The sequence below is a fragment of the Mustela lutreola genome, chromosome 8 (assembly GCF_030435805.1).
Source record: "Mustela lutreola isolate mMusLut2 chromosome 8, mMusLut2.pri, whole genome shotgun sequence".
Taxonomy (NCBI): domain Eukaryota; kingdom Metazoa; phylum Chordata; class Mammalia; order Carnivora; family Mustelidae; genus Mustela; species Mustela lutreola.
Genome location: NC_081297.1, coordinates 120572046 through 120716224, shown reverse-complemented (window position 1 = coordinate 120716224; position 144179 = coordinate 120572046). Strand labels below are relative to the sequence as shown.

Below are 144179 nucleotides of genomic sequence, written 5' to 3'. Positions count from 1 at the left end.
CAGACAGGGATCACAAGTAGGCAGAAAGGAGGCAGAGAGAGAGGAAGGGAAGCAGGCTCCCTGCCATGCAAAGAGCCCGATGCGGGACTTAATCCCAGGCCCCTGGGATCATGAACTGGGCTAAAGGCAGAGGCTTTAACCCACTGAGCCACCCAGGTGCCCCAAATCCTATTTTTTTAAAAAGATTTATTTATTTGAGATAGAGAACACGAATGAAGGGAGAGGCAGAGCAAGATTGAGAGAGAGAGAGAGAGAATCCTCAAGCAGACTCCCCATTGAACACAGAGCCTAATGCAGTGCTCCATGCCAGGACCCTGTCCTAAGCCAGAAATCAAGAGCGAGCCACTTAACTGACTGAGCCACCCAAGTGCCCCACTGGATTGTATTTTTTAAAAATTTCTGGAATCTGTTGACTTCTTCCTTTGACTAGATGTTCCTCTTTCTTTCTTTAGTTGCTTTCAACTAAAATACTCTCCTTATTTCCCTAGGGCCTTTCTCAAACATCCTTCTCCTTTGGTAAGCATCCTAAGCCATCTCATCACTCCCTAAAAAGAATATAGTGCATCATAATTTGTGAGTCTCTGATATTTTATGCATACTTCCTTTTTCTTTTTTTTTTTTTTAAGATTTATTTATTTATTTGACAGAGATCACAAGTAGGCAGAGAGGCAAGCAAAGAGAAAGGAGGAAGCAGGCTCCCCCCTGAGCAGGTAGCCCAATGCAATGCGGGGCTTGGTGCAGGGCTTGATGTGGGGCTCGATGCAGGGCTCGATCCCAGGACCCTGGGATCATGACCTGAGCCGAAGGCAGAGGCTTTAACCCACTGAGCCACCCAGGCGCCACTCATGCATACTTCTTTTATAGCACTTAAACTACTTCACTGTAATTCTTGGTCTACAAGCTTATTTTTCCTCAGGACTGTGTTCTAAGTACTGAGCCCACTGGTATTTTGTAGGTGCTCAAATTTATTTTATTTTTAAACTTCAGTTACCATTAAAACAGCAAAAATACCAACACAATCAATAGGCAAAGAATCTATTAAAAAGAACATTTAATACTGGAGTTTTGAAATAGTCCATGGTCCTTGAAATGTTATCTGAATAACTGCACATAAATATCTGCAAATATACTTCCTCACCAAACAGTCCAAAAATAACCATAATCTAGAAAGGCATAAAAAATATAGAATTCTGATACTTTATTGGGATAGAACACTAGATATTTCAGGAGGTTCTGACCGGTAATTATAACAACTTTAAAATTTTAAATCAAACTTTCCAGAATGACCCTCTGTAAGGAGTGTGATAATGAGTCTAAATTATCAACTCTCATAATAAATCAAATCACACAGCAGCTGCCAGTAGCAATTCCATTTTACAGAAAGCACAGATCCCTTCCCAAGAGAATAAGTATACATTAGATAAAGCATATAAAGAACTCCATAAATGTTAAACAAATAAGTTAGAATGCCCCTGTATGAAAAGAATAAATTTAATTCCAAAGCAAAAGAAAAATTATCCCTTAAAATGTTTTTATATTGTTGGTTAAAATTAAAACTAATAAAGCATTGAATGCATAGAGCTTTGTTTCTCTATTTTAAAAAACTGGCAGAGAATTTCTTGGTTGTGGAGCATTTCAAAGACATTGCCTAAGAGGAATGTTTCAATACTCTAATTCAAACAGTAATTGTTTTCCAAACATCGGTTTAAGAAAGAATGCTTCTGTAAACTTTTTAAAGTGTTAAAGTATTTTACAGTTGTCAGATCTCTCTTTTCCCTTCCCACTGGTCCCCTAGCCAAATTATACTCACATCAAGACCCAAGAGAAAAGTCTCTCAGTAGCTTTTCCTAGCCCTCCCCTGCCTACCTGCATGAGAGCAGAGTTAACTGCTTCCTAGGCTCAGTTCCACTGACACCATTATTTTAGTGGTCGCTTTTGATTATCACTGTTTATCTGTGACTCTCTCTCCAGCTAGACTGGCAGCTCAATGCAGACAAGGACCAGTCCTATTGTTAGGTGACACATTAACTAAAAAAATCTTTCAAAGGTGTCATGTGAAGTAGCGGCAATTTGGCAGAACACAAATGTACTGCGGTATTATTCCTTTACTCAGGGAAAAATTATGGCAGTGCTTTATCCTGTCACTGTAGCTTACAACTGTAAAAATCCAGGGATTAAAAGAATAGAGGTATTCCATAAGTATTTGTGGTAAATCACTGAAAATCCTAACACTGAGCTTTAGTGCCCCCAAATAAAGACGGGATAAGGGAAGGAGACATGTTGGAGGAAGCAGGAAAAATCTATCTTTTGCTAATATGCATGCTTAGGAAACATGAGGTATTCTAAAATTGCAATAAGTTTCATAATAAATAATATATATAATATATTGTATATTGTATATTATATATAAACTTGTATATATCCTACCCTGGAAACTTAAGAGAATTCAGAATGCCTTAAAGAACCAGCAAGCATACCAACTCCCTAGGACAAAGATCCCTTTCTGGGTCCTAGGATCTTCTTAAAACCTGACGTAGGGGAGGAAAAAAAATATATATATATATGTATTTTTTTTTCAAAAAAAGTGTGCATGTGCATATATACACACACACACTTCCATGCATGATATATAGATATATATATCATGATATATGTATCATGATATATATATGGTATATAAATCATGGAAGTACAGGGTCTCCAAAGCCCATCCATTTATATGAGAGGAAAGACCCTTGAAGAAATCAGAGCAATGCTTGTAGAAGCAACCAAACTGGTGGGCTTTGAAAATGACAAGAGCAAAGATGTCTTTTAAAGGCTGGGTATAGGGGTGCCTGGGTGGCTCAGTGGTTTGGGCTGCTGCCTTCGGCTCGGGTCATGATCTCAGGGTCCTGGGATCGAGCCCCGCATCGGGCTCCCTGCTCCGCAGGAAGCCTGCTTCCTTCTCTCTCTCTCTCTCTCTCTCTCTGCCTGCCTCTCTGCCTACTTGTGATCTCTGTCTGTCAAATAAATAAATAAAATCTTTAAAAAAAAATAAAAATTAAAAAAAAATAAAGGCTGGGTATAGATCTTCCAGAGCCTGAGTGAGTCCTCAGCTGAGCATGAGTAGTTCAGAACTGAACAAGTGGCTGCCAGATACTAAAAGCATTTGGGATTCCAAGCCAGAGACAGACAGACATAGAGCTACATGAAATGAGCTCAAGGTAGGTGTTGTGAAGCAGCACTCTGTTTAAATGGCTTTGAGCTGGGACAGCTTCTAGGCACATGTATAGGAATGGCCCTCCTTTGCTTTTCCCTCTTGGTGCTCTCTTTAAAGAGACTTTGCAGAAATCATTGAAGCTAGTTTTTTTATAGTCAAGCATAGCAGCCATTGAAGAGCCCATGAGAAAGCTAAATAGGTGACCGTATTAGCTAGGATTCTTCAGAGAAACAGAAACAATACAATATATTTACACAAAAAGAGATTTATTATAAAGAATAGCTGATGCAATTACGGAGGCTGAGAAGGCCCAAGATATGCAGTCTTCAAACTGAAGTCTCAGGTGAGCCAATGGTAAAGTTTGGGTCAGAGTCTTAAAGCCTGTGAACCAGGCTCACTGATGGTATAAGTTCCGGTCTGACTCCAAGGGCAGGAGAAGACCGATGTCCCAGTTCAAACACCCTCAAGCAAAGAGAGCAAATTCTTCTTTCCTCAAGCCTTTTTGTTCTAATCTGACTTTCCACAATTCAGATGAGCCTTATCCACACTGAGGGGAGCAATCTGCTTTACTCATTCAGCCAATTTAAATGTGGATCTCACCCAGAAACAACCTCAAAGACACATCCAGAATAGTGTTTAGTCCAGTATCTGGCTACCCTATGCCTTGGTCAGCTTGACATAGAACAACGCAATGACCTCAAATGGAAAGATGACCAGAGAAACATTTAGGGGAACCAACCACAGTCCAAAGTGGAACAAAGAAAGACTTCAGATGCTACTGCTGACTATTACAAACAGGTTAACAAAGTAGTCAAGGCCACGTATTGGTATTATACCATTCCTCTCTAACATGAGCAAACCAAACAACACAAACATATGAGCTGCTTCTTCAATCTTATCCCAAAAGATGAGCAAGAGTATTTTCTTTTTATATTCCGTTTAAGATAAGGTATGGGTTAAATGTCTCTCAAGAAGGCATTGCATTGTCTGCCTTGCTGATTACGTTTTTTCAAAGAGATTGTTTTCTTTTTATTTATTAAGTTTACTTCTGGGCCTTTATAATAGTTTAGGGAGTTATACAATATTTGTCTTGGCAGAAGTGGTCTAATTCTTACAAAAATGTATATGTAATAACTCTTATCCATCATAAGTACTGAAAACTAAAAGATTTTGAAATTACATATTTAAGCATTGCTTGGATTTTAAAATGAGACCAAGAATGATTCTGAGAAATAGCAAAAGTTTGGTCATTTAAGAATGTGGCTAAAGGGTGGTTTTATAGTATTTTGATAGTCTTCTTGCTTATATATTAGTTCCAGGCAATGGAATTTGGGCAATTGGCAGTTATCCATGGTAATGAAGAGGAGTAATTTTAATGACATAAATAATCTCAAACCATAGATGACCTGAAGCATAATGTATTTGATTTTAGATGTTTTGAATGTTTGAGTTTTGTTTTTCACATCAAGTTTTCCTATGTTTTGCTGAGACACACCACAGTCTTCTCCATGATTCCATATCAACTGCACAATGGAAAGAAATTCAGACACTAAAACCCTACTTAATATTTGGATATTCAAGAAAGAGTCTTAGATAATTCAGGAAGTAAATAAACCTTGTGCAGTTAATTTAAAATTGAATATATAAAGTAAACACAGCTTAAGAAAAATGCTGATGGTGACTTTCATTCAACTAAGGCCCATGAGAATGGAGGGGGAACAGAAATATTCTCATCCCCATTACTGTAAGTTTTCCTCACTAGTGTCTCCCCAGTATGACTCTAATGGACTTTGGTCCACTGCCATGCAAGGTTTTAATGGCAGAAAAGAAGAGGACAGAATTTTTTTTTTTTTAAATAATGACTTAAGGAAAATCCTCTGAGGTCCTTCTCCATTAGGTACTGAAGACTGGAGAAGGAAAGGGGAAAAAAAAAAGAAAATTTGATTTTCATATCTAATACTTGAATTTATTTTTATGAACTTTCATAAGTATCTTAAGAGATATTTAATTATTTACTAGAAATGCCTCTGTTTTGAAGGCTGTTAAATTACAGAGAAGTTCTCTTCCTAATCAGCTCTTCCCCTTCTTTTCCTTCTCTGCTCTCTTCAATTTTTCAGCTGATATTTTCTTTCCCAGATAATACCCATATGCCCATGACAGAATGTCATGACATCCTGTGAGAAAATCTCTCATCTGCCAAGCTTTCTTTCTTGAAGCCTTCTCTCTCCTAAGATTCCCCTTCTAAGGTCCCCATTTTCTGAAATGGTGCTCTTTCAAGTTTCGGGCAGGGGGCCACGGGATGAGGGGGTGGGGTCATTTGGGAGCTTGTTCTTTAATTCTATTTCAATTATGGTCCCTCACTCAGCTTCTCAAGAGTCACTTTCCAGCTCATACTCTTGTAACTAGTGATGAGCTAAAATGAAGAAAGGGAGGCCAGAAAAGTAAAGGAACTTAAAAGCGAAAAGACAAATTAACAAGTTTATTCAATACTGGCTGTGCATCCCAGGGCAGGGGAGCTGGTAATAGGTCGCAACATCTAGAAATCACTTTGACAGGACAACACTGGTCATGACTAAAAGCCAGGCCCTGTCTGTGCCTGGCGCCAAGTCTGTGGCACCGATTTGTATCTCCCTTTAAGGCTTCTGACTCCTGCTACAATCACTGACGTAGGGCATGCAGTGTCAGCCACAATTCATACTCACGTTCACCTTCTAATCCCAAGAACTGGACTACTGACTAGCAATAGAGATTCTTTTTCCCGCAAAGATTAAAACTAACTATGCACAAGGCATATCATCTATAAAACTCTCACTGTTTGGGCTAGAATGAGGCCAATATGAAGTGGATAATTTTCAACTTGATGACAGCAAATTAAGTTAATCTTCCCAGAAGTGTCTCTATTTATTTTTTAAACTGAAAAAGTTCAAGGAGGAGAAAAAAATATTCAGAGCTATAGAAGCACTATGGATTGTGAATTTTTTATTCATGAATCACTGCTACTGAGTGTGGCTTTGTACTTCTTAATCTGAAGAGAATTTTGAAGACGAAAGCAGTGACTAAGAAAAAACAGATTGCAAAGCAGGCATTGTATTAATGGCAGAACTCCAGGGTGATCGTGAAAAACAACACTGTGACTGATTACAAAGTCAGATTGTTTTTTCCATCAAAATTCTCTTTTATGAGATCTGTCAATCAAATAAACTCCATTCATCTTTTTAAAATCAGATGACCTCTCAGAGTTCAGTCTCTCTGTTGCCCATCTTTTTTTATTGCAATCAAATAGTAGTCTTCTATGAATAAAATTTAACCCTCATCCCATCACATAGGGTATAATATTATGTAAAATGACATTGAACAGGACATCCCTATCCTTAAGAACATTTTTTAAATGTTAACTTACAGAATGTAAAAGTATGATAATCCTGTTTACAAAATGGATAACCCTAAATAGGAGGCATTGTGAAGACACAATATACTATGACCAATCTAAGGGGTCTAAGTTTGCAAAACTTTGGAGATTCCCTTTCTTTTAATATCCAGATAAAAATCATTCAACTCTTCCCCTTGCAAGATTGCAGACATGAATGCCCTTCCACCTCCCCCTTTCTTAATATCAGAGTCCACTTTGGAGAATACTTGCCTATTCTACTGGCCAGTCTAGGGTGTTACTACTTATGTCTTGCTATTTCTAAAGCCTCTTTCATTGTTGCTGGCCAACTCACAGAACTCAATGATACCATCCATTGATGGTTACCTTCCCATTAGCCTGGGGCGGAGTGGGGTTGGGGGGGCTGGGGTGATGGACAGCTACTCTCACATCATGAGCTCAGTACAACTGTGATCAAAGAATTGTTTCATAATTTCTCAACAAAATCTAATCAGGCTTTAGTGATAAACTAAGCTTAATTATAAGGAAAAAATTAATATCAGATATGATTTGAGCTCTTAAAGTTCATGGGCCACACTTTTTTTTTAATCGGTTGCATTTTCTTTTTTTTTAATTGTGTGATGTAAGTCATCATAAAATACATCATTATATTTTGATGCAGTGTTCCAAGATTCATTGTTTATGTACAACACCCAGAGGTCCATGCAATCCATGCCCTACTTAATACGCACCACCACGCTCATCCATCCCCCCACCCCTTCCCCTCTAAAACCTTCAGTTTGTTTCTCAGAGTCCACAGTCTTTCATGATTTGTTGCTCCCTCTGATTTCCCCCAACTCATTTTTCCTTTCCTTCTTCTGAAATCCTCCATGTTGTTCCTTATGTTCCACAAGTAAGTGAACTATATAATAATTGGTTCTCTGCTTGACTTATTTCACTCAGCATAATCTCCTCCAGTCCCATCCATGGTAACACAAAAGTTGGGTATTCAACCTTTCTGATGGCTGAGTAATATTCCATTGTATATATGGGCCACATCTTCTTTATCCATTCATCTGTTGAAGGACATCTTGGCTCTTTCCACAGTCTGGCTATTGTGGACATTGCTGCTATGAACATTGGGGTACATATGGATGGACCACACTTCCATGAGAAATTCCCTCCTTTTTCCCTGATCTCCAGGGCTGAGCCTTAGATCTCTGCAACTCAAAGTCTTTTACTCTCTAATCATCCCCCAGTGACTACTTTCCCCTTTCCCTATCATCCACCAGCCAGAGGAAGTAGTCCGTTAGCCTAACGATTACTCAGAATTCCCTGCTTACTCAATGAACACTACCTTTCCCACTAGGTAGCATAGTATTTTTTCTTCTTTGTGCAAACCTTGCCCAACCTACACTGGACTTTGCCTTGTCATAAGCAGCAGCCCTATTAAGGTGATTTTTTCCAAACAAAAGGAGAGTCTCCACTTAAAACTGAAACCTGTCTCCCCTCAACCTGCTCTAGCCATAGAATTCATAAGTAGCGGCACTTTTAAAAATATGGCCCCACTAAAAATAAACAAATAAATAAATTAAATATGGCAAATAAATTAAATATGGCCATACTACTTGTATCAAATCACTGCAGTCTATGAAAAAATACTATTGGGTCTCAAATGTATTAGACATCAGTCTTCAAAGGAGGAAGGAAGAATGAGAGAAGACAGGCAAGAGAGGGAGAGAAAAAGGGAGAGCAATAGCTCCATAGCTCCAGCACTAGAAAAGAAAAGGAAACATAGCCACGAAGGGACACAGTGTCTTACAAAATGCAACTGGGACTTTGGTATCCTAAACACCATTAAGAAATTTCAGAGGGTTGTTTGTGTGTGTGTGTGTGTGTGTGTGTGTGCATGTGGTTATTTTTGTTATGGTTATGATATACTAGGCTATACCACATTGAGTAGAGTGTTGCACAAAACAGAGAAACCACATTTTTATGTCCTTAACAATTGTAATTTTAAACAAATACAAGAAATTCTCGTGAATTTCTGTATAGTGAAGTAGCAAGAGTATGGCAAACCTTCTACCATTTTTCTTCTCTAGTCGGGAAGCAGAGAAAAAAATCAACAGAAGAGACAATTTCTGTCCTGATGTTTTTGGCAACTGGTTGCTCCTGCATTCTCACCTTAGGGTGTGACATTCCACAAAGTTAACTCTCAATCACTGTTGGCCAGCAGATGGGGAATCTGGTCCAAAGAACCAGAACAAGAGCAAAGCAAGCCTGCAGGAGGTCTGACTACCCAGCTATTATACAAAGACAGGAGGTGAGAAAGATCACACCCACACTAAAGGAAACTTAGAATTTCAATAATCTCCAGCATTAAGAAACTAAACTTTTTTACATTTACAGCACTCCCATCATTACTCGTGCTTCCCCTACCACCCCCATAGGGACAAATAATAGAAATTTTAATGACTGCTGTACTATCACATTGGCAAGGATTCCTCCCATGGCTGACACCTGTGACCATTACCCACAGGAATTCCTATCTCAGATAAGCATCTGAAGGTTTGATAAGCTCAGATTTTAAAAGTTTGCAACAATAAACACAATTTCACTAAAGGCATCTTACTTGGTAGGACCAGGCACAACTCTAAACAATATAATAAAGAGATTTATTTACAGGGAAGTTTCTCCTTCACAGTGCCATGTCATGCTTACAATCACACATAACACAGAATCCTAGAACTGGAAGGGAATGTCAACTGTCAGCAGAGAAAGTGAGTATCAGAGAAGATAAACTATTCGTGTGAGGCCACCTAAACAGGCCTGCATATTCCCAAGTTAGTACTCTTTTGTATGTGCCAATGATCCTCAAATGCTGGTATATCTGAGCATTGCCAAAAGCATTTTTTTAAAGATTTTTATTTATTTATTTGATAGATAGAGATCACAAGTAGGTGAAGAGGCAGGCAGAGGTGGGGGGGGCAGTGGGAAGCAGACTCCCCGTTGAGCAGAGAGCCCGATGCAGGGCTCGACCCCAGGACCCTGAGATCATGACCTGAGCCGAAGGCAGAGGCTTAACCCACTGAGCCACCCAGACGCCCTCAAAAGCATTCTTTTAAAAATGTAAGCTCCCAGATTTGACCCTCAGAGCATCCTATTTGGTAGATCAAGAATGGGACCTGGGAATCTGTATTTCTATGGCGTACCTCCTTATGACTCACATACAAGAGGACTACACTCTGGGAAAGTATATTGTACCATTTGCCTGCTGAAAAGAACACAAAATTTGGCTAAATGTATTTTACACACATACATACATACATATTCTACCTTTGCTCACATTTTTCCTTTTACCAATAGGCTCATGATTAAAACTAACTTGTTAACAAGTAGATGTTTAAACCCTCAATGCACTATATACTCTGTTTAGTATTTTGTGTGGGGTAGTTATGGAAAGGAGTCTTTCTACTCCAGAAACAAATATTGTACTGTATGTTAACTAAAATTTAAATTAAAAAAAAAAAAAGAATTGCCTAAGAAACACATGAATAGATGTTGACTGAAAATTTTATATAGTGCAGGAGACTATATATAAAAAGTCCCTTCCTTAATCTCATTCACCCACCCAAAGTTATTCACTAACAACTCCCTTCAGATTTTTCTATACGTTTACACACACAGATACATAGGTATGTATGTTCTTTCTGTCCTTTTGCTTTTGGACAAAAATTCTGCTTATAATGATATCAGCAATTTTTTTCATCATATAGGTGACTGAAGCTACTATCATCAGCTCAAAAGCAATCAAATGTAAGTCAAGGACTTCTCAGGGTCGGTAAATGCTATTGGTAATCAGAGCACCTACTCTTGATGTTTTTCAGAAATGAACACTTCCTCACTCACTTCCTCCAACACATTTCGTTCAGTAAGTGGTATTCCTCAGTCATAAAAAGCATCTGGGAGGGTGCTAAAGGAAAAGGAAAGGACTTGCAGTTACATTGTATAACTTGTGAATACTATTATAGAGTTCTCATGTGAGTACAAGATACTAAATTAAGTCCATTTATTGTAAGCCCTGCATGACTGCGAATCTGTTTCTGTGGAAAGGATTGCAGGAGGAGGGGCCGAGGGTGCAACAGGGGATGCTGCTGTGCATTCATATAAAATGGCAGAACATTCAGTTTGCTTTCTCACCTTCTGTAGACCTCACAGTCTAGCTGTCACCTCCAGCACCCAACTGAAATATCTCTTTTTAAGGTCACCTAAAACTGAATTGTTCATTCTTTTGACTTCTGCAGCAGTTTTTGGTTGATGATTCATCCTTCTGCAAAGATTCCCTCCCTCTCCCTTCTCTTTCCTCTGGTTCTAGTGAAACTGAGTGTTTATTCTCCGTCTTTACCAGCTCCTCTTAAATATTCATGTACCTCAGAATTCCATCCTAGGAGTGCTTTTATTCTTGCTTTGTACCATCTATCTGATGGCACTCATAAAATCCTATAGCCTCAGCAATGACACCCAAACCTTCTTCTACAGCTCCATTTTACACTGAGCCTAGGGGTCATCGTTCTAATAGCATCTCACAACTCAAACACAACATGTCTAATAGCAAACTGGTGTCTCCCTCCCCAACCTCCCACCAGACCTGTTCCCTCTACCCCATGTATTAGTCATATAAGTTAAAATAAAACAATATATTAGTTCCCTGAATTAGAAACTTTGCCATTCCTTACTCCTTTCTTCAAATCCTACGGATTCCACCTCCAAAATATTTATTTATTCTATTACCTCTTCTCTGCTCCCATGGCTGTCATCCTAGTCCTCATCATCTTCACTTGGACCAAAGTCATGGCTCTCTATGAGGCATCTCTATATGAAATCTCCTTCCTCCTCCATTCCCAAATATTTTGCACCAAAAATGTACATCACACCTCACTTAATAACCTTAAGTAGCTTCCCATAACCCACTGGATACAAATTCAAAAAAAAATTTTTTTTTAAGATTTTATTTATTTGACACAGAGAGAGATCACAAGCAGGCAGAGAGGCAGGCAGAGAGAGAGGAGGAAGCAGGCTCCTTGCTGAGCAGAGAGCCCAATGCAGGCCTCGATCCCAGGATCAATCCCTGGGATCACAACCTGGGCCAAAGGCAGAGGCTTAACCCACTGAGCCACCCTGGTGCCCCAAAATTTAAAATTCGTAAGATAATTTCTAATCCTGCCCCAACCCACATTCCCAATCTATGGTCACAAATAACTCAGCAGTTCTCCCCAAGTGATTTATTCTTCTTCATTTATATTTTTGACCATTTAGTGCCCTCAGCTCAGAGTGACCACTGCCAAGAACTCCTTTGGTATATCAAATAAATGAATCTTCCTCAGTAATTCCATGCCTGCCGAGATCTCTTCAAACTTGCTTAAAGGCACTCATGGCTTCTTTGCTCCTGCTTTACATGCCCCTCTATCAGGATTCTTATTATAGCATTCACTTGTGTATTCCTTCAGCCAGCATGTAAGTTAAGCATCCATAAAGTATATCATAATAACACCCATCACTTCTGAACCTTACTTACCCTAGCCAACCCACTAATCTAGAACTCTGCACCAACTTCCAGCATACAGAACAAGACCTTTATGCAAAAGGTTCTCAACAAATGCTTATTGTTAAGAGATGAATGAATGAAGCTGAAGCACATATTTACAATAAAAAATAGCCATGCATGGAAATTATGTTCATCTTATTTCTTATGAAGCTGGCTACTAGAAAGCCACAGCTTTGACCCTATTACCAGCTCTGAATCCTACCCTCCAGAGTTTCTTCACTCATTCTTGTATTCATTCATGCATTCAGTAACTGTCTAGTACCTACTGTGTACAGGCATGGACTTAGGTGCGAGGGACACAATAGTAAACAACACAGACATAACCCCTGATCTTCTGCAATTTACATTCTAGTGGGGAAAAAAATTGTAGACAAATAGAGAAGTAGAATATAAGGCATTCCAGTCAGTGATGGATATTAGGGAGGGAAATAAAGCTGAAAAGTGGATAGGGAGTATGTGAAGCTTGGTTAAAGGTTTGAGGGAAGGCAATACTTAATAGGAAAGCCAAGAAATGGCTTAGGGTAACATAATACTAGTTTATACTCCAGGGGTGGCTTCACACAAAATTCAAGGGAAATGGGATACCAAACCTACCTCCCCAGCTCTTAGGAAAAAGAAAAGGCAGGGTGGTGGAATAAACAGTTTATAATGCTGTGGTAAACAAATAAACTTACAACTCACAAAGAGGCTGATAGCATGCCACCACAGTGTGTGGATTCTTAAGGAGCAGGACCAAATGTGGCTGACCTGGGCCTGCAGCTCTAAGTTCATGCTTCTTTTGGGAGAGCCTCTGGACTTTAAAAGAAAGAGAAAGCTTGAAGCTCTAATGCCTTGGGAAGGACTTTGGAGAGGAATCTCGGGGACATTATCAGAGACAGGCTCGGACTTGAAATCTTCAGCCAGGTGGAGACAGACTTGGTAGCATGGGAAAGCAATAGAGCAGGGTTAAGAGTTATGGAATGAAAAATGAAATGGGCAGGTAGGCTTGGCAGGGTGCCTCTTAAATTAATATTTTAAATTTTCATTTATTTATCTTATATTATTTTATTTATTGTATTTTTTTTCCTTCACAGGAGACAGAACCCCACCATAAGCTATTTCTAATTCCACAACTTCTGATGATTCTACATAACTAATTGTGTATGTATATACATCATTTTTTAAAATTGTGTCAAGTTTTTATGGTATAAGGCAGATAGGTATCTTTAGAAAACACTATTTCTACAGCTATATGCATAATAATATTTAGTTCAGGGTGCCTGGGTGGCTTGGTTAGTTAGACGACTGCCTTCGACTCAGGTCATGATCCTGGAGTCCTGGGATCGAGTCCCGGCGTCAGTCTCCCAGCTCTATAGGGAGTCTGCTTCTTCCTCTGACCTTCTCCCCTCTCATGCTCTATCTCACTCTCTCTCCCTCAAATAAAGAAAATCTTTAAAATAAAATAAAATAAATAATATTTAGTTTAACTAACAAAAAACATTTGAAAGGAAAGGGAATATTCTAATGAAATTTTTAGTTTCAATCTTTAACAGAATTTGGATCCTTTAAATACCATATTTAATGGTTTTAATGACATTCAGGAAGGCCTCTCTGGGTTTCCCTAAACTTCTAACTAATTGGCAGAAATTATCAATGAGAATATTATAACTAAAACTGTACACAGAGGCCAAACTCATAAAAAATATTGGTATGTTAAGTACAGTTATTTTGAAAACATTTGCTAAGTGATGAAAACTAGTTATCAGGTCATTTTAGCATTCTTTTTATTATTATTTAGGTTGTAAATTTCTTCTGGATAGAAAATAATTTCAAAGATTTTAAACACTGAAACCCCCTATCCTAGAATGTGAGCTAAAGAATATTCTTATAATACCGTATTTGTGAATGGTGTCACCTGGAATGATAGCTCGCTTTAAGCAAGGCAGAACATGAGTGAGAGAGAGAGAAAGGTAAGCTGAAAGACTTTTGTACAAATTATCTCATTCTAAAAACTGGCTAAAAGCAGGCAACTCACTACCAGATAAAGAAATGCTTTTCTTCAGGGACTACTTTTTCTTTTTCCATACTTACCAAGCTGTAAGCTTAAGAATGAAGCCTCTAATCAGAAGGAGGAGCCAAAGCCCTACTAATGACCCAGAAACCCATGCTAACTGTCCAGGAGAGAGAAGACCATGACTGCCATATGATGCTCAGAACTCAGGGAGATATTCCAGTTTGCCTCCACCTACCTCTGACCTACCCCCACAGAGATTAAAGACAAGAACAGAATGGGGCCCGGTGGCTCAGTCATTAAGCATCTACCTTCAGCTCAGGTCATGATCCCAGGGAGCTCAAGCCCCACATCAGGCTCCCTGCTCTGCAGGAAGCCTGCTTCTCCCTCTCCCACTCCCCCCTCCTTGTGTTCCCTCTCTCGCTGTGTCTCTGTGTGTCAAATAAATAAATAAAATCTTTTAAAAAAAGAAAGAGAGAAAGAAAGAAAGAAAGAAAGAAAGAAAGAAAGAACGAACGAACAGAGGGAGGCCACAGCTCATCGCTCATATAACTTTCAGCAATATAACCAGCTTTTTCTTGCTGATGATATTGGTATATATCACCCAGATGCCTTGCCTGGATTCAGACAACTTCTTGCCTAGTCTGTTTGCCTAATTCCCTGATCTCTGGTCTATTTTCCCTGCCTGGGTTACAAATCTCTGTGGCGGTACTGGTAGTGGGCTGGAGCTGGCCCATGCTGGCTCATAAGAATGGACTGTTTCAATTTCAAAATTTTTGTGAGCCTGTTGATCCCACTTTGGTAGCTTAAAATTGACTGTGGTAGGGGTATTTACACCAGGGAAATTGGCACATGTTACAAATTCTCCTCTCCTCTCCCAACCCCATCCCTTCCTCCCCACCCCCCATGACTGCTTCTAATCCACTGTCTAATTTATATTTGCATGCTGATACTTGTTTTACCTAATATCTGCAAATGTATTATCATGCCTATGTGATCCTTTCTGTCTGCCAGGTTCACAGTCCTGTCTCTTTTAACTTACCCTGTCTTAGCATAGGAGTTATAATTAGCCAAAAGCTGCCCCAGTAGGGGAGATACATACCCCTTTCATCCAGAGTATGACCTGGTATGATAGTATGATCAGAGTATAAGTAAGCCAGAGCCTTCAGGTGGATTGTATAGTCACTATTCAACCTATCGTATTTCTAATAACTAACTCCTCTTTCTTGGCACCCCTAATAAAGGCAGTATGTTATCTGCTTAAGAAAGTATGTTTTGACAACATAGGTGACTACTTAAAAAATGAAAAACTATTTAGAGCAAAAAAAATTTTTTCTTTCCTACAACTTCTCCTATGCTGTGTTGCCATATTATTTGCCTAAAATATAGATCTTATCATGACATGAAAATGCTCAACAACTTTGATGGTTCCCGTAGCTTACCAACTCAAGCCTAACCAAATAAATGGTGTTTTAGATATGATCTAATCTCAATTTACCTCTCCAACTATACTCCAAGTATTGGCCCTCACACAGAACTATTCAAGCCAACCTGAAACAGTCAAAATTTTTTACAGGCATCTGGCATTTTTAGCCATCTGTTTTTGCACACATAATTCCCTTCATTTGAAATATTCTTTCTCCAAACCAAATCCTAATGTCCTAATTCTATCCTGTCTTCAAATGCAATCTCAAACAACCTTTCTTCCATTGGACATCCCTGGTCTTTCAAAACACAAGTGATCTATAGAAATGCAATACTTATCCATTTAAAGTGATGAGTTGCCCCAGGAATTCATCTGGGGTGGGCTTTTTGTTTTTGTTTTTGGTAATTCTTCGTTTTTTTAAATCATTCTTTTTTTAATTATCTGTAATTCTCTCAAAGTATTTAGTAATTTCTGATATAGTTACATGAGTCCTTACCCCTTTGTCTGATTTCAAACTTTCTCTGATTCTTTACATTATCTCACTACCCACAACCTGTATCACAATGTGGTTCAAACATTTATGCTGAGTAACTGACTGGCATTAAATTAGGTTAGAAAACCACAATTTCAACAAGACAGCAAGCTGAATATTTCTGTAGTAATAAATTAACATTCGTTATGCTTGAATTTTTAAATTATGTATTATTATTCATTATGAGCACAGATGTATATTAATTCTTCAAATATCTAGTTTCAAATTAAAGTCATTATTGAAAAAACTCAAAAACTATGTAATCATTAAAACAAGAAACTAAAATATTCATCATGTCATTCACTAGAGGCATAAAAATTCTGCCAAGAATTAATTAAATGTCCCACAGATGCTATACATATATTTTAAGTATTAAAATTTTCTTTACATCGCTCTCATATACCTCTTGTTTATTTTTAAATATTTTTATATTATTTTAAAAACTATTTTGAGGTATATTTGGAACACAAAAAAGGACATACTTAATGTGTACAATTTGATATTCTCATGGATCCATCAGACTAGTCAAGACAATGAATATACTCATCACCTCAGAAGTTTCCCATATGTTTTTGTATCCCTCTCACTCACTCTCCACTTGTCCCAGGGCAAAAACTTATCTGGTTTTTGTCACTATAGATTATTTTGTACTTGCTAGAATTCTGATTAATGGACTCATACAGTGTGTACTCTGGTTCTTTTTGTCTGACTTTTTTCATTCCATATAATTATTTTAATAATAGAGTTCCACCCATATTTTTATGTGTATCACTTGTTGGTTTTTATTGATTGTTGAGTAGTATTTCATTGTATGTATATAAAATGTTTTGTTTATCCATCTACTTATTGGAAATTTGGATTTCATTATTTGGTTACTATAAATAAAGAAGCTGTGAACATTTGTATCTAAGTCTTTGTATGGACATATGCCTCCATTTCTCTGAGGAGTAGAATGACTAGATCATATGAGAAGTTTATCTTTTTAAAAAAAATTTTGATGGAACTGTATATGGTTAAGGATCTTATAATTAATACTAAATTTTATATCTCAATGAGAAAGAATAATTAGGACTATATAACAATAGACAAAATAATGCAGAACTCATTGAAATTGAAAAGGTAGAAAATCTGGAGATTATTCACCCCTTTGAATTATTCTCTCTTGCTCCCATTGTTGATGATAATTAAGAATTAAATGTAATCCTACTGAGTATGAAATCTTCCTACATTAAGAAACAGAACAACTAGAAATTACTCCTAAAACTTTTTTTTTTTTAAGTTTTTAAATTTTTATTTTTTTGAGAGAGAAACAATGAGCAGAGTAGGGAGCAGAGGAAGAGGGAGAAGCAGACTTGACGCTGAGCAGGAAGCCCCATGTGAGACTCAGTTCTGCAACTCTGGGATCATGACTTGGGCCAAAGGCAGACACTTAACTGACTAGGCCACCCAGGCGCCCAATTGCAAAAATTCTTTTAACCACAGAGTCATAACAGGATCTTGTTAAAAAAAAAAAAATTTACCAAGGTAATTTCATGGTCATATACTGACTTGGTATAACCTCCCATTTTTCCATAAATGAAGAAACTGATCTAGAAAAGTAAAATATTTATAATTAATAACACCCAACATATTAATGAACTTTTCAGTATGCTATGCTTGCTTATGTCATACTTTAAGACGGTAAACAGAATGATTCAAGATTAATGAGATATTACCTCCACAATAAAACAGATGGCTATTCTCTACTGAATGGCCAATAGATATATTAGATGAGAACATCAATATTTATTATATGAAACATTAAAAAGAAATAAAGTAAAATTTTGAACTATATGCAACATTAAAAAAATCCAACATATTTGAAGAACTTATCTAAAAATAGTCAAATAAGTAAATAAAAATAACTGGCATGTAGCCTTTTAGGACCTGTTCTCAGAAGTCCCATCATAACCCTTCTGCTGTTTCTGTTTATTAAGGCAGTCACAAAGGCCCACCAAATTTTAAAGAGGCAGGTGGATGACAGGCAGAGATACAGACTTCACCTCTAGACTGGGAACTGGCAAGAGTGTGTGGAACTGGAAACCTTGTCACAGCCACTTTTGGAAGATTTAGTCCACAGCAGCAAGGCTCTTGCTGAATGTACTTGGGGTAACTTCTAACTCAGTAGAACTGCAGATAACTTATTTTAGTCTATATAAATATATCCAAAAACCAGGCTTAATGTAACATGAAATTGTAAATTACCCTAAAAGAGAAACTTAATCAAATGCATTCTTAAAAAGAACGCTCTTAGCATGGTGAAAATGTGTGATTTGGGTTATTCACTTGGTTACCTCTAATTGGTTACTAAAGGGATGCATGCTTTAGGTTGTAAACGTGTGAGCGGATAAAAGGTAGCTATAACCACAGCAGTCTCCCCGCCTTGCCTGTGTGTGTGTGTGTGTGTGTGTGTGTGTGTGTGTATTTATATATCCACGCTTTAGGTTGTAAACGTGTGAGCGGATAAAAGGTAGCTATAACCACAGCAGTCTCCCCGCCTTGCCTATGTGTGTGTGTGTGTGTGTGTATTTATATATCCACACACAGATATAATATATATTACTAAAGCTAATTCAGGAATGTCTTTTTTTTTTTTTTTTTTTTTTTTAGAAACTGTTTCTTCTTCATGAACCTCATTTCCATCTTTCTGTTCAAGAGTGTGCAGAAGAGGAGGGCGCCCGGACGGCGCAGTCTGTTAAGGGACCGACTTTTCCATGAATTCAGGGTCCTGACAGGGAGCCTCCTGACCGCCTCGGACCAGCTTGGACCAGCTCCGCGCTCATCAAGGAGTGGGCCTGGAGTTTCTTCCTCTCCCTCTGCCCCTCCCCCACCCTCTCAAATAAATAAATACGTCTTTAAGAAGAAAAACGATTTAACTTCGTGTTAAAAAAATAAAGTGTGTGTGTGGAAAAATAGCTTAAGACCACTGGGTGGTTGTTCCTACCCATTCGGGAGCCGGAGCAGTGGCGCCGCAGTCCAGCGTTCAGGGGCGGGCTGGTGACCCCAGGTCAGCAGAGAACCACCGAAGAGACGCAGAGGACACCTGTGCGCCTTCTCACCTGCCCGGACCCTCAGCCTGAGTTGGGAGTAAATTTGGAAGGCGGAGCCGTCCATTCACCCGGAAATTCTATCTCGGTCACAGCCATTTCAGTCGCGGCCGCCCCTCCTTTCCAGTCCCTTCAGGATCTCTGCAGAAGCACAGACCGGGTGCGACCTCCCACGGGAGTTCACGACCTCCCACGGGGGTTCACGGACGCGGGGCCCCGCATGCGCGGAACTTCCGGTCGAGCATCCACCCCAACTTCCGGGCCAGCATCCACCCCAACAAAGCCGCTGAGGGAGGTGACAGTGTCCACCTCAGCACAGGGGTGTCTGTGTTCCGTAGCACCATGGCGGGCCGGTTGACCTGAGAGGCCTCTGGGAGCACCCGGTGCTGCATTCTCAGATCAGGAACCACCGGAAGTCGCGGTTTTCGGAGTGGGCCTGGATCCGGCAAGGGAAGGTTCCAGGAGCCAAGCAGCCAGCCACAGGGGTGGCCTCAGTGGCAGCAGCAAACTTCAGCTCCCTGGCCAGTATTCCCGAGGACTATGGCACTGACATCAGTGGGGTTTTCAATGGCGACAAGGGCATGAGCTGCCTGCAGAAGCTTCTCCCACATTGCCCTCAGATTTATGACGTAATGACATCGCTTCCTCCTCCTACTACCCCCCAATAATGTACTGCCCTGTTTGGAAGTCAAGGTCGGTGCCACCTCAGTGGGTTCTTGCTGCAAGGAAGTTGAGCACATCCTCCTCTCCTTCATTTGCAGGACATCTAGTGCTCCACTGTGGAAATTTCCCTTTAAATGAGGGAAACCCAGACAACATAATGGGGACCCCACTCTGCATAGCACAGAAAAGAAGGAATATCATTTTTAATAGATTAAGAAAAGCACTTTATTAGTAGATTAGATTGTGCTCAATGTATCTACAATGAACATTTTGGGAAAGAGACATGAAACTCTAGATCTGTAAGAACTCAGCTCTTCGCAGCTAAAGATCACTGCTATGGGCTGAATTGTGTCTTCCCTCAAAATTCATACATTGAAGCCCTGATCCCCGGTAGTTTGAATGTGATTTTATTTGAAGAGAGGACCTTTAAAGAGGTAATTAAGCTAAAATGAGGCCAATAGAATAGGCCCTAATCCAGTATGAGTGCTGTCCTTATAATAAGAAATTTGGGCATGGCAAAGAGATACCATGTATGTATGCAAAGAGGGACAACCATGGAACAACACGGCAAGACGGCAGCCATCTGCAGGCCAAGGAGAGGCCACAGGAGAAGGCAACTTCCAGCCTCCAGAACTGTGAGCAAATACTCTGTTGTTAAAGCCACCTAATCAGTGGTAGTTTGTTATGGCAGCCTAATAAACTAATACACTCAATCCACTATTTGGAATTAGATATCTCTATTTTTCTAAATATTCTATCAAGAGCTTTCCATCTGAAAACTAAATGAAATGGGGGCAGGGCAGTGGGGGGAGTCTATTCTTTTTAAAATTTCATGTTTCTCTGAGTTTACCTCATATACTTTTGCCCCCATGCACTCATGTCTAAGGCTTTCTGGCCTTGTGTGTTTGGGATACTTTTTTTTAAAAGATAGTTCTGAGTATATTCAAAGCATGCTATTACCATGATTCCCTAACACAAGTATGGTTTAAAAGGAGAGGTATTATTATGAAGTCAACCTAAAACTTAAATATCATTTTGGTTCTAATTTATCATAAAAAGTGAACAAAGCACAGTGGTAGGGTCAGAGCATTTAAGACTTGAGTTAATGGCCATGAAAGGCGTTTGCACTCCTCCGTGATCACAGATGCATTGCCTTTTCTGTATAATGCTGATGCTACTATCATACAGTCATTATTTAAGCATAGGCTGGCAGGAGAAACAACAGCAAACACCTTTGCTTCAATTAAAGGAGGAAAAATATATTCATAATTTTTTTTTAAGATTTTATTTATTTATTTGACAGAGAGAGATCACAAGCAGGCAGAGAGGCAGGCAGAGAGAGAGGAGGAAGCAGGCTCCCTGCTGAGCAGAGAGCCCGACGTGGGGCTCAATCCCAGGACCCTGAGACCATGACCTGAGCCGAAGGCAGCGGCTTAAACCACTGAGCCACCCAGGTGCCCCTTCATAATTTTTTTAAGTTGCAATTGTTTGTGTCTACTTGCATAAGTAAGTTGGTTTGTGACTGCATATTTGTGTTAAGATATGAATTAAATGAATAAATTAAATTATTTATGAGCTGTGTATCCCTGGATATATTCCCTAATCTAAGCCACTGTTCTCTTTCCTATAAAATGGTGTTAATATATCTCCAAAAGATGTTGGGAGGGTGGTATTAAATAAGAAGACATGTGCAAAACTCTTGGTGGAGTGGCTGATGCATGTAAGTGATCAATAAAAGTGAATAACTATATGCTTTTATTATCATAAAACTCAGACATTGAATTCATCAAAGATGTTAGTTATCTTAGGGCCAGCATTATGCTCTAGAGAGTAGACTCTTTATGAGTATTATAGGTTGAATTAAGTTATTCTAGGTTGGACTGATCTGAAATAGATAGTATATTACATTTACCATTGCTTTATATTTCTGATACTTTCTAGAAGTATTCTAATAATGAGAAGAACATGTTATCAAGTAGTCAAGTATTTAGTTGGGCAAAATAAGCTACATTAAGGAATCTAATGCAATTTAGGCTTGATTCTTATAAACCCAATGCTTTTAAGCAATATGTACTCAGTAACCATGTACTATAGGCAGACATGTTTCAAGGAAAATTAAATAACTTTGTTGATACTCCGATTTTCTCTGTGGATCAAAATATTTTTCCTTAGCTATCTAAAGTTGATTAATTTGATTTGTGATCTTAAAAGCTTCGATCTTTGTTGCTGAAAAATGGCAAAACATTTTGCTAATTTTCAACTTTCAAGGGTCTGAAATCAGGTCAAGGCTCAAAATTGATAGTGGCACGAGTCTACTCAATTTAGCAAAAGTGTGTTCTCTCTGTTCCTCTCTAAATGTTACAGAGAATTCATTATCTCTTTTTTTACATTTAAAAAACTGAAACAATAAGCCAAGGATATCAACACATCATGAACTCATAATAGACTAGCCTATTTTAATTATTTTTTTCTTGCTCTTACAGTTTGTCATAGCGGAGGATTTCTAAAAAGGTGTGCCAGACCCACAGAACAGGGAAATTGCAGTATAGTGAAGAGATCACTAGGATGGAATTCAGGAATCCAGAATCCAAACCTGACTCCCTAATTAATCGCATTATCTCTGAAATATCACTTAATTTCTCTGGATCTCAGCCTTCTTTTCTGAAAAAAAGAGGGAGTATGATGTATGTTTATTCTCTATAAACATATGATTATGCTTTCAAAAAATGGAGAACACAATTTAAATGTGAGAAATTTTTTGTCTCATAAGTTGTCTAGTATGGCATATATTTTTTTCTATGAAAGGAAGTATTGAGTAAGAATGTCACCTATAAATCTTGTGTGAATTTAATAATGTGGTTCTAATACTTACTGCATGCATAGTATGTACCATCTATCGGCTGGCTACCATAAACTAGGGATCTGAAATACATTACTATCTAATCTTTAAAGTGCCACTACTAGGTAGTCATTATCATTTCCTATAAGTTTGGTCCACAAGTGCAGAGTTTCCCCTCTGTTGGAGCTAGAAAGCATTATTATTCCCATTTTAAAGATGGAGCTTCGGATGCTCAGGAGGGTGAGTTGACCAAAGTCAAAAATGGAAGATTAGTGACAAATACAGATTCCAACATTTTTGGGAGACAGACACTGGAATCTCCATTTAACCTCTGGGGAAACTGAGACTCAGAGAGATTAAGGAATCTCCTCTAAATTTCCCAGGTGGAAAATGGTGAAGCTGGGTTTTAAACCCAGGTCTGTCTACTGAAAAGTTAATGTTCTTTCCACTAAAAAAATGAAGCATGTTAGATAAGTAAAATGTGCCTCCTCCTTTCATCTAATGAACAACTGTAAATAAATCATTTTGTGTTTTACATCTCCCTTGTTCATTTTCTCCTCCCTCTGTGGCTGCAAAGCCTCTGTCTGTTCTTCCACCTGATTTAGCTGATCTCCAAAACTGAAACCTGTTCTATTTTCTTTACAGAGAGGAAAACTTATGTAGCATTACATCTATTTTTTTTTTTTTTTAACTAGCCTTGCTTATATTGCTGAGTTCTTAGGATTATCTTCCTTAATGATGCCAGATCTTTGATATATTAGATTTAGGAGAATAGCTTCAGCATAGGGATTAATTGACAGAAACTCTTTCTTGAAGTTCAGATAGGAAAACTTTGTACCACTGCAAGTCAAGATTTTAGTCAACCCTCTTTGTTCGCTCTGTCCTACGGTGCCAATATTCTTTAGTGAACCTTCTCCCTAGGAAGCCTTCCTTCTTCAAATACCTTCTTTAGATTCACTGTCAGGTGCTTTAGTACCTTGACTACTTTATTTCTGCTCAATGCAAACTTTTTAGTTTCTCCGTTTCTAGTTAGCACCATTGGAAACCAGATGAAAGGCAGCTTCTCACTTTGCACTGATAGTTGATCAAGATAAACTGAGAAACACAAAGGTTACAGAGATGATATTGTTCAAGCTATACTAAGGTCAGGTAACCAGAAACCCAATAACGGGGATTAGGGTAAAAATCAGCACAGATAATCTTCAGCTTCCAATGTTTGCCCTGAAAAGACTCAGTGCTAGCCTATTTCCTTTGCTCTACATAAAAGAACCTTGTTCCGCTTTCAGGGTCCTTCATTGTCGTGAAATCAGTCATTTGAATCAGAGTCCTTAAGGACATTTTCCACGCTGAAGGTACTCCTTTGAAAGGTAACTAATTATCCTATAGTCCTGACAGCTACCCAGCATGCCCTAGGACTTGACAAGTTATTTTCCACCTTTTGACTACACAAAAAAACTCTACAATGTAAATACTATATCAGAAATATTTAACTTACTTCTTAGTCCATAAATTCTTCTATTTAACAAGATGAGTCATTAGCAGAAGCAGTAAAACATCATGATTAGAAGGATAGGTTTTTAGAGTCACTCAGGCCCAAGTTAAATCCAAGATTGGTCGCTTCCTAGCTTTGTGACCTTCAGTACTCACTCAAGTCCCTGTGGCTCAATTTCCTAATCTGTAAAACAGGGTAATCATACTCACCTTATAGGTGGATTTGATCATCTTGCTTCTCTTTCTCCAAATAATGGCAAGGATTAACAGCACCCTATACATAGATGCTTTACCAAAACCAAAAAGTAACAGTTGTGTTAGGAGTATTGCAAGGATTGTTGTATAGATCACTCTAAAGATTAAATAATATACATAAAGTACTCAGCATTTGGTAAGTGTTCCATAAACAGGAACTGACCTCAAGCCAATTTAATGTGCACAACTTTTAGGTTATTTGTGGTTTGTTATGTAGCCACCAGATCACACTGAAAGCAAATCACAGACCAAATTCTTAACACGTACAGACCAGTACACTGACAAACAGACACAATTCAGGTCATATTACCTATTCTTTAAAGCTTGATAAAGTCCCAACTTTTTGTAGTTAAGTGCTCTCATTAACATCTTGCATGAAATATTTACTCAAGACAGACACATCATTAGAAATCCTCCCACCCAGTGACTGGAATCAGTCTTTATGGCTCAAATTGAGAGTATCATTTCCACTGCCAAATGCAGACTTCCTTGAATTCTTATACCTTATTCATGTCTATACCTCTAAAACAATTTTATCCAATCCATATATCCTGAGGAACTTTAATATTATCAATGAGCCTTTCTTACATGAATGGTGTTAAGTCAATAAGCAACCCTTGTCCTGCCTAAAAAAAATTATTTGGCCATATAGTGTGCTATGAGTGATATCTAACATTCTTATTTCTGACATATTTCCAACATCTATAAATAAGGTAGATTTGTATGGTATAGATACAGATAATAAAAGTGATGGCATTAGTATTCTCTAGAGCCCGGAACTTCTAGTTAGAAAGCTAGCTGGCTAGTCCTGGACCGAAATTCCTCAGTAGAGTGCTTACAGCACCTAGGGGATGTACCTTCAATGAAATCTCACACACACACACACACACACACACACACCCATCCTACATATTTTAAGGTAAATGAACAGTAGCACAGCAATAATCAGTACAATTTAAGTATGCATTCTTTACAAGTGAAAAGAAAGTACATGATAAAAAATTAATTATTAGGACAACAATAACCTTACTTTTATTAACTATCTCATGGTCTCACTTGGAGTGTGGTCTTCAGAATAAGAAAGGTGATATCTCAGATTTGCCATAGGAGCTGTCGTAGCATGAAATGGCAGCTCTGAATGGAAATAATAAAGAAAAGGAAGGTAGATGAGGGTGGCCGGTGTATGTGCCGAGTGATGACAACGTCTAGGGCTTAGTAGCCATTTTAAAAGTTGGTTCTCAAGATTCTTAAAGCCCTTCTTTCCTCAAGGCCTCTGGAGAATAGGTTGAAAATTGGTCAAGAGCCCCATAACCTCTAAAGATGGGGTCATTACAGTCAGTTTCTAGCTGAGGGAAAACACAGACAATGAGGTACATTGTGAACAAATGTCTTTTATCCAAACTTGATAAGTGGTCTGATGACGCTGAGAGAGACATGAAAAATCTGCTACTTGTCTAATTAAGTTGCACATCCACCAAAAAAAAAAAAAAAAAAGTCTACACTGCTTATTTCAGATTATGGAACCCACAATGGTAAAGTTACCTGCTGCCTAGCCACCTTAATGTCAAACCCATTCGTTATCACCTAAAGACACTCCCCCAAAAAAGAAAGAAAGAAAAAAAATTCCAAATATGTGACAGCTTCTCTGGAATTCCCTGTTTTTAGTTTTTGGAGAAAGAGATAACGAAGGAGTTGCATTATATCTTGTCATAGAGCCTTATAAAGTAGCGTATTGATCTATATCTCTGCCCTCGTTATTAACAGTGCCATTCAAAAGTTGTACAGAACAAACGTCAATTAGGAAATAAGCTATGCTCTAGAAACTTCTCATTTAAGTTATTCATTAGAGAATACATTTCAAAACAAGACTATAGAAAAGAACATTGCTGGGGCGCCTGGGTGGCTCAGTGGGTTAAGCCACTGCCTTCGGCTCAGGTCATGATCTCAGGGTCCTGGGATCGAGTCCCCCATCGGGCTCTCTGCTCAGCAGGGAGCCTGCTTCCTTCTCTCTTTCTCTGCCTGCCTCTCCATCTACTTGTGATTTCTCTCTGTCAAATAAATAAATAAAATCTAAAAAAAAAAAAAGAAAGAAAAGAACATTGCTACAGTTGGAGCCACAGATCTCTTTTAAAATCAGATAACTGAAGAGGGAAACATCTCTGCCAAAAACACCAACATAAATTAATTAATTTATCTAGTATACATAAAAGTTATAAGAAACACATGAAATTCATAACCAGGAAAATTATGCAAAAGTGTACAATTAGACATATATTTTTTAAATGTCATGGAGCAGAGCAGAGGGAGCTCTGGTAAAATATATAAAATTTGTAACATTTCATGGTATTTGAGCATCTAAAATATATGTATGTTCAACAGTGTTCTATGTTCTGGGAATACAGACTATAGAGAAGCATATTCCCAGAATACACATATTTAGAAAACCAATATTAACTTTTCTTCTTCTCTAGAAATCCTCTCTGAATAATCTTTAAATCATTTTCTTATTAATAATAAATCACTCTTTACTATAAATAAAGGTGGCATATTTACTCTTTGATCTTGATTCCTTAGAGGTAGTGCTTCTGGACTAGTGTTTCATTAGTCATTTCTGGAGATATAGATTCTGCCCCTCATTCAGATTAGCCCTTTGTGGCCTCAGTTTCTGCACCTGTAAACTACATTTATCAAAACTGTCTTCTAGTTTTAAAAACTATGTGTTGGAGTACATGGGTGGCTCAGTCTGTTAAGCTTCTGCCTTCAGCTCAGGTCATGATCCTACAGTCCTGGGATAGAGCCCTACGTCAGGCTCCTTGCTCATCAGGAAGCCTAATTCTCCCCTGCCTGCTGCTCCCTCTGCTTGTGCTTGCTCTCTCCTTTTCTCTCTCTCTCTCTCTCTCTCTGTCAAATAAATAAATAAAGTCTTTAAAAAAATAACAAAAAATAAAAACTATGTGAAATAAATTTCTGCAATCTCTAAGGATTAGAAAGAGACAAGCAAAATGTTTTTATAAGTGAATTGAAATAATTATACCTCTTTTATTAGAAAATAAATTTTGAGTCAAAAAACGTTTGTTAAACCTTTAGTAGCAAACACAATGACATGAAAACATAGTTGTTTTATGAAGCCTTGTTTCATATTCGCTCTCTAGAATGTTCCCATGAAATTCCCACAGCTCACTTTACTCTTTGACTTAATCACATTTTTTTTTTGTTTTTTTGTTTTTGTTTTTAAAGATTTTATTTATTTGAGGGACGCCTGGGTGGCTCAGTTGGTTGGACGACTGCCTTCGGCTCAGGTCATGATCCTGGAGTCCCGGGATGGAGTCCCGCATCGGACTCCCAGCTCCATGAGGAGTCTGCTTCTCTCTCTGACCTTCTCCTCGTTCATGCTCTCTCTCACTGTCTCTCTCTCAAGTAAATAAATAAAAAAATCTTTAAAAAAAATATTTTATTTATTTGAGAGAGAGATTGAGAGTGAGTGAGAGAGACCATTAGAGGGGAGAAGGTCAGAGGGAGAAGCAAACTCCCTATGGAGCTGGAACCAATGCATCACTCAACACCGGGACACCAGGATCACCACCTGAGCCTAAAGCAGTGGCTTAACAAACTGAGCCACCCAGGCACACCTGACTTATTACATTTTGAACAATATCCTTTTCTCCTTCACTGAGTGAGGATTTGTGTATTACAAATTAATTTTCCCATCAATTATAAACCTAATTAAGGTTATAAAGAATGAACAAACACTCTGCTTCAAAGAGGAAGTATTATTTGAATCAGGATTTGAATAATGAAAAGGAGGTTTCAGGCAGAAAATAGAGAAAAAACTATTGCAGGAACAGTGTGAACTCAGGAACAAAGGTGTCAAAGAGGAAATGTTAAGAAGTCCAGTATGGCGGGACGCCTGGGTGGCTCAGTTGGTTGGGCAGCTGCCTTCAGCTCAGGTCATGATCCCAGCGTCCTGGGATCGAGTCCCACATCGGGCTCCTTGCTCCACAGGGAGCCTGCTTCTCCCTCTGACTCTGCCTTCCACTCTGTCTGCCTGTGCTCGCTCTCGCTCTCTCTCTGGCAAATAAATAAATAAAATCTTTAAAAAAAAAAAAAAAAGAAGTCCAGTATGGCTAGTTGAATGAAAGTGGCTGATACAGCAAATGAACCTAGGCAGCTCTAAATATTGTGGCCAAATTGTGAGGAATTTTAGATCATTCTGTAGGTACTGAGAATCAAAATACATTTATAGACAGTGAAGTGGTGTGACTAGATTTTTACAGATGCTACTGAAATGTTGGCAGTGAAGTTGATATGGAATTAAAAAAAAGACCAGGGGCAGGAGGACGATTGGTGGATCAGCTGAAATAGTTTAAGTGAGATTCATGAGACTCTGAAGTAGGGCCATGGATAATGGAAATGGATATGATGTTTTAAAAGGAAATTATTAGTCATCTGGAGGTATTCACAAAAATTTGTCAAATTGGTTAATTCATAAATAATATGAATTATTTCTATAAAATTAAACTAATAATTTTAAATATGCCAGGAAATTCCTTCTTGAAGATCCATTGGATTTCTTTTCTCTCATATTCCTACTAAAATGTTTAAATAAGATTATTTCCTTTAGACTTTCTTGATACTACTTTTTCTTTGGGCCATAATGGCTAATATCTTCTTGATTATTTGATAGATGTAGAGGATAATGATCTATCTGTATTATAATTATCTCCTTGAAGCACTAATTTTTTATTTTGCCACACTCCATTTGATATGTGATCAATATTTATTGAAAACACTAAATAATTTAGAACTTTCTGAATTGATATTATGAATAATTCTAGAATTTCACACAAGTTTACCAGTAATTTAAGTATTTAGTATCTTTGGCAATGTTTACTAATCGTTTTTCCATAATGAAGAAAAAAATGAACTAAACAAATGGGTTTGAAGATATTCCCTGAATACCTGAAAATATGGGTTATTCAAAGAATACTCCATAATTTTTTTTTTCATCAGTTCTAAGGCTGATAAAAATCACCCACCTATAAGGATAGGGGAAGATTCACATTTTTATAGTTCGGCAATTCCACAGGAAAGAGGTAATCTTTCCAATCAACTTCAGTAGATAAGTCCCACAGGGGATGCTGACTGGTCCATTTTAGCTGTAGTACTCCTATCTCACCATCCCCTATGTGGAGCTGCAGAGGCAGGGGGTGAGGTACAGAGCCTTGTGAATTATAATCCCTCATGAAAGACATAGAATCCACTGTGAATTCTGCTGGAAAGAAGTGGGGTTGCTGATAGCAGAGAAGAAGAGTAGGAAAGTGTGCTGGGATAATAAATTCTTACCGTAGTCCATATGCCTGGGTTAGAGCAATGCTTTTTCTTCTTAACTATTTGAAGGACCTTTAAGAAACTACTTTGCCTTGTTGGTTCTCAGTTTCCTTATCTATCATATAGAACGATTATATCCCTTACATGATTGTTGTGAGAAGTTAGTGACATAGCATAAAGTAAGGGCCTAGCACAATCCCTGCCTCATGTCTGGCATCAGTAACTTAATTAGAACTGTATTAAGAGATTCACTATGTTCTGCTCACTGGACTTGACACTGATGATAAAATAACGAGTGAGGACAGGCATAGTCAGTGACTTTAATCAAATAATCACCCAGACAAATATTAAACTGCAGCAGCTTTGTAAGTACAACACTGGAGAAGGAATGCATACTTGAGTTTATATTAAGAAAAGAGTTGACTAAGAGTTTAGAGAAAGCTTGCCTAAGGAAGAGAATATAGAGAATATTGAATTGAGACCTAATAAAGATGAGAAGATATTTACTAGGCAAAGAGAAAAGGGTTGAGCAAAGTGATGTAAGCAGAGGCAAAAGGAAGGAGATACGCAGAAGCTCTGAGATTGGAAGGAATCATGAGGAACAGAAAGAAGGCCCGTGTCTGAGCAGGGGCATACAAAACGCACTGACTTTGGAAAGGCAGCAAGGGGCCCGACCCTGGAAGCCATGAAGCCTTTGCTAAGGTATTTATTTCCTTATCCCAAGAGCAATGACAAGTCACCAAAGAGTTTTCAGCAGAGGAAGTTACATAATCAAAAAGTGATTCTTGTCCTACATTTCCATAACCCCCAAAGATGGGAATGGTTGGCAACTCTCTGGTCTGGCCTGGTCAGACCATAACAGTTTCAGTCTGCGGTATCTTTTTTAAAGAAAGGTACTGAAAAAACCTGTATCTAATACAGGGCAGTCACAAAATGGTGAATAAACAAGAGATGTTTCAAATGAATGAGACAAGACTTACAAGACTTTTTTACTAAATTAAACCTGTCTCTTAACAACAACAGATGTTAAACTGAAAAACATAAACTGTTTCCAACCATTAATCAAAAAAAGCATGATGGACAAAGTAGCATTGAAAGAATGCAAGTAAAGACGAGATTATCATGGAGAGACTTTTCTTCCAAATGTACCAAATGTTGAACTCCCTGAACCCTAATGGGAGCCTACTATCTCTGCAAGAAAACATTCCCTGTATCTCCTATCCACTTGCCGCATAGCTCTGACACTTGTTCACTTGTAGCTCCTGGATTCCTTCCGCTAAGGGACTGGATACTTGCCTGTGTCTCCTCCAAAGGTGTGCTGCCTTTAAGGGAGATCTCAGTCTTTCTGACCCACTTTTGACCTCCCCATGGGCTTGCTGGAGAATCTTTGAATTGCATACAAGCTCTTTCTAATCTCTTAGATATCTGCTTCTTATTCTCTTGACTTGCTTTCAAATAACATGATTATACAGAAAAACTGGTGCATCGCTATGAAGGAAACAGAAGATATGGTTATGGATAAGAGAGTCAATGATGATCTAAATGTAGCTAAAGCCACTGATCTGTACAGGTAGGAGAAGGAGACAGAACAGAGAAGGACAAAGAAGGGAAGGAGGAAGGAAGGGAGGGTGGAGTACAATGTAGAAGGTGAGTATATTGAATACTGAGATGAATGACTTAGTTGAATAAAAAGAAATTCACCTGAATTTCTGAGAGGTTCACCATCTGCCTTCTTTAAACCTGGCCTAATTTATTAGCCTTTCCTTCTTATTGGTTTCATAAAATTAATATGGTTATATTGATGTTTGCCTGTTTTTGTAATTCTACCAACTTCACTATTTTTATCACATATGCCTTCCCTTAGTACTAGTTATTAGTTATTTAATATTATACACTGAACTGTCTTTAAATTGACTCTTAATTTTTTTCCCCAGAAACAACTTGTAATCATCTGTTTGATGTGATATATATACATATCCTATATGTATACATTTAAAAATATATACATTTTAATCCATAACCATTTGATAAAACAAACAAAAATATTAATCTGTGCACCACCTAAAATCATCTTGGGAACATTTATAGCTATGCATGTCACACTGCTATACCCACAATTTGAGGCAAGGTAATAGAGCCTGCCGCAGAATCTGAAACAACCTTTCTCATACTCAATTGCCATTCTATTAGCGTATAGTAAGACATTCAGGAGTGTAGATTCTTTATGCACAATATCTAGGCAAGTATTTGGAAGATTTTGGCATAACAAAATTACCCACAAGTGCTGGTTGAAATTGGGATTATTTGGGAGGAGTCTTTAATTAAATGGTTTTCCAATACTATCATACACGTTTCAGGCTTTTTTCCACTTCTGCTTAAAGTGGTTTGCAACATGATTCTAATTGAAAGTAAAAACAATCATTTAATACTACAAACTTTTCTTGTGGTCCTTTTTTTCAAATATTTGTTTTCATAACTATGGACAGGGATGTATTCTTCTAATTGGGAGGGGCAGCCACATGGAGCAAACCACCTGATGAAGGAGGGCACAGTGACATACCAAGTCCCCAAATTTGTTTGCTATTATGTGAATGTGGTAGACAGAATAATGGTAGATGGAATAATGAACCTCCCCCCCCCCCCCGCCAAAGATGGCAACATACTAATCCCTGGAACCTGTAAATGTCCTCTGTTACATGGCAAAGGGGAATTAAGATGCAGTTATTATTGTTAATCAGCCAGTTTTTTTTTTAAGATTTTATTTATTTATTTGACAGACAGAGATCATAAGTAGGCAGAGAGGCAGGCAGAGAGAGAGAGAGAGAGAGAGAGAGAGAGGAGGGGAAGCAGGCTCCCTACTGAGCAGAGATCCAGATGCCGGGCTGGATCCCAGGACCCTGAGACCATGACTTGGGCCAAAGGCAGAGGCTTTAACCCACTGAGCCACCCAGGCACCCTGTCAGCCAGTTTTTCAAAATAGGAAGATTTTCCTGGATTATTCACAAGGTCCTCAGATGTAAAAGAGGGAGACAAAAGGGAAAGTCAGAATGGTTTGAGGGCAGAAGAACTCAACTCACTGACTTTGAAGATGAAGGAGGCCATGAGCCAAAGAACGTGGACAGCTTCTATAAGCTGAAACAGGCAAGACAAGGAATTCTCCCCTAGAGCTTTTAAGGAATGCAGCACAGCCAACACTTAGCCCAGTGAAATCCATCTTGGTCTTCTGATCTCCAAACCGTAAGATAATACACTTGTGTTGTTCTAAGCCATTAAATTTGTGGTTATTTGGTACAGCAGCCATAGAAAACTAACTCAGTGAGGTTCAAATTTTACCTAGTTTCTGCTGTCATGGTTATACGTTTGGCATATTTATTTGTTAACAAAGGCACACTGAGCTAATTAATGCAAATTTCGAATCCTACTCATTAAAATACCTAATTTCTAAATTTATACATTATTCTTGTTCCAAAAAATTTATTGATGTTATGTCTAACATTTTGTTTTAAAAAATTAACACAATTCTTTTTAATGGTCTCCAGTTATAAGAACAAAAATAGAAGAGTTTTGCGGAGGCAATAAAATACTTGTTCTAAGTATTTTTTTTTTAAGGCTATAGAGCCAGACGACTCTGGATTCAAATTAAGATGTAGCATTTACTAGCTGTAGTTTGGGAAAAAAACTATGTTTTGTCATCCATAAGATGGGAATAAAAATGATAGTTTTGTTAAGTAAAATCTTCAAAAAAAAAAAAAAAAGATAGTTTGAGGTTACTCTAGGTTTGAGGGAGAGATTCAACAGAAGAATCTACCAAAAGTCCTTTGCATGACACCTGGTATGTAGTTAAGTTAATCACATAATGCTGTTAGCTACTACCACTGTTTTTTTCATTATCTTTCTGATTTCCAAAATATCTCTAAGAAAAAAGTACAACTTTCAAACATTTGCTGTTATCGACCTGCATATTTAATAACCTATAGCTTCTCTTTTGATGTTAATTTCTATAGAAGCAGCAGGAAACCATTCTTAAAATAGCATCTCCCTCAGAATACTTAACCCTGAGTCAACAAATCTTTTTAAAATTATAAATATTCATTCATTCACTAAATTGTTAAAAATAAAAAATAAAAATAGAGGGGTAAGACAATGGCCTAACTGCAGATCCCAGTTAAGCTCTCCCACCCCCGTCCCCAAGGCGGGGCGGGGTGAATTCTTTGCTAGGCACCCAGTGAACTCCTCTCGCGAACCGTCTCAGTGTAAAATGGGGGAGCTCCCAGCTCTCCTTAGCGCGCGTCTGTCCCCGGGCGGTGCCAGGTGAATCCTGGCGGAGCGGGGAGGCCGAGCCGGGACTGGCAGGACCCGGCACGCGGCGCGAGCTGCGGCTGCAGGTTAAGCTTCACCCTCGGCGCCCTCGTGGCTTCCCTCTTGTGCGCGCCCGCGGCGGCCAGCCGAGAGGAAGCGTTTGGCCTGATTCGTTCAACTTCGGGGGCATTGGCCGCGCTCTGGCCGCCCTCCCGGGTCTCCCCCCGCGCCCCTGCAGCGTCTCGCTTCCCCGGGGCTCCGGAAGGAAAGGAGGCGTGTCCGGAGCAGGCGGGAGGGACCGGTATAAAAGTGCTGGCGGCGCGCCGGGCCGGGCTTCACTTGCCGCCTTGCGCCGGGACGAGGAGCGCCGCGGGAAGCACGGGCCGTGGAGAGGGCGCTGCGCTCGGGCTACCCAATGCGTGGACTATCTGCCGCCGCTGCTCGTGCAATATGCTGGAGCTCCAGAACATCTAAACGGAGTCGCCACACCGCTGCCTGGGCTGGATCACAGCGCTGCCTTTCCTTATGAAGAAGACACAAGTGAGTAGGGCGCACCGGGAGCTTGCCGGCTCTCCTAGAAAATCGCTCCCGGAGCCCGAGGAGGGGAGTGGGGGGGAAGGCTGGCTTGTCTCCGCACCGGCTGCCGGGGCGTGTGGGGCTGTTCCCGCGGGACGAGCCAAGAGGGTGCGAGGGAGGCGGGCGTGGAGTGCGAGTCGGAGCCGCCCTGGTCGGGTGAGCCCGAGAGACGGAGTGGGAGCGATGAGACGGAGCTGGTGTCAAGTTTGGAGTCGAAGCCGTTAAGTTTGGAGCTGTCAGTCGGGAACTGCAGTTCCTTTAAAATGGAAGATCTGCTGCTCTTTGGCCCGAGAGTTATCACAGGAGGGCATTTCTTCGCACGGGAGATATTTTCCCGTGGATCCCGGGAGATTACAAAACAGCTCCCAGAGCACCACGCTCGCTCCCTCTCGAACCCAGGTTTTTGTGCAGCGCCTAGGTTGGTGGGCGCGGGGCTCGTGCGGACTCGGGTGCAGCCGCGGGAGCGGAGTTAACGCGAGCTCCTTAGCTGCGGCGCTCCGCGAGGCGGGGAACCTGCCCGCCAGCCCCGGAAACTTGGCTCTGCGCGGTCTTTGCCAGGTTTGCGGCTCTGGGTGAGTTTCCAGGGAGCCATCGATGGGGTAATACCACCACAGTGCACCCACCTTCTTCCATTACAGAAGAAAGAAAAAAAGTTTGTTGTTGTCGTTTTGTTTTGCTTTTTAAACAGGCACCTCTAATGATAGTTATTGAGGTAATTCCCAGTGCGGCTGAATTGTGCCTTATACATAAACACTGTGAGTAAAGCACCGCCCAGGGGTACAATTAGACTTTTTTTTTCCCCCCCTTGAAGCAACTATCTGGCTTACAGTTGGAAAGGCCTGCCGCGGTACTCCCACCCACAGTTCCTTTCTCCACTGCAGTTCTTACCTCTTCCCACTTCTCCCCTTAGGGATTTATCTGTGTGTCTGCCGCGAATTGGGTAAAGCTGCCCTTTCACCCCCCAGGAGGATCTATCAGAGACTGCAATTCCGAGGGGTGGAAGTGGTGGGGTAAAAGGAAACTGAGAATTTGTCCAAATCGTCTGTTTAAGATGAAGGTATCCATGTGCTGAAAATGCTTTGCTGAATGAATTGCTTTGTATCCTATTTTAAATTGATGTGTGGGCCTGAGAAATGTACACACTCAGAAGGAAGGAGGAAGAATGGAGCCCGATGCACAGGTGTGGAAAGGGCAGGGGAAAGGGACCTTTCCCGGCGGAAAGGAGGTTTGTGCTTCTGGAGACCCGAGGAGCAGAGCACAGGTTCCTCTGGAAAGTGGATTAGTTTACAGGCAAAGCCTTGAACACCACACCCAGGATCACCGCACTGTGCTCTTGAAATGCAAATGTTAGAGACTGGCACCGAAAGAAAAGTTTTAATGTAATTATTTGACTGGTGCAAGCTTTCTGCTTTGTGGAATAATAAGCGCAGGGGACCAATTCCTTGTTCTAGGAGCATCTCCTCACATGAATGGTAGTGGTGAGACCCAGTGGAGAAATTGCTATGTTCTAGTTTAGGAGGGTGGGGGGAAGCCTAAACCTTCTTATTTAAACAAGAACACAGGAGCCAGATCAGGTTAATGTCCAACACTCCAAAGGGAGAGACGATGGACTACATGTCACTTTGAGAGTCAGTAGGATTGATGATCCTTGCACCCTTCCTTTGCAAAACAAATGTGAGCTCTCTAATCTCCTTTCTCGCTTTGATTAAATGGCTGTGTAAATCGGATTACATGGAATAATTCCATTGAAAACTAGAAAGAGGTCGATCTAGCCTGAAACGCGGTGGCGTTAGTGACTCAGTGCTGCCGACCAGGGACATTTGAGACCGCTAAGTATTTTAGAAATGTGACCTGCTCCAACCAAGTTAAAGTGCAAGCCCTTGGGGGATCTTGCTGATGTTAAAGGGTTTGCAGGCAAAGGAGGGCAGTGCCCTTGTTGAATGAAGGCATTCATTGCCTGGGATCTAATGACCTTCAAGGTTTCCTTTAAGGATACTTCTAGCAATTCCACATTCTTGCCACTACAAAGGAAGATACTTGGAAATAGTAGGAAATAAATAAAATCATGGAAATAGGGGAGGGGAATTAGATCCTTCTTCATATTGTTAAATTTCCTAATCTGGAAGTTAGAAAGAAATTTTCTGTGCAATTCTTTGTGGGTGGAGAATAGCACAAGGAAATTAGACATTAATAAGTAAGGTCTTTTTTTTTTTTTTTTTTCTACTGCATCTAATGATATCCTTGCCAGGGAGGAATGTCTATTAATGTTCAACAGCTTAAGTAATCATTTATAAATATGGTATCCATACCAGAATTCTATCATAAGGCAACTGGTTCTGTACGTTTCCACTACCCAAGATACAAAGTGAGAATTTAATAATAGTAATAATAGTGATAAATTTTAACTTGAATTATAAGCTCTCCAAGAATCCCAGGGACACACAGGCATTCTGAGCCCAATAAGTGTGGAAATTCCATCAACAACCACTTGGGGCTTGATAAATGATTCTGTCATTTATTTAGCTTGAGTGATGGACTTCAGTATTTGGAAAAGAATTACACCGGCAATAGTCCTTAGGAGCAATTGTAACAATAAATTGAATCATGAACCTACAGAAATGAATGTGCTTTGCATTCTTCAGATTTCTGCTTTTATTTTTTCATATTGTGTGGTTTTACATCTTCAGAAGAGAATTGTGGCTCTGGCTTAGAAGGAACATCTATTTCAATGTGTAAATGTTTTTTCAATGTAATGCTCTGATACACTGGTATATTAAATAACAATTGTGCAGATTATTTGGCAAGACTGGTTAGAAAGGAGCTGTCAGTTTAATGGGCCCGGAGCCATGTTTATCAATGTTGTACTTATATTTTAGTTTTGAGATGGTTTGTGAGAGTTTTCATGACTGCTGTCAGTTTTAGAAATACCAAGACAGGAAATATTCATCTTGCAAACAGTGTAGAAAGGCCATTTTAGGCACACATTAGTTCTCAGAAAAGAAACAAATAGAATGCTTGTTAGTTTTTTTTTATTCCAAAGAAAATACCCTCTTTTGTCTTTATGAAATTTGTCATCTGCGTGATGATGCAAGTTTTAGAAAAAATTACCATTTACGAAAAGAGCATTTCTAAATTTTGTCCTTAAAGTCACTCAATTTGGAATGCGTGCTTTGCATTATTCTAATTTATATACTTCTAATTGATACATTGTGCCAAGACTTTAAAAGTCAAGTGCTAAGTCAATTACATTTAATAGAAAACAAGGAAAGTAACCATATGGAAATCTGAGAGCCTGAGCCAAACAAATTAAAATTGCTAAATTTTTTAATTTATTTCTAACTACCGATTTGAAGATAGCAATTGGGAGTCACATTTTTTCCTTTAATGATAAGTGACTGAAATTCCTCCATCACCATAAATAACATAAAAAAAAAAAATTGGGGCGCCTGGGTGGCTCAGTGGGTTAAGCCGCTGCCTTCGGCTCAGGTCATGATCTCAGGGTCCTGGGATCAAGTCCCACATCAGGCTCTCTGCTCGGCAGGGAGCCTGCTTCCTTCTCTCTCTCTCTCTGCCTGCCTCTCTGCCTGCTTGTGATCTCTCTCTGTCAAATAAATAAAATCTTAAAAATTAAATTAAGAAAAAAAAAAAAAAAAGCTCTGCCCAAATACTTAGTCAGAATATTGAAGGAAAGTTCCTTGCATGGTCCATTGAACCCAACTGCATGGGCCTTCCCCATCCGTGTCTAGGGAGTACCTAAGCTATTATGGAGAGACTGTGGGCTCTTGCTTTTGAGGACTTAAATTCTGATATCTGTTTTACCACTGGTAAGACAAATGACCCTCAGGCACATGGTTAAGCTTCTTAGGATTTCCAGGTTATAATATATATGATGATTATCAACTAGTTATAAAGATTCTTCTCATATGATGATTGTAAAGGATTAAACAAAATTTTTTATTGGTCTTTATCCCAGCACAGTTCCTTGCTATAGTACAATCAGAATTTATTGTCCCTGAGAAGAAAATCTCCTTGCCAGCAATTTATAAGCCAGAGAAAAACTGACTGTTGCATCTAAATGATGCTGAACCAGCAAAACAGAGAGGCCAAGTTTTTATAAATCTGGATCTATGGATTCAGTGCCTCCCATTATAGGTTGTTATCTGTTTATAGACTGTAATTAACACACATCAAACTAGGACTGTGTGAAAACAAAGGCACTATGTAGCATGAGCCATGTTAAAACCTTTAAAGTTTTTCTTTAAAGGTAAAACAGAGTAAGAGCTTTAGAATTGAAAATAGATAGGAATTGGAAGTATTATTACCATATCTGATTCACTTCCATATTTCCACATTCTTGCGATGTTGCCCTGGTGTGATTCTGTTTATTGTGGACTAAAGGTACTTGCTTTTCTGAGGGAGGCCACACATTCGTTTCTGCAGGGTATTTTTACCAGGCAACGTGCAGTGCCTTTTTTTTTTCTTCATTATGCAAGTTTGTGAGTTTTTTTTTTTCCTTGATTAACTTAATGTTCCCTTTTATAAATTAGGGTGTAAAGCATTTGGATATGAATCTGAGGAATGATACTTTATCTTTGTTTTCCAGTACATGAATCACAAGCAGCTACAAGAGACTCTTTTTTTGGTGTTAGTCACCTGTGTAGTCAGAACAGTTTATAAAACAAATTGAGGGAACGCCAGGATGCTTTTATAATCTACACTGTTTCCAGAGTTATTTTGTATAGACTTCGTCTCATAGAAACCATTGACTGTAGCTTACTAGTTTATAGATGCAGCAAGATGTTTTTGCCTTTTCACTTAAGTATGTGTATACTAAAAACCGTTTACAAGTGTTAGCAGTTTGAGAAAATTATCATTATTTCATCTTTACGTATTTCCTTCTGTCCAGAAAAAAAAGAAGTTGGGCGGAGGTGACTGATTTTCTTATAATTAGGCCTCATGGTTCTTTTTTTTAAATCACAATGTATGTCATCTAAAGAAAGACTGTTCTTTATGTAGCTCTGTTTCTCTTTTGGCTACATTTTACTATTTTTCTAGGTTGCCACATTGACTAGCCCAGATACTAAGTTGTATGACTTTGGGAAGGCATTTTTTTTTTAATATTTTATTTATTTATTTGACAGACAGAGATCACAAGATCACAAGTAGGCAGAGAGGTAGCCAGAGAGGCAGGCAGAGGGGTGGGGGAAGCAGGCTCCCTGCTGAGCAGAGAGCCCGATGTGGGGCTCGATTCCAAGACCCTGGGATCATGACCTGAGCCGAAGGCAGAGGCTTTAACCCACTGAGCCACCTAGGCACCCCGGGAAGGCATTTTAATCTCTTCCCACCTTGGTTTCCTCAACTGTAATGTGAGAAAGAAGGTGGGAATAGGTGATTTCTAATTGCCTTTCAGTTCTAAAGTTTTTGATTTCTGAGATTATAGTAAAATAGAGTTTTGAACCACATGACATTTAAGCTTCCTTTGATTTGGAGAATAATGTAGCCATTGCTTTGGTATGAATACAAATTATAACCATTCTTTTATGATTATGAACCAGCCAATGGGGAGAAGTGAAAGATTTAAGTGTAAGATGTTGTACTTTGGGCCATTCCATCTTCTACTTGATAATTCTCTATAATAAGAATGCTATTTATAATTCCTATTTTAGCCATATCAATAGTTGAAGAGGATTTTTCTTTTTTCTTAATCTTTAAATTCTCCAGGGGAGGAAGAACCCTAAGGCAAGGTCAGACAGCCAGAGGAGGTAAGCTTACAAAAGGTCATGAATGCTTCCCAGTATTTGCTCCTCTTTGCTGCCCTTGCAGTCTCTAACATCTGTGTGCAGGGAGTGGAAAATGGAGAGAATCTGGTCATGCAGTAGAGGTATTAGTGGGCAGAATCAGAAGAATGGGTCCTGTGTGTGGCTCTGCTTCAGTGCCCATCACTGAGTCTTAGTAGGCTTGGGCAAGTCTTGGGCAAGTCATGGGCAAGTTACAGGCAAGTCTCTGAGTGGTAGTATTACCTGTGAATTGCACCCTAGAGTTAATCCTGAGAAGATCGTGAAGGGGAGGGTGTATAGCTGGACACAGAGAAGCTGAAAGAGGGAACAGCCCTTTTGCTTCAGGGAAAAGATAGTTCCTGTGGATGACCCTTGGCTGAGTCTTTCCTTGCCCTGGCCTTTTGCAGATCTAATACAGTCTCTGGAACACCTCTTGCTTGCCTTCTTTCCTTAGCTTCTCTCTAAAACTGACGTTAGCTCAGGGTTGGGGCAGGCCTGGTAGCCAGCACTTGGTTTTCCTTAGCGATCAGAAGCCACGACAGTCCTTTTCTTGTTGACAGGAGAATATCAGAAGATCAGGTGGACCTCTCTTCCAGACAAGGGACCGTGGATTTCTCAGAAAATACAATCATGACAATGATGCCAGTGCTTGTCTCCTCTAAATGCCCTCAGTCAAGTGAACTACCTATTGAAACAAACAAAAGGCAGGGATGCAGACAGTTAAGCAAGTAACAGTAGCTATAGACCAGCTCCTAGGATGCAGGAATTCAGCCCCTGACTTTGCAGGTGTAACTGTTGCCTTGGGGCTTTGAGTGCTGCCCATTAGAATGTGGTCTTCATGCGGGCCTTTAGGGTTTCTTTTCTTTGTTCCTGGTGCACAGACAGCAGCTCAAAAATCCAACAGTCACCTTGCAAAGGATGCCTTGCTCCCATGGGAAAGAGCGTAAAAGGAAAGCAAAAGTGCAAACCCACCGCCCCTGCTCACTTGAAAAAGTAAACCACAGTCTCCCTCACCTTTACAGAAAGGGCGTCTGCACTGCGTAATGTGCCTCCCCCTGCGGATTTGGGAGGAAAGAGCACAGCCCAGAGGGGGCCATTGTGTTTGTCTTGTATACACACACACTCTGTCACCCTTTCAGGAGCAAAAGTTCATCTTCTGAACAAAAAGCCCCGTGGGTGCTGAGAACTTTTGCCTCTTTTTTTTTACCTTGACGTAAAATCTCTGAAGCTAATAACTCCAGTATGCAAACGCCTCTTGTAATTGGTTTCTTTCTTCTAATGCAAGGTTTGAATGGTGTCGGAACCAGCTCACTTATAGCAATGACAACTTAATGGTGGCTATTTACTGTGGGGTTCTCTCTCTCTTTTTTTTTTTTTTTAATTTTTTTATTTATTCATTTGATGGAAAGAGATCACAAGTAGGCTGAGAGGCAGGCAGAGAGAGAGAGGAGGAAGCAGGCTCCCTGCTGAGCAGAGAGCCTGATATGGGGCTTGATCCCAGCACCCTGGGATCATGACCTGAGCCGAAGGCAGAGGCTTTAACCCACTGAGCCACCCAGGCGCCCCTGTGAGGTTCTCTCTTATGCTGAGTTTTCCACCACCTCCTTGGGGTCCCTTTCTCAATGCCCTCCTAAGCAACTGTGTTGTGAAAACACACAGATTCCTTGATTTCCAAGAAGAGTGTTGCCGAGAAAGTGGTTGTGTTAGAGATGCCTTGCCTTCCTCCTGGGATGTGTTGTCCATATGGATGGCTATCAAAATTTATATTCACTGCAGACCTTCGGATGAGGGCAGAGGGAGGAAGGGTGGCGAGGTTTCATATGAAATGATTTTCTTTTTTTTTTTTTTTTTTTTTTTAAAGATTTTATTTATTTATTTGACAGAGAGAAATCACAAGTAGATGGAGAGGCAGGCAGAGAGAGAGGAAGGGAAGCAGGCTCCCTGCTGAGCAGAGAGCCCGATGCGGGACTCGATCCCAGGACCCTGAGATCATGACCTGAGCCGAAGGCAGCGGCTTAACCCACTGAGCCACCCAGGCGCCCTGAAATGATTTTCTAATGTGATCTCGAAAACCCAAGGATTGCAAAACAAGCCTTGACAGTCACACATCATTATTTATGGTTCTGTGTCAACCTACAATTTAATGCTTCTGAAACCGTCAACACGTTAGGGATTTAGGTTTTTGATGGTCAATTAAAACTTCCTGTGATTGCTTTAGTTTGGATCTGGTGATTTTAGAAAACTACTCTATTTATCTGGCCCTGCGCAGGCATTTCTGATGTGTTCCATTAAGTAGAGGATGGACCAACACATGTTATTTGACTGCTTGTTAGAAAGATAAATTATCACAGTAGAGGGGAGTGGTTGGTGCTTTCTGCCTCCAGGTGGTCCAAAATGGGCACTGAAATGCAGGAATAAAAGGGAGTTGGAAAACATTCATGAAAATTGAAAAGCAGGTTATTAGCATAGTGTTTTTAATATTAGATTAAATAAATTCTATGTAGAAAAGCAAAGGGCTACAAAATACGGTTCCTATAATTCTTGTTTTTGCATCAATTGTAATAGTTTTTTTTTATTATTGTCAAAATTTTTCATTTTTTAACCCTTGCCCGGGAAAATATTTTTAAGATTCTAGTACATATTTGTTTATGATGTTCTATGACCATAGTATTATGTCTTAACAATATTCAGAAAATAGTAGACTTCCCCCAACTATTTGAAACCTGGATCTTTTTACTCCTAAACAATTCAATACACTTTAAAATCCCAAACTGATTTGACCATTATTTTAATTCCGTAGAAATGTCACACACAAATGATTCAGCTTGAAGAAAGGAAATTTATTATAGTTATGTGTCCAGTGCTTGACATTTATTTATTTATTTGTTTATTTTTTAAGATTTTATTTATTTAACAGACAGAGATCACAAGTAGGCAAAGAGGCAGGCAGAGAGAGAGAGGAGGAAGCAGGCTCTCCGCGGAGCAGACAACCCGATGCGGGGCTCGATCCCAGGACCCTGGGATCATGACCTGAGCCGAAGGCAGAGGCTTTAACCCACTGAGCCACCCAGGCACCCCCAGTGTTTGACATTTAAATGTGTGGCTGTTTTAAAGAGCGTCCATCACTGTTTTATAAAATCAAATCACCCTGATGCTAAGATCATGCCAAAATGGCACTTAGTAGAAAACTGTTCCAAGATTGATTAATTCATAGAACTTTTCTTCTGGGAGGTAGGTCCTGTTTTTTCGCAGATGAGGAAACTGAGATAAGGTCTTTCCTCTGCCAACTCCAAGTGGTTATTGCCAAGACTAGCAACGAAAGAGATTTAGCTGGCTCAACCCCAGTGTATCCATGAGGCTTATTCAGTACCTCAAAGATACACATTCTGGGGTGTCTGGGTGGCTTATTGGGTTAAGTCTCTGCCTTTGGCTCAGGTCGTGGCCTTAGAATCCTGGGATGGAGCCCCGCGTTGGACTCTCTGCTCAGCGGGGAGCCTGCTTCCCCTCCTCTCCCCTGCCCCCCACTCTCTGCCTGCCTCTCTGCCTCCTTGCAATCTCTTTCTCTCTCTGTCAAATAAATAAATAAAATCTTAAAAAAAAAGATTCACATTCTGTTTATAGGAACATTGAATCAAAAGAGAAAAGTGATTCAGGTAATAAAACAGCTGCCAGCGATATTAATTTAGACAACAAAAATTTCACAATTCTAGTTGCCTAGCAGATTCCTAGATGCTTAATAAATACACGTTGAATGTTGTGGAATGACTGGATACTGGATTCGGTTTGTTAGGGGCTGATATACTTTTAAGAACCTTTGTTGTTGTTGTTAAAACAGAAAGCAAATTTTAACTACCATATAGAAAACATGTCCATTATACAAACATGTGTTTGGTTGGTGATTGGAGGGGCTAGTTGGTTCACCATTCACAGCATTAATTTTCAGTGAATATGCCATATCATTTACTAACCAAAATGGGAGACCATGCAAGGAAATAGAAAACAGTGGATTGGGTTCTAGATCAAATATATTATTGGTTCTGCCACTTACTAGCTCTATATGACTTGTAGTAAGTATTTCTCTCTGCACTTAACTTTCCTGATTTTTCAAATAGGTGTGGAAATAACTACTTATTGTAGTATTGATGTGATGACTAAGTAGGATAGTGCCTAATAGCACAGTGATTTCCACTTAGTAGATAATCATTTCATTCTCTGCTAGAATAATCCTGGAGCGTTACAGCAAATCCTGTAAATCCAGCAAATGCTGTAAAAATTATTTCATTATTAGCCATACCTGGCTTTGGCTATAAGACTTGCATTCTGAACAAATGAATTAAAGTAATCCCTAGAGATTGATGGCTTAACTGTCTTGTTTATATATTATATATATTATATTATATATATATATTATATATTATATATATATTATATATATATATTATATTATATATCCACTTTTTTTTTAAAGATTTTTATTTATTCATTTGACAGACAGAGATCATAGGTAGGCAGAGAGAGAGAGGAGGAAGCAGACTCTCCGCTGAGCAGAGAGCCCGATGTGGAGCTCGATCCTAGGACCCTGAGATCATGACCTGAGCTGAAAGCAGAGGCTTAACCCACTGAGCCACCCAGGTGCCCCTCTACTTTTTTTTTTTTTAACACTCATAAGCACTCAGTAAATTCAATAAAATTTTCCCCCAATTTGATCTCCTTTACCTTTCTTCTCTTCCTGAGAAAGGAGACACTTATACAAAATAGGCCAAAAGACAAGCTGCTTTCCAAGAGAAAGAATAGCTTATTGAGTAAGGAAGTGATAGGACTAGTTAGTAAGTTAGTATCTGGCTGCTCAGCACGGATGAAGCACCATGCCATACACTGCACAGGTAGGTCTCATTTGATTCTAGTTAAAAAAAAAATTAAAAAAAAAAAAAAGAAGAAGAAGAAGAAGAAGAGAGAAAGAAAGTGTTAAGAGAGATGTTGATTTTTTTTACACAAATAAGGAAACTAAAATTCAAAGAGATTAAGAAAATTTGCCCAAGATTAAAAGAAAAAAATGCAAGTAAGTGGAAGAGTTTGGTTTTCAAACCAAGCCTGCCTAATTCTAACGACTAGATTCCTCCTAACAACTGCAGTAGAATGCACCCATCTTTCAGTATAAACGTACGTAGCCATGCTATCTGAAAGGCTTGCACTTGTGTGTGTGTGTGTGTATGTGGATGATGTCCTTTAATCTTACATGGGCAAGACTGAGAGCAGGCCAAGCTGAGTTTCCCCCTGAAGGACAGGACTGGTGCTTCTGACCACCAGCACCACCTCAGCACCACCCAGGAGCGACAATGGTTGTGCTGAGTAATGAGATCTCCAAAAGTTAGGGAGCCTGGGCTTGGACACCAGCCTCTTCCACTCCTGTCTCCTTAGCCATAAAATGCATGCCTCATCTGTTGTGAGGGAGGCCCTTTAGAAACTCTAAAAATGCCTTTTACTTTATGGAATTCAGAATTACTGCCAAATCCTTGGTGTCTTTCAAAGAAAACGATATGGTTCTTGGCAGAGGGCAGATTTTAAAATATTTCTAAATTGTGTTTCAAAAAAACTTCTTGGGGGAAAAATAATGCATCAGGGATTACTGTAATCAATTTGCTCTGACCCTCTTTCATGCTATTTTTGAAGACAATTTTAAGTGGCTGTGATCGTATTAGAAAACTATTTAATAATAATGTCCTTATGCTTATGTCTGGCTTTTAAAACTACCAGCCATTTAAGCTGTGAACTTTGCTTTGTGATTCCTTGTCCGTTCAGTTCAAGTGCATGAATGGTAAAAATTTTTTATGTTGATGTTTTGATTGTTTAAACAAATGCCTGTCAGAGTACTTTTATAAGCGGTATCACTGGGTAACTTGACAATACTTTACTGGAAATGAAAACGTTAGCTAGAAGGAACCATTTGAGAGCAGGTGAAGGAGACAATAGCACAGAAGTGTGATGAACCAAAAAGACATCAGTTAGGGATGCCTGGGTGGCTCAGTTGGTTGGGCGGCTGCCTTCGGCTCAGGTCATGATCCTAATGTCCTGGGATCGAGTCCCACATCGGGCTCCTTGCTCAGCGGGGAGCCTGCTTCTCCCTCTGCCTCTGCCTGCCACTCTGTCTGTCTGTGCTCTCTCTCTCTCTCTCTGACAAATAAATAAATAAAATCTTTAAAAAAAAAAAAAAAAGCCATCAGTTAGCGGACCTGCTTTGGTTGGCTAAGCTGGTTGCCCTTAGCCCCAGTTTCCCCATCTGCTGAACAGGGAGACCAATAGTACCTTTCTCAAAAGTGGTTAGGCGTAAATGAAATAATCCACAAAAAGCCCTTAGTCCAGTGCTTGGCACATTGGAAATACTAAATAAAATGTTTGCTGTTATCATGAGCATTAAACAAATGGGAAGTTTATCAATATCCATGACTTTTCTTAATTGCAAGGTCTCCACTGTCCTCATGAAAGGGAAAGTTGAAGCCATTCATCCAGACAAGTGAGGCTTCAGATTCACTTTAGTCCTGAATAATTTGATTGTTTTCATTCCCTACTTTAACAAAAATTGAAAAAGAGCTAAATGTGCACAATTGTAATCGCAAGATAGTTTACCAAGGAGCACAGTTACTTCTTCCTATCATGTGCCCAAGGTCACAGAGCTAATAACAAGGTAGAGCTGCTTTATGAACCAGGTGGTCTGAAACCAGAGTGTACATTCCTAAACTATGTGCTACACCTGGAACTGGAGGGACAGAACATGAGTCCTTTCCATGAACTGGTGAGTGATTTCCTACTTTCCCTATCTGGGAGAAGTCATTTTCAGCATCAGCAGAAATCTAGCCCTTTGTCAAAGGAGAATGGAAAGAATGCTTGTGTCTGAGCTCCAGGGCTCTCCTTCTGGCTTTTGACTCTAGCTTGCAGGGGGATCTTAGGCAAATTATGCAGCTTGGCTTTCCTCTTTGTAAAATAATAATTCTTAGCACCTTTCCTTCCTGCCTGCCTTTCTTCCCTTTTCCTTTCTCCAGCCCCCTTCCTTTCCTTGTTTTCCCCCTAACTCACTTTTTTAACTTGGAAACAGTATGTTGTATACCTGCTTTGTGACTGTCACTCGCAGAATCACACTACTATAAATAATTTCCACTCTTAACACATTTTCCTACTGGATTGCTAAGCACAAAATTATGTTTGTGCAAAGTGCTTGACTCATTGGCCTCAAAGACACCTTTATAGTTGGAAGGAAGCCCAAGTCCTAGTTCTGTTATTCACCAAGACTGTGTGCATGTTATGAACATTCTTTCTCTAGGCCTTGATGTTCTCATATGTATAATGGGGTAATAAGGGTAATAGTATGCAGTTGAAAAAGTACAAAGATTAAATGAGATAATAGATGGAAGTTGGTTGACCCAGAACCAATGTTTGATAGGTGGTATCTGTAATCTTTCTGGGTGTATTTTACCAGCAAAAGATCAGAATACACCAGACTATGTACTGTTTCAGTGTGTTCCATTTGTATGGTGGCTATAATAATTTCAAAATCTGTTGTCATTGAAAAGCAGAAATTATGATGGGTGATTATGGGAAATAGGATTGTGTAACAGTAAATTGAGGTTAGTAAGGGCTCTGGATCAGGGAGGATCACCATCCTCCAATGTAACTAAGGATGCTGACTGACATAGGGCTTGACTACCTCACAAGCTGTGTCTGAGAGAGAGTTAATTATTAGAGTAGTGCTCTGTAGACTGTGCTGTTCTACTCAGGGGCCTAGGGTCATATTATTACTCTAAGCCTTGAGTGATTAAAAAATTCAAACTTTCCAAATCCTTAAAAGCTTTGTGTTTATTAATGTCTTCCAGAATAAGCCTGAAGCAACTTGATAGCATGTGTTGATAGCTTTGGAGACTTCTGGATCTGGAGTCACCTTTTCAGATTGGATGACTTTGATTCACTTAATTCTTGGAGTATTCTGATTTTCTCATTTGTAAAATAAAACTTATAATAGTGACTAATTCCTCGGACAATTGTGAAGATTAAATGAACCAGTACACGCAAAGGGCTAGTACCATACAAAATACCTGGGTAAATGCTGGTTGCTTTCAGGCAAAATGCATTTTTGCATTCAAAACCTTTTTTGGGGGGGGTGCATGGGTCGAATTTATTTTTTTATTTTTTTTTTTATGATTTATTTTAAAGATTTATTTATTTATTATTACAGAGATCACAAGTAGGCAGAGAGGCCGTGGGGGTAGGGGGTTGGTGAAGCACGCTCCCTGCTGAGCAGAGAGCTTTATATGGGGATGGATCCCAGGGCCCTGAGATCATGACCTGAGCAGGAGGCAGAGGCTTCACTCATTCAGCCACCCAGGTGCCCAGCATGTGTTGAATTTAATACGTGTGTCAGAATCAAGAGTTTGGGAGTGTTTTCAGGGTGAATTTAAGTTTTATTTTCTTGTAGGTAATTGTGTTTCAAGAGTAAGGCCTGGATTATCCAGGTTAATCCCCAAGTAAGCTTTGTGTCAATCAAGACAGATGCAAGTTACTTTTATCAGTCCATTACTTCAGGTAAAGAAGCATTACATTCTTTGACAGAACATGAAACTATTATGTTCCCTTTGATAAAGTGTTGACTTGTTCAAAGCACTTATGAAAGACTGAAAACAGCTCCTGTTTTCTAACATTGTATAATCTTGAGGCCATTTCTAGAGGTTTCTTGACTGAATCTTTGATAATCACTACCTCTGTGATTAAATTACCAATGTAGAAATGTGTGAAGTAATTTTGGGTTCAGTTCAGAGTAGACCTAACACAAAAACTTGAAACAAGACTGTGAAACCAAGGAGAAAATTTTCTTCTACATGCTCATATATATATATATATATATATATATATATATATATATATATTTAAAGTCCATTAATTTCAAACTCAAAGGAGAATGGGATGGAAACACTGACATTATACTATTTTTGTAAGTGACTGAGGAGGAGAGCTGGAGTACAAGGAAGCTTATTAGTTTTGCATCTTTCCCTGAAAATCTGTGTCCTGGCATTTGAGGGGTTCTGCAGGAACATCAGAACAAGAATTTGCTAACTCTGAATATCATGTCTTGACTTCAACCATGTGGCGTTGGTGTTTTAGTCCTTCCTTCCAGGGGTGCCCATTTCATTATCCAAAAAAATAAATGGTGATTTTTGTTGTTTCAAAAGTTCCAATGCTCATCATCTAGAGTGATTAGAGGAAGTCTCACTATGTAACTGCTCTGGTTAAAAGCCTCCCCTGACTTTTCATTATGAGCAGTATAAAGTCCAAACCCTCAGCATTCTATACAGGGTTCTCTGATTTGATTGTTGGCTATTTCCAGTACTCTGAGTAGTACATTTTATTACAGTGTCATCGAACAATGTACAGTGGTACAGGGATATACCCTGTACCACAGGATGCAGTACCACAGACTGTACTTGGCCTTGAAGGCCCTATTGGGCCCTTCTTCGTCCATCTTCCAATTGTCCAGCTCTTCTCAAAGCCCTCTGTGATGATTGTTTGCTCTTATTCTTCACTTCCACTTCCCTTGTGTTTAGCGATCTGACCTTGTACTTTCATAACAAAAAAAGAAATGGGGGCGCCCATGTGGCTCAGTTGGTTGAGCATCCCAACTCTTGGTTTCAGCTCAGCTCAGGATCTCAGGGTCGCAAGATCGAACCCTGTGTTCTGCTCTAAGCGTAGCACGAGTCTGCTTAAAATTCTTTCTCTTCCTCTCCCCTTGTCCTACCCTTCAACTCTTATGCTTTTTCTCTCTCTCAAAGAAATACATTAAAAAAAATAAAATCATACTGGGAGGCTAGGTGGCTCAGTTGGTTAAGATCCAGGATCTCGGGGTCCTGGATTGAGCCCCATTTTGGGCTTCCTGCTCAATGGGGTGTCCATTTCTCCCTTTGCCCCCTCCAATGCTCTCTCTCCCTCTCTCTGTGTCTCACATAAGGAAATGAAAAATCATAAAAAAAAATATAGTGTGAAAACACTGTACTGAAATTATCTTCTTACTCACCTGCCTACCAAGATAAATTGCCTCATATTGCTGTCTCCTGTTAGTAGCTCAGCACCAAAATCTTGGCAAAGATTTTCTGAACCAAACTATGATCAGATGTTGCATTCTGAACACCTACCAGTAGTCTAAGAGTGGATCTGGGTACTTAACCATCTTTATGCCTACTGATCTCAGTTGATATGTGACCTCAGTTCATGTGTGACCTCAGCTGTTATAGAGAGAGTGATTTGGAAGGTAGGAAAAAATTTAGAACATTACGGTTATGCCTTGATGTCAGTAAGAAATGTGTATAACCTTTCCTGCAGCACTGGCCCACACAAACATACATTCTCTCTGTTTGGAGAGAGAAATGGGCCACTTAGGCTTGTAGAAGAGCATGGAGACCATGGATTTTAAAAAAGGTGGGGGAGGAAAAGGTGGACAAGTTGCTGGCCATCTTTAAGGAAGTAATACAATAGGTTGAATGGCAAGTGCCAGTATCTACTAATGCAAGATGTATAGAAGGTTTAACAGCCAGAAAAGATGTTAGACCTAATACTGTTGCTGATGAAGAAAATGTACATTTTATCTCCCCTAGTTCTCTCCATCTATGATAGTGGTAATATGGATATTCCTCGTTGCAGGAGAATATGAGCTTGGGGAGATGGAGAAAGTTAATCCACATCTTAACATCAAGTCAGTCTTCAGACCCGGTCTGTTGGCTCCTAAGCCTTTGCTTCATATCAGTATTTGTCATCTCCTTGTATTGCCTAGCTAGGGTGTTTTTCTTGATATGTAATAGTAATGACTACATCTATTGCAAATGGAGTTAACATATTCTTCTTTCACACCTTACCCACATTCAGGATGCTTCCTTTCAGATTGTGTTTCCATAGGAAAGACGGGGTATCCTATAGATTCTATAGGATGGGGTATCCTATAGATTCAGACTCTGATGTGTATAATCTCTGTCGATGAAAGTGAGGGAAGGGCACCCTAATGGCTCAGTTGGTTAAGTGACTGCCTTCGGCTCAGGTCATGATCCTAGAGTCCCAGGATTGAGTCCCACTCCCAGCTCCATGGGGAGTCTGCTTCTCCCTCTGGCCTTCTCCCCTCTCATGCTCTCTCTCACTCTCTCTTAAATAAATAAATAAAATATTTAAACAAAAACAAAAACAGTGAGGGAAGACAAATATGACCATAGAAGCTTTAGATGGTTCATTTTGAGTATTTAAGAATTAAAGACAGGTGTGGTTAAGGAATTCAGGAAAAAATGATGTTTCAATACTTAAGATCAAAGATCTCTTTATGTGTGGAGGAAGGTCAGAGAAGGATGAATAAGTGAAGTTTTCACATTTCTTCTGTGATGAGAATCCACCATGTCACGGAACATAACTGTACAGACCTGGAGCAGCAACGTATAGTGCACTTCAAAACTTCCCGATATGCTTTTGATGCCAAGTTTTCCAAATTCTGAAGTTTTAACCTTAGGCAACCTTGTAGCATGGTCTATTTTCTTTTTCTCTTTTTCTTTTTTCTTTTCCTTATATCAGTTAAGTTCAGTTTGGGATGTAGAATGAAAAGCTTAACATTTCTGAAACCTATAAAACTTCTCAGATTTTAAGTAATTAATGTGTCACAAAGAGCAAAGTCTACCGCCTGCCCTAAGTTGCAAACGAAAGCTCCAAAAAGTATCGTAAATGAGAGATGACACACAAAAATTAAACAATGAAGTAGATGTGCAAAATTATTTGTGCAGATTGGGCACTTAAATCCTACAGCAGCTGAAGCATGTCTTTTCAATTTCACTTAAAGCTGGATGTGCTGCTCACACACAGTCCTCTCTTCACTTCCTGAGGAAGTAGATCCCCATTTTCCTCCCAATGGGGAGAGAGTCCTGTGCTACCCAAGCCATCCCCCTGTTTACATTCATCCCCCCAGCAAAGCAGCTGGATTCCCCAGCAAAGAAGCTGCTTTGAAAAGAAGTCCAAAGGATTATCGTGCAATGGTCACCCACTCACCCTCTTTGCTGACCCAAGAAGAAAGTTCCTTTTTCCCCCCTCCCAGCATTATTTAGAGTAAGAACTTGAGAGTTTAAAGTACATTTTTCATATTCTTCTGTGGCATTTTTTTGTTTGTTTGTTTTTGGGTTTTTGTTTTTAGTCTAGGGAATATTATCAAGTAAGTTTCCAAGTGAGACTTGAAGGAGAATTTTGAAACACAAAATAGTTTAATTTACTTTGAAGAGTAACTCAGAACCCTCTTAAACATTGTAAAAATCCGTGATGCCAATACTTACATCCTGATATGTTGGAAAGGTCTTGTTAATTTCTGCTGTGCATCTTCTTTATTGAATTTGGAGTCTCTACTGCAAGTATAATTTAATGAACATCATGGTGAAAAATTGGAATAAAAGAGCTTGCCACTAATTATTGCATTTTCACACTAATAGGCACAACTGAGGTCTATTTTGCAGGGGTGGGGGAAAGAGGGTCATTTGAATCAGCTGATGAGTAGTCTGGCATGCAACTTTGTTTCTTGCATCCAAGTGATGGGAGAGGGGAGCAGTAATAGTATGCCTCAGTTACTCTGAAGAAAGGTAACGTTTTTATTCTTTAGTCAAACTAGGATTGGATCTGGATTACAAAACAAACAAACAAACCATCAGTTCTAGGAACTTTTTTTTTTTTTTTTTGCCTGCTTTAGTAAGGGATGACCACTAGATAAGTTAACCAATGCTTTGGGAAGGGATAAGATTAGCATTTAAAAGCTTGACCTAATGTCATCACTTCTGAACATGACTTCTCCCAAGTGAAATCCTTTTCTCTGCATGTGTTCCCAGTGCAGAATCCCCATGAATAGTTGTTTTTTTTTTTTTTTTAATTGGCTGCTTTAGAAATTTTGATGGATTGCAACTCATTGGGGAGACAGGGAGAAATTTATACTTGCCATATTCTGAATTCTAAATGAAGTACGGAGTTGTAGAATTCTCGAAGACTTCCATTCAACTTACTATAGGGAAGTGCCTGTATTCCAGATCCGTGGGGGGCTTTTTGATTGTGGTTTTCATTTTATTACCTTTGGGTCAATAAGGGAAAGTAACTTCATAATCGAATTTACCTAATTCCTTTGGAGGGGGGCTTCTGGGGATTTTATAGGCAGGTGAGCACTTTGGTCTATTATCCTACTTCAGCCACATCTAGAAAGGCATTTTTCTACTAGTTGTTCATTAAAATTTGTTTATTTAGATCTCACTGGACTCTGGGCTCAGCAGGGAGTCTGCAGGAGATTCTCTCCCTCTGTCCCTACCCAGACCCCCCTTGTGCATGTGAGCTCTCTCTCTCTCTCAATTTTTTTTTAAAAAAAGATTTATTTAGCATTTACTACAAGACACTGTGCTAGAGGCTAGAAATATAATAGTAAAAATTATTTTGTTGCTATGCTTCATGGAGCTTACAGTCTACCCTTGGTTTGATATCCTACTTTATCATTTTCATGAGCTAGAGAAGTATCTACGTGCTGAGAGAAAATGGCTCAAAGTTCAACCCAAAAAACCGTTAGCTGATGTCCCATTTTGAATAATTAAAAGAATATTGCAACATGACTCAAACTTGTCATTAGGAGTTAGCAGTTATCGGACCCTAGAGGGAGAAGCGTGACCGTGGTTTATGGCCAACTGTTGAGTGAAACTCTTCTTTTTATCCTGCATTCATTCATTTAAAACATATTTATGAGACACTTCTCTGTACTCAGCCCTGCTCTACCCACTCTGGCCAGAACAGTGAGGCCCTGAAAAGTACCGGTCTTATGCACGGTTCTCCGACTCAAATGTGGGAGACAAATTATAAACAAAACTGGTGGGTAATGTTGCAATTCCGTTGCGTGAATATGGACACCATCTGCTGAGGATTGAATCATACATTACCCAGACCTCAACTGTGCTCCAGTTCCTAAACCCAAGTGACCATGTGCTAAGACACAAGCATGGAAGTAGGCAAGTTTACATTAAATAGGACCTGGTAGGACTTCTGGTAGGACTTGATCAGCAGCTTGCCTGTTGTCGTAAATGGAATAGAAAGGTATTCCGAGATTTTAAGCAGGCAGTGAGTGCTGTTTTATAATCCCAGAGGACCACTCTTTTGTTAAGTAGCAAGCATGAAGGCAAAGGAGGCTACTTAAGGGCCCCTTGAAAGCCTTCTGGGCAGGAGTGGAGCCTGTACTGTGGCGGTAAAGGAGGAGGTGGGGAAAGGTGAATGTCGCAAGATTGATTTTGCTGGTAGAACTAACAGGACATAACCTCCTGGATGTGTAAGTAGGGGAACAGGAAGAATCAAGGATGGGGCCCATAGTTTTGGCTTGAGCTTGGAGTTTGGAGATGCTTGGGCTAAGTGTGGTTGGAATGGAGACAAGCATAATAACCATGGAAACATGGTTGGGGGTGTGCTATTTCCCGGTCCTCTATCAAGTGCTTCCCATCTAGAGCTCCTTTCCAGCCTCAACAAGCCTGGGAAGTAGGTTCTACGATGAGGCCCATCTTACAGGTGAGGAAACTAAAGCAGAGAAAGATGAAGTGACTTTTTCAAAGGCCACAAGAGTGGTCAGTGGCAGAATAGAGATTCAAAGTTGGGCTTCTCTGTGTGTGAGTAAACAGGGATGTTTTCTAAAACTCTCTCGAATTTATTACTGAAGCTCTAGTTGACTTTTGAAACTCTGCTGTTGAGGCTAGCATCACCCATTACCCAAACAATTCAGCCTCACTTTTCCGCCAGGTCAAGATGGGCCTGCGTGCTTTGGGAGAGCTGATCCAAATCCAAGCCCAGTGGCAATTTCACAACCTCTTTATCCTCTTCCTGTGCTGATCTTTCATCCACAGGGAAGCAGAGCATATGTGGAATGTGACCTTCACTATTAGTACAACTTTTAGTTTTGACTTCAACATCTAAAGGATTAGTAATAATGATTAACTATGGCAGTCATGTCGTGATCTGTCATGTACCAGGCATCTTGTGGGTGCTTTACATAATACTGTCTTATTTAATCGTTTCAAAAACCCAAAGAAATGCTATCCTCAACAGAAGACTGAGGCTCACAGAGCTTACATAATTGGTTCAAGGTTACAGCACATTTATGATGGAATTAGGATTTGAATCCAAGTCTTTGCTGATGTTTTCCTGGTCTAAACATCAAGCTCATTAACAATGAACTTGTATTTGGAAGTGTCTTGTCACCAAAGGAACATGTCCCAGGCATGCCAAAGATAAGTGCTTTGTTGTGCTTTGGGTAGTAGAAATACATTAACATTCTCGTGGATTGCCAATCAAAAAATTCCTTTTTTAAAAAAATTTTTTAAATGATGCTTATCTTACAATTTGAACTTTGAAACAGTAATTGAAAATTCCAAATGAAAGTTTAGACTAAACTTTATGAGAAATAAATGCTTAATAACTTGGGTTCTTTTCTCCTAGCATTGCTTAGGGTTCAGGTGCATGCAGTGTGATCCATTCTAGCTAGACAGAGGGGGGAAAATGATGAAATGTATTTGGTGGCTTATAAGACCACTGGAGGGGCCAGAAGAGGAGGCTAAACTTCCAGAATACTTTGGTCACTTAGAGCCCAATTAAGTCCACTGCTGTCTTTAAAACTGTTACAGCTAGTGCTGGAAGCTGTTACTGGTCCTGACTGAAGGGTCTTTGTGCTCTGGCTACCATCTATATGAGCAAAATGCCCAGCACAAGACTGTCCTTCCCCTATCAGTCTTGCAGGGCTGTACCTGACTGGCCCAGTCATCTCTGCAACTGTAGCTAATTGCAAAGGAGCAGGAGAAGTTTGGCAGCCACCACAGAGGAGAATATGCTAGGAGAGGGCTGGGTGGTAATCAAAGAGCCAATTCGCAGTTTCCTCTACACTCACTACTCCTACAGGGTTCATTACATTTCCCTTTTCTTTTTCCAAGTTGCTCTAAATCAGGAGCATCTAACATGTAGCCCTTGAACCAAATGCAACTTTGTATACCCTTTTAGACCTCTCTTTTTTTCCCAAATGATATAGTACCCCTGAGCTAGGAGAGCCTAAAATAGCCCGTCTCAGACTTTCAAGAATACCTTAAAAAAAAATAATAATAATAACATGGAGGGCTTGTTAAAAGTGTACATTCCTGAGATGCACTCTCAGAAATTTAGGTTCTGTGTGATGCTGGAATCTGCAATCTTAGTAAACATCCCCAGATGATTATACACTTTCCTCTAAAGGTAAGACAGGTGACTCCCCATTTCAGTTAGAGCCCTTTGAGCAAAAGGGGGGGAACGTTTCAACAGTTTATTCAACTTAACCAAAGGCAGTTTGGTGTGTCCAGCACACATTAAGTAATCAGGAATGCTTAGGCTGTGACCTTTGCAAATCGGGCTTGCCATGTGATGTGATGAAGAAAATGATCAAGATTGTGAGTGTGCTTTAGCTCATGCCTTTAACCCCCACTGGTTTTCATGCTGTTTGGAAGCACTTAAAGCTGAGTGTAAAGATTTAGTTTATTTTAATGTCATTAAAAAAGCCTAGGTGGGGAAAAAAACTTTGGAGATTTCCTGAGCGTGCTTCCTCAGATTAAGCTTTTTAAAACTTAAAAGGCCTGGAGAGATCAAACTTGTCAGAGCCTTGGTAGCTGATCTGACAAGACATCTGAACATATTTAATTGCAACCATAGGAGAACAAAAAACACAAGAAGTTCTAGGAAGTTCAGTCCTTCAGTCCAGATTCAGCACATGGGATCAGAGAGCAACAGGAACCAAGATTTATTTTTCCGTCTCTCAGTTGTTTGGAATGCAAAAGATTTTATGGATTTTGAAAAAGTTTCAGAGCTTTTTGATTTACAAGAGATAACACTTTCAGAAGTGAGTCACACAGTTGAAAAAGTATGAATTAGAATTTATGTTTATATATATATATATTTATATATATATATATATATATATATTTTTTTTTTTTTTTTTTGGAAAGGTACAGCGCTCAGAGCACTTATTGTGGTAGTGAACAATGCCATCCAAAAAGAAACCAGTGCCCATAGGGTTCTGAAGGTGGCGATGTGCATTTCAGAACTGTCATGTTTTGTTTTGTTTTTTTGCTATATTCCTATACTTTGGCCTATTTGGGGGGCCTGTCTCCTATTTCCTTGAAAATATATTTACTTGCAAAAAGAATTGGCAACAAATATGTAAATCTAGGCTCAACCTTAAACTAGTACCCACCAATTTTTTAGAGTAGTCTGGTTTGTTACATATTCTCCTCATAAAATTGATTAGAATTAGTCATCAGTATCTCCCTAAATAGAGCAGATTATATTGTTTAGGGGAAGTCTCTTGCTGTGTTTTTATAGAATTGCTGTATTTGTGAAGAGCTAATGACCTATATTACACTTGTTTCTAATGAAATAATGTCTACTGCTGGCATAAATGCTTCTTCTGTCATGTAAGTGTCTTACAAAATAGTAATATCAAAACTTGAACACCTGGGCCCTAGATTCTTGCCTGAGGTAGTTCATTGCACAGATTTTCACACCGTGGCAAAGCTTCTGAGCTTACCTGGCTTCCGTTAGCCACTGAAGAAAGAGAAAGGCTGAGTTTATCATGACAGCCCCACTGCTTTTGAGCTGCCTTCTTTTCTGCCAAGACCAAAGTTAACACCCTAGCCTTTCCGAACTACTTGCTCTCCTTCCTTTTCAAGCTGTCCTGGATTACCCTTGAGATTTCCCCCCACTCGTTTATCCCTGTGCACCCACTGTGGATGGGTTCCTAGTTCTGTCAGTCCCACAGAAATGATCCTTGTCAGTGTCCGCTCTGTGAGGTGTTTTCCGGCAATGGTCAGGTTGACATCTTTATTATTTAAAAAAATTTTTTTTTGTCAGAATACACAAGCAGCGGGAGTGGCAGGCAGAGGGAGAAGCAGGCTCCACACTGAGCAAGGAGTCCCATGCGGGGCTCCATCCCAGGACTCTGGGATCATGACCTGAGCTGAAGGCAGATGCTTAACTGACTGAGCCACCCAGGCGCCCCAAGGTTGACAACTTTTAGTGCTTCTTTTGTTGTTCACATTTGCCCTTTTGTGCAGTTCCCGCAGTCAGCTGATTTCCCTCTCCTGTGCTTGGCTTCTCATTGTCTCATCTATTCAGGTAGTTCTTTCCCTCCTCAGATGTGGGATCTGCCCTGCAGAGTTTGGGGTGATAACTTATGGTCTCCAGCTGCCACTTCTCTTACGTTATCCTGACTTGGTGAAAAGCAGGACTTCTTACCCAGTCACCTAAACTGGAACTTGAGGTCACTCATGACTCCTCTCCTTTTTACCCCACACATTTTGTCAGTCAGCCAAGTCCCAGGCTACTTCCATATCCTCTTGAACTGACCCATTTCCCGCCATTACCGCTGCCTCTGCCCCGGTTAATGACTTTGGTGACCTCTGTGCCCCTCCAGTCTATCTGTCCTTCATGCTGATGTTTGATAAGCCTTTATAAAATAAATCTGATCTTGATACTCCTCTGCTTAAAGTCCTTCCAGAGCTCCTCATGTCTCTAAGATAAAATCCAAATCAATTAGAAAAATTGGGAGGACCTCTGCCTGTCTCTCTAGCTTCATCTATTCTGTTGTTGATTCCTTCAAGTTCATTTTCCCTAGTCATATCATCAGTGTGAAGTTCTATGAAAATGCCTTGTTTTCTCACTTCTGTGGGCACCAGCTCTTTCCTCTGACAGGGGTCTTCACCCCTGCTCTCCTTGATCCGTTAACTGTGATTCACCTTTAAAGAACAGGTCCTCTCCCAGGAGCCCTCCTTGAGTCCCTTCTTCAGTTCCCTGTCCCCAAAGTCAGGTTTAGCTGTCCCTCCTGGGCCCGTCCCCTCCCGGCAGTGTTCTCTAGTAGTTTGAGCTCCCAGAGGCCCAAATCAGTATCTTTTGTCTTTATATTCTATACTTACATATTTACCAGGTGTTCCATAAATGTCTATTAGATGAATAGGCAGCTTTTCTTAGAAATCAGAAAGTAGTCAATTTTGCTTTTATCAGAAGGGACCACTTATGCTTCATTTTGTTTGTTGTTTTCCCTTCCCTCTAGCTATGAAAAATTTTAAAAAGCTCTAGTGAGGTGTAGTTTGATTTACCTGTACAACTTGTTTACCCAACCTCGTAGTAATTTGACACTATAACTCCAATCAAAAATTGATTCATGGGCACCTGGGTGGCTCAGTGAAGCCTCTGCCTTCAGCTCAGGTCATGATCTCAGGGTCCTGGGATCGAGCCCCGCATCGGGCTCTCTGCTCAGCGGGAGCTGCTGCCTCTCTCTGCCTGCCTCTCTACCTACTTGTGATCTCTGTCTATCAAATAAATAAATAAAATCTTAAAAAAAAAATTGATTCTTTAAGAAATCAAATCTTTAATTTAAAAATTGAATCTTTAAAAAAAAGTGGATGTATATGCCATCCACTGTGTAGATATTTTAGGTAAAATTGAATAGTTCATTAAATGCAACTGAAATCAGTTTTCTTATCTGTCTGACTGGGTATTTTTCTTTCTAATATATAGTATAGGTCTTGGTTTGAACCCAATCCAGAGACTGACTAGCAGAGCGGCCCTAAACAAGTTACTTAATCTCACTGAAGCGTGTCTTATTTACCTGCAGACTCCGGTTGTTGGGAAGGTTACAGGTAATGCTATCCGTAAACTGCTCCTAGGTGTTGCCCTTAGTTAAGTGTCAGTATATGGGAGTCATTTTCCCTTTATTTATTTATTTATTTTTAAAGACTTTATTTATTTATTTGACAGAGATCACAAGTAAGCAGAGAGACAGGCAGAGAGAGAAGAGGAAGCAGGCTCCCTGCTGAGCGGAGAGCCTGATGTGGGGCTCCATCCCAGGCAGAGGCTTTAACCCACTGAGCCACCCAGGAGCCCCATCATTTTCCCTTTAAATAGGGTTTACATTTACAGTAAGGACAGACCATCAAGGGTAACTTTTCTCATTGTTTTCCCAGTGAAATCCTTAAATTTACTGTTTACCTTAAAGCGGTTGCCTATCTTTTTATATCAAACAATTCATTTCCAGGTGGTTCAGGTTTTGTTAGTAGACCATATTCACCATGTGTTTTAGGGATTATCCATATTTTAGAATATTTTCATGTCACTTCACAAAAGGATCTACATGGAGAGATGTGGATGTTTTGTTTCACAAGACTTTAGGGCACCAAACTGGACTTGAAGAAGCTGGTTTGAGTTTCACTGAGCTATCCTGTTAACATCTGCTTTCCTGGTAGCAGATTTTCTAAATTTTACTGTTATGTGTTTCCTCAGTCCCTTTGAGCTTACTGGACAATTGCTAGAGAAGAATTTGAATCTGTGTAGGGATGATTAGGGATAATGTGTAACGGTATATCTTTTAAAAATTAAAAAATCTGAAGAAAGAAGTCACATAGAAGTAAATGGTTCTTCCCTGAACCAGAATCTGTTGTTGGTTTACATTAAGGTTATTTTTGAAGGATATTGTTCATATGACCTCAGAAGACCTGAACTCAGGACTAATTACTATACCCATATCTTGGTAAATTGCTTTCCTGGTCCTGGGTAGCTAAGCCAGTTGGCCTGCTTCCAAAGCACATTTGGTCTACAAGGGAACCAACTGCCTGCTTCGCTAGCTGGCATTCAAGATTAAAGAGAAGATGAATGTTGTTTTTGGCAGCAGCTGCTGTTTTGTTCAGGGCAGACCTAATACAACTCTGTAGGTCTGTGTATTAAAGAAAACAAGCTACACAGACACTCCTCTACCTTTCCGACTTTGGGAAGTGTCTAATGTGGGCCCTGGCAACACATATTTTAAAATATCATTTCTCAAGTTCATAGAGAGAAAAGTTTGATTTTTGTTGTTGTTGTCTTCCTCCAAGTTTAGAGACTTGGAATCTTCTGATATCTCAAACAGCGTATGTTCCCCTGATGTACTTGGGCTACCTGCATGTCCCTCTGTACTAAAAGAAAGAAATCTACGAAGCAACTTCTGTGTTATAACACACACATGTTCAGATCAAGTAAATAGTTTGCTTTAGGAGGAATCTGAAGCTCCTTTTCCTGCCTTGTGGCTTTTTATTATAAGGAAGGTTCTTATATTCAGAAAAAACTGGTGACTGGGTAACTATCCCACTGGGGTCTGCTGTGACTGATTCTTAACAAACATGAGACCTTAATAAGATCTTTTTGCCTTTCAGGGTCTCCAGCCTCATCTTCTTGTCACTTTGCCCCTCTTGTTCAAAGTATCTTTATAGAACTATCTGCCACTGTTAAAACCTACCTGAAAAAGATCTACTCTGTCTGTCATTCACATGAATGTTTGTCACTTCTTCCCGCTACCAAAACCGTTTCTGTTGTATGGCTTAGTTCTAGCAGCACAACCAGATGTCTTATTCTTTTTCTTTTTTTATCATGTGAATAATGTAAAGGCAATTTTTAGCAATGAAAGAGTTATCGGAATTGTGTGTGATGTGGGGAGTATGTGGGGGACACTTTTGACGCATGCCTCTAAATAAAAAAGAAATCGAGAACTGCCGACAATAAGATTAGTTTGGTGTGTCTGTGCAATGAAAGGTTATCGTGAAATGAGAGGTTATCACACAACGAGCGTGACCTAGAGAGAAAAGTTGTACGATGTTAAAACAAAGTAGCCAGAGAAAAATGTCATAGGCAGAAGCAGAGAATGTTAGAGGGGGGAAGAAAAAAACAGTGAGATGATTGCCCAAACTGAAAAGATACATTTTAGAGCAGAAGTCACAAACACAGGGACATTTTGCTTCAGCATTCTATCTCTGATAGGGTGTGTGCACACACACACACCCCCACATTTAGGCACCCGTGTACCCTTGTTGGAGTTTCCAGAAATTAGAGAAAGAGGAAGAGGGAGAAAACAAAGATAAATATTTTGGTGATACATGGTAATTACCTCCGTTAATTGGAAGTCATTTGTTAACTGAAGCTAAACACAATTGAGAACTAAGAAATAAATTGAAAAAGGTTCTGAATCTAAAATCCGTGCAAAATACCCGTGTACTAAAGAGCATCCTCTTTGTTCCTGGAAGATTGACTCTATAAAGTCCTTTTCCCTCCTTTATTCAGTCTGAAAAGTCCTTGTTTCCCTGGTTTCCTAGCCTATCCCAAACCCATAAACCACACAACAAATAATTGCACAGCTCCTATGACTTGAAAACTTTTCATTTGATCTTCACCATTGCTGCATGAAGTGGGTAAGGCTAAAATTATTCTCATTCTCATTTTTTAAGACTGATAAAACAGAGTCCTCGAAGGATTAATTGGCTTCTTTGAGGTCCCACGGTAAGGGGCTCAGAGGTTTTCTGGATCCACGTTCTGCTCTCTGCCATCACACAACCGGTTTTCAAAAGCATGTGTTTTTTTTTCTTCTTCTTTTTTTTTTTTTTTCCTGCCCTTGGAAACCTTTGTTCAAATAAAATCTTACCCAGAAGCATGAACAAATAAAACAGAAAAAAAAGCCAAGCTGCTTTGCTTAAAGCGGGGTTGGGGGCCCAGAATACTAACAAGGGCAGTTTATTTTCCTTACTAGGAAAGCTTGGACATCGCAATACTATACCATTCATCCATTAATTCATTCAAAAGTTTCTTGAACTCTGATTTTTCTATTGCTGCTATAACAAATTGCCACAAACTTAGTGACTTATAGAACAATACAGATTTATTATGTTACAGTTTTGGAGATTCAGAAATCCAAAGTTGGCAGGCCTACTGAGCTAAAATCAGGGTGTCCGTGGGACCATGTACCTCCCTGAAGGCTCTCAGGTAGACTTTGATCCTTGCCTTTTTCAGCTTCTAGAAGCCACTGGCATTCCTGGACTCCTGCTCCCTTCCCGGGAATGGCAAGTTAATGATGTCGCCGTTTGCCCTTCTTCATTTATTCCATTTCTCTAGCCAGAACTGGAACAGGTTCTGTTTGTAAGGAGCCATAAGATTCTTTTAAACCCAGGGAGTCTGGGGTGGTTTCTCCACCTCATGGTCCTTCGCCAAATCCCATCTGTAAAGTCCGTTCTGTCATATAAGGAAAAAATCCTCAAGTTCCAAGAATTAGGGTGTGGTCATCTTTTTGCCATTACTGTGCCTATGGGACTCAGCCCCCCATGGGCCATGTGTTGTGTGTTGCCGTTGAGACTCCAGGAAGCTAGAAATAGGCATACTAACAGTGAAATATGTTGCAAGGAATGAGCTGACAGCCTGGGGAGAAACGGGTAACGTGAGAAGCCGACAAAAAATAAAATTTTAAAATAGTCGTCTTTCAAACAAATACAGTACTTTGGAGCTACTTAGAGGAAGGTGGTCACAACCACATACCTGGAATGCTTTCTTCCCCCACCACCTTTATTGAGGTATGACTGACAAAAATCATATGTATTTAAGGTGTACAATATGATGTTTGAGGCAAGTGTACATCACAAACTATCCCCTTACAGTTACCCTTTCTTTCTGTGTGTGGTGAGAACACTTGAGGCCTACTCACAGCATATTTCAAATGTATAATACAGTCTTATTAACTATAGTGTTGTGCATGAAGTCCGCAGAACTTACTCATCTTGTAACTGAAATTTTGTACCCTTTGATCTAGATCTTGCCCGGCCTTTGGTAACTCCCACTCCTAATTCTACTCTGTTACCATGAATTTGACTTTTTTTTCCTTTTATTTCTTTTCTTTTCTTTTTCCTTTCCTTTTTTATATTCCACATGTGAGATCATACAATATGTTAACATCTGGCTTATCTTATTTCATGTAGTCTTTTATATCATGAACCTGAATCATCAAAAAAGTGGGGTTTAATACTTCTACCCACTGTTTCAGAAATAAAGGAAATGTGCATCCTATATATTAGAAAAAATGTCTGTAATCAATACAGAATAATACTGAAAGATTACTTTCCAATATGAAGAAGTAAGTTCTGCATTTCAGCCCTCTCTCCTCTCACGAGAGTACTGATGAGGGACATTACTCCCATGATGGCTCCTCTGTTCTAATGTTTAGTTACGGCAGAGTGAATTGTTGAATTTTACAAAAGGTGAATATCCCATACTACTAGCTAGGTATATATGAAAATAAATTACAAATCTATTTAACAGCTTTAAAATAAAGTGCTTTAGAAAATATAAGTTTGTCAGAAATGTGTGAGTATACGAACAGATTTAATTTTAGCACTGGCCAAACATTCCTATAAAAATGAGCAGATTATTTTGCAATTATTAAGTCTGTATTAGGATATTTTTTAAAACTGTGATGGACATATATTAAAAATTATGGTAACCTGAGAAATGTAGAATATTCTGCTATGGCATGGATTATGAAATATACTTGCCTCCATATGCTTGACATCTAAAAAATTATTGAAGTTTTAGAGCTTTGCTCTTTGTAGTCCTGACCAGTGATCTGAGCTTTGTGGGAATGCTGTGATAGTATGGGGTGGTAAAAAGGACAGGATTTAGAATTGGAAAGACCTGGTTTTTTGTTTGTTTGTTTTTTGGTTTTATTTAGAAGTCCCCAAATCTCTCTGTAGCTCAATTTCTTCACCTTTAAAACTAGGATTTATGAATAAAATCTTAAGAAAAAAATCTTTTAAAGGGCACCTGGATGGCTCAGCCAGTTAAGCAACTGCCTTCACCTTAGGTCATGAACTTGGGGTCCTGGAATGGAGTCCACATTGGGCTCCCTGCTTAATGAGGAGTCTGCTTCTCTCTCAACCCTTCCACCTGCTCATGATCTCTGTCATTCTCTCTCTAATAAATAAATAAAATCTTCAAAAAAAATTTTTTTAATGCAATAAGGATATATGAAACTTAGTTTGTGAGAAGATATACAAAATGTTTGGTGCATAATAAATGTCCAGTAAATGGTAGCTGTTCTTCACTGTGTTGTTGAAACAACCCCAGTGTCTGCACTCACACTTTTAGACATCCTGTCTGATAGTACTGATGTACTATACAGGCTCTTATTTAAAGCTGAGCCCTGTGATTGACAGCTAGATTTCACCCCTTCTTGCCTTTGCAGGAACATTGCTCAAGCAGTTGCCTCCCTTCTGGCCCACGTTGCCAGTTGCACTGTCATCCACATAGGCATAGGGACAGCCTGGTCTGCTTACAGAGAAGCCCCCCTCCCCCCCGTCCTTGCCAATCACTATCCCACTTTTTTTTTTTTTTTATTCATTTGTTTATTTGCTCTCCTTTGAAGGACAACTCTTTAAAAGAGCTGTCACATTCACAGTTTCTAATTACTCTCTTATGTTCTCTTAAACCCACTCCAGATAGCCTTTTTCCCATAACTACTTCAGCAAAAATGTTCCTGTTACTGTCACCAGTGAGCTGTCTTCTGCCAAATCTAGGGGTCAGTTCTCCGTTCTCCTCTTACTTGACCTATTACGAGTATTTGACATTGTTGGACCTCCTCCCCCAGGTAATTTTTCTTTTTTTAAACTTGGCTTCCTCCTATTCCTTTGGCTTCTCTCTCAAGCTCGCCAGCTCTTTTGTGAGTTCTAAATCTTCTGCCAGACCTCTTCCAGTTAGAGCACCATAGGACTCAATTCTTTGTTCTTTGTTCTGTTGGTCCTCACTCCCTGGAGTGAGGCTCATCCTGGGCTCATCCACTCTTTTGAATGATGAATAAATTCCATTTATACATCCAAGGCTATCATTTATATATCTAGCCCCAACTTCCCTTCTAAATCCAGATTCAAATATCCTGACCTAGTATCCTCCCTCAGGTATCGCAAAGACATTTCAAATTTAGCACACTCAAAATTCAGCTCCTGATCTTCCCTCCAGGCCTTCTCTGCCCTCAGCCTTCCTCATACCAGTTGATGGCAACACCATCCTTCCATTTGTTGAAGCCCAAATCCTTGGAGTCATCTTTGATTCCTTCAAGTCACACTCTAGCTCTCAGGAAATCTTAGTGGTTGAGCCTGTAGGAGGTATCCAGAATCTAACGACTTCTGGTCAGTGCATTGCTACAACCCTTTCTTGCTTGGATTATAACAGGAGCCCCTAACCGGACTGTTTCTACCTATTGCTACCCTACAGCAATCACCACAGCAATCAAAGTGATTTTTTTATTTATTTGAGAAAGAGACAGAGATAACAACAGAGAGCACAAGTGGGAAGACAGGGAGAAGCAGGCTCCCATTGATCAGGGAGCCCATCGTGGGGCTTGATCCCAGGACCCTAGGATCATGATCTGAGCCGAAGGCAGATATTTAAACCAACAGAGTCAACCAGGTGTCCCCAGAGTCATTTTTTTTTTTTTAACAGTTATAGGTTCACAGCAAAATTGAGGGGAAAGTACAGAGGTTTCCCCCTTGCTCCCTGCCCCTACACAGGGCCAGAGTGGAGTATTTGTTACAGCTGATACATCTACATGGATACGTCTTAATCATCCAAAGTCCATAGTTTGCACTAGGAATTACCCTTAGTACTGTACATTCTGTGAGTTTGGACAGGGGGATAATGACATACCTACCATTTTACAGAGTATTTTCACTGCCCTAAAAACCCTGTGTTCCACCTATTCATCCCTCCCCCTACAGCCTCTGGCAGCCACTGATCTTTTTGCTATTTTGACAGTTTTGCCTTTTCCAGTAAGTCGTAATAGTTGGAATTGTAGCATGTGTAGCCTTTTTGGATTGGCTTCTTTCACTTAATAAAAATATGCCTTGAAATTTCCTCCATGTCTTTCCATGGTTTGATAGCTCATTTCTTTTAGTGCTGAGTAATATTCCATTGTCCAATATACCACCGTTTATTTATCCACCTATCAAAGAACATCCTGGTTTCTTCCAAGAAATCATTTGCACACAGTTTAATCTTCATTTCATTCCAAGGGAGACATTGCTATGAAGAGCGTGACCCCACAGTACTGAAAGGAGCTTTAACCAAACTTTAACGGAATTACTGCCAAACTAGGAGAACACATTGGTAAAACAATGAAAGGGTTTGAGTTTTGTTTACAAACTGCTGTTACCTATGTAGGGAGCATGTAGTCTCAGAAATCTCAGTAAATGGCCATCATCATTTGGTCCAGTGTAATATCTAGTTAGCATGCAGATATTAGTGGAAAATAATCCAGTTTTTAAAAAAATACATGGCAGCTGTGTAAATAGGAAGGATTTCTAGCCATGCGCTGATGGACTTTGTGTAACTTTAAGATGCCGTAAGTGCATGTTAACTCATAAAAGAACTCTCCCATTTTAGGGTATCTTCACATCTTCATGCCTCTGCTCATGCTGTTTGTCTTCCTGGAATGCTTATCCTTTCCTTGTCAACTCTTGCAGACTCCTTGTCCTCCAGAAGCCAGCCAGAGTCACATTTTCTCTCTAGCTTTTCTTGGCACGGTCTTCCTGCCAAGGGTTCTCCTCGCTAAGGTTAATGGATTAATTGCTTCTGCCTTTGTGTTCCCAAAGCATTTGTCACAGAGCGTGCACATTATTTATGTACCTGCCTCTGAGTTACAAGGGCACCTTCATCACCTTTGTCTCTCTAGTGACTGGCACAGTCTCTGTCTCGTAATATCTGCTCAATAAAACGGATTTGAATTTGAAACATTAGACTTTTTTTTACCATCATCACTGATGCATCCAGCAAATATTTATTAAGAACTTTTAATATGCAAGGTGCTATGTTACAGGCTACCAAGGTACTAAAAAAAGAGAACTGGATGACTGATTTCTTAAAAACCTCAACTATAGTATAATAAGAAAAAATAAGTCCTGAATAAAAGTAACTATAAACATGGTTGCATTATTTTCAAGGAGAGGCATGTGTAAGTGCACATGTATGTGTGTGAGGACCTCACAATAGAGCTCAAGAATGTCTTCCTATTTGCTAAGAAAAATGTTTCCCCCTAGTAAATGGCTAAAAAGCTATGATTAAAAACAATGATTCCTTTGATGTCTCATAAATGAGGTTAAGTCCTGTCCTAGATCTATCTAAAAATATATCTCTCTTCCTCACTTTGGTGTACTGTCCTACACTATTAGAATTAAAGCACTGCTCAGGTTTGCTGCTACTTGCCAAAGAGTCTACACTTAAAGTATAGAAAGTCTCTTTTGGTGCCTTGAGGTATGAATTTTATACATTCCTAGTTTTTAGAAAACACCTCAAGTGGTAGATCTTTTACATGTGGCTGCACGTTCCTTCCTAATTGCCATTAGGAAATTGGCTCTAGAAAGCTTCTGACAAAAACGAACAGTAATGTCATAGAAATGAAAAATCCAAACCACATTTTAACTGGCAGTTTTTAAAAATTTGGTGAGCAGACTTCAATTACTCAGCATTGAATTGTATATAAGCCAGTAGCATTTCTTTTTTTTTTTTTTTTAAGGTAGATGGGCTTTTCCACAGTAAGGTATAAGATGTAATAGCTTGAGTGATTACAGCTGTTAACTGGTCATCACCAGCAATCTTTCTGTTTTCATCTAGACTTGGATTGTCACTTGCATTTATCTTCAACTACTCCTATTTAATCCTCTGGTGAAAACTAAAGGGATCTGCAGGAACCGTGTGACTGATGATGTAAAAGACGTTACAAAATTGGTAAGTAAGGAATGCTTTCAATAGCTGTGTTTTGTTTTGTTTTTCTTCCATTTTTTTGAAAAAGGTTTCATACTTTTTTTTTTGTCCCAACTTAGTATTTTTCCAAGACAAAGAAAGAAATCAATGAGTTCTTCTAAAGGGTGTTTAGAGAGGAGGCAGGGAGATATTTATGATCAAGGAGAATCTATTGGTAACATTGGTACCTCACTGCGGTGACTTTGTTTCTTGTTTTTTTCGTCTCTGTCACAGGCAGTGTAGGACACTGGAGAGTTTTCTGTGTGCTGATGTGGCATACCACCTTGTTTCCCATTATCTCTTGAGTGGGTTTCTCAGTGTCTTATTTCCCTTCCATATGCCCTCCTTCTCTTCTCTAACAAGCCTAACAGAAAAGACCTGAAATGGCCAATCTCCCCCTTCAACAGCATGAAGACCCCATGACATGTAGGTGGGTATGTGCTCCCTCTGGGAATATAGCTGGAGGAGTGATTTGTTACCCAAATGTTGAACAGACTCCTCTTCCACATTTGTCATGTTGGAGCTCATCTCTCCGCAAAAGCCATTTTACGCTGGTGCCCCTTGGTTACAACTAGCTTCATGCCATGTTTCTCTTAAAATGCATACCATGGCATGAGAGAGAGAATACAGCATCTGGAATGCATTCCTCCCAGCTCTCCTGATCTAGGGGAGATTTACATGCCCATTTGAGCTACTAGGTGTGATTTCAGGGTGAGCACACTTGGTGAAGCATTTTTGTTAAGTGCCCAGTTCAAAGCAACCAAGCGGCATTCTGTTACTTGAAAATTGTCTCGAGCACAGAGATGATACAAACATAGGGAAGAAATAAAGGTCGTGATATGGACAAAAGAAAGAAAATTGTATTTGTTGAGATATTTGTCTTCCCTACTCTTGATCTATATTTCCTGGTTTATGTTTTATTTGGGGCTTATAGCCAAACTTCAAAACAGAAGTTTAATTCTGTGGTCCAAGTCTTTCTGACTTAGCCTCAATGCAGTTAGAAACAGACACATAAACCACAGACTCGCACGCAATTTAGGTGGATTCCTTAGAAGGATGCCCAGAGGATCCAAGTTTAAAAAGTATTCTGTGATGCAGTATTCTGTGATGAAGATCTACCAGCACATTTTATTTGAGGGGCTGGTGACCGAAGCAAAGCAACATTTGCCTGCTATATGCCCTGCTAGGTCTTAGGGAGCAAGTGAGGAAAGTTTTTTGTTTCTTAAAGATTTTATTTACTTATTTAAGAGAGAAGCAAGTATAAGCACATGGAGGGAGAGAATCTCAAGCAGACTTCGCACTAAGCACAGACTCCACACTAAGCCCCAAGGTCAGGCTCCATATCAAAACCCTGAGATCATGACCTGAGCTATAACCAAGAGCCGGACGTTCAACCAACTGAGCCACCCAGGCACTCCTGCTTTATTTTGTCTTCAAAGACTGCAGAGCATGGACCTCTCCCTCAAGTTGCTTATTAATCTGTGACCCAAGAAACTATACTGCAAAGAAAATATGGGACATCTGGGTAGCTCAGTCAGTTAAGCACCTGCCTTCAGCTCAGGTCATGATCCCAGGGTTGTGGGATCAAGCCCCACTTTGGGCTCCCAGCTCGGCGGGGAACCTGCTTCTCCCGCTTCCCCCTGTTTCTGCTTTCTCTCTCTCTCAAATAAGTAAGTAAATAAATAATAAAAAGAGAAAATATATGCTCATATTATCATTTTTATATTGGTAAAAAGTTGCTCACTAAATGTTTGTTCAGTGAAGGAAGACCTGATGTGCTTTACCGTGGTAAGCATTATGGTCCCCTGTGGTGCTTATTAAAATTAAAGGTATCTGGGCTGCCCTCTAAGAAGCTAATACAGTGACAGGTCTGAGGAAGGGCTCCAGGCATCTACATTTTAAAGACATTTCTGAAAGGATATTTAAGAGCTACTGCTCTAGGTGGTCTGTTGGGTCTCCAAAATTTGGAGACATAAGTGTCTTGATTCTAATTTAGTCTCAGTTCTTATTTTGACTAGCTTTTTCTATGTTACATAAATTTATAGGGATCTCAGATTAGTGTGAGTCTCAAAAATATGCTTAAAGTAGTTCACAATGGGGAAATTACAGCTCTCATGGGTCTGTGGGTATAACTGTGGAACTGAGGATGATCGATGGAGATACGCAGTTACCGTAGGGAGCAAATGTCAAGTACATCAGCAATGAACTATAGTTGGAAGATGGTGGTATACTTGACCACAGGCCCAGCATATCCAAAATTAACACGGTATTTAAGAAAAATTACTTATATGTATATTAGTTGCTAAGTGTTTAAGGAAAACTACTTAATGAGCATTACTTCCTGTGAAATGTCAAACCAGTATTTTCAAGAGGCATAAGTAGATATTACAAGCACCTTCCAAGATTTCCATCCTTGTCTTTGACCATCTGTTTATTCTCAGTCTGTTACCTGTCTGCGGATACAATGAAAAATGGCAAGAACCATTACAGAGAAAGAGCAGCCTGGGATATTCATTAATATTGACATGAAAGGATAAATCCTCACCCGAAGGGCAAATGTGAAATCATTAGACTGAGAAAAAGAGGGTTTTTACCTCCCTTCTAGCAGCTGACTCGGGAAAATTTTTTAATTTCAAGAGAACAAGATTTCAAGATCTAGTAAACACACAAATCAAGAGATCAAGATTTTAAGATCTAGTAAACACACTAATTTCAAGAGCTGATCTAGTAAAATTAGTGTGTTTACTTTGGATTATTGAAAAAAAATCAAGTTAATAAAAAATATAACTCACCAGGGGTGACTGGGTGCCTCAGTCAGTTGGACGGTCAACTCTTCGTTTCTGCTCAGGTCTTGGTCTCAGAGTTGTGAGACTGAGCCCCGTGTTGGGCTCCACACTGGGTGCAAAATCTGTTTAAGAGTCTCCCTCCCTCTCTCTCTGCCTCCTGCTCCCTCCCCCCAAAAATAGGACTCAGCTGACTTCTAATTGAATAAAGACCTACATAATTTGCAACCCGTATTTCATAGAGTAGGAAATAGGAGAATAATCCCTGACCTCAAAATGTTCATAATCTAGGGGCGCCTGGGTGGCTCAGTGGGTTAAGCCTCTACTTTCAGCTCGGGTCATGATCTTGGGGTCCTGGGATTGAGCCCCGCTTTGGGCTCTCTGCTCTGCGGGGAACTGCTTCCTCCTCTCTCTCTGCCTGCCTCTCTGCCTATTTGTGATCTCTCTCTCTCTCTGTCAAATAAATAATTAAAATCTTTTAAAAAAATGTTCATAATCTAGTTTGGGAGATAAGTCATTTCCATAAAAATATAAAAGCATATCACTAATACCACGATACATGATACGTGGATGCCATTTAAAAAATTTCATGTAGGATCAACCTGTGCCGATAAATTGGTTAAGGAATGGATTTTGGAATTTGGTAGACCTGAATTTAAATCCCAGCTTTTTGACCTTAAATAACTACCTTTCTGAATCTCAATTTCTACATCCCAATTTTGTCTTAGAGAATAAATAAAAGAATGTATATATGATGTTTCTTATCACAGTTATTGTTATATAACTTCTTTGGGCCTCAGTTTCCTTATCAGTATTAAGATTAATAGTACATCATAGAGTGATTATAAGGATTGAATCAGTGTAACAGTGTTAGGAACACAGCAAGTGCCTGCTACATATTAGCTGTTAGTAGTGGTAGAAGTGGTGTTGTAGGATCAGAGGATCCTGGAGCTGAAAAGAAATTTAGAGACAATCTGGAAAACCTATTTTTTTAAAAAAATATGGGTGCCTGGATGGCTCAGTTGGTTAAGCGACTGCCTTCAGCTCAGGTCATGATCCCAGAGTCCAGGGATCGAGTCCTGCCTCAGGCTCCCAGCACCATGGGGAGTCTACTTCTCCCTCTGACCTTCTCCTCTCTCATGCTCTCTCTCACCCTATCAAATAAAGAAATAAAATCTTTTTAAAAAAGGGGAAAAAAAAACAAAACTGAGGGATGCCTGTGTGGCCCAGTGGGTTAAGCCTCTGCCTCTGGCTCAGGTCGTGATCCTAGGGTCCTGGGATCCAGTCCTGCATTGGGCTCCTTGCCCAGCGGGCAGCCTGCTTCTCCTTCTTCCTGCCACTCCCCCTGCTTGTGCTCTCTTCCCTCTCTCAGACAAATAAATAAAACCTTTAAAAAGTTAATAAATAAGGAAACTGAGACCCAGGAATGGTGAAGCCCAGCTCCAGGTCCCGTTACCAGCGCAGTGCCTTCTATGACAGTAGTTTTCAGACTGGCTCCTGGAGCTCACACAGCCATTCAGCCTTCATTTGTGTCTGGATTTCCAAATAAGACTTGATGTGGAAAAAAGAATCAGCTGAAAAAATGTTGGAAGTCACTGCTATCAACCACCATGTGTAGGGTATCATTTGAGAATCATTCGTTTGGAGTTTTAGGGTACTTACTGAAAGTACAGCTGTCAGGGCTCCCACTGCAGAAATTCGGACTCTCAGCTTGTGAAGGTGAGGTGTTTCCAGCTAGCGTCCTGGGTGGTAGGGATCTGCATGTAAGTGTCAGAACTGCTTAGGCAATCATACCTCTAATGTGGGGATTTTTTCGTTTGGGGTAGGGGGGAACAGAACAAAAACAAAACAAAATTGTGTTCTCATCCTTAGCCTAAACTCATTAATCTAATTCAGTGATGTGAGTGACTTCTGAGTTCCACAGATACAGAGAAGCATGGCCTCTCTCTAAAGTACCATGGGACAATTCTATCATGATACTTTGTCAATTCGAATCTTCTAGAATAATTCAGTAATGCCCTGACTCAGGGAGGTTACATAGAATAAGAGGGGTTTGCTTTATACGCATAATGTTGGTACATTCTGTTTGAGAGAAACAAAGTAGGTTGCCTACCTTTCTTACCTTGTGCGCCCAGTAATCTCTTTGACTGAAATCCTTTCTTTGCAGTCTCTACCAGTTCCTTCTCTCTATTAAGTGTCAGCTGGTACTGTGCCCAGAGACCTGAAGTCTGTTTGCTTGGGGTGATTCTCATGTCACAGAAGTACATGATTTATGACCTTTACTGTCATTTTTTGGTTGTTGTTCTTTTAATTTCTTCTTGGACACTTTGTGCTGCCTCTATAGTCCCCATGGTTTTCATTTGAAATCTCTCTGGCACGTTTGTTCAACATAATAGTTCCATTTATTTATAGAACATTTTGCTTTGTTTCTAAAAGATGTTGTAAGACTTGTTTTAAATGGCAAACTCAGACCTACCTAAGGAAAGGGTCAAGGATCTGGGAAGCGATGAAACAAACTTTAAAATTTGTGGTCTGTGGGACAACGAGGCTGCAGATTTAACGGTTGTGTTACAGAAGGAGGCATCCAGTTATTGAAATAGTTCAAACTGGTTTTTCCTTTTGTTCTTTGTATAGATGCCTTCATTTGTAATCATAGTTTTCTTTCATTTGGGGGAATTTAATTAAAGGTGACTATGTTACTTTTTAAAAACCTTTTTTGTTTTAAGGATCTATTGAGTAATTATTTTTCTTCCTCAAAATGTTTAAGGCAGGTTGCTACCCCAGCCCCGTTTTCGAAAGGTGGAATTACTCTGTCGTTTCCAGGCCAGTCTCCAAATCAGAACAGAATTAAAACTCAGGCATTCATGGTTTCCCTGGTCTTCTGATAGGCACTTATTTTAACACATGACTCTTAGAGTTGAGCATAATGGGAGATAGAGAAATACCGCAAATAAGTTTCACTCTGGACAGTTTTGAATAATTTCTGATTTTTATTCTTCTTCAAGAACCGTATTTTTCAAATAGAATTACCACAACATTAAAAATGAAGTTTCCGAGTCTCAGTGTTTCCATTTCTAGATGAATTCTTAGCTTTTCTAAGCATATCTTCTCTTTAAAAAGCAGAAATCTCAAAAAAAAATAAAAATAAAAAAATAAAAATAAGCAGAAATCTCAGGGGCACCTGGGTGGCTCAGTTGGATAAGGGGCTGTCTTTGGCTCAGGTCATGATCCCAGGACCCCGTGTCAGGCTCCCTGCTCTGTGGGGAGTCTGCTTCTCCCCCTGCCTCTCCTCCTTGCTTATATGCTCTCTCTCTGTCTCTGTCTCTGTCTCTCTCTCAAATAAATAAATAAAATTTTAAGAAATCTTTTAGTAAAAAAAATTAAATAAAATAAAATAAAAGCAGAAATGTCAAAAGCACCTAGGTGGCTCAGTCAGTTAAGCCTCTGACGCTGGATTTCATCTCAGGTCATGATCTCATGGTCATGAGAGCAAGTCCTTACAGCTGGCTCCGCCCTCCACAGATTCTTTCTCTCCCCTTCTCTCCCTTACTCCACTTCTGTGCTCTCTCTCTATCTCTCTCAATATATCTTAAAAAAAAAAAAAAAAAAAAAAGATAAAATAGAAGCAGAGATCTCTTGGGGTGCCTGAGTGGCTCATTTGGTTAAGCATTCAACTCTTGATTTCAGCTCAGGTCATGATCTCAGGCTTGAGATTGAGCCCTGAGTCAGGCTCCGAGCTGAGCATAGAGCCTGCTTAAGGTTCTCTCTTTCTCCCTTCCCTCAGCCCTTATCCCCACTTGTGCCCACATTCTCTCTCTCTTTCTCTCTCTCTCTCTCTCAAAAATAAACTAAATAAAAGCAGAGGTTGCTCACAGTTTTGGGGGGTTAGGTTTCCCTTTTCTATTTTGGACCTTTGAAGAATAATGGTTTGCCAGTTGGATAGTTTTTAAAGTTTATTTTTATTAGTTGGCTACACTTAGCATTTTAATTTCTTCTCCTGCAGTTAGCAGAACTTACCTCTCATATTTGAAAGTAAATTTTAAACTTGTAGTGTTCAAAGAAAGGACAGAAGTGTATCAGAAATAATATTTGTAAAAACTGACAAATGTCCTATTATATTACCAGATGTGGGAGTCTTAATTTTTTTTTTAAGATTTTATTTATTTATTCGACAGAGATCACAAGTAGGCAGAGAGACAGGCAGAGAGAGAGAGGAGGAAGCAGGCTCCCTGCTGAGCAGAAAGCTCGATTCGGGGCTCCATCCCAGGACCTTGGGATCATGACTTGAGCTGAAGGCAGAGGCTTTAAACCACTGAGCCACCCAGGTGCCCGGGAGTCTTAATTTTGAAGAAGAAAGTCATTCTTCCTTTATAGGATGAATCACTTAGGTACTACGGCTCCTGCTCCTTGATTTTTTAGAGCAGTAGTTACTGTGTGAGTATCTAGGAACCATGTAAAGCATTTTATTTAGATTCTGTCCTTTAATCATTACAAACCTAGGAGGTAATTATTTTTACCTCTGGTTTATTGATTAGGAAGCTGAGACCTAATGATAAGTAACCTGACCATCCTTACCTGGAAAGAGGAAACTGAGTGGAGAAGTTCACACCCATAGCTACCGGTCTTTGGAACACACGAACCTAGCTCATAATTTATAATATCTTAATTTAAGATTTAAATGTCAACTGCAGTTTAAGAATTACCATTGTAGGAATTTTATTCCCTAGGTAGTAGTCATCTTATGATTAAGAGGTGATCATATTGTAGATGTTCTTTTAACCTGCTTTTAATCTTTTATTATTATTTCTGGAGGGAGATGAGTCCTTTAACTATTTAGGTATTTTTCACTAAGAAAAGGCTCAGAAAAGTCTTGTAAAATTGTTATCTTAATTTTTTTTTTAAATCTCTGTGTTATCAAAAACAAACACCTTTGAGAACTAAAGAGAGTTGTCTTGTTGCATTGCATTGTTAGTATCAACAGAGGATGACTTAGAAGGAAAACTAAAAAAGCAAAAAGCTTTTTCCTGCGTTATTTCTGAAAACCAGCATTACGCTAAGCGGCTATACATGGGTGAGGTGGGATATTTAAATATAAGCATAGATACTCTTCCCCTCTCGCCCCCCAAAGCAGTGATTCTTAAGCTTATCTGGGTCTAATGAGACTCTGGAAACTGTGGACTCTTTCCTCAGAGACGTGCACTTAGGCACAACGTCTTATGTAGAGTACCAAGGGAATCAGGAGTTACTGCTACTGTATTTTGATTTTTCCCTTGCACTGAGGAGAAACAACTGAGACAAGGAAGGGTCTCAGCAAAGATGTCCAAGAAGTCACTGCCTGCATGAGATTTAGAGACCTCAATGACATTTGAACCATGTGATCCAAAGATTTTAGATTAGTGATCTAGAGAAGTCATTAAGTGTTCTCACTTTGAGTTTTTTTCTTCTGAGTCCAAATACCTTTAGGACCTGGTATGTAGCCAGTATCTGTTTGGTGTCAAAAGACTTTTTCTTGGCTGAGTTTTCAGCATTTCTGCATGCTTTTCTCTTATGTGTTTGCTTTTGTTTTTGTGCTTCCCAGTGTCACCGAGTATGATCAATCCTAAAGCTACCCAGTGGGGCCCATCTAGTAGAATGAGCCCATCATAAAGTGACTTGTTTTTGCAGTTTTATGCATTTTACAGTCTAGCATAGTATTGACATCTGCATACACCAAACCCAAAAGCTCACTGGGATAATTTGGCTTTTGGCAAAATTCACCATCAATTAACTTCCTTTTTGTTTTTTTGTTTGTTTGTTTTTTGACCTGAACTTATTTTACCAGAATGGATTTGTTTTTAAAATCTATAGTTTTGATTAGTCATCCATTTAACCCTCCCAATAGGCTACTTCCCTCAAATCTAAACCTCATTTCTGGTTATTTTGGCTTCCAGTTTCTAGATAAATATTTCATTCATGTTCAGCACTTTTCTAATGGTCTTCTAAACTGTTCCTGGGCTCTGTTCTGTCTTTGGTCTAATCCATACCTTCCAGAAGGTCTTCCTGAATTTACTGTCCTGATCCCTCCGTGTTCAGTATAGCACCACTACTTCCAGGATAAAGGTAAAGCAGACTACATTTTTAGTAATTACCCAGTTCACTCCCTTTATTTTACAGACAAGTGTAAAAGTTCGTCAGAGAGGAAATGAGGCAAAAGCGACTTGGTGGGTTTGGTGGTAGAACATGTCCTCCTGAACTTTACTGCCTCCCATTTGGCCTCCTTAGCCCAACATTTAAGTCCTTCTCTAATGTGTTTTTATTGACATATTTCCTGTCTCTTAACGTTCTGGAACCTGATTTATCTGCCCGTGATCTCCTGAACACACCTGTGCTTTCCCATGCCTTTGTCTTTGCATATGACCCCTTCTCCGTCTAGAATGTCCCACTCTCTTGCATTTAATATAAACTCGTCTTTGTGTACATACCATGCTTAAGCACCAGGTGTTTTAAATGAGTTTTTAGTCCTTATTTAGTCTTTATAAATTCACTGGCTAGATTTTGTTATGATTCCCATATTATACATGTTGACATTAAAGCAGATTAAGTAACTTGCCAAGATCTGAGTTAACATGTGGAAGGGCCTGGATCTAACAGTGTGTCCCCAGAACCTGTGCCATGACTCCCCCATCAAACTAACTGAAAGGAACATCTTCTAAATCCCAAAGGCTTCCTCCCTCTACAGACTTTCTGTTATGATCAGTATATATCAAAGAAGCTGAATTTATCACAGAGTTATCTGTGCTCTCTGAGGGCTCTTCCACACACTACCAAGCGCTTAGAAAGTCATACAATAATTCATGAAGCAACCATAAAAATCTACAGCTTGACTTCTTAAGTTCTTTTCCAAATGTAACTGGAAAGGAACCAATGGCAGCCAAGAGAGTAATGAAAGGAGACTGCTCTGTAGAGGACAGTGCTGAGCCAGGCACGGAGGGCCAGGTTTGTATCCTCCCTCCATCGGGAACTCCTGATGTCTGCTACTGGTTAGCCCCTCTGTGCCTCCATGTCTTCATCTATAAAATAGGCTTAATAGTATATATCTCATGAGATTGTAACAAAGACTGTATATATGAAAACTTGTTTTAGATTGCAGAGTATTTTTCAAAAATAGTATTTTCATCCCATTGGAAATTAAAATCTTAATAAATCAGTTTAAGGCAGAAATTATTATTATATACCGCCCCCCAAGTATAAGGTACGGAGATTTCAGTGTGTTTCAGTAAGCTGACTTCTTTCCACTGATTGTTTTTTTAAAGATTTTATTTATGTATTTGACAGAGAGATCACAAGTAGGCAGAGAGGCAGACTGGGTGGTGGGGGTTGGGAAGCAGGCTTCCTGCTGAGCGGAGAGCCCCAAATGCGGCTCAATCCCAGGACCCTGAGACTATGACCTGAGCTGAAGGCAGAGGCCCAACCCCCCTGAGCCACCCAGGTACGCCCCAACTGATTTTTATATATAAATTACTAATAAAATAGAATTGGCCATATATCCCTTACATGTTTTTCTGCTCACTAGGTTTATGTATACTCAGGTCCTTAGCTTTCTGAACACTAAATCTGTCAATTTTATATAGGTAGATAGATATAATGTAAATTCTTAAGGAGGGGCTAGATTGTCAAGCAGGTGATGTTCAGAACACCTGCCACTTCTTGTCACATTTCTCCATCTGGAATGGCTTTAGTTTACACGGTTGGTTCATGACATAATAAAATGTTGCTGCTCAGTTTAATTCCAGTGTTTCTACCCACAGAAGTGTCAGCTGTGTCTTTGCCAGGAGGGCTTACATAAAATGACTGGGTCATTTTGCTTTTCAAAGATGAGCATGAAGATCCAAAGACAAAGAAATTTTAGAAGTCTGATGGGAAATTTGACCGCCAGGAATAAAGTACCCAGGACAAACGTGCAGAGAGTAGACGAAATGTGTAGTAGATAGAGCAGTAGTGGCAAGGGAGGCTCTCCTGTCAAGAGATTTGAGTTCTAGTTCATATTTTACAAGCAGTAACTGTGATCTGGTTAGTTACTTGACCTCTTTGAGCGTTAATTTCCTTGACTGTTCGGTATCACAGGGATTGGAAGATTGGATGTGATCATGCAACATAAGCCCTTGTTGAACACAGTACCTGGCGCATATTGAGAAAATACTAGGCTTGAGCCTCAGATGAGTGTGAGGTGGTACCATTAGAGGGAGAATAGTTGTAAGCACAGAGGGATCAGTTGCTACCTTGGCTTCCTTCTGACTCACTTAGGCCTGTGCCTGTATTCCTTTCTCACCAAATTGTTCTCAGATTCTAGGAGCTCTTGGCATGGCCAGGAAGAAGCCTACAGATATGGGAGACTTGTCAGAGGTGACCTAGTCCAGTGAGCATGAGCTAGATCTAGCTTACTATGGGGAAGAGCAAAGGTTTCAGAGAAAGGATGAAGGGAAAAATCTGTAAAAGTAGGGCAGACTTATTGAAGACATAATAGTACAAAATCACTTTTTTATAACGTATTTTGTCTTAAGATAAGACCTATGGTCTAAATCAGTTGTTGGCTATTTGTAGCTGGAAATTTGCATTTGTGGTGGTATGAGGGAGCTGGTGCTGTATGTGAGAAAGGAGATAAGGGAACCTAGCACTCTGTGACGTGCCAGGATCTATACCTAGCAAGTCAGTTGCCTGTATACCCCTCAATACAGCATATGGATTGTCTATGATGTGTTTAGCACATGAAGTTATCTCGGTTTGTAAATTGGCTGTTTGACATGGGTATTTTCATCTTCCATTTTATAGATGAGACAAAGAAACCAAAGTGCAGAATTTATCCTGATTTTCATCATCGTATGATTGTTGCGTATGAGAATATATAAGGTATTAAGGGCTAATGGGATATCAAATTACCAAACAAATTCCAAATGGTTCAGGGAAAAAAAGTTCTTTGTTTTGTACTAACTACAAAAGACTGTGACTTTTCTCAAAATAAAAACAAATTAAGAAAAATGAAAACAACAACAACATCAAAACCCCGAAGTACAGAATTTAGATTTGGTTCCAGATCAGGTGTTTGTTCAACACACGCCACAGTGACTGATGAAAACATGTTAGATATTTTTAAAAAGCCTTTAAAAGAAGCTAGGTAGACATTTGAGACATTTCTAATGTTCAGGCCTATGTAAGCAGATTACATTATCGCACATAACTGAATCTCTACAAATTATTTAAGTTAGAAAGCATTTGCATTTCATGGGTAGTAGTGTTCTTTTGAGGTTTCACTGACATTTTTTTCTAGGATCAAGTTCTCAAACTTGCATCAGAATCACCTGGAGGACTTAAGTAAGATTCAGTAGGGCTGATGTGGCCTGAGAGTTTGCATTTTTAGTGGTTCCCTGGTGATACAGCACTTTGAGAACCACTGACCAAAAAGAACAAAACAAAACATTGTATTACTGATTCTTTGGTGAAACAGTAGAACAGTCCTGGAAGGGAATTCTAAGACCACAGATAGAAACTGAAATTTAGATGTTTCCAAAACTCACTGGATTATACTTATTACTGAATTTAGAGACTAAAAGACTTGTATTATTACTGTATTTTTGGAGAGTGCTTTTGGTTACAAAAGGAAATCAAGAAAAGGTAAATATTGAAATGCAGTGATAAATTAAAAATAATACAATAGGTTTGTATTTTTCTCCCACTAAAAACAATATTAATTGCTATGTATGAATTTTCTCATGGATTTTTTTCCTTTTTTTTCTTCCCCTTCTTTTCTTGTCTCTGTAGGTGGCAAATCTTCCAAAAGACTATAAGATAGCCCTCAACTATGTCCCCGGGATGGATGTTTTGGTGAGTAAAATGTACATTTCTGAGTTCCTTTTTAGTTGCTGATTAAAGGGATGGGGTTATTCTATTGAGACATGGAATTACCGCCCATTTAGAAGTTAGCTAATGCTCGGTATTTGAAGAAAGTATCCTTGGAATTCAAGTTGCATGGTTAATATTTTTGTTTTATCCTCAAGTAACTGCTAAACTTTACTTATGGGTAAGCTTTTCAGTACATGTTGTCTTAGACCTGTTACTTCTAAAGTAAATAAGATCATCTTCCTTAGAGCTAGCCACAGATTTCTCTTTCCTATAACTTCCTCCTAAAAGCTGGAGTGTGAAATTAGGCAAATTCTTTGCATATTCTGCAAAGGTCCTCTAGAAGTCTTTTTCCTACTTAATTTGAGACCACCATGTATTAGTCAATAGATTTTGAGAAATTTACAATATAAATAGGAGGTTATAATTATAAATATGCTTTTATTACCGCAACCAAGAAATTTTAATTATTTTTCTGATTACAAATTACCAGAATTCAAACATGAAGAAATCTTGCAAGCATAGAGATACCTACATACCCACCATGTAGCTTGTAAAACCTTACCATGGTGCAGTATTTGCTTCAAATCTACTTTCTAGTGAAACATTATAAATATTACTAAAGACCCTTGTATTGCCTCTTTCTTGTCTCCACAAATCCCCACTTTGTTCTTATACACAATTTGACTATTAGGAACAAGTCTTCTGAGCTGGAATTTTCATCCCACTGCATGTTTTCACGGCTTGGCGTGAGGATAGCGTCCTCGGGGGTTGTGCTAGGGCAACAACACAAAGTAGCTGCACCTGCTCTTTTCCATTTACTGCAAATCTGTACTCATACATAAGTTACTGTATTTTTGCACTTCATACTTAATAGCATTACACGGTATTTACCACTTTGCAACTTCTGTTTTGCAACACACCTATGACAGGCGCTGATCCATGCTAATTCATTTTAACTGCTGTATTGTATTCCTTGAGTTGAACTTAAAATCATTTGGGTGATTTTAAGTAGACCTCTTTCCATGACTTATGGAACACTTATTACAGACCCACTTGGTGCAAGCTATCTCAGGCTTTGCATACTTTTTGTGGATTAGCCAATCAATCCGTTGTTACCAGTTAAACTATGTTAAGCCCATGGCTAAGTGCTTATGCTTAAAAAGTCTTTCAAAGACAGACTCTAAGGCTGTCATTTCAAGAGAATGTCAAAGGCCTATTTCTTTTCCATAAGAAAGTAATTATTTAAGTTATCATGAGCTATCTAAAGTTCCGTAGAATGTGTCTCTTCATGCTAAACCAGATAGCCTCAAGTCTAGATCAGTGTCTGTCCTGTTGAATTAGGGGGCATTCTCTGGAGATAGAAATGTAAAATCATAGCAGACTGGAAGTTAATCATTCAGTTACTCTGGGAATAAGCACAGCATTTGTTTAGGAAAAAAAGAGGAGTCAGCACCTTACCAGATACTTTAAGAAACAAACACATCACCTAGCCTTGTGTGCTTTAATAATAAGTAAGGGGGATGAAAGGGGCCTTTTTATAATGTGATTTTTTTTTTGAACTTTCAAAATGATTTCACATATTTATCTCCTTGGATGTTTAGAAAAACCCTTCCAGGAAGGCAAGATAGCCACCATAATCTGTGTGATTTCTGTTTTACAAATGACACACTGAGATTGGCAAGAATATTTCACTGAAGGTTATACAACTAAAAAGTGACACTCTTAAAAAAGAAACTTCAGGTTGGGAGGTTGGGTGAGCCTGGTGGTAGGTATTATGGAGGGTACATATTGAATGGAGCACTGGGTGTGGTGCATAAACAATGAATGCTGGAACACTGAAAAGAAATTTTAAAAATACATTTAAAAAAAAGAAACTTCAGGTCATCTGACATTTAACCTTGGGTTACAGTATATGAGTATCTAAATAATTATAATAGCAAGGGCAAGGGAAGGTATTCTTTTTTTTTTCTATTTTTTAAATTTTTTTATTATTATTTTTCTTAATAATTTATTTGAGAGAGGCAGAGGAAGTGAGAAAGGGAGAAGCAGACTGAGCAGGGAGCCTGGTGTGAGACTCGATCCCAGAACCCTGAGATCAAGACCTAAGCTAAAGGCAGACACTTAACTGATTCAGCCACCCAGGCGCCCCAAGGGAAGGTGTTCTAAGTGAAACATTTAAGTAATAAAGATGTACTCTGCCCTGACTGGAGAAGCATTTAGTTGTGTGATTGCCAAACTGACTCAAAGAAATCATGCAGCTCTTAATGTTAAACTGAAAATAACAAAATAGATTATTTTGTGCTGGTATAATCATAGATTATGCTAAATCACAGTTTTCAGTATGGGCTGGTGGAAGCAAGTGCCAAAGTTGTAAAAATAAAGCTGATTCATTGCCACATTTTTTTTCGTGTTTCTGTAATTGAGAAAAGTCCACTATTCTTTGATCTTGGCATACTGTCCTGGCACAACTGGAGAAACTTTGTTCTTGGCCACCATAATTGGCAAGAAAAATAAGCCCGTGCAGAAGGCTTTGGGCAGAAACTGGTCCTAGGCTTTATTTTACCTTTATTTTAAAAATGTGGGTTTCTGCCAAGACCAGAGGAGTTTCCCAGTGGAGAGGCCAGTGATGATTTGTCAGGGGTCAGAGTCCCAGCTGCTTTATCTTTTGTTTCTCAACAATAGAGGGCAGAGTAGGAATCAGAATGGAGACCAGAAAGATTCTCTGGGGCCAAAGCAATAAAATTCTGCCTGAGGCACCGGGCAGAAGGCTCTAGAATAGAATACAGTTCATTGTCATGCTTTTGCTTTAAAAATCTGCTAAATACTCCTGAATATTTAGGGAGCTACTTTTCTAAGAAACCTCCTAGAAAATTACCTAGCGGATTCTCACAGATAGCAGGGTGTGACCAACCAGTTGGTGTTTAAATCTGATGATAATTACTAATTCTATTTTAAACTCTTGAAACTATAATATTGCCAGACAGTTAGGATTTTAAGTCACTAACCATAAAAATCCTAACTTAAAATCCTAAACATTTCTGCTCCTTCCATTCACCAGTAATGTTGCCACAGAAAGACCAAAAACTGTGTTGCTGAATTTGTGTCACACATCTGTAGTCATTCAATGTTTATAAAATAAGATAAACTATGACTTGTTTCTAGTATTTGAGTTTAGAAAAAAATTATGAGTTTTAGTTATAGATTCATCAGTTTTAACTTTTTATTTAGAAATAATTTCAAATATACAGCAAAGTTATAAGCATATTCTAAGAACACTCACAAACTGTAATCCATATTCATCTGTTTTTAGCATTTTGCCCCATTTGCTTTAATAAATGCTTGCTTTTTGTGCTCAGGTGTGTGTTATTTTTCTAAACTCATTGAGTCACTTGTATACTTAATGGCTGTTTATCCCTAAATACTTAAGTGTGTATTTCCTAAGTAAAGGATTTTCTCTTACCTAACCACAGTATGGTTGTCAGTTTCAATAAATTTAGCAATAACAAAAATGTTTAAATCTATTGGCTGTATTTCAGTTTTATCAAAAAAAATTTTTTTAAGTATTTCTTTCCCCCAGTACAAGATCTAATCTAGGATAATGATTTCCTTTTTTGACATTATGTGTGATAGACAGAATAATGGCTCCCCAAAGATGTCCCAGGCTGTGAATATATCTTTTACATGGTAAGAGGGATTTTGCTGATGTAATTAAGGATGTGGGAGATGGGAAGTTTATCTGGGATTATCCAGATGGGTGTGGTCTAATCTCGTGAATCCTTATAAGAAGGAAGCAAGAGTGTGAGAGTCAGAGAGAATGATTAAAAGATGTCGAATTGTTGACTTTGAAAATGGGGTTGTTATGCTCCAATAATGGATCCGTGATTAAAGGAGCGAAACCGATATAAATCGAAGGTCAAGCAAAGCTTTCTTTCGCGCCAAGCATCAAGAATCTAACCGAACGTTTGGGGACACACGTCTTACAAGAGAGGTCAACCCTTCGCTGTTTCACAGACTAGCTTTTAAGGGCAAAGGCCTTTAAACCAGCCTATTACACCTTGATTGGGATTGGCACGCAAAAGGCTCCCAGAGGGCGGGGCCCATACTCCTTGGTAACCAGGAAGACAGTATGCATCCCCCCACTGATCGGATGTCTCCACCTGGCCTGATCCATCCTTGTATCTGGGCTTTGCTACCTAGAGCTGTTTTTCCTGGACTTGTTTTTAAGTGAATCCCTTGGGAGAAGGAGAGCAGGGACAGTTTAAGGGTTAAACAACAAGGTTTTTGTTTAACCTCAATGAAAGCCTCTTGCTAAAATATAAAAATATAAAATAGGTCCTTACAGGGTAAGGGACCACCCGCCAAGGGATGCAGGTAGTCTCCAGAAGCTGGAAAAGGCAGGGGTCCTGGGTGGTTCAGTTGATTAAGTGTCTCCATTTAGCTCAGGTATGATCCCAGGGTTCTAGGATTGAGCCAGAACTCTCTGGTTAGTGGGAAGTCTGCTCCCTCTTCTTCTGCCTGTCCCCTAGCCTATACTCTTTTACTCTCCCTCTATCTCAAGTAAATAAAATCTTAAAATAAAATAGAAGCTGGAAAAGGCAAGGAAAGGAATTCTCTGGTAGAGCCCCTAAAAGAAACCCAGACTGCATGAACACCCTGATTTGAGCCTAGTAAGACCTGTGTTAGATTTCTGACCTCAGGAACAGTAAAATAATAAATCTGTGCTGTTTTAAGCCCACTAAGCTTGTGTAAGCTAATATCTCCTGTCTCTTTACTCTGCTTTAAAAGCTCCTCAGCCTTTCTTTTGTCTCTATGACATTAAAATGTAAAGTAACACAACCATCCCCTTTAAGTAAGATGTGTGTCTTTGAAACATTTGACTGATGTTTCTTAATGATTATATTCAGATTATGCATTTGAAGCCATGATGCTACATAAGTGATGAAATGTCTTTAGGTTATCACACCCAGAGGCACACAGTGTCCATTTTCCCCTCAAGGTGCTTAAACAGATCCCCTGGTGAAGATATTCTGCTAGTTCTATGTATTTACTCATTAGCAACGCATGAGCAATATTAGAGGGAGATGTTTTAAGATCATGCACAGTTCCTCATCAAAAGTTTTCCCCCCAAATTTAGCATCTATTGATGCTTACTAAACCATTCTTTACTGTATGTCATGTCAGTTTTTAATTATTTGTTTTTTTTTTAATAAGATTTTATTTATTTGATAGAGATCACAAGTAGACAGAGAGGCAGGCAGAGAGTGAGGGGGAGGCAGGCTCCCTGCTGAGCAGAGAGCCCGATGCGGGCTTGATCCCAGGACCCTGGGATCATGACCTGAGCTGAAGGCAGAGGCTCTAACCCACTGAGACACCCAGGTGCCCAGTTTTTAATTATTTTTAAAGGCAAGGTTAAAGAAAGAAGTCATTGGGAATATGTAACCTCATTCTAACCATAATCCTCCAGGCCACTGTCCCCCTGCAGCCCCCTGCCCCGGGTGTGCAGGATTCCCAGTCTCCGGTCTTCCTGCCTTCTTTTGCTGGGCTCTGCTGCCTCTGGGCTCCTCCCATCTCCCTGGCCATTCCAGGGCTTCTCATTTGAGGTTTTGACTCTTCTTGAGTCGACACAACTGATTAAACAAGCTAACACACACCTAATTGTTTTACCCTTCCCTCTTTCTATGCTTTGAATGCCAGAGTTCTTAGGAAACAGAAAAAAGGAGCTCCTGAAACCAGGCCTCTAAGACCCGCATTGTGTGGCACCTTTTCAAACCCTCTTCCAGCCCTACGTCCTCATGGGTTCCCACTGTGCGGCAGACCCTCTACCAGCCGCATGCACATCCTCACGGGTTCCCTGTGGCCCCTGTTCCTCTGCACATGGTGGGACCTTTGATTCCAGTAACTCCAGACTCTAGGTTTCATTTTCGCTTCTGTAAGGGAGCCTTCCTTTTCCTCCTTGATGAAGCCAAATCCTCCGGTTGGAAACTCCCTTTGTGACCGTCTTCAAAGGAACAGTTTCCCGTTTATTTGTGTATTTACTTAATTGATAACCTTCGGCTTAGACCTGTAAACTTCATGAGGACAGGGATTGTCTATGTTTGCTCTGTTTTTATAGCATTAGTGCCTAATGACTGATAGGGACCTAATGAATAACTTGCTGAGAGAAAGTGAGGAAGGAAGGAGAAAAGTTCTCACGTAATCTCTTGTTATTCCTCTAAGGCACAAATTTGACCTGGATGGAGTCCACAGGATTATTGTGAGATGAATGCCTATAACGCCTCACACAATACCTGCACCTCAACATTATTGCCCTTCTTTTTTTAGATATATGTACATTTTATTAAAAATCTTATGCATAAGGCATTATGCAATTTTTAGGAATCAGGGTTTCCTTGAGGCTCCTATTAAACTACTTTCATTGAGGATGCCTGGGTGGCTCAGTGGGTTAATGACCTGCCTTCGGCTCAGGTCATGATCTCAGGATCCTGGAATTGAGTCCCGCATTGAGCTCTCTGCTCAGCAGGGAACCTCTCCGCCTGCTTGTGATCTCTCTTTGTCAAATAAATAGGTAAAATCTTGAAAAAAATAAAAACTAAACTACTTTCATGGAGTCATTTCCATAATCAAGGACTTCCTCATTGTTCCAGAGACTAAAGGATCAACGCCCAATTCCTCAATCTGATGCTCATGACTCTTCCTAATCTTGCCTCATCTTATTATCTTTTATTTCTCAACACCAACCTGCCACCCCAGGAAGATGCATCCCTTTCTCCTAACATTACCGTGCTTATTCTCAACTCTAGGACTTGGCTCAGGGCTACTGCCCTTCACCACGAATGCCCTTCTCTCTTCCATCCGCTCATGCCGGTTCTACTGCCCAGTCATGTAGTATCTTGCCCCTGAAAGCAACCTCATGACCCTCTTTATCCGAGGCCAGGAGGAGATCCCCCTTTCTCCCCAGAGCCATTTCCTACTGTTTGAGACCCAGCTCTCTTTGGAAAAACTGGCATTACCCCTGCTCTGCTTGACTCGGGGAGACACGGTGGTCAGTAACACCAACATGGGATCTGGTCTGTGGACCCTACCTTTTAGTTCATCATCTCTGCATTTTTATAGAATTTGTCCATTTTGGATACCTGTTCATTTTGAGTACCTGATCGTATATGGCTTACAGAGCTGTTTAAAATTGTATGTGTTATGTATTTGTCTCAACGTGTTGTGAGAATTAAGATTGGAAAAAGTCCAAGATATAGGATATATACATTTGTTAGAGGCTACCATTATTTTGTCATGCTTTCTCTTTTTACTGTCTTATTTAGGGATTTATTTAGGAAAGATTAGGGGTCAAATCTTTCACTCCTCTGTATTTCTCTGCCATTCAAGGAGGTAGGTATTACTCAAAAAATTGCTCACCAATAAACATTTAACTGTTGTCAAAATATGTCCCGATTCCCAGATGTTAAAGGAGTCCATGTTACTTGTTTAGAGTTCTTTGGTTCTCACTAACAGTAATGAATTGAAACTTAAAGAAGGAAAGCAGAGGGGTCCCTGGGTGGCTCAGTGGGTTAAGCCTCTGCCTTCAGCTCAGGGTCCTGGGATCGAGTCCCGCATCGGACTCTCTACTTGGCAGGGAGCCTGCTTGCTCCTCTCTCTTTCTCTGCCTGCCTCTCTGCCTACTTGTGATTTCACTCTGTCAAATAAATAAATAAAATCTTTAAAAAAAAAAAAAAAAAAGAAAGCAAAAAAAAAAAAATTCTAGTTATAAGGATGCTTAAGAGAACAGCATTCTAGTAAAAGGGCAAGGATGTGGCCAGGCTTCATGAAGGGATTCCAGCCAGTACCGGAAAACTACCGGGTCTCCCTTTTCCTCTCTCTGAGTCTCTGCATCTCTGCCTTATGCTGTTCTGTCTGTGCAGAATTTCTTTGTGTTCCGGTCATCTGGTGAAATGTAGCTACCCCAGACTCCCAACTTTATATATCTGCGGTTGTGGCGCTGCTCAGAGATGGCTTAGTTTCTATTACCTACCGGCTTGGGGTAGGGACTTTCCAATTGGTCCAACTGGCTGAGGATCTACCATTATCCAGTTAAGCCATAGGGCAAGTTTCCTAGTTGTTGGTAAGGATCCTGAGGCTCAACCCCTAGGATTAGAAGTACTTCCTAGAGAAACAGATTAAATCCTCCAAGTAGATACTGTACTTACCTACTTATACCTCCTATATGAAAAGAAAGTATTTTTTAGTGCATAGGTATAAAATATTAAATGAATAAAATATAACATTAAATACTATTTTTAAGTAGCTCTTTTGTGTACTCAAACTACAGGACCCATCTTAATTAGTGATTATATGAAGATACTCTTCAGAATAGCTAGGCCATTACTGTCTGGTAGAAACATAATGGAAGCCATATGTGTAATCTTAAAAATTGTTCAGTGGCCACATTTAAAAAAAAAAAAAGTAAAAAGGAACAGGGGAATAAGTAAAATAGTTTTTTTTTTGTTTGTTTGTTTTGTTTTTTAATATTTTATTTATTTATTTGACAGAGAGAGAGATCACAAGTAGGCAGAGAGGCAGGCAGAGAGAGAGGGGGAAGCAGGCTCCCTGCTGAGCAGAGAGCCCGATGCGGGGCTCGACCCCAGGACCCTGAGATCATGACCTGAGCCGAAGGCAGAGGCCTAACCCACTGAGCCACCCAGGTGCCCCAGTAAAATAGTTTTTATTGTAATATATCCAAAATAACATTTTACCTTCTCAAACTAAATTAATGGAATATTTTAAATTTTTTCATATTCAAAATCCACTGTGTATTTCACACCTATAGCACACTTCAGTGCAGACATTAAATTTTCGTCAGAAATATTTACTCCTTTCAATTTTCATAAAATTTACAATTGAAAGTGCAGATTCATATACCAGAGTTTTTCCAAATATACTTAAAAGTTTTCCAGGCCTGGGGCAGCTGGTGTGGCTTGGTCAGTTGAGCATCTGACTCTTGATTTGGGCTCTGGTGGTGATCTCAGAGTTGTGAGATCCAGCCCCGCGTGGGGCTCCATGCCCAGCACAGTCTGCTTGAGATGCTCTCTCCCCTCCCTCTGCCCCTCCCCCAGCTTGCATGTGCTCTCTAAATAAATAAATAAAATCTTCAAAAAAAAAAAAAAAACCCTCAAAAACCACACTTCCTCCAGTCACTGAATTGTATTGATTTTTTTACTTTAAACAAGTTAAGTAAAATTAAAATTTTAGTGCTTCAATCAGCCAAGCTACAGTTTGTGTGGTAAGTAGCCACAGGGGCTAATAGCCCCCGTATTGGCTAGTACAGATTAGACAGACCCTGGTATTTTATGGAGAAACATGAAGCTCTGAATAGATTAAGTGACTTGACTAAAAACCACAAAGTGTGTGAATAGTTGGGACTAGACAGTGAGCTTCTTGTTCATCATTTCTGCCCTTACCTGGCCATGCCATTCCTCCGTCACTGTGCCATTTTGGGTGAGGATCAGAGACCATTTATAGGCCTGCCCTGGGAAATAACACATATTTATAGTGTTTGGACTGATTACCAGCTTAATCAGATTGAGGTTTCTACATCACTTTAATCCAAGCAAGAACATGAGAGTCAGATGCCTGAAGAGAATACTGAAGACCCAAATGAATTGTTTAGCAGAAGACCAAAATAAATCATGACAAAACCAGCTTCTCCAAAAGGTAGTTAAGATTTTAGAGATTCCATACCAGCATTGGGAGCACACACTGTTTTGCAAAGTGCTTTGATAGAAATGTTTGAAATTTGCCTGCCTTGGAATGTTTGAGAGTAGCAGGGGAGTGTGTTCTCCAGCCCTAAGGGTAAATACTAGAAGGAGAATAAAGAAAGTCCACTAAAGACGACTGGCATTTGCTGTCTGGGTGTGACAGTTGGCTCGGAGAAATTTATTTTCATCATTAGGACTCTGAATTCATTGAACTGACACAGAAAGAGCCATTTCCACTCCCCAGAGCTCTCTTACTTGAGTCGAAGGACCGGTATGCGTGGTCCAGATGTGAGACCGTAAGACTCATGGTCACCTTTATGGAAAGCAAATACTGCAACTGTACGTGCTTTATACCACTGATGAAAGAACTAGGTGAGTCCTGGCGTTCTCATGTTTCTGTTTTACATTTATTGTACAACCTTGAACAAACCACTTCACGGCTCTAGGTCTTGGTTTTCCCATTTCCGAAATTGGTGGGACTGGAGCAGGTGGTCTAATGCATTCCTTCCAGATCTCAACTCTAGTGATTCTCAATGGCATGGCTCTACGTTCTTTGGATCTCTCAGCCTGGAGGTCAATGCTGGAAGCACAAGAAGAAAGAAAGGAATGCTTTGTGCCTTGGGCATTCATACCTCTAATTCTGACCAGACTGAGGTTTCTCACACATACACACACACACACACACACATTAAAGCAAAGAAAACTAAAACAATCTACCTGGGCAGTAAGGCTGGTAATCAGATTAGATGGATTAGAAGAAAGGGTGCACGCTGTGGATATTCCTTAGAGGGCTCATGGTTTATGAGTCAGGGCTTTTCTCCCTAAGAATCACTAATGGAGTCATTACCCCAGCTCCTTTGTAGGGAACTCTCTCAATGTAGATACCTGCATTAGGACCACTAAGGAAGGCCACAGGTCTCTCTCTACTGAGAGCTACCAAATGGAGGGTAGCACCAAGTATGCGTGAAATGTTATATTTTATAGTATGTTTTTTCCAGTGAAAGCTAATGGTACCTGCTCTTAGAGACTTCCTGTGCATCTAAGACTGATGCAGAATAATGTGTAAACTTATTTTAGCTTATAAACCAGAACAATTTCTTGAAAGGAGGAGGGGATAGAGAAGAGAAAGGCATGCCAGACTGAGGAAGTCCCCAGGGCATTTGTAAAGCACCCAGTTTCAGCCACGGTCTCGAATGTATCAGTTCTGGGACTGCAGAGGTGTTATATCACATATCATATAGTATCTATTTTATATGCTCATATAGGACCCACTTTAAATTTATGTGTGGTTTTAGAATGTGCATAGATATTTTCATTATTGGTCTTTGGAAGCAGTCCTATTCCTACTTATGTTTAGAATGCTTTTAAGTATAGTAGTTTTTATATCTTTTATTTCATCATTTAGTTAAATCATTAACTTGGTCATGGTACTTTAAAATCCCTTAGGAATTTTACAGCTTTTTTTTTTTTTTTTTTTTTTTTTTTTTTTTAGATTTTATTTTTTTGACAGAGAAAGATGCAGCGAGAGAGGGAACACAAGCAGGGGGAGTGGGAGAGAGAGAGAAGCAGGCTTCCTGCCAAGCAGGGAGCCTGATAGGGAGCTCGATCCCAGGACCCCAGGATTATGACCTGAGCCGAAGGCAGATGCCTAACCATCTGAGCCACCCAGGAGCCCCAGGAATTTTTCATCTTTTGAACAAATCTTCAGTGGTGATGGCATGGTAGCAGGTCAAGAATTATAGATGAATTGATTCAGTTAGCATTTTAGAATGATACATATTACATAGGAATTGAAAGCATGTTTTTCCAGTAGTCTTAGCCGGAGTTGCTGTAATTAACCCAGCAAATATAAGACAGAAGCTACCAGGAAAGAAGATAAGAAATTGAGAGTCTGGGGTTAAGGAAAACCCAGGCAGATTTTCCCTTTCAAAGCAAGGAATATGTTTTGTTTTGCATGTATATGCAGGAATGGAACTTTAAATTATATGTACTTCAAGAATTTGACAGGTACCTCTTACCTCACTTCTTTGGCCTCCTGTGTGGTTTTATCAACTTTCCTAATTCTTCACATTTTTCTGCTAGTAAAATAGAGAACATTATTTGTATCTTACATTCTTCTGATGAATGTTGTGAGTTGATATTTATACAGAACTATTTAAACTATTTAAGCTTAAAATGGTTTCTGAAAGCTAAGGAATAGTGATGATAATGCCTGTTATTAAGGCAAAGGGAAAAATTACATTTGGGAAACTTACAGCCTTCAATCATGTTTCTTAATCATAATCTTAGAAGAGTCAGAAAGCAGATATATTATCTCACAAATGAAATGATGAGTTTCCTATGTTTCATTCTATTATATTTAATTAAAAAGAAAATATGATCTAGTCAAAGCTGGTTTTCTTGCAGACAGGTCAAAACTGGCTGATACCTAATTTTGTTTCAGCCTCAGAGCTATCTTTAATAAGTCCAAGAATCCTAAAAAGCTAACATGTGACTCTTTAAGCAAATTAATGAAAAGATAGAACTCTGAATTGATTATACAGTATTTTTCCCAAGGAAATTTGGCAAGAATGAATAATGAATGAAATACAATTTACAAGATGTTTAGAAATGTGATTTTCAGTAGTGTAGTAGTACAGAAGCTCATATTAACAAGCAGAGAATTCTTCATAAGTTATAAAGGGCAAGTTTTGGGCTAAGATTAGATGTGAGAGTTCCAGGATTTAACTGTAAGAAATTATAAGTTAAGGCTAGAAAGTTTTTGCTAGGAAAAGTTGGTTGCTTCAGTTGTATGTGAAAGCTGGGGACCGTGGGGGACCGTGAGTGGTGGTGAGGGCATTGTCATAGCTAAATAAGAACTTAAATACAGAATGGAAACAAAGAGTTCAGCCGAAAATAGAGATAAACAGAAATGGTGACAGTAAGCACCAGAGTTCCCTGGTTTAAAAATAAGAAACCTGTGACCAAAATCATTTCTAACCACAAAAAAGGAAAAGGGGGAAAAAAAACAAAAACAAAACCAAAAAAACCCCTGCTCACTTTAGGCGCCAAGACTAGCAGAAACTAAGGGAGTACCTTAGTTCAGAATAAGGGAATTTGATTTTGGTTTTTCTATGTCAGAAGATTTGAGGGAAGGATAGACAAGCATATTGATAAAAGTGGAGTGAAGACAGGGTTTAAAGAGACTGACACCTAGAATCTGCTTGCCACAGAAAAATTTGCACAATTACAATGGAATGAATTAATTGGAGAAGGCTGCACCACCATATAAATACTCTTCAAACAGTTATTTGCAGTTTGTGCTGTATCCCATATCCTAGGAAATCTGCCCCTTGCTGACAGGGCTGACTGTCTAAAAGGGAATTATCACTGTTTAAATGGAGGGAGACTTGGAGAGCGATTCAGTCCCAAAGGAAAGAGTGACATTTTGGAAAGAGACCTGTGAATGATGCAAATGTGAACTTGGATGTGCTTGAGATAAGCACTGATTAAACAAAACAAAGAATCCATTCTGAACATACTTTGGAAACACATAGTCTTTGAGAATTTGGTTGATGAGTTGAGTGAAATGGCCTAATTGAACTAATTCCCATTTGGGGGTTTGTTTATTCTACTTTTCTGAAGCCAGAGCCAACACTTTTGAAAGTTTTGAATGACATTTCGTGCTTCCAGGAATTGGGGCTTACCAATTTGTAGATAAACCCGTTTCCTTTTTGGCTGTGTTATATTAATTAAAACTGTTCTGTTAAATGAATAGAAGATAGCCCCCTTGTATAATTTAGGATAAATTACTTGGCCTTCCCCCATAGATATATTCTGCTGGTAGGAAGGGAAATCTAGTGGTTTGGTTCGTTTTACATGGCATCAGCTCCTCCCTATAATATTTTTATTACAGCAGAAGTTATTTTAGATTTGTTAGGATCTTATAAACCAAGGCAATTATAGCTATCCCCAATCTTATTTTTCTCACTTGTTATATTTTAGCAGAGTTAAAAAAAAAAAAATTCAGAGCTTCTACTTAAAAGATCTTTAAAGAAGAAAACATAGTGTTAAAGTATACAAAGTATATGAACTTATTTTATGTAATTATTTTAAGTAATGTTACACTGATTTTAAAAAATAGAATGGGTTTTAATATATCAAAGAGATTTTTTTTCCTAATAATCTAAGCCTTTATTGGCCCAGAGCCATTTATAACAGAGGCTGGAAAACTATAGGCCAGATCCAATCCACTGCTTGATTTTAATGGTCAGTCAGCTGAGGTTGGTTTTTACAGATGAATGTTCACAGTCTATTTTTTTTTTTAATTTTTTTTGTTTTCTTTTTTTTTTTAAAGATTTTATTTATTTACTTGAGAGAGAGACAGTGAGAGAGAGCATGAATGAGGAGAAGGTCAGAGAGAGAAGCAGACTCCCCATGGAGCTGGGAGTCCGATGCGGGACTCGATCCCGGGACTCCAGGATCATGACCTGAGCCGAAGGCAGTCGCCCAACCAACTGAGCCACCCAGGCGTCCCCACAGTCTATTTGATAATAGAGAATATTTTGAAACCCAGCTAAACAAAATGTTGACCCAAAATAATTTCATTCTTATTGGTAGACCTATGTTACAAGAGATGAAATTTGATGATTATGCAAAAGACATATTTAATTATTGTGACTACATTTTAATTTTGTAATAAGTTTTATAGAAATTCGCTTTCTATAATTGCACCTACATATCCTTTATTTTCGTCTCTTGGTATGTAAAGCCTAAAATACGGATTACCTAGCCCTTTATAGAAAGTGTCGACCCCTGACACAGAGTATTTTTTTCTCATTCATTTTTTATTCACTCATGCATTTGTTCAACAAATAGTTTCTGAGCAATTTTCCCATGCCAGACAGTTCTAGGCTGTGTCTAGAACTGCCTTCATAAAACTTACTTTCAAGTTATGTGCATCATCTCCTCACAACTAACTTGTTCTATTATTCCCATTCTATAGAGAGGTTCAGAGACTTTATGCAGCTTTTCTGGAGTTTCTCAGCCCAAATCGAACCCCAGTTATACCTGACTATACACATTTGAACTTCTAACCTAATGGGTAGGGCTCGCTTCAGGGACATGTCTCCATGATTGGTTTAATGCTCTGCTGTCACCATCTTAATAATTATTCATTCTTGAACAAATTATTCATTCTTGAACAAATTTTGCACTTGGCTCTACAAATTATGTAGCTGGCTTGCTGCAAAGATAAAAGTGCTTCTCTCTGAGACCATTCTCCTGCCAGGGCTGTTTGTTTTTTAAATAACCACATGAATTTATCTATGAAGAAGTCTTAGAATCTATCAAGCACTTTGGAAAAATAAGCTATTTTTAACCCACTGTTTCATATTCCAGTTCACCAAAAGACTTCAAGTCCTTGAGGGCTAGGACTCTCTCCTACAATGTTTTTTTCTTTTTTTCTTTTTTTTTTTTTTTGGATAACTCCCTCTATGCCTAAAACTGTTCTAAGAACATTGTGAGTGAGTAAAGTGAGTAAACCTTGTCAAGGCTAAGACTTGGTTCCATCTTTAATTTACTTCCATGGAAGACCAACATTCTTCTTCTTCTTCTTCCTTTTCTTCTTCTTCTTCTTCTTTTTTTTTTTTTTTAATTTTATTTATTTATTTGACACACACATAGAGAAAGTGCACAAGCAGGGGGAGCAGCAGACAGAGGGAGAGGGAGAAGATCTCTCCACTGAGCAGGGAACCCCATGGGAGTCTCAGTCCCAAGACCCTGGGATCATGACCTGAGCCAAAGGCAGACATAACCAGCTGAGCCACCCAGATGCCCAAAAGAGCAACATTCTTTACCATCAGTACTTTGTTCACATCTTTATTCATTTGCAAATTTAGAAGCAGATGTTACATCTGAGTTAAACAAAACACAAGAACTGACCTGTTCTGATATAAGGAAATTCTTTGTCCAGCAGTGACCAAAACATTAATGTCTTTGAAGAAGGATGCTCCAAGTTTACTGTATTTATAACAGATTTGTTTATCTTCCTTTCTTTCAATTTCTTGCAGCCTAGTCATTGTTGGATAAGAGTGATGGTGGAACAGTTGTCAGTCAGCTTAACTGATCTTCTGGACAAGTTTTCAAATATTTCTGAAGGCTTGAGTAATTACTCTATCATAGACAAACTTGTGAAAATAGTGGACGACCTTGTGGAGTGCATGGAGGAACACTCATCTGAGGTAAATTTGTATTCCTTGGGATGGCTTCTTACTACTCTTCTCTAAGACCTATGCTGATTGGGGGTGGCAAGGGTGGGTGGTGTCTTTTATTTGTGAAATGTTCCATTAAAGAAAGTTTTTCAAGGTGAGCACAGAAAATAGGTGGTTATAGTCACACTGAAATCCTGGAATATACCTTAAGGCTTAGATGTCATTTCATATAAAATAAAATTTATTCACACTACAATGTAAAAAAAAAAAAACAATGCCCTTTATTTTGTTAGGGAAGTCCTCATAACTCACCTTTTAGGTTACAAATGTTCATTTACCTTTAAATGGAAAATTGCCAGGGCGCCTGGGTGACTCAGTGGGTTAAAGCCTCTACCTTCAGCTCGGGTCATGATCCCAGGGTCCTGGGATCGAGCCCCACATCAGGCTTTCTGCTCCACGGGGAGCTTGCTTCCTCCTCCTCTCTCTCTCTGCCTGCCTCTCTGCCTACGTGTGATCTCTGTCAAATAAATAAATAAATAAATAAATCTTTAAAAAAAAAAAAAAGGAAAATTGCCTATAACGAACACTTAGACTTAACCTATTCATAGTAATCATGTCACAACAGTGAATTTTACCATCGCCAGGCCATTTGATGATTAGCTGTCACCAGCTTCAGAATGTGGGCCTGGCAGGGCTGTGAGATTGAAGTATATTGACGAGGCAATGTATAGAGATTAAGAATGATGTGTTAAAGTTCAAATTCTGACTTTGTCACTAGTTTACCTTTGTGAACTTAACCTCTCTGTGTTCACTCTCCTTATCCCTAGAATGACAGTGACGGGATCCATCTCATGGAGCTGACATTAGATGATCCGTGATTAGTGCCTTAGGACCATGTCTGGCAAAATAAATCCTAATAAACATTTTAATTATTATTTTAGAATACCACACTCCATAATAAAATAGGTCTTGGAAGACCTGCTTTGGCATAGAGTTCACAATTCATTGTCTGCCCTACAGGCCTTCTAGGTGTTTAAATATGTTTTAGAGATCATTCTGTAGTGTAAAACTTAAATATTTCTCCAAATTCCAGTTTCTCTGTAAGACCCAATATTCATCCCCTTTGTGTTCACACTCGGAATTCTTACCGCACTAAGAGCCTCCTCACTACATCTCATCACATCTGTTGCTTTGCTTTTTAATTTCTAAATTAGTGTGTCTTACAGTCTATGACGTTTTAGAATTAACATGTCTTTTTATATCATAGTAGTACAAATAGGGTTCTGATGGCAGTGATAAGAGGCAGAGGTCACAAAAAGTAGGGCATCTGAGGAACAATGTCGTGAAGGAAATAATCCACCACAGGGGCTTGAAAGATGAGTTAAGTATTAGGTAAATGGTGATGTCAAGAAGAGCATCCCAGATACTGAAGAGTATTCATTTGCTAATCATGACACTGTGGCTAGAACCCAAGTGGTATTTCTCTATTGTTTTTGGAGATGGAGTTAATATGTATACAGCACTTAGTGCGGTTCATAGCAAGTACTTACATGGGTGTTATTGTTACCTACTTTTATTTATAGACAGTCATGCATGTATGAATTCCTAAAATACAGTCTGGTTTGCTTTCCTGGGGAATTTCTAGAAATTAATCATACTTATTTCTTTTATAACTTGGTTCTTTTGCTCAGCATTATGTTTATAAGATATATCCACTTTGAGGCATAGAGCTGAAATTAAGTTTTTCCTGCTTATAGAATGGACTTAATATACTGATATTTATTAAACCACTTTTTTAAAAAATAAATTTAAATTCAGTTGACCAATATATCGTCCATCATTAGTTTCAGGTGTAGAGTTCAGTAATTCATCAGTTGCTTATAACACTCAGTGCTCATCACATCACGTGCCTTCCTTAATGCCTAGCACTCAGTTACCTGATCCCCCACAACTTCCCCTCCAGCAGCCCTCAGTGGGTTTCCTATAGTTAAGAGTCTCTCATGGTTAAACCACTCTTCTGTTGTTTGATGTAAGGGTTATATTACACTGTTGCTAAGAACTTTTCTTGTATGTCTCCTCGCATGTATGTGCAAGAGCTTCTCTAGCGCATTCACCCAAAGTGGGATTTCTGGGTTACAGAATGGGCACATGTCCAACCTTACCAAACGCACCAAGTTATATTATTCTACCAATATATAAGAGTCTCCCTTTTCCGTATTCTTCCCACTATTTAGTATTATCTGACTTTTTAATCTGGGGCTATTTTGAGCATGTGTTATAAGAGGGATTTTTTAAAATAAAATAAATAAAATATTTAAAAAATATATATAAATATGTAAATAAATGTATAAAATATAAATGACATATATTTAGAGCATATGTTATGAGGTATTTTTTAATAAAAATAAATATAAAAAATAAAAATATATAAATAAATATATATTATAATATAATAAAGTTATAAATAAAAATAAAAAATAAAAGAATCATTATCTTAGTGAGCATCTTTAAAGAACAGTGTCTCTAATTTGTTGCTAACATTATTTTGTTTTGATACCCTATTCACCTTACCCCCACCACCACTTCATTCCTTTATCTGGAATTGAGCCCCAGACCAAAGTGGGGCTCAATTCCAGTACCAATTTGAATTATGTAGGTTAAGATAGTTGTCTAAAAGTGTTAGTTTTACTTGCATCTTTGGGGGACATTTTTATAGCCTGTTACCTCGACATCAGTTAGATCTGTAAACTGTCTGAAGAATATAATCCTGTTTTCTTCCAGAATGTAAAAAAATCACCTAAGAACCCAGAACCCAGGCATTTTACCCCTGAAGAATTCTTCAGAATTTTTAACAGATCCATTGATGCCCTCAAGGACTTGGAAACAGTGGCATCTAAAACTAGTGAATGTGTGCTCCCTTCAACATTAAGTCCTGAAAAAGGTAAGACAAATAAGAATTTCCAATTCATATGTGAAAAGCAAGCTTGAATCTTGTATATATAGGTAAGACTCTACCTCTGACCCAAATATATGTGTAGCTAGAGAAAGATGTATGTGTACATGTCTAACACAGAGACATATATAAATGGCATGAAAGAAATAATCAGTTGATTTGTTGGTTTTCAAACCAAAGCAACACTTGTCATTTTCAAATATAAGAATTTTCTGTTGGTAAACAATATGGGAGGTAGATTTATCTGATACTTGCTTGTATTGTATAGTGTGTGTTACTCTTCATCTCCAGTTTTCTTAATGTTCCCTTTTCAAGCCTTTTCCTTAAGGTCTACCTCTGAGTCATGAATTCTGATCTTTACCAGTTACTCAGTATTGAGACTTGTTTTCCCACTGGGAAAATCTGTGTTACTTATGTTTGTTAAGTATACAGGCAATGAATCTTTGCCCTGTAAGGTGACTGTGATGAATTTCTTAATTAAAATAGAACAGGACCCAGTAAGAAATAAATAGGATCTGAATAATCAAAATTTGGGAAGCAGACCTTGAAAGTACTCTGGTATTGCACTTCAACCTTTTGCACACTCTGTAATTTATGTAAATCACCATGCAACACTGACACATTATTGCTTTCTATTTAGATTCCAGAGTCAGTGTCACAAAACCATTTATGTTACCCCCTGTTGCAGCCAGCTCCCTTAGGAATGACAGCAGTAGCAGTAATAGTAAGTACATACGTCTGATTTAATGCATGCATGGCTCCAGTTAGCACCTATGGGAGTATTGCATGGGCTTTAAAGGAAATTTCTGCAATTATAATATTAATACTGTTCTGGTACTGTTCTTCCTGTTACAGTCTTCCTGAGAATTAAATATTAGGTTTCTATGTAAGTGATGAATCAGTAAATTCTACTCCTGAAATCAATATTATACTATATGTGAACTAACTAGAATTTAAATGAAAATTTGGGGGTGCCTGGGTGGCTCAGTTGCTTAAGCGTCTGATTCTTGGTTTTGGCTCAAGTCCTGATTTCAGGGTCATGAGATTAAGCCCCGCATGGGCTCCTCACTCAGCATGGAATCTGCTTGAGATTCTTTCTCCCTCTCTGTCTGCCCTTCCTGCTTGTGTGCACTCTCTCTCTTTCTCAAATTAATAAATATTTTTTTAAAAAATTTTTAATAAGTAAATAAATATTAGTTTTGTAGGAATGGGTTTCCCTACAACCCAAGATGATCTTTAGAGTATTGGGCCAAAATCTGTTAAGATTGTTTTAAATAAGTCATATAGTTACTTTTAGAAATATGATTTAAGCTTTATTCATTGTCAACTTAATATATTTGTTGTGGGATTTGCCTGACAAAATGGAATTTTAAAATTGAAAGTACAGATGTTGGTTGTATTAGAATTCTAAGGATATTTTCAGTTTTGCTATATCAGTATTTACAATTTTATATTTGTGCATCTGATGATTTTATTTACTATAAAATAATGTTAGAAGAGAATATGCTTCTTCGCCTTAAATTTATGTGCTCTTTGACTAAGGACCCAATTTCCTGGTAGTTTGATGTCCTCCTTTTAAATACAGGGAAGGTCGTTATAAAGGTCATTGGATTTTACTAAATATTCTGATCCTCTAGTTTCAAGGAAGCTGTAGAAGGAAAAAAAATCATCCTATGATTTTAGTTTAAAAAGTTATCCCTTAATTTAGTAATGGCGGGGCGCCTGGTGGCTCAGTGGATTAAGCCACTGCCTTCGGCTCAGGTCATGATCTCAGGGTCCTGGGATCAAGCCCCACATTGGGCTCTCTGCTCAGCAGGGAGCCTGCATCCTTCTCTCTCTCTCTCTCTGCCTCCCCATCTACTTGTGATTTCTCTCTGTCAAATAAATAAATAAAATCTTTAAAAAAAACAAAAAGACTTAGTAATGGGGTACTGTCATATGTTCAAGGACATAGAGAGGACCTACCTATAAAAAGTAATAATCAATTTAGTACAAATCCACAATACCAGTTCTGTAATTCAGAAAAAATTTAAAAACCTCTAAAATCCATTTGTTTGGGAATTTTTGGCACCAAAACCTGACCTGACCTAAACTGAGATAAGGCTGTTTATAGTCTTTCTCCTTCTAAAAGTGAATATTTATAGATTTCACTATAGAAATATTGTGTTTGATCACAGCATGCTACCTAGACTTTGCTGAGGATATTATATACAATATCTGTAAGACAGAATCTTCTAAAATCTCAAAATTCTGAATTACAAAACATATCAGATCTGAAAAGTTTTAGAAAGAGACTGTGTTAACCAGTCAAGGTCTTTCTTACTAACTACTGATTTTATTTTATTAATCTTTTCAAAGATGCAACTTTTAGCTTCTTAATTTATATTTCATTGGTTTCTCATCTTTATTATTTCCTTCTTTTTTTTTTTTTAAAGATTTTATTTATTTATTTGACAGAGAGATTACAAGTAGGCAGAGAGGCAGGCAGAGAGAGGAGGAAGCAGGCTCCCTGCTGAGCAGAGACTCGATCCCAGGACCCTGAGATCATGACCTGAGCCAAGGCAGCAGCTTAACCCACTGAGCCACCCAGGCGCCCTATTTCCTTCTTTTTACTTTGGGCTTAGTTTGTTCAGCTAAGTTGTAGCTGAAGTCCTTAAGGTTGAAAAGTTTGATTAGTGATTTAAGCCATTCTAATTTTCTGTTGGAAGCACTTAAAGTTATAAATTTTCTTGTAAGCAACTTTAGTTGCATCCCACACACTTGGATATATTGTGTTTCCATTATTTCTTCAAAAATATCTTTTAATTCTCCATGTGATTTCTTCTTTAATTCATGAGTAATTTAAAAGTGGGTTACTTAATGTCTAAAAATGTGTAGTTTTTTTTGGATATCTTATTGGTTTCTAAATTCTATTGTCAGAAAACATACACTGTAATCTTTCAAAATTTATTGAAACTTATGTGTATCATTCAAATAATGAGTGTAGCATTCTAAAATTTGATCAAAATGGCTGATAATGTTCAGATCTTCCAAATGCTTATTAAATTTTTTTATCTAATTTTCTTTATCAACTACTAATAGAGGAACAGTAAAAATCTTTTATTTGTGGTTTTTGCCATTTCTCCTTTTGGTTATGTATTTTCTACTTCATATTTTGAAGCTGTATTATTAGGTGGGTATAGTGAAATAATCATCATTATCTCTGCTAGAATTCTTTGTCTTGAAGTGTATTTTGTCTGCGTTAGTGGAGCCAGTTTTTCTTAATGCTTACTGTTTTCATGGTATACCTTTCTTCTTTTCAACCTACTGTCTCTATTTTTAAAGATCATCTCTGGTAGTCAGTGTATAGTTGGGCCTTGCTATTTCAGCTAGGCTGTCTTTGACTTTTAATTAGAGTATTTTATCCATTTATATTTAATACAGTTATTGGTATGGTTGGATTTGGGCCTATCATTTATTTCCTATTTGCTTCATTTGTTTGTTTCTCCTTTCCAGATTGATTTTGGGTTAATTTTGTTAATTTTATTTTCAATAGCTCTCTTTGCATTATTTTATGGTTGTTTTAGGAATTACAGTATACATCTTGCAGTGTTCTACTTAATATTGTAGCACTTAAGAAAAAAATATGAGAATCATCTTTTGTGCTGTGTTGACATATAGATCTACATAGGTTATAAGCCTCACTATAGTCTTATAATTATTGCTTTAAGCTATCCTATGTCTTTTTTAAAAAACAAAAGAATATAGTTGTCTTTTGTATTTACCCATATATTATTTCTTAAACTTTGCATTCCTTCTTGTAAACCGAACTTTCCATCTAGTGTTAATTCCTTTCAGTCTAAAGTACTTCCTTTAGTATTTCCTGTGGTGTAAATCTACTGGCAACAAAATCTTTTTTTTTTTTTTTTTGTTTTTTAATTAAAAAATGTCCGTGGGGGGGCGCCTGGGTGGCTCAGTGGGTTAAGGTCTCTGCCTTCGGCTCAGGTCATGATCCCAGGGTCCTGGGATCAAGCCCCACATCAGGCTCTCTGCTCTGCGGGGAGCCTGCTTCCTCCTCTCTCTCTGCCTGCCTCTCTGCCTACTTGTGATCTCTGTCAAATAAATAGAATATTAAAAAAATAAATAAATGTCCATGGGGGCACCTGGGTGACTCATTGTGTTAGTGACCATCTCTTGATCCCAGCTCAGGACTTGATCTTTGGGTCATGAGTTCGGGCCCCACATTGGGCTCTGTGCTGGGCATGGAGCGTACTTAAGAAAAAAAAATGTTGGGGCACCTGGGTGGCTCAGTAGGTTAAGCCACTGCCTTTGGCTCAAGTCATCTCAGGGTCCTGGGATGGAGCCCCGCATCAGACTCTCTGCTCAGCAGGGAGCCTGCTTCCTCAACTCCCTCTGCCTGCCTCTCTGCCTGCTTGTTATCTCTCTCTGTCAAATAAATAAATAAAATCTTTAAAAAAAAAATGTCTTCAGTACTGCAGGTGCTTTTTACTGGATACAGAATTCTGAGTAGTCAGAATTTTTTTTCAGTCCTTTAAAGATGTCACTTAATTGTCTTCCTGCTTTTATTGTTTTCTGAGAAAAAGGCATCCAGAGTTTATATTTGTTCTAATATGTACTGGGTCATTTTTCCCTCTGCCTTTCAAGTTTTTCTTCTGTGTAGTAGCTTGACTAAGATGTGCCTAGGACTGGGTTTTGTTTTTTTTTTGTTTTTTGGGGGGTTTTTTTGTATTTTTTTTTCTTTTGCATATTGTCAAGCCTCTTTGATACATAAGTGTATTTTCCCAAAATCTTGGGGAAAATTTGTCCATAACTCTTTCAAATATTTTTCTTCATTTTCTCTTCTCTCCAAAAGGAATCACACATAGTACATTTAATCACACCCATAGCAATCACATATTTATTAGGTAGTTTGATCTTGTCTCACAGATTATGGAGGTTTTATTCAGATTTTTTTCTCTCTCTCCCCAATCTCTCTGTTCACCAAAATGCATAATTTCTATGCATTATTGCATAAAAATTATGGAATATTTATGCATTATTGCAATATTTCTTATTGTTTTCAAGTTTCCCTACTCTTCTGCCATCTGTAAGCTGCTGAACGTTTCATTCAATACATTTTTTTTCATCCAATACAATTGCTTTTAATTTTGTTTAAACCAGTTTTGGTTCATAGCAAAATTTAGGGAAAGCTACATAGATTTCCCACATACCTCCTGCCCATACCCATGTGCAGCCTCTCCCGTTATCAATATTCCCCACAGAGAGGGAATATTTAACCTTTGTTAAAACTGATAAACTTTCCTGGACACATCATAGCCATTCAAAGTGCCTATTTTACATAGGTTTCAGTCTTGGTGCTATACATTCTATGGGTTTGGATCTAGTACATTTTTTCATTTCTAAGTTTGTATTCTAAAATTTGCATTTAATTCTAAAATTTGCATTTAATTTTTTATTGTATATTTTCCTGCTGAGATTTTCCATCTGCATATTCATTATGATATTTTCTTTTTTGGCCCCTGGATGTATAGTTGACCTTTGAACAACAGGGGTTTGAACCACCTGGGTCCACTTGTACACAGATTTTTACAGTACTGTAAATTTATTTTCTCATGATTTTCTTAACATTTTCCTTAGATTATTTTAATATATATAATAGCTATAATGTATAAAATATGTGCTGTTTGTTATCGGTAAGGCTTTCAGTCAACAGTGGCCTATTAGTAAAGTTTTAGGGAAGTCAGAGTTACATGTAGATTTCTGCTGTGCAGGAGGCTGGTGCTCCTAACCCCTGCATTGTTCAGGGGCCAGCTGTTGTTCTGAATCTCTGAAGTTCTCATCTCCTGATCTCAACATACAGGTCATCTCAGTGTTGGTATGTGTTGACTGCCCCCAACTCCCTGATTATGGGTCGCATTTCCCTTTAAGTGGCTGGTTATTTTTGAATACATGCTGGATATTGTGGATATTATGTTTATGAGAATGTAGATTTTATAGCATTTCTTTAGATACTTCTGAGTTTTATACAGATAGTTCAGTTAGTGGCAGATTATCTTTATTTTCCTTCCCTGTCTTGTTTTTGAGCTTTCTTAGAAGGAAGGGGGAACATAGGCTTATTGCTAAGGCATAGAATTTCTAAGGTACCTCTTGAGTGCCTATTATTCTCCCCATTCTGGCTTGTCAGAGCTCCTTTGTCTCTGATCAACAGTCAAGATCATAGCTTCCCAGATATTGTTTATTGCCAGGCTTTGTGAAGTCTCTTCCTTGCATGTACAGCTTAGTTTTTTTTAACCATTTGACTTAGTCAAATCTCCAGAGATTTCTGGTGCTCCTTTTCTACACAGTTCCTTTCCCACCAATAACCTTGCCCCACAAACTCCAGACACATCTGCATCCCTGAACTTCAGTCTCTGATTCCTTATTTCTGTGAAACTACCGAACCCTAGTTGGGTTCTATCTTCCATACCTCCCAGCCAGAAAATGAAGACAATCATGGGCCTCACCAGATACGTTTTTATTCTAAGGGATTACGTTCTTGAGCTACCTATTGACTAATGTATGAAAGTAACTACCTCAGGTAATTTGTTTAGTATAACAGTTATTTAGGTTGGGAAGGCTAATATGTTATTACCATGGTTGGAAGCAAAGGTCTTTTCTACTTAACCTCAAAGGACATTGAATATAAAACACCTATTCATTTTTTTTATTACAAAATGGTCAGCCTTCTTTTTTTGTTTTTTTTTCCTTTTTATAAAAAAAAATATGAATCTTGCATAATTTGCAGCTTTTTGCCAGGAGACGTTACTCATTAACATGGCACTTAGATACCCATGTGCAAAGGCTTGCTCTTGTAGAGTTTACCTTCTTGTAAGAGAAAGTCCTAGTATTTTTATCATATATATATATATTACAATATCTATTATAATAGAAGTATGTCAATGTTTTTAGTCATATCATAAAGGAGATGAGACTTTTTGGAGGGATATGGCCAGGGAAATTTGAAGGGAAATTTGCAGGATAAAAATCCCCAAAAGTGGTCATGGTAGCTATATGAAGGAGTCCTGAGACATGAGTGTTTTTTTATTATGCCATGATTCTCCCTTATTAGAAGTGTTCAAGTTATCCAGAAAGAGTTGTGTTTTCAAAATAATAGTAATTTCCTTTGTATCAAGCTAAAAGAATGTTTAAGATCCTTGCAGACTATATTTAAATGATACGGAAGTTATCCTTACTTTGACATTACTTTATTCATCTTCTAAAAAGACAGTCTTTGAGTCAGACTGCCTGGGCTTCTATATCAGTGTTGGCCCTTGGATAACTGTGTGACCTTGAGCAAGTTAATCTCTCTGGACTTGCCAGTCAAGTGAAGGATGAAAGTACCTCCTTCATAGAGTTTCTGTGAGTTTTAAATGTGTCAACACACACCAACTCGGAGCTATGCCTTATTTATAATACATGTTCATCGTTATTAGAATAATTAGGTGCACCAAGGCTGTGGATCAGTACTTATGGCAACCTGCAATGAGCTTTGAATCTGAATTAAGGAGGGGTACTGATTTGAAGGTTTTCTAAGCACCAAGAGGTCCATGTTCACAGGCATGGTGATGCCTGTAAGTAAAATCATTTGAAAAAGCAGGTCAGCAAAATCATAGCACAGTTTTTTGTGTTCTGTATTTGAACAGATGTTGGGTATTATTGGTCAAACCAAACAAGTCAGTTTCCATTAATTTTGGACATTCATAATAAGGAACAGAATTATGACAACAAAGCCCAGAGATGTGGGATTACTCAAATCCTATCCAGATGAGCTTCCTCACCCTACAAGTTTTATGTGGCAGTCTTTACATGAAAGCAAAGCTTTGTTACTAGCTTGGGCATCTGTAGGGCCAAATACCCACCATTTGGCCCTGAGGCACACAGTTCAAATTTCACTGATCTCCAGTAAGTAGCAGCAGTAGCCTTGGGAGTGAATAAGCCTTTTCTGATAACATTCTTTTTTTCTCTCTGCTAGAGGGACTGTAGTATTTCTGGAAAGAACCAAAGGCTGGCTATTAAGCTCTTTGCATTAGGGAGAAATAACAAAAGCAAAGCAATATTGACTCCTCCAGGAGGTGAAGCTCAGTTCCTCTGGTCCATTTCCCCTCCCAGTCTTTAGGAGGCTCCCTCCTCCCTCTCTCCTGCAGGTAGACTGCTGCAATGTGTTAGTCAGGTTCTGGGGCTTTGGGGCCAGAGTTCTGGGGGTGGAACTTTTAAAGTAGTTAAAAAGTGACTACTCTGGAAGAGTGAGGTCTCTTGTCCAGCATGGATTTGTTTGGAAAACTTTTAGGGGCTGTCCTACCTGAGAAAGACGGTAAGCAGAGAATCCCGGAGTATCTCACTTTGGTAAGCCACTTCTGCTTGTTGTTAGTGGCCCTGGTCTTTCCTGTGGTCTGAATGGCTCAAGTCAAGATTTGGCTTTGGGAAAGAACAGGAAGAATTTATGATGTTGCTTGCCTTGATTCTAGGGCCTCTGGTAGCCGAGTATATGTAATAGAATTCTCCATAGCACCAACCCAGCTCCTTTGTTTTTGACTGGAGTCTGGGGACAAAAATATTAATAGCTTCCTTTGTTCTCTGTGTATATCTTCATGAGGGGACCCCTCTCGGATCCCTCCTGGTCAAATCTATCATAACCACACAGCAGTCCCAAGAGACACTGTGGGCCATAGTGCTGCAGGAATTTTTTTTCTCTGTCTGTGCCCATGGTTCTTGGTCATGCCACCTCAAAAAATGAAGAGGTAGACCAGACAGAGTGGTGGGCAGCAAAACAAGCTTTAGTGAGTGATAGCAAAGTGATAGTACAGAGCTCCCAAGGTAGGAGAAAACCCAAAGGGGTTGCCACGGGAGTTTCTAAGTCTAGGTGTTTTTATGGACTTGCTGACAGGCTGGGTCAATCTGATGAACCTTCCCACTGCCTGTCATCCAGTCAGGGTTTTGTCACATGGGAAGGGAGGGAGGATTCCTTCCACGTCAGGGTAAAGTCCTTTTAAGGGTGGTTTCCTCTTCCTGGGGGTTTGGGGGAGGGGCTCCTGTCCCTGCCTTCCAGCTATCCTTCATCAACAGCACAGTGGCCCTCAAGGAGAATTCAGACTTGTTACTGGAATACAACCACAAATAGCCAAGTTACGTACAGATAGTGATATGAAAACTCCTAAAATGTCAAGAATTGCTTATAATTCTGAGTCCATTTTCTGAGAGAAAATACTTTTATAAATGGTAGTTAAATTCCAGACTAATATACACAATCTTTGCTATAACCCTTAAAATAGCTGTATTAGTACAACAATGGTAGTACCACCAATCGATTATACCAAATTCCACGTTGTAACTCTTTTTTTCTAATGAAAGAATTGATGTTGAATTCTACTTTAAAGTGCCTAAAACTTATTTCCCACGAGGCTATAGGATGGTTGGGGTGGGGGGGCGATCAGAAGATACGCTAGTCTAGTCTCAAGGAAGTGATGTGTAGTTATATGAATGGAAGACCCCACTTCCCTCCCCATCGCCCTTTCTTAAGTGTAAGGGGCACCCATGACACCCTTCCCCAACACACACACACACACACACACACACATTTCCTATTAGAGCCCTTTGGAAATAGGAGTCCAGCGATTAGTGAATTCCATGCTCCCAGTTTACAAATGGTGGGGAAATGGGCAATTCCTATTCTCTCTGTAGTAGATAAGATTTGTTTCTGGCCTCTCAGGTTAAATCTGTAAGTTCATGTTCTCCCTGTAAATGTTTACACATGTACAGTGGTTTGGATCTTTTATGTTATGTACTTAACATGTTAAACAGGTGACTATAGGCTGACACCATATCCCAAATGTTGCATAATATAGCCCCAAACAATCATTTACCTTGGATTAGTTTGCATTTGATCCTATAATTGCTGAAAATATATAATTTCTAAATGTATTCCTTCACCAAAGGAAAACTGAAGACTTCCGGTTCTTTTCGTGCAGGTCGGCACATGTGTCTGTGTCTCTAACAACCAGGTTGTTCCTTGTAAGGAGACAGAGAGAAGAGAACCTTGTGGTAGATGGTAGATGTGTTTTGTTTAATTCATGAATCATTTTGCTGCTCACAGAGGAGCTGAGCAAGGTCAAAAGGAGTCCTAAGTTAATCTTACATGTTTTTTTTCCCTCAAACAGCACCCCCCCACCCCCGCCCAATCTCTTGCTGTGAGAAGACACTGGTATTTTCAACCATTCTTTAGTGTTTAATGGTCTCAGGCTTTCCAACATAAAAGGTCCGAAAAATCAAACCTTTAGTCCTTAACACAGAGCCGGCCACGCTCTGACATCCAGTAAAGGTATACTGCGGATGTGATGAGGAAACGCCATGGCTCTAAGTATGAGGTACCTAACTAATAGCTAAGTCCACTTAATGACTTAGTACTTGTGACAGGCAAAGCAGCTTAATGCCTACTGTCCTCAATCCGGGTTGCAAAATGTCCTCTTCCAAATTTCTTGGCAAGATGTGAAGAGTGAGAAAACAAAAAAAGTTTTCGAAGATAAAGTCATGGAAAATGGATTTGCTCGAGAGTACAAATCGCCTTTAGGAATATGTCATCTGTGTTCCATGTGTGTCAACATCAGCCACGTCAAAGATCCTTCTGTGGCTTTTCTTTTATTTTTCAACTTAAAGTGTTTTGGAGACAACATGGACTTGTCTGGCTGTCCCAAAACAATACTCCGCGTAAATATCAGGGTTCCAAATATTTTAAACAGAGCTGGGCCAAGAGTACGTTATGGCAACAGTTGGGAACAGCCATAGGTTAAGAGCAAAACCTCTGTCCGGGATGTGCCGCTCACCACTGCACTGTTGAATTACAGGGAAGGCCGCAAACCCCCTTGGAGACTCCAACTTGCAGTGGGCAGCCATGGCCTTGCCAGCATTCTTCTCTCTTGTAATTGGGTTTGCTTTTGGAGCCTTATACTGGAAGGTAAGGGTTGCTATTCCTTTTTTATTCTCCTTGATCAAAACTTCATGAACTTTAGATATTTATTTGTGCATACTTGATTTACATAAACGATTACCAAACTGCCCTTTTCTGAGAAAAGGTCCTACCTTAACTTAGTCTCAATAGACTCTAAATCTAAAGGTTTTTCCCCTTATTCCTTATCATGCTTAGGAGACAATCCTCCCACTGCTGAAAAGGCACACTTAAGAAATGGGAACTGATTTTCATAGCCCGCAGCAAATAGAAAAAGGAAGAAATAGGTTACAAATCCTATGATTTGCTTTTAAAGCCAAACAGAAGTGCCATTGTGTTATCTGCTATTTTGGATTTCTCTTCTTCTGTTCTCTTCTCACAGAAACCTATCCAACATTTTGAAATGCACTAAATCATTGTGGTTCAAATTTTTGAACTATCTTTTGAATTTGATACTACTTTTTCACCTCCAACCCCCTAAAAAAGTTGATAATATGGTGCATTTTCCATATTTATTTATTGCAGAAGTATTTTATATGCTGCATGCTGGGGGGGGGAACCCTGATATTGGAGTTATTGACATAAAATATACAACTGATACCATTAACCTCTTGAATATTATACATGATATTTTTATAATACATATCCTGTTCTTTTCCCAGAAGAAACAACCAAATCTCACAAGGACAGTTGAAAATATACAGATTAATGAAGAGGATAATGAAATAAGGTACTTTATTTGCTAAATATGTGCAGAAGTAAGCTTGACAGTTGCCATTTCACCAACCATGCACATGCTTATATGTCTTTAAGAAGTTACTTGCTCTGCATGGCATCTCCCAATGCGTATCGGTGATCTTTATCCACATTTCGTACCTCTCACACTTGCTTCGGTGCCATATCTCCACTTACCTGTAAAAGACCTTCACATCTTTGTGAGCTATCTTCAGGCATCAGTAGTGATCCTCTAGGCTCCCTTTCTCTAAGCAGCAGAATCTTGCTTGGATGCCCCATCCCAGGGCTCTGGAGGCTCATCTGCACATTCTCCTTCATTTCCATGCCACCCATAGGACTTACTGATTCCTCCTCCCTGTGTCTTAGCTCTTTGGCAATAGTATTCATCTTCAAACATATCTTTATGATGTCTTGGTTGAGCTGCCACAGAACCTTGCTTTTCCTTCCCCTTTCTAAACCGTACCCTTAAAAAAAAAAAATAAAATAAACCGTACCCTTGTCTCCTTATGCCGTAAACCCCGGTTCATGAGGTTACCTCTTAGTCAGGATACTTGCAGTGACTTTCTTTTGCATCCTTGATATATATGGCTTCCCTCTAGCTTTTGGAGCGCTTAGCTCTTCTCAGTCTGTTTAGTATTTTCTCCAAGCCCAAACACAAAAATTGTTTTGAAAACTTTGCATTTACTGTAGCTGATGCTGATCACTTTTACCTTACCCCATATTGCCTAAATACTAATATTTTGCTTTACCTCCAGTTATAGTTTAGTTTGGCATGTTACTTTCTCTTCAGTCATGCCTTTGTATATACATATACACGTATGAAGTACAGATAGGAATTTTTAGTATGTGTACATTACTTGGGAAGACTATATTGAGGCAGATAAAGTCTTCCTTCTTCTCTTCAGTATTGTTTATGAAGGTAAGCTTCCCTCTCAATTTTGTCACCTTTTCTAACTGTATTTACAGAAAAACTGCCTTTTACAATGCCAAGATCACGGTATCCTGCAGAATCTCTGTCCAAAAGCAAATAGCATTTTTCTCTCTGTTTTTCAGTATGTTGCAAGAAAAAGAGAGAGAGTTTCAAGAGGTGTAATTGTGGCTTCTATCAACACTGTTACTTTCGTACCTTGGTAAGTTTTTCTAATTCAAGATGAAAGATTAAAAAAAATAATACAACATCTTAGATGCTTAAACTCAGAAACAAAATATAGTAAATTGACTATTAAACTGATGTCAGTATGTTAACGGAAGCTGTTACAGTGAATTACATATGCACAATTCAGTTACGTGTGTTCGACATTTTGAAAGACAAGAAGAGAATAGTGGTCCTGATTAGTGGATTCGTCTTGTGTGGGAGGTATACAAAAAATTAACAGTGGAGTGTTTGCTATTTAGAGGCCAGAAAAAAAAAAAAATTTAGGAAAGGGGAAAAAAATTAGGACTAAAGTAATATTAAGAGAGGAAGAGTAAATAAAACCCATTTCAGCTAGGTGTGGCTATTATAACATAATAAAAAAAGTATCTCAGGGGATGGCTGGGTGGCTCAGTGGGTTAAAGCCTCTGCCTTCCGCTCAGGTCGTGATCCTGGGGTCCTGGGATCAAGTTCCGCATCGGCTCTCTGCTCAGCAGGGAGCCTGCTTCCTCCTCTCTCTGCCTGCCTCTCTGCCTACTTGTGAGCTCTGTCCGTGAAATAAATAAATAAAATCTTAAAAAAAAAAAAAAAAGAGTATCTCAGAAGCTGAAACAAGTGAATGCCAAAAATGTTTCCTTGCTATTTAAAGGAAAAAGAGAAAGGACCAAACTATCTTAAGGGATCAGGAGAAGAAAGTTGTCAAGGTAAAGTGCTGCGTGCCATGGGACTGGCAGTCATTGTGCCTCATCCCAGTCCAGAGCCCAGGATGCCGTAAACATAAACCAGAAACAGAGACCCATTGAGATCATGAAGGACTGTGGAGGGCTTGTGGGAGAAAAGAAACCATGGCCAGGAGGTGCGGATTCTCCTGTTTGCTCTCCTGTCTACTTTCTCAGGGGCCCAGCTGCAGGTTCCAGATGAGTGGGGTCGGGGAGGGGCTGGGGCAAGCACCACAACGGCACTAACCTGACCCAGCCTCAGTTCCTGCTCCGCTCGTTTCTACCTCCACCGCCAACTCACTGCTCATTGTGCTGTGGCTCTGGGGTCCCGGGCATTTATCAGAGTGGAACATGAGCGTCCTCGCATTTTCCTCAGTCTTTAGTTCTTTCCCTGCAGTCCCTCCTCATCAGAAGATCATTTACTCTCCAGGGTTCTTCGATAGATGGTCTGTTGGGGAGCTTTGCCTTTGCTTTATAGGTCACTGTCCTTCCAACTTCATTTTTGTCCCAGATTCAGAAATTTATCTCCAGATTGAACCGTCCCAGGGAAGCTGGGTCACAGAGCTTTTTAACTCCTCCAGGGGCTCACTTTAGTAGCTGGAGAGCATTTTTCAACAGCCACAAATAACATAATATAATAACTATGTCACATATTTCTCTAACCCTTTAACCCTGCTATTACAGGGACTTCTAAATTAGGCCTTTAATTGGGCCCTTGATCCTATCCAAAGTATAAACAGCACCTTTTCCCCCACCCTGCTCACCATCTGACCTTCTCTCTAAGCTCATGTTTTCTGTCAAACAATGTTAACAAGTAGATATTTTCTCTTGATACTTTTTATTTTCTGGAGCAATACTCTGCAAGGTGAAATCATAGGTTTCTAGAAAACATAATTTCTCTGCCCTTCAACCCCAACATGAGCCTCGCAGGAGGTTCTCTGCCGTTTCACTTCCCTAAAGCTAGACATCCACAAACCACACATTACATGGTTAATTGAGTCTTAAAGTCTCAAGTAACGTCCTCTGTTTGGTTTTTGACTGCATTGATCACTGGGATCCTCTTTTGGCACACAGGTCTTTAATCATGTGGTTTTTAATTGAGGCATTTATCCTGTGACATTTGGAAAATGGATTATGATGGGAAAACCCAGGGCACGTGTTTAGGAGGGAAAACAATTGCGTGTTAAAGCAGCCATAGTCAAGCAACTGGGGCGTAGTTAGGGAGAGGAGCAGAGCTTGGCTGGTTCTTGCCATGTCTCCTTCACAAGTGACTCTCTTGTAACCTCTGTGTTGTAGACCCTCACTCAAGGCTTGTTGAAAGAGTGTGACACGGTGAATAAACCCGGAATGAACATTTAACCACTAGTAAGGAAGACAGTCCTTCTGAAGTGTGTTTTTTTTTTTTATTAGTTTACAAGACGAATAAGTGCTAGAGACCGGTTGTGACACATTATGCCCATAGTGCACAGTGCTGTAGTGTGTACTTAAATAGGTGGAAAGAGGGTAGAGCTCACAGTAAGCGTTCTTACCTCAGTAAAATAAAGTTTTAAAGATCTTTAAGAAAGCAAAGTGGGGTTTCTTTTTATCGCATCTGTGTGCACGCATGCGCACGTGATTTGCTGAATTGGGTCAATAGGGAAGTAAAATCTCCAAAGTAAGGGGAAGGAGAGTTGTGGGAAATGACAGTTTTTCTTAAAAGTGAAATACTGTTCATGTTTACAATGAATCAAGCTGGGTTTAAAACGAAGCTCTGGATTGATTACAAATGGACTCCTCACACATTACAAGTGGTGAAATCGGAGGTGGCATTCTCCTTCATAAAGTATTACTCATCATGTCCACTGAGCTCGCTCAAGACTGAACTCCGGTACCACCACTTCAAAAAGCCGACTTCCCAAATTTATGACCAGCTCATTATATTTCATGTGACAGCTCATACATCTTGAAATGCCCATGTAATACACACTAATAGGACTTCTCAATTACTTTTATAGACATTTTGTGTCCTCTGCTAAGCCGTAAGCTCTTACAGGGCATGATTTGTTTCTGAATTTCATTTTGGAATCCCACCAAACTATATAGCTTATTATACTTTGTGCATGCAACTGATGAATAAATATTTGTTGGGAAGGAAAATGGAGAAGATGGGAATCTCAGAATTGCATTAATGTGAGAACAAAATTTATGAAAATAAAAACAAAAATAGACACAGGAAGGATAAGAAAAAGACAAAAGATCCAGCTCGTCATCCTGAATCTACAGACCCTAAATTCAAAATGTATAGGTATCATGTGTAGTCATTTACTGAGTACCCATTGTGTAAAGCCTTTTGCTGGTCCCTGTATCAGCAGAGGTTTTTAAAACCTGCCAAGGATCTTGAAGTATAATTTGGGAAGAGGGGTGTGATAAAGGAAGAGGTTGGTGAGGGCAAAATATAAGGTGGTAGGAGAGGAAATATACCAAGACATAAAATAGTAGTAAAAAGCACCAAGATTGAAATGTCATTCGCAGTTCTTGCTATGCATTTTTAAAAGTAGGTATAATTTGGATTATGGCCATTTTTTTTTTTAGCTTACAAGGAAGGGGAAAGTTCAGGGAATGACTCAGATATATGGCAGGGATTTCTCCCTGAAGTGTAGGTTTCACCAACTAAAACAAATTAAGATAAATATTGTAGTACTACAATAGAAAATGGAATAGTTAGTTCTTTAAATGAAATAACCCATAATTGGAAGATGAAGAGAAGGAGGGTTTGGTATTTTAAAAACGAGGAAAGAAGGTGGAAAGATTATAAGGTAATGAGCTGGAAACAAAAAAAATTGGCTCTAAATGAAAATAGACTAGAGTGGTGTCTATTTGACACCGAACATGAAAATATCTACACAAAAAGCTAAAAACAGACTTAATCACGAGCTGATTTCAAGTATTCCTACATGGCATCCCACAAGATTTTTTCATTTATTAGCAGTATATAGCCATTTGAGAAAGAAACAAAAGAGAGTATTTATAGGGAAATTTTGCTCTTCATTCTTCCCACAAATGTGATTCCAACACACTCTAGTAAGTAGGTACATGGTTGGATGCAAAGCTTAATATAACCGAGTTATGTCCTCAGATTGCTTATAGCCTACAAAATGAAATAAGGCAAGGCATATGCATAATAACCTACTTTTAAAAGGAAACTAGAGGTTTATGAACTTAAAAAAGCAATGAAAAGAGCTTACAAGGCAAATGCAATAAGAGATCAAAGGCAAGACCAATGCTTACGTTGCAGAGGATGTATCCTTGACATAGGTGTGAAATGGATGGACCTCCTAGAACTATACACAGGTATACCCATATACAGTTGCCTTATCTGAAAGGAGAGAAATCACTAGCAACAGAAGAAAGGCTTCATCACAAGCTAGATGTTAGAGGTGGCAGATATACTGAGCCAGATCTTGGATGATGGGTAAAATTTTAATAGCAATAGGAAAGGAGTCGTCTGGATACTGCAGATGGCATAAACTGAGTCAGGGAGGCCAGAAGATGCAGAAAGTGTGTTCAAGAGTCCATTTGTACAGTTAGTTAGACTCCCAGTGGAAAGTCACACATGAAGGGTTAAAAGGCTGAGAAACAACGATATGGACGTCAGTTTGAAAAATTCCAAGTATAGGACATATACTTTATGGAGTCATGTAAGGAGATGTTGGAGGGTTGGAAAAGATGTGAGTGATACAATCAGAGCCAAGGTTTAGGAAAGTAATGAGAAGTTGGTGTGGCCAGATTGATGGTTGGAAGCAGTGAGCTGGAGTCATGGAGTTCCTTCCACCTAGGAAGCCAATCTTCCAAACAGATGAGAGAGAATGATGACCTGGACTAGGGTCAGGGCCATGGAAATAGGAAAGCATGAACCACTTTGGAGATATGCAGTAAAAGAATCAACACATTTTGATTACTGGTGAAATGTGAGGCTCGACATCACAGGTAGTATTCAAGGATGATTTGGGGCCTATGGGACTAACCAGGTAGTGGTGCCATTCAAAGAAAATAAGGGAAGGAGGTGTTAAGAAATACTGACCAGTGGCTGAATCTGTTAGACTGGAGATTCAAAGAACAGTCAGGGCTGGAAGTAATAGATTTGGGGTTTGGGAGTCAGCTACAAAGAATTTTCATTGAGACATTGGGAGAAGGACTGCATCATCACGCCCAGTTTGGTTGACTGTAAATAGTGTGACTTGGTAGACACTAGGACAGAGTGTTTAATGAAACTCCCCAGCATGGTAAATGTTGAAAATAATTATTACAATTAGGCTGGTGGAGAAATTCACAAAAGAAACACAGCCTGGACATTTCCTGCAGACCTGAGCTAAGACAGGAGATAATAGATCCTAGAGTTGAAATACGGATGACCTTGAGTCAGGTTTAGTCATTTGGCACACAGGGCTTGGCAAGATCTGTGACTCTTTACCAGATGTTTCCCAAGAATTTCCGGAGCTTTGGAGGATTTGTTTTTGAACCTCATCTGTAGACACATTATAATATAGAGGATAAGAAGGGATTAGACTTGGGTTCAGGACTTGGCTCTGCAACTAGATAAGCTGTATGTCCATTGTCTTAACCCCTGGTTTTTCAGAGATAGTTAAGGGGATAATATGACTCACCCTGCTTATTTCATGAGGTTGTTGCTAGTATCTAGGGTATCATTATAAAAATTGTAGTTTTTGTTCTATGGGAGAACAGTTGTCAAACCTTCAAGTTCATTTTCTTTGCTAAGAGACCTGGGGACAAAATTAGAAATAGATTTCCATTTTTGCTTCTCTACTTAAGTTTAGAATTTTAAGCTCTTCTAGCTTTTTAAAAAAAATATATCCTTTGGCTTTTGTGTGTGTGTGATTCCCTTTTACTTTTTAAATCAAGCTTTAAAATATCTGCTATATGTTTTGGATTTCTGAGTTTTCTTAATGTTTCTTAATTTTTCTTTCAGGATTTAGTTCTCTTTTCCCAGGTGCAGGTTCTCTAGTTTCTGGAGTTCTCTGTTTGGTAAACTGTCATGTAATATGGTTTTTAGAATATTCATTTAGAATGACTGGATAAAAATACTGCACTTCTTATCACTTATAGTGTGGAATTTTACACAATTTACTTATAACCTCTGCACTGATGTCAAATATTTAAAAACTGAGATTCTGGGATTGATAAGGACAAAGAGAAAGAGTATTGAGTAGGGAAGAAAAAGCAACATACATATTCATTTAGGGGTTGCAACTAGAAAAAAAAAACAGGAAGTATAGATACTTGACTTGAAAGTTGAAAATCCTAAAGCAGAGCCCAAAACTCAGTGGTTTAAAACCAGTTCTGAAGAAATGAAACATTGTCTAGGTTTCATGTTTCGACAAGTACAATAAGCTCTGTTTGGCCAAATGAACCTCCCCAGAGGCTTTGTCAGGATCTGGTGCCAGATTTCTGTCTTTCTTTTCTTGGCTGACAGTATTGATAATGAACATGCAGCTGCTGTTCCTCAGTTGAGAGAAGCGATGGCTTGAACCTGGCTGGGCAGTTAACACACTAGCATTGCTCAGTGACCACAAGGCTGCTGTTTGTTGGTGGTGATCAGCTTTTCCGCTGGTTATCTCCTTCATGCTACTCCATTTCTCTCTAGACACTGCCTGGGTCTTTCAAAGCCTCTCCCCTTACCTACCACCTTCTCATGGCCTGATTAGAGAAATTCAAGGCTACAAGATAACCCTCTTACCACAAATGGAAACAATCTGTGGTATGCAAACCGGTAAACAGGTGTGAAAGTCACCGGGTATGCATTCAACCATCCTTATGTTCAAAGAATATTTACTGAGTATCTCGTGTCAGGCACTGTTCTAGGTATTGGAGCACAGCAGTTAAAAAGACAGACAAATGGAGTGCCTGGGTGGGTCATCAGTTAAGTGTCTGCCTTCAGCTTAGTTTATGATCCCAGGGTCCTGGAATCAAGCCCCACATAGGGCTTCCTGCTCAGCCAGGAGTCTGTTTCTCCCTCTGCCCCTTCCCCTGCTCACTCTTGCTTTCTCTCTCTTTCTAAAGAAATAAATAAAATCTTTAAAAAAAAAAAAAGTGGCCAAAACTCTGTGTCCTCATGGAGCATACATTCTAATGGGTGGAGAGACTCAAACAGTAAGATCATTTCAGATAATGTTAAATGTTAACAGGAAGATCAGAGAGAGTGACTAGTCATTGCATTTGGGGAAAGATTTGTCAAGTGCTTTTAGGCTGTGTAAGTGAAGCAGTTATTTTAAGTCTATGACTCAATGTGGAGTCCTATGAATTCAGCTTTTGAGAATGAAAAGGCGGCAGAAAGCAGATACACCATAACCTCTCTCTCTTTTCTTTCCTCTCTAGGCGGGTAACAGTTCATGTTTGCTTCATAAATGAAGCAGCTTTAAACAAATTCATATTCTGTCTGGAGTGACAGACTGCATTTTTATCTGTTCTTGCTACCCATGACTCTATGGATGATTCACAAATTGGAACAAAGTGTTTTACTGTGAAACTGGCGCTGAATTAATCATCTATAAAGAAGAACTTGCATGGAGCAGGACTCTATTTTAAGGACCTGGGGGACTTGTGGTCTCATTTAGAACTTGCAACTGATGTTGGGAGAGAAAGCACGTGCCCCAGACTGCATGCACCATTTTGCATGCCTCCAGAAGTGTCTAATTGCTGAAAAGCCACATAGCTTGATTTTCAGTTACAACCTGCAGCTCACAGTTATCTTGGCCTCTGCAAGTAGATTTCATCCTGAATAGTGGGGGGTAATAATTTTTCTCAAAGGGATCCAGAAAAAAATTTAAAAACAAATGTCAATAACATCAACAACTCTACATAGAGAAAACAGTGGGGATAAAATAATTGGAGTAGACAGCATGTCAGCCTTGTAGATGCTAATGAATGGTCTGGGTCTGATCTCGGTCTCTTCTCGACATAAACCTGTATCCCATTAGACAAATGGACATGGTTAGCTGGATCTAACCATGACTATGAGCCAGTATTGAATTAGAACATTGATGTCATCAACAAAATGAAACACAACCTACAGAATGGGAGAAAATGATTGCGTATCATGTATCTGATAATGGGCTAATATCTAAAATCTACAAAGAACACCTACAACTCAATAGAAAAAATATATATAATTTAAAAATGGGCAGAAGATCTGAATAGACAGTTTTCCAAAGAGGAGCTACAGATGCCCAACAGATAAATGAAAAGTTGCTGAACATTAGTCACCAGAGCAATGCAAACCAAAACCACAATGAGAGATTCCCCCCATATCTGTTAGAATGGCTATTATCTAAAAAGATGATAGTAAGTTTGGGTAAGGATGTGGAGAAAAAGGGAACCCTTGTGCCCCGTTGGTGGAAATGCATATTGGTGCCGTCACTATGGAAAATTTTGAGTTTGCTCAAAAAATTTAAAATACAACTGCCATATTATCCAGGAATTCCATTTCTGGGAATTTATCCAAGGAAAATGAAAACTAATTCTAAAAGATGTATAAACCCCTATGTCCTTTGCATTATTTACAGTGGCCAAGATATAGAAACAATTATATAAGTGTACACCAATGGGTGAATGGATAAAGATGATGTGTGTATGTGTGCATGTACCTATATGTGTGCGCGCACACACACACACACACACACAATGGATTATCATTCAGCTCTAAAAATGAAATCTTACCATTTGTGATAATATGGATGGACCTTGAGGGCATTAGGCTAAGTGAAACAAGTCAGAACAACAAATACCATATGATCTCTTATATGTGGAGTCTAAAAAAATTTAAAAAAGACAAAAATACCAAGCATACAAAGAAAAGATTGGTGGTTGCAAGGGATGGGGTGGGGTAATAAATGAATGACCTAGGTTTTTTATTAGTTTAAGTTGAATAAAAATGTAAAAATAATAAGCCCTTCCCCCAAATATTGATGCCTTTACAGAGAGGAAAATTTCCAAAAGACTTAGGACCCAAAGCTAAGAACACTGAATATCAGGACAGTCACTGAGGAACACATTCAACACCCTTTCCCCCTGCCACTATCAGAGTGTATAAATTGTGCTTGCAAAATATATTATGAAATGTTTATATTCTAAAAATACTACAGAGTTATATAAAAGGACTACAGAGAAATTGCTGACTATATGAAGGTGCAATTTTCAATTTACATCATGAGAGAAAGTAAAAATAAATTATATTTAGTATCTAAGAAAACCACACCCACATTATAATATGGGTATTGAAAACTAGGTTACTTGGCTTTTATAAGGCAGCATGGAATCAGGAAATTTTAGTTATTTTTCATATAATCACCATTATCAGCTTAAAGGATCCATTTATTTAAAATTAGTCACTGTGTATTCATTAATGTTTATGAAATAAAGCTAGCGAGCTTTACATAGTTACACATGTCAGTTTGCTATTTAAAACATGTAACAGCATTTGTCCTATTAAGAGTGAATTTGTAAGAATTCCAAAGATGGACATCATGCTTTTAAACTAAAGTTGTTAAGACATTATGTGAATTTCCATTACCAATTTTTTATAGGCAAAGAAGCATCTGACTGAAATGAATTCTTATGGTTTATTTTGATGAAAATACTTTTACTATATCATGAACAGATACATAAAGGAATCCAAAGCTCTCTATTGTAACCTAATTCTTGTTATAACATTGTTGTCATGTTCTACCCCTCAGATGGCCATTTGCAGTGTAGTGATTAAAAAAAAAGAAGAAAGAAAGAAATCATGAAAAACTGTGAGCTTTCCTTTGATTTCAAAAGTCCAAGAATTTCTAGCCTAGTTGGATTTTAGATTATGTTCAAAGCAGATCTAAATCAACTCCAGTGAAGTGGCCTTTGCTCTATTTTTATACCAAAGAGCCCAGATGCTTTCTGTGAGCCCTTCCTTCTCTAAAGTGCTGGGGTTCCTTAAAAGGTAGTCATTTCTCTAAGATACAACCCAGGTGCTTTGGGAAACTTCATTGACTTATTCAGGCCCTTAAATATCCCCTGATACAATCGATTAGTAATAAACCCAGAGATCAGTTTATTTGCTGAAAGGACCTATCTCAGTGTGTGACATTGGTTATTTTGAGGAAAATAGATATAAATATGTCTGAATTATATGTGTAGGTCAGGTGTAGATTGAGAAAATTGATACTTCTCAGTTTAATAATTTGATTTATTTCACCAGTGGTTTCGAATCGCTTAGGCATGAGAAAATGCTGTTTTGTGGGCTTGAGAGTACAAGAAAAACACTTTTGTTCTCAAAGCTAGGAACTGGGTTTTATCACTCAAGGAGATGGTTCTAATCAATAGACTTAAATAAACGAATTCAGTAAGTTATGAAATATGGCATGGTAGGCAAGGGATAATATATTCTGCCTAATTAAATACATTGGTTCATTGAGAGTTACGTGAATTACCAATTTTTAAAACACTAAAGTTTGATAAAATGCATGAACAGTAGAAAAAGGCTGAACATTATTTTGGATGCTAGCTGCTTGGGAATTGTCATATCTGCTTTGAGATAAATATATAGATCTATATATAGAACTATATATCTTTGCTTTGTTTTATCCAGTACATGTGCTGAATATCCTTCAGAAATCATGGAAAACTCACAACTGATATTATAAACCATGAAATCACCTTTTAAATTGGTGCCATGTATCTGATAGTTCTCTTGTGTAACATTTCAAGACTGCCTTTTAAAATGATCTCAGAAGTCTGCAGATTTTAAATTATACTAAAAGCTTTGCACCTCTGGTGGAACAGAAGCCTATAAAGAAACCGGCCCTATGATAAATGGTGCCTGTTCAGTGATATCGAAGTGTTGTTGGATTTTGTATTATAATCTTAACGTGTTCACCACACTGCCACTTTTAAATGAGTCAAATTGTTTTTTTTTTCAACATGATAATAGCATAAGTACCCTATTGTCTTTAAAAAAGGATTAAGTATGTGAAGAATGAAAATGTACGAGAAAGTATGTGTTTATAATGCAGTGTTTGCTTATAATAAGAATTAAACACATTTCTTTGAGTATTAAAGTACTTTGGGGCAACTGTGGCATATTTTGGTATTCTAGTTCAACTGAGGTTTGAAAGTAACAAAAAGCATTCAGAATTCAGCTATCTCTTAATGTGTTTGTGCAGCTGGGTTTGGGTTTCAAAATGTAATTCCAATGTGAGGCCTTTAACCATTCCCACCCATTCTTTAAGAAATCTTTTTTCAAAAAGAGTGTGGAACAGCGAGGTGGTTGTGTGGGAAAATTGTCAGAAGCCTCCCCTCTGCTGTTAACTGATGTGGGTTAAGTCACCTCTTCTCTTTGGATCTCAATTTTTTATTTATCTTTATGGTCAAGTTGGAGGTCACATCGCCTTAGGTATGAGCCCTATTGATATGTGACTGACAAAAACGATAAAATAGATCTGGAATTATTCCATATAAAATGTTCAACTCTGATCTCTGTGAATAAGCAATTTGAACATAAAAAGTCATTGCTATTCTTGTCTGTAATGTAAATAGGATCCATTAGTAAAAGTAAAATTCAGTCTCATGTAGGGTGAATTGGATAACCATTTACACAAGAGATGGCTTTTTCCTTTGCTTAAGTAAACATTTTTGGATCACCTCTGAAGAACGAAAACCACAATTACAGTTTAGAAAGAGATACTATAAGATATGTGTGACTTTTAGAATTGCACCAAATTAAGCTTATTTAAATGCTCTCATTTTATTAAAAGCTTAGAGCACAAAATGTAAGATGCTCAAAGTTTTTGAGTGCCAAGAGATCATTTATAATCCATTTGGAAAGGGGTCATCCATAAATTACATTTTAAAATTAGAAAGTGGTATAAGAATTTTAATTAAGCCAGCTTGTCTTTGAAACAGTATTATTTTATGAGATTGGCAGTAAAATATAAACATTCAGATTGAAAGTCTAGTAATTTATGTGTTTGATCACACAATTTATGATGTTGCTGCTTTCCATTAACAAGTCTGGAAATGCCTTTGTTACAGATAAAATAATGGTACTTTCATTTCCTAACAAGATGTTTTAGAAATAATTTATATTAAAGTGGATATTCATAATCCTAAAATGTTTCCTAAGCACTGTAAATTTATAACTGCCGTCTCCAACTATGTCCTTATGATGTTATTTTTAAAAATATAATTAAGATAATTGTTTAAACTAAAAACCATAGTATTTTCAATTACTTGATTTCTCAGCTATAAGACTCAAAAATTTTCAATAAGAATATCCTATTCTATATTCTAAGGATTAATGTGCGATTATAGTGTCCACTTGTCACTATTTTTTAAATCGATGGACTTGAAAGTATTCAAACATTTAGATGGATGCATAGATATATTGCTAGTTCAATCATAGATTGGAGTTTGCATATTGTAATGTAAATGTATGTCAACACTATTCTAGTTTATTATGACTGAAGTGTAAGTAAATAAAAAAGGTTGTAAAATGTGATGTGTATGTGTATATACTATATGTGTACTTTTTAAACTAGGTTTATGTCCTGACCCCTTTTTATACAGGTTGAATTTGAAATTACATTATATATACATATACTTTATTGTTCTAAATAAAGAATTTTATGCACTCTCAGAAGTTTTCCCTGTTGTTTGATATCTCAAGGCTATCACACATATTTACAACATAATTGAAGGGGTCCTTGCCTGGCAGTCAGCTGGACATCCAACTCTTGGTTTTGGCTTAGGTCAATAAATTGAGCTCATGCTCAGCAAGGAATCTGTTTAAGATTTGCTCTCTCCCTCCCCCTCCTGCTTGTGTTTTCTAAAATAAATAAATCTTTAAAAAAAAGTTTGAGCATTTATTAAGCTAAAATCAAATTTTTCTGCAAAAACTCATTAATCTAGATTTTGTTGCCATATGAACATGAGATAAATTATTCCAATTTAATAAATATTTACCAGTTACTGCCTTTGATTACCTGACCCATTAAGTTAACATTGTTTGATCTCAACATTATTTCTAATGGGGAAAAGATGTGAAAACCACTGTACTTTGTAAAAAACAACACTGAAGTAATTACCTAAGTGCAAAGCTTGGAGCATGTCCTTAAAGCATGCAAGAAGGAAATGGATACAGATTAGGCAAGATTATGGAGGAGTTAATATTTGGGCTAAGATTTACAAGGGTAAGACAAATTTTGACAGTATTATACCCAGTTTGAGCAACACTTTCCAAAGCAAGAAGCAATAGAATTTCTTAGCTTATTCTATCAAAACAAGCCAGCATGCCCTGAGCATGTAATACAAAAAGAGATAGAGAAGAGCACAGTCTTGGATACCACAAGGAGGGTATTCTTAGGGACCTTGGGAAACTTCCCATTGTGAGAAGAAACTTCCCATTTCTGAGAAGAGGAATGGCGAGATGAAACACCACGGTGGCTCATGCGATTTAGGCAATAAATCGTTATCTTGCTTAACCTCTGGTTGGTTTTTGATTCTTGAGACCACATCCCCTAGTTTTATGACACAATAATTTTTCACCCATTTCTTTCCAACTTTGCTGATTCTGCCTCCTCTGCTCAATGTTTATATTGCAAACTTTTGCCAATATAAGCCTAGACAACTAAATAGCCTCCTACCTGATTACACATCACTAGCCCTTTTTCAATCAGTTCCTTAAGTTAGAGTGAATAATTCAGAGAAATCTGATGTTACTTTTCTCTGGTTAAAACATTAAATGATTTCTCATTACTTTCAAAGAGAGCCCAAATGCCTTAACAAGGCCCTGCTTGGTCCATCTCATTTTTGGTGGGGGAATAGGGGTGGGATCGGTAATTGATTTCTTTCCCCTTTAAGTCATGAACATTGTGAGGGGAACAACCATGAATATTTATACCACTGTAATTCCCTAAATTTTAATACACATAATAAATGTATAATTTAAAAAATTTGAACTGAACAGATATTACCTAATGTCTGATAAATTATTTTCTATAATGTTTTATTATGAACAATTTGAAATATATATAACAGGCAGAGTAGTATAATGAAACCCTATGTAAGCATAACTTAGCTTCAACTCGACTCAACTACTGAAGGATCTTGCTTTATCTAAGTCTGCTATCTATTCCCCTTCTCCACTACCCCTTCATATTTTATTTTTAATTTTAAAAAACATTTTTTCTCAAGATTTTATTTATTTATTTGACAGACAGATATCACAAGCAGAGAGGCAGGCAGAGAGAGAGGGAGGAAGCAGGCTCCCTGCCAAGCAGAGAGCCCGATGTGGGGCTCGATCCCAGGACCCCAGGATCATGACCTGAGCTGAAGGCAGAGGCTTTAACCTGCTGAGCCACCCAGGTACTCCTTCATATTATTTGTAGGTCAATACCTAAGAATATTTGAACTGTAAATATTTGTATGTGTATTTCTAAATTATAACTTTTTACAACATAATCAGTACACTTGTCACACCTAAGAAAAATGAACAATTTAATATTAAAGAGTCAGTAAGTATTCACATTTCAATTCTCCTATCATTGTACATTTCAGTATTGCACTACAGCAGGGTATAAGCTACAGGCAAAGTCTCCCTTTAACATTGAATTTAGGTTCTCCCAGAGATCAACACCAATAACTACTTGGTATTAACTTCCAAAACTTTTTGGCATGAGCATACCGTATATGTATCTACATATGTATATATGTATACATGTATATGTATAATACTATTCTCAACCTTACTTTTTCCATTTATTAGAATAATTTGTAACACTCTGGATCAGCCCACATAAACCTTTATCCATTGTGCCATAATGGCCAGAAAATTACAGACAGACATTGAGATCGTAATATAATGTGTGTTCTTTGGAATTCCAGTCCATAATTAGCAACATCCAATGTACTTTTAGAACTTTGCCTTCATCATCTTACTCAAAATTAACATGAGGTTCTCTTCTAAGAATATATCTACCTCTTCAGCCCTCTCAGTTAGGGGGTGTTTACCTTCCATAACTGTCACTGGGTTCAGAAATGGGTCCTCTGCTCTTTGTTGCTTCTTCAGTTTTGTTTTCTACTCCCTAAGCCCTCCCAGATTTGAATCTCATATTATTAGACTCTATATATCCACTGCCACTCAGTATTGCTTCCATGTAGAACTCCCAGGTTCCTCTCTCTCATTTCTTAATGGTGTTAGCCCCTGGATCACTGTCACTCAATTCATTTGTATTCCTGTCCTAATTCCTGGGATTTTGTTATACACGTAAGTGATCCTTTCAACATCCTGTCTTTTCAGGTCCTTGGAACTTTTCTCCTAATGAATCACTTCTCAAGACGACCCTAGCCACTTAGCCTGATGGTCTTCTTACAGACTTTATCATTGCCGTTAACTGTAACCCATTCATATTTCAATTCCATGTATTCCATCTCTGACCACCACTTTGTATCTTTCCAATTTACTCCCTTTGATCCAGTGGGACCATCAATCTATGATTCTACCATTTTCTACTAACTGTTAATCTTTGATGTCCTCTTTCCTCTCTTTAAACAGGTTAAAATCCACAGTCCAGCATCATAATCACTCTCTTGCATATACTTTCTTCTTGATCCCTCTCAGTTCCTAATATTTGCCTGGTAAGTGATAGTTCTCCACCCACTCTTTTGTTTTTTTTTTTTTTTCTTTAAAGATTTTATTTATTTGACAGAGAGAAATCACAAGTAGGACAAGTAGGCAGAGAGGCAAGCAGAGAGAGAGGAAGAGAAGCAGGCCCCTGCCGAGCAGAGAGCCCGATGTGGGACTCAATCCCAGGACCCTGAGATCATGACCTGAGACGAAGGCAGCGGCCCAACCCACTGAGCCACCCAGGTGTCCCTCTCCACCCACTCTTTATCTGCGCTTGTATGGCTAAACATGACTGGTATAAATTAGACCATCATGCTTATTCATTTCTCTATATAGTCCTTCCTGTCAAGTGGGTCTTAATGCTGATCCAACAATTGTATTTCTCATCTATCGCTCTTCTCTAGTACTTTTGCTTTTCCATTTTCACAGCTATTTTATACATTTTCTCTCCTTGACCCTTCACTGCACTCCCCATTCTCACTCTTAGCTCATAATCTTGATGGCTGTTTTACCTTGAAAATTGAAAAACTAAATAAATAAATAAAAGAGAACTTCCAAATACTCCTAACACCAGGAGGCTGATTTTCTGTGAAATTAAAGAAACTTAAATTTATGGTCTTCATACCTCATAGATCTTTTGATATATCATAGGAAGGAATTAGTAATATATTCAGATAGTAATATGTTGTAAAATTTGCAGCCACTTCCCATTATCTTTAAGATATTAGTGTTCTGGTGTGGAAATGGCTTCTAGAAACACTACCATTGACCACTGTCCCAGTTCACTAGGACACCATGACCAAAAAATGTGTGTGAGCAGAGGCTGCATTAGGATGCCCCTAGTGAATGTGTCTTATGGACCTGGTACCAGAATTATGTGGGTAATGGATGAGAAACAAGGTTTGAAATGAATGGAGGCAGAAGCCAGTTGGTGAAAATTCTCATGGTCATCACAGTCACCTGATGTGTAAAGTTACAGGTGGAAGAATCAGTTTTCATTAATGCCTGCTCAAGTCCTTGGTAGCTTTCCCCAACAAGAAAATTTTAAGTAATATAATTATACACAAAATCATACATTTTTTCCTCTTAATTTGTGAGGAAACACAATACAATTTAATAAAATTGCTATGTTTATAGAATCAGAAAATCTGTATATGAGAACACATGTTTTAGGTTTCTCAATGTACTGGTCTTGACAAATGTGTAGTGTTATACACCCACCACTATAGAACATTCAGAACTGTTTGATTGCCCTAAAAATTCCCTTGTGCTTTATGTATTCAACATTTCTATTTCCCCCATACCTCTAGAAATCACTGGTTTTAAACTTTCTTTACAGTTTTTACTTTTCCCCATTATCTGGATGTGTCACAATTTGGGTATCCATTTACCTATTAAGGACATCTTTAGTTGTTTCCAGTTTTTGGGTGATTATGAATTATGCTTCTATAAACATTCATTTTTTTGGAGACATAAATTTTCAAATCAGTTGGGTAAATGCCTAGGAATATTATTGTGGACTATATGGTATAACTATGTTTAGGTTTGTAAAAAACACAAAACTGTCTTCTGAAATGGCTGTACCACTTTGCAATCCCAACAGCTAGGAATGAAAAGTCCTGCTGTTCCACATCCTCTCCAGCAATTTTTATCGTCAGTTTGTTGGCTTTTAGCCATTCTAAGAGGTGAGTAATAGTGTATCATTATTATTTTGCTAATGACAAATGATGATGAACATCTTTTCATAAGCTTACTTGCCATCTGTTTATCTTCCTGGGTGAGGTGTCTTGTCAAATCTTTTGTCTATTTTTAAATTAGGTTGTTTCCTTACTATTAGATTTTAAAATGTTATTGTATATTTTAGATGCAAATCCTATGTTAGATATGTGTTCTGTACATATTTGCTACAGTTTGTGGCTTATCTTTTCATTCTCCTAAGAATGGCTTTCACAAAGCAGCTTCAAGCATTTCTTTAAACTTACTTTAAAATGTTCTGAAGAGGTTTTGTGTAATAAGATGGTCTGCCCAACATAAGGCTGTTGGAACATAACGACATTTTAAGGACTTCTGACTTTTAAGGACATCTAACATATAGTTTTAAAAACTCAAAGGAAAAAATCAAAACACATTAGAAGAAAAAAAGAGAAAACTCAGACCTATTATTTAACTCCAACCTGGAAAGGTGTTTTGGAATAGCTCACCAAAACAACTGAGAAATTATAAACTCCTAATTCAAATATATTAAATGGATATAAAGATTCTGTAATCTTTATATCTACTTATTAAAAATGTAGGAGTTTTAAGGAGATGGTAGAGTAGGAGAATCTTGAGTTCACCTTGCCCCATGGACACACATACATTATAGCTACATCCATGCAACTAACTCTGAAAACCACCTGAAGAATTGCAGAACAGACCTTTCACATCTAATCATAGAAAGGAAGCCACATCAAAAAGGGTAGGAGGGACAGAGACATAGCTGGGAACCAAAGGCCTTCAAGGACTAACCACAAACAAGAAGGACATCACAAGTATGGAAAAACAAAAGGACCAGATCTCACACTGAGCATCCCTAGTATCAGGGACCTGCACTGGGAATACAATTCCTATAACATCTAGTTTTGAAAAACAGCAGGACTTAATTCTGAGAACTTTATTTGATTTTTTTGTTTTTGTTTTAAAGCTTTTATTTATTTATTTGAAAGAGAGAGGGCATGACAGAGAGAAAGCATGAGAGGAGAGAGGTCAGGGAGAGAAGCAGACTTCCTGCTGAGCAGGGAGCCTGATGTGGGACAGGATCCCAGGACTTCAGGATCATGACCTGAACCAAAGGCAGTCGCTTAACCAACTGAGTCACTAGGTGCCCAATTCTGAGAACTTTAAAAATCAGTGGGGCTTAACATCAGCAGCTTAAAAACCAGAGCCGTGGTAGGAAACTGAGTCGTTCCTGTTAAAAAGTCAACACACTAAATAATTTGGCCGAAGACACACAGTTAGAAGCAGCAGTTTGAAAAGTGCTTGGGGAGTATGTGAAGGAGATACATTGACTAATCTTAGAATGTTTGCTGGAGGGGCAAGGATCGGCAGGAGATTTCTCAGGGAACAAAGTGCTGGTGGATGTCATTTGCTTTTCCATCCCCCAATCTAGATAGCCAGACACTTTCTGGAACCAGTGCTAACACCCTCCATCTCTCCTATTAGAACCACATGACCTGCCCCAGTATTCCTCTATGAACCCACTGTATCCAACTCCCTGCCTCAACAGGCATCCCTCCAAAGCAGCTTCTGACCTGCTGTACCTGGCAGGCTGCCCCAGCCATGGCTGACACCACACCAGAGTGTTTCATGCCATGGTAAGGGGGCAAGAAGATAACCCCACCCACCAGTGCACCTGTAGTTCCTGCAGCTGGTCCTCTTGTTGCCAGCAGGGAGCAAGCCCTGCCTTGGTGCACCTGCTGTTATGGCAGAGAGGCTAACTGCAGAGAACTAGGGTGAACATCTGTCCACCCACCAATGAGCCCAAGTGTGCCCACAGCAAGCAAAGGAGATCATTGCAGCTAACTGGGCTAAAGGCAACCACAGCTCAGCCACAATAGGACAGGGCATGCAACCCACATGGGGGAAACCCTTGGAGTGCCTGGTTCTGACAATCAGAATGCATTGTGCTACAGGGCATCACAGGACCTCTTCTACGTAAGGTCACTACTTTCAAGACCAGGAGACATAACTGACCTACCTAATACATAAAAAACAAACACAGAAAAAATGAGGAGACAGAAGAATATACCCTGAATGAATGAATAAAATAAAAATTATAGGTGAATAGTATGCTGGATAAAGAATTCAAAACAATGGTCATAAAGATATTCACTGGACCTAAGAGTGGAGAAACTCATTGAGTTTCTCTAAACTCAAGAAAAGAAAAAAAAAAAGAGTCAGAGCTGAAGAATTCAATAATTGAAACAAAAAATACACCGGAGGGAATCAATAGCAGATTAGAAAATTTAGAAGAACAAATTAGTGATCTGGACAACAGGATAATGGAAAATAACCAAGCTGGACAACAGAAAGAAAAAAATAAAATATTAAAATACGTTAAGGGAACTCTGTGATATCATCAAGTGTGATAACATCTGCATTACACCAATCTCAAAAAGAGACGAGAGAAAGGAGGCAGAAAACTTAAATGAAGAATAATAGCTAAAAACATCCCAAATCTGGGGAAAGGAACAGACATCCATCAAGCACGGAGAACCTCTTAAAAGATGGACCCAAGGGGGTCCACACCAAAACACATAATAATTAAAATGGCAAAGAGTAATAATAAAGAGAGATAACTTTTTGTAAGATTTAATTTTTTAATTTATTTTAGAGAGAGCCAGGGAAGGAGCAGAGGGAGAGGGACAAGCAGACTCTCCACTAAGGGTGGAACTTGACATAAGGCTCAATCCCACAACCCCAAGATCATGACCTGAGCTGAAATAGAGTCAGACACCCTATCAACTGAGTCACTCAGGTGCCCCAATAAAGAGAGAATTGTTTAAAGGTTAAAACAAACAAACAAACAAACAAACAAAAAAAACACCAACAGTTACATACAAGGAAAACCATATTAAAGTAACCAGCTGATTTTTTTTAGTAGAAAATTTGTGGGCCAGAAGGAAGTGGCATAATATATTCAAAATGCTGAAAAGAAAAAACTTAGAACTAAGAATACTCTGTTATCATTCAGAATAGAGGAAGAGATAAAGAGTTTCCCAGACACACAAAAGTTAAAGAAATTTATCACTACTAAGCCAGCCTTACAAGAAATGTTAAAAAGAGTTTTTTAAGTGAGAAGAAAAAATCATAACTACAAGAAAGTTATGAAAGGAAAAAACTTCACAGGTAAAAGCAAACGTACAGTAAAGGTACTAGATTAATCACTTATAAAGCCAGTATAGAGGTTAAAACATCCAGAGGTAGTAAAATCAATTATATCCACTAAAAATTAGTCAAGAATATACAAAATAAAAGATGTAAATTATGACATCATAAAATGTGAAATGGAAAATAAAAAATTTTAGAATGTTTTCTAACTTAAGAGACCATGAACTCACATACAGACTCCTATACATGTAAGATGTTATATCTGAATCCAGTGGTAACCACAAACCAAAAATCTATAATAAATACACACATACACACAAAAGGAAAAGGAATCCAAACATAATTCTAAAGAAGGCCATCAAAGCACAAAGGAAGAGAACAAGAGAAGAAAAGAACAGATAACTACAAAAGGGAATTAAGAGGTACAAACTTCCAGTTATAAAATGTCACAGGGATAAAAAGTACAGCATAGAGAATAAAGTCTATAATACTATAATAACATTTTTTGGTGACAGATGGTGACTATTGTGATGAGCACTGTGTAATGTATAAAACTGTTGAATTGCCATACTGTACATGAGACTAATATAACACCATATGTTAATTATAATTCAATAAAAAATAGCTACTTCTAAAAAAAAAACAACTAACAAAATGGCACTAAGTACATACCTATCAATAATTACTTTAAATGTAAATGGACTAGATACTCCAATCAAAAGACATGGGGTGCTGCACGGATAAAAAACAAGAGTTATCTATATGCTGCTTACAAGAGACTCAGTTCAGACCTAAAGACATACAGACTGGAAGTGAAGGGATGGAAAAACATAGATCATGCAAACAGAGCAAAAAAAGAAAGTTGGGGTAAAGATACTTCTTTCAGACAAAATAGATGTTAAAAGAAAGACTGTACCAAGAGACAAAGGCATTACATAATCATAAAGGGATCAATCCAACAAATGATTATAATAATTATAAATATCTATGCATCTAGCACAGGAACACCTAAATATATAAAGCAAGTATTAACAGACATAAAGGGAGAAATTGACAGTGATACAATAACAGTAGGAGACTTTAACAATCCACTAACATAAATGAACTGATCATCCATACAGAAAATCACATGGGAACAGCAGCTTTGAATAATATGTGTGACCAGATGGACCTAACAAATATATAAATAGCACTCTGTCTAAAAACAGAAGAACATACATTGTTTTCAAGGGCACATAGAACATCTTCCAGGGTAATAAAACAAGTCTTGAAAAATTTAAAGGGATCTAAGTCATATCAAGTATAGTTTTGTGACACAATGGTATAAAATTAGAAATCAATTACAAAAAAAAAAGAGAAAAAAACAGACATACATGGAGGCTAAATAATACACTATTAAAAGCCAATGAGTCAAAAAGAAGCAAAAGAAGAAATTTAAGAATACATGGAAACTAATGAAAATAAGAACATAATAGTCCAAAATTTTTGAGATATAGCAAATGTAGTTCTAGGAGGGAAATTATAGTGAGTGATACAGGCCAATGTCAAGAAAAATCTAAAATAAACAACCTAACCTTACACCTAAAGGAGCTAGAAAAAGAACAACAAAACCCAAAGTTAGTAGAAGGAAGGAAATATTGAAGATTGGAACAGAAATAAATGAAACAGAAACTAAAAAGAGAACATAAAGATCATTGAAAACAAGAGCTAGTTCTTTAAAAAGATAAACAGAATTTATAAATCTTTAGCCAGACCTATTAAGAAAAAAGCAGTGGGCTCAAATATATAAAATCAGATATGGAGAATAACAACCAACACTACTGAAATACAAAGAATTATATGAGATTATAAAAAATCATATTAAAAACTAAACAACCTAGAAGAAATGGATAAATTCCTAGAAACATACAATCTTCTAAAACTGAATCAGGAAGAGATAAAAAATACAAACAGACCAATCACTAGGAATGAAATTGAATTGATAATCAAGAAATTCTCAATAAACAAAGGTCCAGGACTAGATGGTTTCACAGATGAATTCTACCAAACATTTAAAGAAGAGTTAATACTTATTCTTCTCAAACTATTCCAAAAAATAGAAAAGGAAGGAAAACTTCCAAATTCATTCAACAAGGCAGATTACCTTGATACCAAAACCAGACAGCAACACTATAACAAAATTACAGGACATTACCCCTAATAAAGGTAGACACAAAAATCTTCGACAAAATATAAGCAAACCAAATCCACAATACACTAAAAAAATAAAAATAAAAAAAATCAGGTAGGATATGTTGCAGGGGTACAAGTGATTCATATTCACAAATCAGTCACATGAACAAGAAGAAGGATGAAAACAATATGGTCATCTAAATCGATGCAGAAAAGACATTTGGCAAGGCATAACATCTATTCTTGATAAAAACTCTCAAAAAGTGGGTTTAGAGGGAACATACTTAAACTTTAAAAATGACGTATATAAGAAAACATGGCTAACATTAATTTCTTTTTATTTTCAATGGTGAAAAACTGACAGCTATTCCTCAAACATCAGAAACACAACAAAAATGTCCACTCTCACGACTTTTATTCAACACAGCAAGTCCTGGCTGTAGCAATCAGAGAAGAAAAAGAAATAAAAAGCATCCAAATGTGTGAGGAAGAAGTAAACCTGTGACTATTTGCAGTTGACATGATACACTAAAGATTCCATCATAAAACTATTAGAACTGATAAATAAATTCAGTAAAGTTGCGAGTTATAAAATACGTAGAAATTTGTTGTTTTTGTATAATTTAACAATAAAATAGCAGAAAGGGAAATTAAAAAAAAATAACCCCATTTACACTTCTAACAAAAAGAATCAAATACCTAGGAATAAATATAACCAAAGTGGTGAAAGACTTACACTCTGAAAACTGTAAAACACTGATGAAAGAAACTGAAGATGACATAAACAAACAGAAAGATATTCCATGCTCATGGATTGGAAAAATTAATATTCTTAAAAAGTCTACAATACCCAAAATAATCTACAGATTCAATGCAATCCCTTTCAAAATACCAATAGAATTTTTCACAGAACTAGGACAAAAAAATTCTAAAATTTGTACGGAACCACAAAAGATATGGAATAGCCAAAGCAATCTTGAGAAAGAAAAACAAAGCTGGAAGTATCAAAATCCTTGATCTTAAGATAAATTACAAAGCTTTAGTAATCAAAACATTATGGTATTGGAACAAAAAATAGACACAGATAAATGGAATAGGATAGAGGACCTAGAAATAAACTCCTATCTATATGGTCAATTAATCAATGACAGAAGAAGGAAGAATATACAATGGAAGAAAAGACAGTCTTTGCAATAAATTGTGCTGGGAAATCTGGACAGCTATATGTAAAAGAGTGAAACTAGACTTTCTTACACAATGAACAAAAATCACCTCAAAATGGATTAAAGACCTAAATCTGAGACCTGAGACCATGAAACTCCTGAAAGAGAACATAGCAATCTTTTAGACATTGGCCTTAGCAACGTATTTATGGATAGATCTCCTCAGGCACAGAAGGCAAAAGCAAAAATAACCTATTGGGACTACAAAAAATATAAAGCTTTTGCACAGTGAAGGAAACCACTGACAAAACAAAAAGGCAACCTGTTGAATGGGAGAATGTATTTGCAAATGATATATCCAATAAAAAGTTAATATCCAAAATCTATAAAAAATTTATACAACTCAACACAAAAAAATAATCCAACTGAAAAATTGGCAGAGTACCAATACAGACTTTTTTTTCCCCAAAGAAAACATATAGATGACCAACAGACAAATAAAAAGATGCTTTACATCACTCATCATCGGTGAAATACATATCAAAACCATGATGAGATGTTATCTTATACCTCTCAAAATGGCTAGAATCAAAAAAAATAAGAAATAACAAACATTGATAAGAATCTGGAGAAAAGAGAACCCTCATGCACTATTGATGGAAATGTGAATTGGGGCAGCCACTGTGGAAAACAATATGAGGTTCCTCAAAAAATTAAAATACAGAAATACTCTATGACCAAATAATTCCACTACAGGATATTTACCCAAAAGAAAATGAAACCATTAATTCAAAGAGTTATATGCACCACAATGTTTATGGCAGCAGCATTATTTATAACAAGATATGGAAGTAAATGTGTGTCAATAGATGAAAGGATAAGATGTGATATATCTATATCTATATCTATATCTATCTATCCCCTGAAAAGAAAAAACAAAACCCTTTTCAAAGAAGCGTCTTTGAATATGTTTGTTTTATAGATTTGTCCCGGGAACAATGTTTGGGTCCTAATACTCACAATCCAACTCGAAAAATTTTTGAAGCAATTCAGAAAGTTAAAACTCAGGCTGAAAAATGGGTTATAATGGGTTATCACCCTTTTTGAGTGATAATTGTGTTATCGTTATATATTTTAGTTCTCATCTTATGTTACCATGACAAAAACATAGACTGGGTGGCTTGAACAACACAAATTTATTTTTTCACATTTCTGGAGACTGGAAGTTGGAGATTGGGTTGCCATGGTGGTGAGATTCTGTAGAAGGCTCTCTTTCTGGCTTGTAAACAGCTGCCATCTTGCTATATGCTCATGTACCGTTTTTTCTGTGTTTGCACGGGAGGAAAGAAAGCAAGCTCCCTGGTGTCTCCTGTTAGAAAGGCACTAATCCCATCATGAATGCAGCACCCTCACTTCCTCACATCTACCCCAAATATTTCCCAGGGTCCTCTCTCAAATATCATCACGTTAGAATTTAGAGCTTCAACATATAAATTTTGGAGAGACACACTTAGTCCATGACATATTTTAAATAAGATTCTTTACCTTTTAATGATATATGCTGACATACTTACAGGTGAAAAATTATGACAATTTCTTAGAATAATTCAAAGGTGGGAGAGCTGGAGAGATGAAACAAAAGAGGGGTTATGAGTTAATGTTGATTGTTATCCCTGGGTTATAGATAGAAAGGTGTTCCTTTTTGTTTCTATCAAGTCTTTTTTTTTTTTTTTTTTTTTTTTTTTTTTTTTTTTTTTAAAGAGAGTGAGAGATGGTGGGGGGACAGAGGGAATGAGGGGCTCCATGACAGGCTCAATCTCACGACCTTGAGATCATGACTTGAGCTGAAATCAAGAGTCAGACACATAACTGACTGAACTATCCAGTCACCCCTATTTTTCTATTTTTATGTATGTTTGGAATTTTCCATAATGAGTAACATAAAAAATATAAAATTCATGATATAATTTCATTGTGTCATCATATGTTTCATTTAATTTTGATCTCATTGTCTTACCTCCTCATGTACCTGATTGTTTTACCAAGAGTCAGATGTTGCATAAAATCAATTATATATGGGGGAGGAGCTAAGGAGCAAGAGCAGGACCCTAGGTTTGCATTTTATCTTGAACACAACCAGATAAATATCAAATCATCCCAAATACCCAAGAAATGATCTGAGGACTGACAGAATAAATTGCACAAGTAAAGGGAGAGAAGAGGTCACATTGCAGAAGATATGAGGTGCAGAAACATAATTTGGGGGAGAAATGAATCACAGGTGAGGGAGTGGGGAGTGAGGCCTGGTCACAGAGAGAAGTGAGAGAGAGAGGAATGCACAGTGGACTGGGCATGGAAAACACTTCCCCAAAGCCATTGGACAAGCAAATGTGAGGGGCTGATATTTGTGTCTTTTTACAACCAGTTGGCTCAAAGACTGGAGTTTTAGAGGTCTGAAATATGGCCAGGGTGGAGCCCCGAGGGCACTGCGGTGTTCCTGTGGAGAAGGAATTATATGACCTATTCTTTATAAAGCCATTATGCTTAGGAACAGGAAATATACCAGGCTTTCCTAACACAGAGAAGAAGACAGAGACCTAGACAAAATAAACAAGAAAGAGGAATTCAACTTCCCCACCCCCCGCTGCAAAAACAAGAAAATGTCACGGCCAAGGATCTAGTCAAAAGAGGTATAAGAAATATGCCTGATCCAAATTTAAAGCAACAATTATAAGGCTACTAGTTGGGTTTGGGAGAAGCAGAGAAGACACCATGGAGTCCTTTACTATTGACTTAAAAGACCTAAAAACTAGTCAGGCTGAAATTAAAAAATGCTAAAACTGAGATGAAAAACCAAATGGATGTAATGACCACAAGAACAGAAGAAACACAGGAATGAATAAATGATATAGAAGATAAAAGTATGAAAAACAATGAAACTAAAAAGAAGAGGGAGAGAAAAATATTGGATCATGAAGGTAGACTTAGGGAATTCAGCAATTCCATAAAGCATAATAACATTCATATCACAGGAGTCCCAGAAGAAGAAGAGAGGGGATAAAAGAGCAGAAGGTTTATTTGAGCAAATTATAGTTCAAAACTTCCCAAATATGGGGAAAGAAACAGACATCCAAATCTGGGAAGCAAAAAGCAAGCCAACCTCAAAACATACGGTAACTTTGCAAAATACAGAGATAAGGAAAAAAATCCTACAGAAGCAAAGCAAAAGACATCCCCAACTTACAAGGGAAGACAAGTAGGGTTAGCAGATCTATCACAGAAAATTGATAGTCCAAAAGACAGTGGCATGATATATTCAACATGCTGAAATGGAAAAAATAGGCAGCCAAGAGTACTTTGTCCAGCAAAGCTAATATTCAGAATAAGAGAGATAAAGAGCTTCCCAGACAGGGTGCCTGGGAAACTCAGTCAGCCAAGTGTCTGACCCTTGATGAGGTCATGATCTCAGGGTCATGAGGTTGAGGTCCATATCAAGCTCTGTCCTGGGCATGGAGCCTGCTTAAATTCTCACTCTCTCTGCCCCACCCTCACTGCCAATTTCACATGCTCTCGCTCTCTCTCTCAAAAAAAAAGATTTTGCTCAAAAGAACTAAAGGAGTTCATGACCACTAAACCAGCCCCACAAGAAATATTAAAAAGGACTCTTTGAGTGGGAAAGAAAAGACCAAAAGCAGTAAGCTCTAGAAAGGACCAGAGAAAATCTCCATAAACAATGACTTTACGGGTAATCTATGCCATTAAATTCATATCTATCAATAATCATTCTAGGGGCTCCTGGGTGGCTCAATAGGTTAAAGCCTCTGTCTTTGGCTCTGGTCGTGATCCCAGGGTCCTGGGATTGAGCCCCGCATCAGGCTCTCTGCTTGGCAGGGAGCCTGCTTCCTCTCTCTGTTTATGTGCCTCTCTGACTAGTTGTGATCTCTGTCAAATGAATAAATAAAATCTTTAAAAAAAATTCTAAATGCAAATGGCTTAAATGCTCCAATCATAACATAGAGGGGGTCAGAATGGTTAAAAAAAAAAAAAAAAAAGACCCATATATGTGTTGCCTACAAGTGACTGCAGATTGAAAATGAAGGGATGGAGAACCAGTTATCATGCTAATGGACATCAAAAGAAAGACAGAGGAGCCATACTTATATCAGACAAACTAGATTTTAAACCAAAGACTGTAACAAGGGATGAAGAAGGATGCTACATCATAATAAACGAGGTCTATCCAACAAGATCTAACAATTGCAAATATATAGGCCCCCATCTTAGAAACACCCAAAGATATGACACAATTAATAACAGACATAAAGAAACCCACTAATGACAATACAGTAATAGTGGTGGACTTTAACATCCCCACTTACAGCAATGGACAGATCATCTAAGCAGAAAATCAACAAGGAAGCAATGGCTTTGAATGACGCACTGAACCAGGTGGACTCCACAGATATATTCAAAACATTTCATCCTCAGGCAACAGAATACATACTCTTTGTGAGGGCACATGGGACATTCTCCAGAACAGATCACATGGGAAGTCACAAATCAGGCCTCAACAAGGACAAATAGACTGAGATCATGCCATGCATAGTTTCTGACCACAACGCTATGAAACTTGGAGTCCATCACGAGAAAAAGTTTGGAAAGATCACGACTCCATAGAGGTTAAAGCACATCCTACTAAAGAATGAATGGTTCAGCCAGGAAATTAAAGAAGAAATTTCAAAAATGTAGGGAAGTAAATGAAAATGAAAACATGACTGTCCAAGACATTTGAGCTGCAACCAAAGCTGTCATAAGAGGGAAGTATACAGTATTACAGGCTTACCTCAAGAAGCAAAAACATCTCAAATACACAACCTAACCTTCCATGTAACAGAGCTAGAAGCTGAAGGCCAGCAGAAGAAGGGACACAATGAAGATAAGAGCAGAAATTAATGATAGAGAAACAAACCAAAAACCCACTAGAACAGATCATCAAAACTAAGAGCTGGTTCTTTGAAGGAATTGATAAAATTGATAAACCACCTAGCCAGACTTATCAAAAAGAGAAGAGAAAGGACCCAAATAAATAAATTCACAAATGAAAAGAGAGAGATCAGAACCAACACCAAGGAAATACAATTATAAGAGAGTGTCTTATAATAAATAAAGGGGGTTCTGCATTTTTTCATAGTTCTGCATTTTTCATATCACCCTCTAACATAGAGGTGTCCATAGTACCCTTAGTTTCTCAAAAAATCTTCATAGCACCTCTAGCCAAAAGATGTATCTAACTCCATTCATTAAACAGATAGATCCAAACAACTAAATAGTGCTGATGTCTAAACAACTTAATAGCCATTTTTAAAAATAATAATATTTACATTTATTTCTTAATTCATCATAATTAGTTACTTAATAGGATGTGTGTGTCTGTCGGACCCTGAATGGCTTGTCAACACTTGGAATCATAAAGCACAACACCATCCTCGTTTCCTGATACACAACGATTTTGTGTAGGATTTGCTGGTTATTACAGCAACCACTGAAAAAAGATATGATGTCATCAAATGAAATTTAGCACGAATCGATGTTGAAACTCTGAGCTACCTGAGCTAGAAATTTGTATATTTTCTGATAGATGCTGCCATGTTTCCCTTAAAAATATAGATAACTTGCATCACCTCTGTAATTTTGCTGCAGTATTTCAAGATGCCTTGGTGCATAGTTTGGGAACCATGACTCCAACCCATTATATAATTATTTTTTAGGTGTACTGTTTATTGTCCTCTTCACCAACATCCCTCATGATAGAATGAACTCAAGCATAAGAATTTGTGTCTCTTTTGTTCTTTGATATAAGTACATTGAATAATACTGCTCATATAGGTTTTCAGCACATGATTGTGACATGAATGATTATTGATCATTTGTTTTTCGGTGAACAGTTCATATTTTTGTCAGTTTTCTTTCAGGTGTTATCTTTATGTTGGTTTCTGAGTATTTTTGCATATCTAGAATATCAGCCTTTGCTTATTATATGTTCAATGCATATTTTTCTCAGTTTACCTTTTTTTTACATTTTGATGATACATTTTTCTGCATAAATAGTTTAAAATTTTACATAAGCAATTCTGCCATTTCCTTTTCTTTATAGTCTCTAAGTGATACTTCATGTTTATATGCACTTTGCCCATCTCATGATCCTAAATAAATTTAAAAAGTTGTATTCAATTTTTCCCCAGTTTATTAGGGTTCTTATTATTTTAAAAATTATGTTACCAAAAATTTATTAGAGATACTGTAGAGAGATCCAGCTTGATCTTCATCCAAATGGCTAGCTGGCAGTCCCAACAGTGTATATTAAATAATTGATCTTTCCCCACTGCTTTGAAATAACAACATTGCCGCACACTAAATCCCTATGTGTATTTTGGCTCTATTTCTGGAAATGTCAATTCTGTTTTATCATTTTGTTCCTTGTCAAGCCTCAGCCTCTTTGACTTACTATGATCTTGAAAATTGTTTTTAGTTTTATTTCACAAACTAGTGGATCTTTAATCTGGGGAGGCATAAAATATTTGAAAGAATTAATAAAATTGAAAAACTTGGAAAAATTAGAAAATTAGAAAATTTGAAACTATCCTTTAAAAGTTAATTCCAACAAAACAACTTGGAAAGCATTAAAAATCATAATTCAAAGATCTAAACAATAGTTCTCCAGGGGACTTCTACTTCTTTTTTTTTATCCATTCAAGTATTTATCACAGTTCCAGACACTTTGTGGGCACATAGAATTTCAATGAATCAAATATCTTCCAGCACTAGAAACAAGGCAGCATGCATGAACTTCTTATACATGAAGTAAAAACCAGAAATGGCTGGATTTTTCTGTGTATGACTAGTAACCTGGTCAGTCACCCTGTCATGATCTTTAAAACACAGGGACAGTGATGTCATGAATTGTTATCTTATTCTTACTGAATACTCCAAAACCTCACTATATGCAATTAGAAACACAAAGCAAAACCTTAATAATCTATTTAACAATATTTTTGAATGGATTTTGCTCCTATCAATATATTTAATGTGAAATATCACAACTAAAGAGCATCATTAGCCTCAAAAAACT

The 144179-nt window shown here is 38.5% G+C and overlaps 1 protein-coding gene across 4 annotated transcripts; it reads left to right on the top strand.

Annotated features, from left to right (window-relative positions):
- The first annotated feature begins 34103 nt into the window (after positions 1-34103).
- KITLG (KIT ligand) lies at positions 34104-125861 on the top strand. Of its 4 annotated transcripts, XR_009356875.1 has the most exons (11): positions 34108-34620; positions 68955-69068; positions 81662-81724; positions 97539-97709; positions 100461-100620; positions 101273-101356; positions 111510-111619; positions 112273-112340; positions 113399-113475; positions 115919-116151; positions 120569-125861. XR_009356875.1 is itself a non-coding variant. In XM_059186482.1 (10 exons), exons 1-9 carry the CDS (start codon positions 34606-34608, stop codon positions 113436-113438), a joined length of 825 nt encoding a protein of 274 aa, XP_059042465.1. In that variant the 5' UTR covers positions 34108-34605; the 3' UTR covers positions 113439-113475; positions 115919-116332. The 4 variants fall into 4 exon arrangements, 3 of the variants coding, with proteins under 3 accessions (XP_059042467.1, XP_059042465.1, XP_059042464.1); XM_059186482.1 differs by lacking the exon at positions 120569-125861 and having other exon boundaries at positions 115919-116332; XM_059186481.1 differs by lacking the exon at positions 115919-116151 and having other exon boundaries at positions 34109-34620.
- The last annotated feature ends 18318 nt before the right edge of the window (positions 125862-144179 follow it).

Coding starts and splice junctions, on each gene's coding strand:
- KITLG (XM_059186481.1), top strand. Junction 97,710..100,460: donor TGGAGGAACACTCATCTGAG/GTAAATTTGTAT, acceptor GTTTTCTTCCAG/AATGTAAAAAAATCACCTAA. Junction 111,620..112,272: donor TTGGAGCCTTATACTGGAAG/GTAAGGGTTGCT, acceptor TTCTTTTCCCAG/AAGAAACAACCAAATCTCAC.